Source organism: Chiloscyllium punctatum, chromosome 7 (assembly GCF_047496795.1).
Source record: "Chiloscyllium punctatum isolate Juve2018m chromosome 7, sChiPun1.3, whole genome shotgun sequence".
NCBI classification, from domain to species: Eukaryota; Metazoa; Chordata; class Chondrichthyes; order Orectolobiformes; family Hemiscylliidae; genus Chiloscyllium; species Chiloscyllium punctatum.
The window spans coordinates 24,173,791-24,317,969 of record NC_092745.1 but is presented as its reverse complement, the minus strand read 5'-3'; the positions used below and the strand labels follow the sequence as shown (position 1 = coordinate 24,317,969).

The window sequence follows — 144,179 nt, the reverse complement described above, 5'->3', positions numbered from 1 at the left end:
TAAACTTACTAACCAGTCTGCCATGCAGAACCTTGTCAAAGGCCTTGATAAATGTCATGTGGACATCGTGCACTGCTCTGCTTTGATCTCTCTCTTGTCTATCTCCACACTCACATTTGAGGCATGATTTCCCGTGCACAAAGGCATGCTAACGATCATTAATCTGTCCTTACATTTCCAAAGGCATGATGATCGTTTGCCTCAGAATCTCCTCCAACAACTTACCACGCCTGCATCAGTCTCACTGGTCTGCAGTGGCTGTTGATGATGCAAATATCTCTGGGAGGGGCCCTACAATTTTCTCCCTCGCTTCTCACAAGGCGCTGGGATATATCTGATCATGTCCCAAGGTTTTATCTAAGCTTTATCATTTTAAGACATCCAGCACCTCCTGTTCTCCAATGTGAATTCTTTTCAAGACATCGCCATGTATTTTCCTAACTTCCCGAGCTTCCATGTCTTCCACCACAGTAAATCCGAACACAAAATATTTGTTCAGTATCTCACCCATCAGCAGTGATTCCACACAGACAGCCGCTTTGACCTGTCAGGGGCCCTATTCTCTCACGAGCTAATTTTTAGCACTTGTTGAAACTTGTCAAAATGCTTCTGAAATTTCAAATATCCCTCCACCACAACGAGCCTCCCCCAACCTTAACTATTCTGCATTAATGGTCACACAAAAATATAGAATCCAACAGATTTACAAATATTCCCCTTTTATAAAATCATGCGTCTCCCATTGTTTCTAAGCATCCGGTTATCATTTATTATCATACTCTTTATAGTACATTCCAGCACGTTTCCGACTTACTGTCAGGCTAACACCGTTTGGTTTCAGACTGACTGCAGAAAGGGTTTTGGGAATCCTTGGGAATCCATCTGACAAAGGTAGCTTACAGGATTAGCAGGTCATAGAGAAGGCAAATCAAATGTTGCAATTTATTACAAAGGGAATGGCGTCTAGACATAGGGAGGTCTTGCTAAAACGATGCAAGGTACAAGTCAGACCACACCTAGATTATAATGAACAGTATGCGTGCCCTAAGGAAAAACATTCTTGCACTGGAGGCAGGACAGGGAAGGTTCAATCGGCTGATCCTGGAGATGGCGGGATTTTTCAATGAGAAGAGCTGGAGTAGATTGCCCTTGAACCTATTGGGGTTTTGAAGAATGGGAGAGAAATTGAATGAAACATCCAGGATTCAGAGGTTTTGACAGGTTAGATGTCGTTAAGTTAGAAAATTGAACAGTACAGCAGAGTAATAGACCCTTCAGCCCACCATGGCTGTGCTGACCATGATGCTATTCTAAACTAATCCCATCTGCCTGCTCATGGGCGATATCCCTCGATTCTCTGCCCGTTCATGTTTCTGTCTAAATGCCCTTCAAATGTTTGCTCTGGTTGCCACCTCTCCTACCTCCTGAGCAGCTTCTACCCTCTCGGTAACGACAACTGGTCTCATTCATCTCACTTAAAACTTCTCACTCTCACTTAAACCGATGCGCCCTAATATTTGATATTTCTACAGTGGAAGGAGGATTCCAATTATCCACACTATCTATGCCTCTCCTAATGCTATATACCTGTACCAGGTCTCCCCTCAGTCTCCGATACTCTCGCAAAACAATTCAACTGCATAAAACCTCCTTACAGTAAACACATTCTCATCCAGGCAATATTCTGCCAACCCTCTGTTACACCCTCCCCAAAACCTCCACATCCTTCCTGTGGTGTGTCGATGAGAACGACATGCAACTTTCCAAACATGGCCGAAAGAAGGTTCATTCAGTCACAAAATGACATGCAAATGTCTGTACTCAATACTGTGCCCAATAATGGTAAGCATACCATACTCCCACTCTACCACCACATCCTGTTGTGTTGTTATTTTTGGGGAGCTATGGATTTGCTTCCAATGTCTCTCTGTTTATCAATGTTTCTTACTAGTCCATTAGTGTACTTCTCTCTTCCATTTGACTTCATAAATGCATCACTTCACACCTGTCCCGATGAAATTCAATTTGCCACATCTCTGCCCAACGTTCCAGCTGATCTACATAGTGCTGCAACCTTTAACACTCTTCCTCACTATCCATAATTCCTCTAACTATCCCTAATCATAACATGCCTTTCCAAATGTGTTCTGCAAAATGACCACTTAAACAGCTGACCTTTTCATCTGAATCACAGATATAAATTACACACTGACATCGCAGCACTGATCCTTGTGAAACAGTATTGGCCACAGATGTCCAATCAGAAATTCACCCCTCCATATGCCTCTGTCTCCTATCACCAAGAAAATATTGCATCCAACTTAACAACGAGCATGGATTGTGATTTGATCTTCCAGATCCCCCTTGCTATTTGGAAGCTGTCCATTCAAAATGACTCTATATTTTGATTCCCAGATTAAATTGGCTGTCTCACTAATGCACTGACTGCGTCCTTTCTTCACAACAAAACGGGACCTTGTTTGGTTGTTTTTTACTGATATTGTCTAAATCCCTACAACCCCTCAATAATCACATTCCTGTCATGATCATTCTGCAGCCACACCTCCACAATAAGAGTTCGATCATATCTGTTCTCTTCAGTTAATGCTGTCATTCCATCTGCCTTGTTGCAAATGCATGGTGCGGGTCACCGAGAGAGGGCCTTGGAGGGATGGAGAGAGGTCACAGAGTGGGAGAGATGTTTGGGGGCACAACAATGTTGCAGGGTTAAACATAGTTACAGTTGCTACAGAATGTCTGCAGGAGAAAGCATTTTATTGTTTGGAGGAAGTGAGAGAGATAAAGCATCTTTGATTAGATTCCAGAGTTAGGGATGTGTATAGGGTTGTAGATCGTTATATGGACTATGTTGACCAGGGCGTAGAATCATTCACAGGATTCCAGGATATGGTACATTTAACAACAGTTGTGGGATCTGGAGAATATCACAGTGATAGGAAGGATGGTATGGACTGGAGAATATTACAGGGAAAGGGAGGGTAGTATGGACTGGAGAATGTTGCAAGCACATGGAAGATGATATAAGCTGGAGAATGCTGCAGCAATAGAGAGGAGTATATGGACTGGAGGATGCTGCACGGACAGGGATGAAGTTGTAGACTGGATACAGTTAGATGGAGAGATGAATTTATGCACTGGAAGGTATGTCAGAGAGAGTGAGTGGTGTGCATGCTGCAAGATACGACAGGGAGAGGGAAGCTTGTAGAGACTGGAGGAGAGAGTGATAGAGAGTCTTGTGAGAGACCAGATTCACTTATGAACATAGGATGTGCTACAGTGAGCAGAGCCTTTTGCAGATATAAATGAGGATACAATGGCCACAAAGTAGTCACACCTATACATAGGTATATAGGAACTGAAGGAATTGAAGAGATTACACAGGCTAGGAGTGTTGTATGCAGTGGAGGAGATTAACCTGATAGAGAAGCTTTTAGAGACTCAACAATGTTTGGAAATAATGGGAGTTGCAATGGTGAGAGCAGGTTTCAACAATTCGGAGGATATAGACCTGAAGGAGCTTTGACAGATAGCGATGGTACAGTAAAGGGAATTGTAGTGGCTTCCGTTTCATAAGCAATCCATAAGCACTTAAAATAGCCAGTTTGACATGTGCATTATCTCTCGACCATTCATCAGACAGCGCTGCAAATATTTCACTGGCTCTGTCTACCAGCGTAGACTGAACGAGCATTACCCAGAAGACCTCAGGCCACTCCACCTGTCTATGCAATTATTCAAATGAAATACAGAGTTCTTGACAGTAGAGTCACAGGTAGTTAAGATAGCGAAGAAGGCGCTTGGTATGCATTCCTTTATTGGTCAGAGTATTGAGTACAGGGGTTGGGAGGTCATGTTGCGGCTATACAAGACAGTGGTTAGGCCACTTTTGGAATGCTGCATGCAACTCTGTTCTACTTCCGATCGGAAGGATTTTGTGAAACTTGAAAGGATCCAGAAAAGATTTACAACAATGTTGCCAGGGATGAGCTATAGGGAGGGTTTGAACAGGTAATGGTTGTTTTCCTGGAAGTCGGAGGCTGAGGATGACCTTATAGAGGTTTCTAAAATCGATAGGGGCATGGATAGTGTACATATACAAAGTCTTTCTCCTGGGGCGTGCGAGTCCAGAATTATAGGGCGAGGTTTAGGGTGAGAGTAGAAAGATATAAAAGATAAAAAGGTGCAACTTTTTCACGCAGAGGATAGTACATATATGGAATGAGCTGCCAGAGGAAGTGGTGGAGGCTAGTACAACTACAACAGTTAAAAGGCATCTGGATGGGTATATGAATAGGAAGGGTTTAGAGGGAGATGGGCTGGGTGCTAGCAGGTGGGACTACATTGGGTTGGGATAGCTGATCTGCAGGATGGGATCATGAATGGGTTGTGGAACCTGGAGGATGTTATGATTTAAACCACAGGGAATGTTTGATAGCATCTTTCCCCCAATCTTACAGATGGTAAAATTGCAACATTTAAGAAGCATTTGGATGGATATATGAATAGAAAGGGTTTGGAGGGAGATAGGCCAGGTACTGGCAGGTGGGACGAGATTGGGTTGGAATATCCTGTCGCCATGGCCGGGTTGGAATGAAGGGTTTGTTTCCATGCTGTACATCTCTATGACTGTAAGATCGGCTGAATGGTCCAATCAAAAACTACCTGTGGTTCAAATCATAATATCCTCCAGGTTCCTCTAGCCATCCCCTGTCCCATCCTGCAGGTTCATTGAATCCCGGAACCTCTAACCTTCTGCAAGTCCCATGTCCCTTCCGGCATTTGTACCAACCTCCAGGTTCTGCAGCCCTTCATACCTCGGAACATGGCCCAGACTCTCCAACTCCTCCTCCCTCTGTAATGTTCCCCAGAAGAGCACTGGAGGATGGTGGGGGTTACAGAGATATGGAGGGACATCATGACGGGAGGATTTTGAAGACATTAGGAATATATGGACTTGAGGAGGTTTCACAGTTTATGAGTGTTACAGGGACTGGAGGAACTTACAAAGAAAGGGATAGGTTTAGATTGGAGGATTTTGCAGAAAACCTTTACGTGGTTAAAGGCAGGATTCTTATCAGCGTGCAGGAACAAAGGGATCCTGTGTCCCTCAGGTTACCACCCAAGGTGACAGGCTGTTAAGAAGGCGGATGGTGTGTTGGCTTTCATTAGCAGGGGGATTGAATTTAAGAGATGTGAGATTTTACTGCAACGCTACAGAACCCCAGTCAGACCACACTTCAAATATTGTGAACAGTTCTGTTCGCTTCATTATAGGAAGGACATGGAAGCTTTAAAGACAGTGCAGAGGAGATTTAGCAGGATGCTGCCTGGACTGGAGGGCATGACTATAGAAGGTAGGTTGTGGAAGCTAGGGCTTTTCTGATCACAGCGAAGGAGGAAGAATGGTGACTTGATAGAGGTGTACAAGGGAATGAGAGGCATAGATAGAGTGGATAACCAGATACAACTTCCCATGGCGAAATGGTAATCACAAGGGGACATACGTTTAAGGTAATTGGCAGAAGGTTTAGCTTAGATATCAGAGGGATATGGGCCAGGTGCTGGCAGGTAGGACTAGATTGGGTTGGGATATTCTGTCGGCATGGAAGGGACTGGTACGTTATTTACACAGATTGTGATGGGCGTGGAATGGACTGCCAGCCATGGTAGTAGATTCAGACACATTACAGACATCTAAGCAACTCTTGGATAGGCACATCAATGATAGTAAAATGTAAGGTATGTAGGTTCTTTTCATCTTCAGAGTAGGATAAAAGGCCAGCACAATATTGAGGGTGGAAGGGCTTGTACTAGAATGTGCTATTCCATGTTCTAAATAGCAAGGGTCATGATAGCAGCAAGAGGTTTCGGGAAGCGGGAGAGGATGCGATCTGAATTAAGTGACACAAATAGGAGGCGTTGCTAAAGTTGTATGAGGTAACAGAGACAGCAATGGTCTGATCTGGAGCAGATGACCAGACTGGGAGAATTGTGGGGACTGGAGGTGCTTTCACAGGGAGGGAGGAGCATAGAACCACAGGAGGTTACAGAAATGTGGAGAGCTGTCGGGCCTACAGGAGGAATGGAGCAGTTTACAGGGATAAGGATGTTGGTAGGATGGGGTGTTTACACAGACAGGAATGTTTCAGGTGAATGGAGTTGAGTACAGAGATAAAGTGGGTTGTACAGATTGGGAAAACAAATCGAAGTAAGGAGGGTAGTCGTCACTGAAGATGTTTATAGACACAGGAAGGCTTAGGTTCTGCAGGTTATTTAGATAAAGGGGGTGTGGAATCAGATAGATTCTCCAAGTGATAAAGACAGCAATTTTGGTTGGAGACAGTTTCACAGATTAGGGAGTATTGGGAACCTCCTCCAGTTTGTTCAGAGTAAGAAGGGTTGTAGGGGAGGGTGATGTTTCCACATGGAAGAGCTGGAGAAGATTGTGGAAATGAGTAGATGGATGGAGACACTGGAGGAGCTGACATTGACAGGGTGGGTGCTGGCAATGAAAAGATATCACATCGATAGAGGGTCTTGTAGGAACTGTATTGAAAGAGTCACAGGCATTGGAATGACTTCTGCGGATTGGGAGTATTACAGGGACTGAGAGGATTGTAGGGTCTCCACAGATTGATCATGTCTTTAAGAATATGTAGATTCGGAAATCTTAAACCCAATGCGTGCAGTCTTCATTTCAAGACCAGAGCCTTATTATCCCTCATCAGCCAAGGATCCCTAACCCTGCCAGCTTTTCCCTTTACCCCAATGGGGCATACTGGTCCTGGATTCTTAAGATCACACTTTGAAAAGCCTCCCATTTGCCAGTTGTTCCTTTTCCTTCAAATAGACTCACCCAATCGATTAGAATCATAATGTGGAGGTGCCGGTGTCGGACTGGGGATGTACAAAGTTAAAAATCACCCGACACTCGGCTCCAGTCCAACCGGTTTATTTGAAAGCACTAGCTTTCAGAGCACTGCTTCTTCATCAGGTGGTTGTGGAGCATAATCCCATGGTACAGAATTTATAGCAACAGGATGGGAGTGTCATGGAATATAATATCAAACAAATTTAGTTTAAGCCTTTCATCTGTTACAGTGATCACCAGCCCTTTCAAAGCGAGTTGGATTATAACCGGGCATTGTGCAATTTTAAATTCACGTCATTGACGCTGGCCAGATCCTGCAGAACGGCCCCAAACCTGGCCCTGTTCCAGTTTTCCTCTTCAATCTGTGGACCTGCTGATCTTTTTCCATAACTATGTTAAAACGAAGACAGTTGTGAGCCCTGGACCCAAAGTGCTCTCTGAATGACACTTCAGTCACTTGCCCGACCTCGTTTTCTGAGGGGAGGTCCAGTGTTGCACCTGCCTGAGTAGAGTAGTGCCCTCTGCATATTGATTTAGGAACCTTCCTTGGACACTTTTGAAAAATTGCTCTCCTTCCAGGTCTTTTATACTCTGGCTGGTCCAGTCAATACAGGGAATATTAAAAACTCCAGCCTGCACTCCTCTATTGTTCCTATAGTTATCTGCAATCTCTCTACACAGCTGCTCCTCTGGTATTTGTTGGGTCTACAACAGTCTACAATACAGTCCCAACAAAGTGACCACCCCCTTTCTTCTTTCTAACTTCTAACCATGTGGAATATCAAATGAATATATGTTTTAAAAATTGGAATTAACAATCCATAAATAAGTATTGATAAAAAACCAAACACTTGACCTTCAGAAAAAGACAACAGTTCACTGTCATGTGGTCTGCACGACATACCCACAGCAAAGTGGGGGTTTGCGTCTCAATGACCCTGTGAAATGTGTAAGCCAGCTGCTTAGCTCAAGGGCAGCAAGGGATGGGCAATAAAGGCTAGTCAGCCAGAGACACCCACATCCCATACCTGATTTTTTAAAAAATCCATTCAGATTGGTCCCAGCACAGTTTCAGTGGAACAATGTCCTGGTCAATCACGTTGGTAGATTTATGGACAGGGCTTTAAACTGACAGAGAGGATGCAGGGACAGGCTCCATGTTAAAGGAGCTTTCCAAATCCAAGGAGAAAACGTGAAGCATCAGAGCAGCATGGGAATGTGACTGAAGACAACACAAAGGAACAGGATGGGACAAAGTTTAACTAAAACTGTAGATCAGCAAATCCATTTGTGACAGGAAATTGTGGGAACGAGAAAATTATGTTTTTTTATGAATGGACAAAGTCTCTGCAACAAGCTAGATGGATTTGTGACACAGAGATAAAAGGGAAAATGGACGACGCTAACAATAATGGGTAAGCAAGGCATTACAAAGAAAGCATTTGGCATCAGATCATGAAGTAGTGTCAGTCTGAATGTAAATTCTGGCGACTACTTGCCAAGGATACAAGCAGCAGAACAGTTTTAGACCACCCACCGAACAGCATTTCATGGCTCGTCACTGCAATAAATAGGGATTCATTGGAATGTTTAATACAGGCATGGTGAACATTTAGTGAAACGTCAATATTCGCAAAGTCTGGGACAATCACACTGACAACAGTGATATTGGAAGAGGAGTTCCGAGAATTTTTTCAGTGTTTTTTAGAATAACACATTGTGCAACTGGCGAGGGACGTAACTGTCTCAGAGAGACTTGTGTGATAAAACGTAGTGAATGAGTAATGTCACCTGGAGAGAGCCACTGGGAAATTGTGATAAAGTGCAGTTTAAAAAATATAAAGTTTTAAAGTGAAACACAGAAGGGGCAAGCTACAACTAGAAACAAATATAGCCAATGACATGAGTTGGAGAGGAGAACTGACAAAGATAAACAGGCTAAACAGACTGAAATATGTGTCTGTAAATGAACAGTGGAAAACTTTTGAAGGAGCGGTGTAAAATACTCAACAAAAGGACATTCTACTGAAACAGACAAAAACTCAGCAAGAAATCCCCATCAGTCCCTCACTCAGGACAAAATGGATCATATTAGATTATGACGCTGAGAAGATCACCACAATGTACTTAAAATCCTGAAGTGAGGGAGAGTTTTAGAGTAAGTTTTAAAGGGATTGCAATGGGTCTGCTAGCAGCAGGAGGGCAATGGGAAGGGGAATTGTTGTCAAGGTTTATTGACACGATACGAACATGGAGAGGTGAAGGTGCTGGAGGTGGTGAGAGTGTTACAGAGAGTGCTCAGGGCCTGAACGGTGTTACAAAGCCAGTACGGATTGCTGCAGCTGGAGGTGTTTGCAGAGGTAGGGAGGGATATATGTATTTTTATTTATTCATTCATGGGATGTGGGTGTCACTGCTTAGACCAGCATTCTTTGACCCCATGCTAATTACCCAGAGATTGTTGGGGCCCTGGTGGATATATTTAATAATTTGCTGGCCACAGGTGAAGTGCTGAATGACTGGAGGATTGCTAATGTAGTTCCTTTGTTCATGAAGGGCAGCAGGGAGAGTCCAGGTAATTACAGAGCAGATAGTCTGACAGCAGGGGGAGGGAAATTATTGGAAACAATTGTGAGGATGAATCAACACTTACAAAGGTAAGGATCGACTCGGTTTAGTCATCACGGATTTGGCAGAGGAAGATACTGTTTGAGGAATTCAGTTCAGTTTTTTTTTGAAATGGTGCTTAAGTATATTGATGAAGGCAGTGCAGATGATGTGGTTTACATGGACTTCAATAAGTCCTTAAACAAGATCCAACATGGAAGGCTAGTTCAAAAGGACTGGGTTCCAAGGCTAGTTGGCAAATTGGATGCAAAATTGGTGGATAGAATATTTTCACCAGCGGGTGTACCACAGAGATCTGTGCAGGAACCATTGAACATTAATAGCTCGGATGTGAAAGCAGAAGGTATCTTTAGTCGGTTTGCAGATGACATGAAAGTTGAGGGTGTTGTTCACAGTGAGGAGGATGGTCTCTGTCTGCTGTCCGATGTCGATCGGATGATAATCTAAGCAGAGTTCAGTTCTGATTGAAGTGATGTAATACTCTGTCGGTGGTACAATAAGCGAAGGACAGACATAATAAACGGTAGGTCCTTGCGGAGTACTGAGGAATACAGGGACCTTGGTGGACAAGTCCATAGATCCCTGAAGGTGTCAGCACAGGGAGACAGGGTGGGAAAGGCATCTCAACTGGGAGCGGGAGAGGGACCCATATCCTGGTGGGGTGAGTTGCTAGAGCTGCTTGAGAGGATATAACCTTGTCTGGCAGGGTGTTGGACCTTAAATAAACATAAGGCAAGAAAGAAGATTGAGGCTGGTACAGGAGATAAAGACAGGAATTTCAGCAGACAAGGCAGGCAAGAACATAGCAGGGAATAGGGGAAAACTGATGATTAAACTGCATTTATTTCAATGCAAGGGGCCAGACAGCTAAGGAAGATGAACTCAAGGCATGGATTGGAACATGGGACTGGGATATTATAGTTATTACAGAAACACAGCTGAGGGAGTGGCAGGACTGGCAGTTCATTGTTTCAAGGTAGAGATGCTACAGGAAGTGGAGGCAAGAGAGGACGTGTGGTGGTGGGTTTTGATTGCATGAATCATCCCAGCAGTACTTAGAGAGGATATTCCTGTGGGATTGCCCAGTGATGCTATGTTAGTGGAACTGAGAAATAAGAATTGGTCATCACTTTGATACGATCGGAATGCTGACCCCGAATAATCTGCGGCAGACTGAGGAACAAATATGGCGGGACATCTTAAATATCAACCATAATAATAGGGCTGTTATGGTACGGTTTTTGAACTTTCCAAACCTAGACTGGGACTGCTGGTGTTCAGTGTGTAAGGGAGGAATTTAGTAATTGTGTTCCAGAAAACTCCCAATTAATATGTAAATAGCCTGAAAAGAGAAAGGGGCAAAACTTGACCTCCACTTGGGAATCAAGGTAGGGAGAGGGACTGAGATGTGAGTGGGAAAGCGTTTTGCCAAAGTGACCACAGTTCTAGTAGTTGAAAACAGCTTTGGAAAAGGACAGGCCTGGTCCACAAGTGCAAGCTATAAAATGGAGCCTGACCAAACTTGATCGTATTAGTCAGGAACTTTAAAAATGTGATTGGGGAAGGGAATTAATTCCAGGGAAAGGGAAGTTTGGCAAGTGAGAATACTTTAAAAGTAAGATAAACTGATCGATCAGCGCCAGCATTTTCCTGTTTGTGTGCAGGTCAATGTTAACTGTATTCGGAAACACTGGCACATATAGCCAGCTGGATCAAGGGAATCCCTGAGGATATACAGGGGCTGTTGGAATACACTTTGAGTAGAAAACAGGAATGGAGAAAGGCTAAATGAAATAGCCTCAGCAGAGAAGGAAAGGGGAATCCAAAAGTGATTGTATCAGTATATTAAGACTGCACAAGTAACTCGGGACAAAATAGTGTCCAGTTAAGATCAATGAGGCCATCGATGTGTGGAACTGCAGGATATTTGCTAAGATCCTAAACAATCTTTTCACTCCAGAACTTACTGTGGAGAAAGACTGGGGAACTCAGGGAACAAGAGTAACACATTAGACCACAATTGGAGTTTTCTGCAATTCCAGTCTCTCTGCTCCAGGAAGGATGTTGTGTGACTTGAAAGGGGTCAGAAAAGACGTTTAAGATATTGCCTGGGTTGTTGCTGAATAAGCTGGGGTTACTGTCACTGGAGAATCGGAGATGGAGGGATGACCTTACTGAGGTTTATATAAACATGAGGGGCATGGATAGGGTAAATATTCAAGGCCTTTTCCCAGAAGTTGGGGAGTCCAAAACTAGAGGGCATAAGTTTAAGGTTAGAGGTGAATGGTTTACAGAGGGACTCAAGGGCCAGCTTCTTCACACACATGGTGATGTGTGTATGGAATGAGCTGAAAGAGAAAGTAATGGAGACTGATACAATTACAACATTTAAAATGTATCTGGATGGGCATCTGAATAGTAAGGGTGTAGACGTATATGGGCCAAATGCTGGAAAAGGGAATTGATTTATTTAGATCTTCTGGTAAGTTTGGACGAGTTGGGGACCGAAGGGTCTGTTTCGATGCTGTATATCTCTATGATTGGAAAGAGTGCATGTTATAAAAGAGGTGGTGCTGGAGGTTTTAAAACACAAAGCTATAGCAAGTCCCAGAACCTGATTAAGTGTATCACAGGACACTGTGGGATGCTAGGGAAGAAATTGTGGAGCCCCTAGCAAAGGTATGTGTACTACTGACAGCCATGTGTGATGGGCTGGCAGGCTGGAGGGTGGCATCATGGACAATGAAGGATGTTTTCTGAGATTACAAAGGGATCTTGATGAAGGGAGTGAATGGACTGAAAAACTAGAGATGGAATGCAATCGGAGTAAATATGAGATTATGTACTTGGTAAAACAAACAAGGGTAGAGCTTAAACAATTAATGTTACGGCTTTGGTTAGTGTTTTAGAGCAGAGGGACCTCCGGGTTCAGGTACATAATCCTTGAAGCTTGCATCACAGGATGGATAAGTCAGTGCTTGGCATGCCTGACTATTGCTCAGTCCATTGAGTGTAGGATTTGCAACGTCATGTTGAGATTGCACAGACATTTGTGAGGCCTGTTCTACAATACTCTGTCCAGTTCTGGTTGCCCAGTTAACATGGAGGATATTATTAAGCTGCAGGGCATTCAGAAGAGATTTACCAGGATATTGCTGGGTATGGAAGGCTTGGGTTCGGAAAAATGGCTGGATAGGCTGAGTCTTTTTCCACTGGAGCCTGGAGGTTGAGAATGATGCTATAAAGGTTTATGAAAAAAATGAGGTATATAGATCAATTTAATGGTAGTTGCCTTTTCCTCAGGATGGGGGAGTCTCAAGAGAAGGGGCCACATTTTTAAGTTTAGAGGAGAGAGATGTTAAAAAAAAAGATATGGGTCAATTTGCTGCACAGAAGGTGGTTTGAGTGTGGAATGAACTTTCTGAGAAAGGGGTTGATGTGGGTACAATTAGAACGTTTAAAAGATATTTGGATAAACAGGTGAATAGGGAAGGGTTGGAGTGATATGGGCCAGCAACAGGCAGCTGGGAAGAGTTTAGTTTTAGATGATGGTGGGTATCAACTGAAGGGTCAGTTTCCATGCTGTATGGCTCTATGACAAGAATATGGTTTGATTCCATTATTGAAGAAAGGATCAGGGCTGGGTCCACTGATGTGCATCATCTACATAAACGATTTGGGTGAAAATATAGGAGTGATTGTGCGAAAGTTTGTTGATGATCAAATGAATGTTGTAGTGGGCAGTAAATACGGTTATCAAAGGAGATCTTGACCAACTGGGCCAGTGGACCAAGGAATGAAAGATGGAGTTTAATTCAGGTGTTGGATTTTGTTAAGACAAACCAGGGAGGAATAACACAGTTAATGGAAGGGCTCTGGGCAGGGTTGTTGAACAGAGAGAGAGAGAGAGAGAGAGAGAGAGAGAGAGAGAGAGAGAGAAGACCAGGGGGTGCAAGTTACATTGTTCCTCGGAAGTGGCATACCAGGTGGACAGGGTGGGGAAAGCGACATTTGGCACATTTGCTGACATTGGCCAGCACTTTGTTAAATACATTGGAGATATTTGTAACATTGTCCTAAATATTTCCCTTGGGCAGAGGAGGCCACGGGGTGACCCTAAGAATGGTAAATAACCAAGGGTAGGTGGGTCCAAAACTAGAGGGGATAAACGGGAGGTGAGAGAGCAAGGATTTAAAGAGGGAGCTGAGGGGGAACATTATCCACAGAGGATCGTGCAGAGATGGAACAGACTGCCTCAGGCACATGGGAGAAACAAGAACAATTGTACAACATGGAAAAGACATTTGGGCAGGTACATGGAGTGGAGAAGGTTTGAAGAGATAAGGGCCAAATGCAGATAAATGACACTCATTCAGTTTAGGTAACATGGGCATTGAGGGTTGGTCCACAGGTTCTGTTTCCGTGCTGTATCACTCTGTATCCAGTTAAAGAGGATTAGTGTACCACAATAAGGCATGTTGTAGACACTGAAGCAAGCGACAGCGATGGGGATGGTAGTCTGGAATGCAGTACATTTCAAATATGTGGAGGGACTATCGGGAAGGGGGGAGGTTACAGGGGCAGGGACTAGCTTAGGAGTTAAAAATGACTGAAGACACTGGTCCACAAGCCAGGCCACAGATAGTATTGCAGAGTAGTGAGTCTTAGTACAGTGTTGGAGGGAGAATACAGAACAGAAAGATCTCAGGCAGCATTCACAACCTCTCGTCGGAGGCCTACTCTCCCCTCTGTTGTACTGATGCTCGCTAAGACAGCACAGGACTGGATTGATAACAATGAACTTCCGATGCTATCTCAGTGCAACATAAGTTAAAGTAGATGTGGTGATTGAGCATGGGGTGTGTCTATACTGTGCTCCCTATCCACCACTGTAACTATGTCATGTCTTGTTAGCGATGTTTGGAGCCCTCTTATTGCTCTCTGCTCTGTGCACTGTGAGTGATCTTACCTCACTGCAGGATTTATTGAAGGCTCCAGATCTCCCTTCCCTTTGTCTCTCTGGCTGACCAACAATCTTCAATGAGGTGATGGATGAGGCACACAGCAGTTGGGAAGTCTATTGAGTCAGGAACTTCCTGAGTACCTACAGGAGACAGGGAAATAGACAGAATGGGAAATTAGACTGATGCAGTGAGGGTTACATAAGGAGAATGGAAATGAGCCCCAGAGATATCTGGAAAATCCCAAACTCCATCCCTGGCCTGCGCTGTTGCGTCTCTCTGGAGTGGAGAATTCTGTTAGCCCAGGATCTGGAGTAGCTGCAAGAGTGAGAGATGCTGACAGAAGCAGCAATTAGACCCACACAGTGAGGGATACCACTTGGAGAGAGACTGAGTGATATCACCAGAGTGCAGGAAGACTTCAGGATCACACAGTCATGTTGGAAGAATGGGTTTAGCTTCATGTGTCAGTGCTCAGGGATGAGCAACCAGTGAGCAGGTGAAGTCATGGCCTCGTCACATTATTGTTAGGGCATTTGTCCAAAACCTCAGCTAATGTTCAGGGGAGGCAGGTTTGAATCCCATCATAAGATATGGTGGAATTTAAAATCAATAATTTTAAAAATAGCAATTAACAATCCATAAACAAATATGAAACCATTGCGGAAGTACAAAAATCACAATCCCTTAGATTAGATTCCCTACAGTGTGGAAACAGGTCTTTCGACCCAACCAGTCCACGCCATCCCTCCAAAGAGTCACCCACTCAGACCCATCTCCCTCGACCGAATACACCTGACATTATGGGCAATTTAGCATGGCCAATTCACCTGACCTGCACGTCTTTGGACTGTGGGAGAAAACGGGAGTACCCGGAGGCAATTCACACAGACACGGGGAGAATGTGCAAACGCCACACAGTCGCCCATGGTTGGAATCGAACCTGGGACCCTGGTGCTGTGAGGCAGGAATGCTAATCACTGAGCCACTGTGCCGCCCACTTTCTTCTCGACAACGAGAGCTGATCATCCTCACGTGGTCTGCACGACATCTCCACAGCAAAGTGTTTGCCTCTCAATTGCCCTCTGAAATGGCCAAGCAAGCTACACAATTCATGGCCAGCTCGGGCTAGGCAATAAAGGCTGGTCAGCCAGAGACGTCCACATCCCCTACATGATTTATAAAAAAATCCAATGGGATGGGCCCACTGGAACCATGCTGGGACCAGTGTCCTGGCCAATCATATCAGTAGGTCTATGGACAGGGATTTAAACTGACAGAGAGGATGCAGGGACAAGGTCCAGGTGAAAGGAGCTTTCCAAATCCAAAGAGAAAAGGTTAAGCATTGGAACAGTATGTGGATGTGGCTGAAGGCAATCAGAAAGGAACAGGATGGGACAGCGATTAACTAAAACTGTACATCAGTGAATAGGTTTGTGACAGGAAATTGTGGGAAAGAGTCAATTATGTTTTTTTTTGAATGGACGAAGTCTTATCAGTAAGGCAGATGGATTTGTGACACTGAGATAAAAGAGGTTTAGATACCAGATAGACATGGTTACAGGGTGAACAAAAGGTGGATATAAATATTCAATGGTTCACAACCTTGCGGAAACTCAGTCAAAATGGGCAACACTATCAGTAATGGATAACAACGGCATTACAGAGAAATCATTTGACCTCAGATCATGAAGTAGAGTCAGTCTGAATATAGATTCTGGCTACTAGTTGCTAAGGACACAAGCAGCAGAACAGTTTTAGCCACCGAACAGCATTCCATTGCTCATCACTGCATTACACAGGAACTCACTGGAATTTTTTTAACAAACACATTGTGATAATTTTGGGAAACATCAATATTCACAAAATGTGGGACAGTCACACTGGCAAGAGTGGTATTGGAAGAGGAGTTCAGAGAATTCGTTTTCAGTGTTTCTTTGAATAACAAATTGTGCAACTGGCTAGGGACATAACTACACCTCAGAGCGACCATTGTGTGATTAAACTTCATGAATGAGTAACGTCACCTGGAAAGATCCTCTGCGAAACTGTGATAAAGCGCAGTTTAAAGAAATATAAAGTTTTAAAGTGAATCACAGAAAGGACAAACTACAACTAGAAACAAAAATAAACAATAACATGAGTTTGAGAGGTGAACTGACTAATGTAAATAGGCGAAACAGACTGAAATATGTGTCTGTCAATGAACAGTGGAAAACATTTGAAGGAGCCGTGTAAAACACTCAACAAAAGGACATTCCACTGAAACAGACAAATCCTCAGCAAAAATCCCCATCGATCCCTCACTCAAGTAAAAAGGATCATATTAGATTATCGGGCTTAGAGGATCACCAAAACGTACTTAAAATCCTGAAGTGAGAGAATGTTTTAGGAGTAAGTTTTAAAGGGATTGCAAAGGGTCTGGTCGCAGGAGGAGGTCAGATGGAAGAGGGAATAATTGTCAAGGTTTTATGTCACAAAAGGAACTGGGAGAGCTGAAGGTGCTGGAGGTGGTGAGAGTGTTACAGAGAGTGGTCAGGGTCTGAACGGTGTTACAAAGCCAGTACAGATTGCTGCAGCTGGAGAGGTTTGCAGAGGTAGGGAGGGATATATGTATTATTTATTTATTCATTCATGGGTTGAGGATGTCACTGATTGGACCAACATTCTTTGCCCCACTGCTAATTATCCAGAGTATAGCACTGCGTCAGCCATGTTGCGGTCGGTCTGGTGTCACGTGCAGGCCAGACCAGGTTAGAATGTCAGATGTTCTTCTCTAAAGGACGTAAGTGAACCAAATGAGTACTTCCTACTGGTCAACAATGCTTTTATGGTGGCCTCACCAATGTCCTGTATAGCCACAGCATGACTTCCCAACTTCTACTCTCAATGCTCTACCCAAAGAACGTAACCACCCCAAACGCCTGCTTCACCAGCCTGTCTACCTGTGACACCCCTTACAAAGAACTGTCTACCTGCATCCCTGTGTCTCTGACTGACAACACTACCCAGGCCCGAATTAACTGTATTAACTGTACAAGTCCCACCCTGGTTTGTTTCACCAAAATGGAACACCTCACATTTATCTAATTAAACTCCATCTGCTATTCTTCAGCCCACTATCCCAGTGTACTATTCGGCCTGTTGTATCATAGATAACTTTCTTCACTGTCCACTTTACCAACAATTTCAGTGTCACGCAAAAAATTTACTTACTAGAAAACCAATATTACCATCCAATCCATTTATCCAAATGACAAACAACAGGGGACCCACTTCACCGCTGGTCACATGTCACCAGTCAGAAAGGCAACATGTCTCCCATCACCCTCTGTCTCCTACCATCAAGCCCAATTTTGTATCCAGATGACTAGCTCCTCCTGAATGCCATGTCCTTTTACATTGATCTGAGCTTATTACCCAGTTTACCATACAGAATGTAGAACACAGAACAGTTCAGCACAAGACTCTTTGGCCATGATGCCATGCCAATCTTTTACCCGACTGTAAGATCAAACTAACTTATATACCCTCCATTTTGCTATCATCCATGTGCCTATCCAAGATTCTGTTAAAATGTCCCGTTCCACCCACCCATCACTCTCTGTGTAAAGAACCTACATCTAAAATTTCCCCTTACCCATTCTCCAATCACCTTACAATTATGCCCCCTTGTACCATGTATGCCATGGGATAAAGAGGTCTCTCACTCTTCACTCTATCTTTGCCTCACAACATCTTGTTCACCTCTACCAAATCACACCTCACCCTTCTTCCAATGAGAAAAGCCTTAGCTCCCTCAACCTTTCTTCATAAGACATGCCCTCCAGTCCAGGCAGTATCCTGGTAAATCTCCTCTTTACCCTTTCTAAAGCTTCCACATCCTTCCTGTAATGAAGGGATCAAAACTGAACACAATATTCTAATTGGGATTGAAACAGGGCTCTACAGAGCTTCAGCATAACCTCATGGCTTTAAAACTCAATCCCCCAGCTAATGAAAACCAATACAACATATTCTTTCTGAACGACACTATCAGCTTGGTGGCAAATTTGATTGATCTCTGGTCATGAAATCCAAGATTCATCTGTTCCTCCCCACTATTCAGTTTTCTGCCTTTACCCCTGTATTCTGCATTCAAGTCTCACATTCCAAAATGCAGCACTTCACACTTTTCCAGATTTAACTTAATCTACCACTTCTCAGCCCAGCTCTACATCCTGTCAATATCCCATTGCAACCTCCAGCAGACATCCATACTATTCACCACTCCACCAACCTTCGTGTCATTGGCAAACCTACTTACCTACTCTTCTACTCACACATCCAAATCATTCATAAAATCACAAAGAGCAGAAACGTTTTGACATCTCCCTGCAGAAAACCACTGGTCACTGAGCTCCAGGCTGAATGATTTCCATCTGTCATCACCCTCTGTCTTCTATGGGACAGGAATTCTATATCCAGACAGGCAGGTTTCCCTGTATCCCATGCTCTGTACTTTCTCAATAAGCCATAAATGTGGTTTGTCACATTCTCAAAGGATTCAATAAGATTTGTGAGGCATGACCTGTCCCTAACAAAGCCATGATGACTTTCTCTAATCAAACTATGGTTTGCCAACGAATCATAAATCCTGTATCTCAGAGTCCTCTCCAATAATCTGCACGTCATAGACAGAAGACTGACAGGTCTGTGATTCCCAGGATTATCTCTATTCCCTTTCTTGAACAACGCATGTCTGATTCACCTAACCTACACATCTTTGGGCTGTGGGTGGAAACCGTAGCAACTGTCGGAAACCCACGAAGACATGGAGAGAATGTGCAAACTCCACACAGACAGTCACCTGGGGCTGGAATTGAAATTGCGTCCCTAGTGCTATGAGGCAGCAGTGCTAACCACTGAGCCACAGTGATGCCACATGTAACTCTCTAGAGCCCTCCTTCTGATCCTTGGTTCCTCAAACTTAAGTTAGCTTCCTTCTTCCTCTTGACTCGATGTTCAACATCCCTTGGAACCTTGTCAAAGTCTTTCCTAAATTTCATGTAGTCAACGCTGACTGCTCTGCCTTCATCTATCTCTTGGTCAACTCCTCGAAGAGTCAATCCGGTTTGTGAAACACAGTATTCCACTCACAAAGCCATGCTGACTATCTCTAAGCAGCCCTTGTCTTTCCAAATATATGTAGCTCCTTTCTCTCAGAATCTCCGCCAACAACTTCCCCATCACTGGGCTCACGGGGCTGTAATTTCCTGGCTTTTCCCTGCAGACCTTAAGTGATGAAATAGCATTAGCCACCCTCCAGTCTTCCAGTAACTCATAGTGTTTGTTGATAATAGAAGTATATCTGTTAGGGACATTGCAGTCTCTTCCTGAGCTTCCCATAATATTCAAGGATAGACCTAACGAGCTGCTAAGGATTGATCTACCTTTATTTGTTTTAAGATTCCAGCACTTCCTCATCTCTGTTGAGGATTCTTTCCAAGACATCACTATTTATTTCCCCAAGTTTTCGAGCTTCCATGTCTTTCTCCACAGTAAATTCTGACAACACTATTTTGTCTAATATATCACCCACCTCCTGACAGTTAAGGTGCCCTATTCTCTACCAAGTTACTCTTTAGCCCTTATTGAAACTTGTGTAAAGATTTCTGAAAATTCAAATAAACCGTATCCTCGGTACAACCGCTGCTACACCCGTATCTATTCTGCCTTTGATATTCTCATCAATAAAAAGATAATCCGACAGGCTCAAAAAAAACATTGTCTTTTTATTAAAAGCGTTTGTAAGGGTCCAGTTGTTGTTCATTGACATATCCTTTCAAACATATTTCAGCTCCCTACCTACTATTAGGCTAACTCTGTTTGGTTTCAGACTGGCAGCAGAAAGGGTTATGGGAGTTTGTGTTTATCAATCTGAAAAATGTGGCTCACAGGGTCAGCAGGTAATAGGGGTTTTGGAAATAGGGAGGGTCATAGGGACTGAAGGACATTATGGAGATAGGGAATGCTGTGGGGCCTGAAAGAGGCCAAAGAGATCTGCAAGGCTGTTGGGCCTGAAGGAGGTTGCACAGATCAGGAGGATCATGGGGATTGAAGGAGGTTACTCTGAACGGGGGGTCGTTGGGTCAGGATGAGATTATGGAGATAGGGAGGGTCGTGGGGCCTTTTGGAGGTTATGGAGTTAGGGAGGTTTGTGGGGAATGATTCAGGTTACATGGATAGGAAGAGTCGTGGGGACTCAAGGCGTTTATGCAGATAGGGAGGGCTGTGGGGTCTGAAGGAGATTATACAGTTAGTAAGTTTATAGAGAAGCACAGGAAAGAAGAGCAGGTATCGACCATTTGACAAGAGTAGGTCCCACCATTCAATATGATCACATCTGATCATTTAACCCAGTACAGTATTCCTGCTTTTACACCTTACTCTGATATTAGAGTGACTACTGGTATTTAGTAATACAGCGGGCTGTAGTAACTGGGATGGGGATGGGTGGGGGGATGTCTTACAGAGATAGGGAGGGTTGTGGAAGCTGGGGCAGGTGACAGATACAGAGTGGGTTTTAGGAAGGGGAGGACTTTACAGGGATTTTGGAGAAATGCAGGGATGGGACGTGGTAACAATCAAAGGAAGGATTTTGGGAACTCGATCTGAGACGGGTACAGCTGAGAACAGAAGTGATTCAAACAGTCAGGGCAGGCAGGTACAACGTAGGACTAATAAATTAAATTGCATTTATTTCAATGCAAAGGGTCTAACAGGGAAGGCAGATGAACTCAGGGCATGGTGAGGAACATGGGACTGGGATCTCATAGCAATTACAGAAACATGGCTCAGGGATGGGCAGGACTGGCAGCTCAATGTTCCAGGATACAAATGCTATAGGAAGGGTAGAAAGGGAGGCAAGAGAGGAGGGGGAGTGACATTTTTGATAAGGGATAGCATTGCAGCTGTGCCGAGGGAGGATATTCCCGGAAATACATGCAGGGAAGTTATTTGGATGGAACTGAGAAATAGGAATGGGATGATCACCTTATTAGGATTGTATTACAGACCCTCCAACAGTCAAAGGGAAATTGAGAACCAAACTTGAAAGGAGATCTCAGCTATCTGTAAGAATAATAGGGTAGGTATGGTAGGGGATTTTAACTTTCCAAACATCGACTGGGACTGCCATTGTGTTAAAGGTTTAGATGGAGAGGAATTTCTTAAGTGTGTACAAGACAATGTTCTTCTTCAGTATGTGGATGTAGGTGCAAAACTTGACCTACTGTTAGGAAATAAGGCAGGGCAGGTGAGTGAGGTGTCAGTGGGGGAGCACTTTGGGCCCAGCGAACATAATTCTATTTGTTTTAAAATAGTGTTGGAAAAGGATACACCAAATCTAAAAGTTGATGTTCTAAATTGGAGAAAGGCCAAATTTGACGGTATTAGGCAAGAACTTTTGAAAGTTGTTTGGAGGCAGATGTCCACAGCTAAAGGGACAGCTGGAAAATGGGAAGCCTTCAGAAATGAGATAACAAGAATCCAGAGACAGTATATTCCTGTCAGGGTGAAAGGGAAGGCTGGTAGGAATAGGGAATGCTGGATGACTAATGAAATTGATGGTTTGGTTCAGAACAAGAAGGAAGCATATGTCAGGAATAGACAGGATAGATCGAGTGAATCCTTAGAAGAGTATAAAGGAAGTAGGAGTAGACTTAAGAGGGAACTCAGGAGGGCAAAACGCGGACATGAGATAGGTCTGACAAATAGAATTAAGGAGAATGCAAAGGGTTTTTACAAATATATTAAGGAAAAAAAGGGTAACTAGGGAGAGAATAGGGCCCCACAAAGATCAGCAAGGCGGCCTTCGTGTGGAGCCGCAGAAAATGGTGGAGATACTAAATGAATATTTTGCATCTGCATTTACTGTGGAAAAGCATATGGAAGATATAGACTGTAGGGAAATAGATGGTGACATCTTGCAAAACATCCAGGTTACAGAGGAGGAAGTGCTGGATGTCTTGAAACGGTTAAACGTGAATAAACCTCCAGGAACTGATCAGGTGTACCCTAGAACTCTGTGGGAAGCTAGAGAAGTGATTGCTGGGCCTCTTGCTGAGATGTTTGTATCATCAATAGTCACAGGTGAGATGCTGAAGACTGGAGGTTGACAAACGTGGTTCCACTGTTTAAGAAGGGTGGTAAAGACAAGCCAGGGAACTATGACTGGTGAGCCTGACCTCGGCGGTGGGCAAGTTGTTGGAGGGAATCCTGAGGGACAAAATGCACATGTATTTGGAAAGGCAAGGACTGATTAGGAATAGTCGACATGGCATTGTGCGTGGGAAAACATATCTCACAAACTTGATTGAATTTTTTTGAAGAAGTAACAAAGAAGATTGAGGAGGGCAGAGTGATATATGTGATCTATATGGACTTCAGTGAGGCATTCAACAAGGTTCCCCGTGGGAGACTGATTTGCAAGGTTAGAACTCATGGAATACAGGGAGAACTAGCCATTTGGATACAGAACTGGTTCAAAGGTAAAAGACACAGAGTAGTGGTGGAGGGTTGTTTTTCAGACTGGAGGCTGTGACCAGTGCAGTGTCACAAGGATCGGTGCTGGGCCCTCTACTTTTTGCCATTTACATAAATGATTTGGATGCGAGCATAAGAGGTAAAGGTAGTAAGTTTACAGATGACACCAAAATTGGAGGTGTAGTGGACAGCGAAGAGGGTTACAACAGGATCTGGACCAGATAGGCCAATGAGCTAACTGGCAGATGGAGTTTAATTCAGATCAATGCAATGTGCTGCATTTTAGGTTAGCAAATCTTAGCAGGACTTATACACGTAATGGTTAGGTCCAAGGGAGTGTTGCTGACCAAACAGACCTTGGAGTGCAAGTTCATAGCTCCTTGAAAGTAGAGTCGCAGGTAGATAGGATAGTGAAGGTGTCATTTGGTATGCTTTCCTTTATTGGTCAGAGTATTGAGTACAGGAGATGGGAGGTCCTGTTGCGGCTGTGCAGGACATTGGTTTGGCCACTGTTTGAATCTTTTGTGCAATTCCAGTCTCCTTCCTATCAGAAGAATTGTTGTGAAACTTGAAAGGGTTCAGTAAAGATTTACAAGGATGTTGCCAGGATTGGAGGATTTGAGCTACAGGGAGAGGCTGAACAGGCTGGGGCTGTTTTCCCTGGAGCTTCGGAGGGTGAGGGGTGTCCTTATAGAGGTTTACAAAATTATGAGGGGCATGGATAGGATAGGATAAATAGAGAAAGTCTTTTCCCTGGGGTCAGGGAGTCCAGAACTAGAGGGCATAGGTTTAGGGTGAGAGGGGAAAGGTATAAAAGAGACCTAAGGGGCAACTTTTTCATGCATAGGGTGGTACGTGTATGCAACGAGCTGCCAAAGGATTTGGTGGAGGATGGTACAATTGCAACATTTAAGAGGCATTTGGATGGGTATATGAATGGGGAGGGTTTGGAGGAATATGGGCCGGGTGCTGGCAGGTGGGACTAGATTGGGTTGGGATACCTGGTTGGCATGTACGGGTTGGACCGAAGGGTCTGTTTCCTTCCTGTACATCTCTATGACTCTATCACTCATAGAGGTTATAGAAATAAAATGTGTGGTCGCGTCTGGAGGGGATTAAAGGTATAAAGGTTTGTAGTTACCGAAGGAAATTACATCAATTCGGACCAGCAGAGTTTACAGAGACTGAGTGCGTTTTAGAGACAGGAAGAGTTCATAGTCATCATTAGAAATGCAGAAACTAATTTATGAGAGAAGCAGGGTCACTCTGCTTTGTGCCCAGAGACAATGAGGAGTCTAACAGCTGGAGGAGGTTTCTAAGGTACAGAGCTTTTTTGTTGTCGTGACGGGAAGGTTACAGAGATCATGAAGGTAGTAGGAGTTCAAAGAAGTCACAAAGACAGGGAGGTTTTTCAGGTCTGGAAAGGACCACACTGACCTGGATGGGTTAAGGAACTGAAGAGTTGTTTTTCTTCAGTTAAGGAGAGACGTGACAGAACCCGGGATTAAAGGCAAAGGCAGAAACTTGGAGAGTTTTACTGTTATGAGGAGCTTACAGGGATAAGCAGGATTGTAGGGGCTGATAGAGATAGGGAAGGTGGTATCTATGAAACAGACAATGGAGAAACTGACAGACATAGGGAGGGTTCTGTGGAACAGATGAATTTACAGACAAGATGGTGATAATGAAGCCTGAGAATTTTCTCATGTTCCTTGCCCAGCATTGTTCCAAATCATGCCCTCAGGGTCTGAATTAAAGTCCACGAACTCCTCCCTGTGCTGTTTACTGTGAGTGATCTTACCGGCTGCAGGATTTACTGAAGGCTCCAGATCTCACTCTCCATCTCTCTCTGGCTGACCAACTGTCTTCAATGTGGTGATGGACGAGACAGGAATTGGAAATTCTGCTGAGTCAGGGACATCAGGAATTCCTACAGGAGACAGAGAAGTCGACAGAATGGGAAATTAGACTAATGGGCAATGAAGGTTACACATGGAGAATAGTACTGAGTCCCACAGAGATCTGGAAATTCCCAGTCTCCATCCATGGCCTGTGCAGTTGCTTCCTTCTGGAGTGGAGAATGCTGTTGGCTCAGGATCTGGAGTAGCTGCAAGAGCGAGAGACACTGACAGAGGCAGCAATTAGACCCTCAGAGTGAGGGATACCACATGGAGAGAGACTGAGTGATATCAGCAGAGTGCTGGAATGTATCAGGATCACACAATGGTATCATCAGAAGTGGTTCTGACCAGTGAGCTCTGCTACCAGTACTCAGGGAAGACGGAGCTATTTTATTGAGATAGGCTGCTCTGGTACCAGATTATGCAGTGTGCTATAAATGGACACAGATGAGGAGGGGGACAGGTCTGAAGTAAATGGAAATTCCCAAGTCCAAAGATGAAGGTTGAAATTTTGTAACACCACAGAGATGTGAATGAAGACTAAAAGAAAGAAACAGTAAGGGACTGAGTTTAATTGAAATACGACATTGTCAAACAGATTTGTGACAGCGAATTATTGGTTAAAATAAAGTAAATGCCATTTCCGCCCCTCACAATTCCTCATACACCACAAGTGACATCACGTCCGCCCCTCACATCATCGCTGATGTCACACACTCAGTGATTTCCACGCCCCCCCCCCCACTGCCATGTTTGCCACCACTTCCACCCCCACCAACGCCACTCACCTGCATTCTGCTGACACCACCCCCAGGTCACACTGTCAGCTTCCCTGCCCACAGAACCCTGAGGGGAACACCACGCCTGCTCATGACTCCATCCCCATCCCCCCTAACACCACACCCACTCCAGTTACAGGCTCCGTCGCCTCCACCAGCTCCACACCTACGCTTGGTCCCAGCTCCCAGTCCTGCCGAGTTTTCACCATTCCCCCGGACCTCCCCCTCAATGAGGACGAATGATCAGTCTTCAGCAAAGGCCTCACCTTTATCCCCCTCCGTCCGCACATCAATGAATTTACTACACGCCGTGACATCGAACACTTCTTCCACCACCTCCGCCTTGGAGATTACTTTTGCAATGAAGACTCCCACCTATTTTATGAGGACCCCTTTGCCGGCCTCCAATACAGTCCATCCACCTGGACACCCCGAGCTAGCCTATGCCCTGCCTTCGATTTCTCCATTTCCAACTTCCACCGAGACATTAACAGCCTCAGCCTATCTATCCCCTCCCCCACTCCAACCTCTCACCCTCAAAATGTGCAGCCCTCCACTTCCTCTGCTTCAGTACAAACCTCACCATCAAACCAGCAGATAAAGGGGGTGCAGTGGTCGTCTGGTGCACTGACTTCTACACCGCTGAAGCCATGATGCCAACTCAAAGACACCTCCTCCTACCACCCCCTCTACCATGACCCACCTCCCATCACCAAACCGTCATCTCCCAGAGCAGACAGAACCTCATCACCTCAGGAAGAGATCTCCCACCCACAGCTTCCAACCTCATTGTCCGGGATCCCCCACTGCTGGGTTCTACCTCCTTCCCAATATCTACAAGCCTGACCACCCTCGCCGACCCATTATCTCAGCATGCTCCTACCCCACTGAACCCATGTCTGCCTACTTCGACATTGTCCTATCCCCCAGTCCAGGAACTACCCACGTTCATTCGAGACACCACTGACACTCTCCACTCCTCCAAGACTTCCATTTCCCCAGCCCCCAACGCCTCATCTTCACAATGGATATCCAATCCCTCTAAACCCCCATCCACCATGACCAGGACCTCCAAGCCCTCCGTTGCTTCATCTCCCGACGTCCACAACAGCACCCTTCCACCGATACTCTCATTCGTTTGGCTGAACTTGTCCTCACCCTTAAGAATTTTCCTTCAAATCCTCCCACTTCCTCCAGACCAAAGGGGTAGCCATGGGCACCCGTATGGGCCCCAGCTATGCCTGTCTCTTTGTTGGCTACAAGAACAGTCCATCTTCCGTAGTTACAATGGCACCACTCCCCACGTCTTCCTCCGCAACATTGATGACTGCATTGGCACCACTTCGTGCTCCCTCGAGGAGTTTGAGCAATTCATCAACTTCACCAACACTTTCCACCCTGACCTTAAATTTACCTGGACCATCTCTGATACCTCCCTCCCATTCCTAGACCTCTCCATCCCCATTAATGACAACCGACTTGACACCGACATTTTTTACAAACTTACCGTCTCCCACAGCTAACTAGATTACACATCTTCCCACCCTACCGCCTGCAAAATTCCCAACCCCTATTCCCAATTCCTCCGCCTCTGCCGTACCTGCTCCCAGGTGGGCCAGTTCCACCACAGAACACACCAAATAGCCTCCTTCTTTCGAGATCGGAATTTCCCTTCCCACGTGGTAAAAGATGCCCCCAACGCATCTCGTCCACATCCTGCAACTCCGCCTTCAGACTCCACCCCTCCAACCATAACAAGGACAGAACCCCCCCTGGTGGTCACCTTCCACCCTACCAACCTTCGCATAAACCAAATTATCCGCCGCCATTTCCACCACCTCCAAACGGACCCGACCACCAGGGATATATTTCCCTCCCCACCCCTCTCCACTTTCCGCAAAGACCATTCCCTCCGTGACTATCTGGTCAGTTCCATGCCCCCCAAAACCCACCCTCCTTTCCTGGCACCTTCTCCTGCCACTGCAGGAATTGCAAAACCTGCGCCCACACCTCTCCCCTCACCACCATCCAAGGCCCCAAAGGAGCCTTCCACATCCAAAGTTTTACCTGCACAGCCACCAATATCATTTATTGTATCCGTTGCTCCTGATGCGGTCTCCTCTACATTGAGGAAACTGGACACGTCCAAGCAGAGCACATTAGGGAACATCTCTGCTACACCCGCACCAATCAACCCCACCGCCCTGTGACCCTACATTTCAACTCCCCCTCCCACTCTGCCGAGGACATGCAGGTCCTGGGCTTCCTCCACTGCCACTTCCTTACCACCCGACGCCTGGTGGAAGAACGCCTCACCTTCCGCCTCGGAACACTTCAACCTCAGGGCATCAATGTGAACTTCACCAGTTTCCTCATTTCCCTTCCCCCATCTCACCCCACTTCCAGCCTTCCAGCTCAGCACCGCCCTCATGACCTGTCCTAATGGCCTATCTCCCTTCCCACCTATCCATACCCATGTCTCTGACCTATCACCCCCATCCCCACCCCCATTCACCTAAATTACTCTTTGCTACCTTCCCCAATCCTCCACTCTGACCTATCACCTTCTTCCCCACCTCATTCACCTATTGTACTCTATACTACTTTCTCCCCAACCCACCCCCCCTCTCATTTATCTCCCAACTCTGCAGGCTCCCGGCCTCTGTTCCTGATGAAGGATTTTTTGCCCGAAACACCGATCTTCCTGCTCCTTGGATGCTGCCCGACTTCTCGTGCTTTTCCAGCACCACTCTCATCTAGACTCTGGTTTCCAGCATCTGCAGTCCTTGTTTTTACCTCATTGGAGGAGGAGACTACCGATATAAGGCATGTTGTAGACACTGAACCAAGTTACAGGGATAGGGATGGTAGTCTGGAATGCAGTACATTTCAAATATGTGGAAGGAATATCGGGAAGGGAGGACGTTACAGCGATAGGATCTGTTATAGGAATTAAAAATTATTGAAGACACTGGACCACAAGACATGCCATAGACACACTGTTGCAGAGTAGTGAGTTTTAATATAACAGAACTTACATTGGGGTGGTGATTGAGCCTGGGGTGTGTGTGTATTGTGCTCCCCTCCAGCACTGTATCAATGTCATGTTGTGTTAACAGATTTTTGGAGCCCTCTCATTGTTCTTTGCTCTGTGCACTGTGGGTGACCTTACCTCACTACAGGATTTATTGAAGGCTCCAGATCTCCTTTCCCTTTGTCTCTCTCTGGCAGACCAACTGCATTCAATGAGGTGATGGACGATCCACCCAGCAGCTGGGAAGGCTATTGAGTCAGGACTTTCCTGAGTACCTACAGGAGACAGAGAAATAGACAGAATGGGAAATTAAACAGATGCAGTGAGGGTTACATATGGAGAATGGCACTGAGTTCCACAGAGATCTGGAAAATGGGGCAGTATAAAGTAATAGTCCCAGATTGCTGGAAGATGCCAGGATCACACAATTGTGTCAGAAGAATGGGTTTAGCTTCATGATGCCCTGGTATCAGTGCTCAGGGATGAGCACCCAGTGAGCAGGTGAAGTAATGGCCTCGTGATATTATTGCGAGAGAATGTATCCAAAACCTCAACTAATGTTCAGGGGAGGCAGGATTGAATCCCACCATCTGAAAAGGAGACATTTGAAATCAATAATTTTTTTAAAAATTATTAACAATCCACTGATAAGTATGAAACCATTACTGATGTACAACAAATTCAAACACTTGTCCTTTCGAGGGGACATCTGCCCATCCTCACGTGGTCTGCATGACATTGCCACAGCAAAGTGTTTGCCTCTCAATTACCCTCTGAAATGGCCAAGCACGTTACTCAGTTCAAGGGCAGCTAGGGCTGAGCAAGAAAGGCTGGTCAGCCAGAGACTCACACATCCCATACCTGATTTTTAAAAAAATCTATTAGGATGGTCCCCCTGGAACTGTGCTGGGACCAGTGTCCTGGCCAATCATGTCGGTAGGTTTATGGACAGGGCATTAAACTGACAGAGAGGATGCAGGTGAAAGGAGCTTTCCCAATCCAAAGGGAAAAGGTGAAGCAATAGAACAGCATGGGAATGTGGCTGAAGACAAGCAGAAAGGAACAGGATGGGACAGAGTTTAACTAAAATTGTACATCAGCAAATTGATTTGTGAAAGAAAATTGTGGAAGAGAGTAGATTACGTTTTTTTTGAATGGACAACGTTGCTGCAAAAAGGTCGATGGATTTGTGACACAGAGACAAAAGAGATTTAGACACCAGGGAGACAATGAATACAGGGTGAACAAAAATATTCAGTGGTTCGTAATCTTGTGTAAACTCAGGCAAAAAGGGTAACGCTAACAATAATGGATAACAAAGGCATTACAGAGAAAGCATTTGGCCGCAGACCATGAAGTAGATTCAGTCTGAATGTAAATTCTGGCTACTACTTGCCAAGGACACAAGCAGCAGAACAGTTTTAGCCACCGAACAGTATTCAATTGTTCATCACTGCATTAAACAGGAACTCATTGGAATTTTTTTAACAAACACATTGTGATAATTTTGGAAATCTTCAATATTTGTATAATCTGGGACAATCACACGGACAGCATTGATATTGGAAGAGGAGTGTGGTTAATTTTTTTTTTCAGTGTTTCTTTGAAAAACACATTGTGCAACTGTTAAGGGACATAACTATCGCAGAGCGACCGTGTAATGAAACTTAGTGAATGAGTAATGTCACCTGGAGAGATCCTCTGGGAAATTGTGATAAAGTGCAGTTTAAATAAATATAAAGTTTTAAAGTGAATCACAGAAAGGACAAGCTACAACTAAAAACAAAAATAGATAATGACATGAGTTGGAGAGGAGAACTGACCAAGATAAACAGGCTAAACAGACTGAAATATGAGCCTGTAAATGAACAGTTGAAAACATTTGAAGGGACAATGCAAAATACTCAACAAAAGGACATTCCCATTGAAACAGTAAAAACCTCAGCAAGAAATTCCCACTGATCCCTCACTCAGGACAAAAGGAATCATACTAGATTATGAGGCTGTGAGGATCACCAAAAAGTACTTAAAATCCTGAAGTGAGAGATTGTTTTAGAGTAAATGTTAATGGATTACAATGGGTCTGCTCGCAGGAGGAGGGCTGTGGGAAGGGGAGCCACGGTCAGGGTTCAATGACACGATAGGAACAGGGAGAGGTGAAGGTGATGGAGGTGGTGAGAGTGTTACAGAGAGTGGTCAGGGTGTTACAAAGACAGTACGGATTGCTGCAGCTGGAGGGGTTTGCTGAGGTAGGGAGGGACATAGGTATTTTAATTTATTCAGTCATAGGATGAGCGTGTCACTGCCTGGAACAACATTCTTTGCCCCACTGCTAATTACCCAGAGGGCAGCACAGAGTCAGCCATATTGCTGTGGGTCTGGAGTCACATGTCGGCCAGACCAGGTTAGAATATTTGATGTCCTTCCCTAAAGGAGGTTTGTGAACTAGATGAGTTCTTCGTACTAATCAACAATGTTTTTATGGTGGACCCACCAATGTCTTCTACAGCCACAACATGACATCCCAACTCCTACTCTTAATGCTCTACCCAATGAAGGTAACCATCCCAAATACCTGCCACACCAGCCTGTCTACCTGTGACACCACACTCAAAGAACTGTGTACCTGGGTCAATGGGTCAATGACTGAAACACTATCCAGGGCCCGAACATTAACTGTACAGGTCCCGCCCTGGTTTGTTTCACCAAAATGGAACAATTCACATTTATCTAATTAAACTCCATCTGCTATTCTTCAGCCCACTATCCTAGCAGTACGGTCCATCCTGTTGTATCATAGATAACCTTCTTCACTGTCCACTTTCCCACCAATCTCAGTGTCACCCGAAACAATTACTTACCAGGAAACCAATATTTCCATCCAAACCATTAATCCAAATGACAAACAACAGTGGGCCCACTCCACCGCTGGTCACATGCCTCCAGTTAGAAAAACAACATGTCTCCCACCACCCCCTGTCTACAACCATCAAGCAAATTTTGTATCCAGTTTACTAGCTCCTCCTGAATGCCATATCCTTTTTACACTGATCTGAGCTTATTACCCAGTTTACCAGACAGAACACAGAACAGTTCAGCCCAAGACCCTTCGGCCATGATTTCATGCCAAGCTTTTATCCAACTGTAAGATCAAAGTATACTACATACCCTTCATTTTACTATTATCCATGTGTCTGTCCAAGAGTCTATTAAATGTCCTAGATGTGTCTAATTTTACTACCACCATTGGCAGTCCATCCAACCACCTATCATTCTGTATCCTCTTCTCCATCCTCCAATCACCTTAAAATTACACCCCCTTGTAATAGCCATTTATGCCATAGGAGGAAAAGTCTCTGACTATTCACTCTCTCTGTGCCTCTTATCATAATCTTGTTTACCTCCACAAAGTCGCCCCGCCCCATTCTCCAATGAAAAAAGCCTTAGCTCCCTCAACATTTCTTCGTAAGAACTGCCCTCCATTCCAGGCAGCATCTTGGTAAATCTCCGGTGTACGCTCTCTAAAACATGCACAGCCTTCCTTTAAACAGGGGACCAGAACTGAACAAAATATTCCAAGTGTGGTCTCACCAGGACTCTATAAAGATAGAACATAGAACATAGAACATAGAACAATACAGCACAGAACAGGCCCTTCGGCCCACGATGTTGTGCCGAACATCTATCCTCGATTAAGCACCCATCCATGTACCTATCCAAATGCCGCTTAAAGGTCGCCAATGAATCTGACTCTACCACTCCCTCGGGCAGCGCATTCCATGCCCCCACCACTCTCTGGGTAAAGAACCCACCCCTGACATCTCCCCTATACCTTCCACCCTTCACCTTAAATTTATGTCCCCTTGTAACACTCTGTTGTACCCGGGGAAAAAGTTTCTGACTGTCTACTCTATCTATTCCTCTGATCATCTTATAAACCTCGATCAAGTCACCCCTCATCCTTCGCCGTTCCAACGAGAAAAGGCCGAGAACTCTCAACCTATCCTCGTACGACCTACTCTCCATTCCAGGCAACATCCTGGTAAATCTTCTCTGCACCCTCTCCAAAGCTTCCACATCTTTCCTAAAGTGAGGCGACCAGAACTGCACACAGTACTCCAAATGTGGCCTAACCAAAGTCCTGTACAGCTGCAACATCACCTCACGACTCTTGAATTCAATCCCTCTGCTAATGAACGATAATACTCCATAGGCTTTCTTACAAACTCTATCCACCTGAGTGGCAACTTTCAAAGATCTATGTACATAGAACCCAAGATCCCTCTGTTCCTCCACCTGACCAAGAACCCTACCATTAACCATGTATTCCGCATTCTTATTTGTTTTTCCAAAATGGACAACCTCACACTTGGCAGGGTTGAACTCCATCTGCCACTCCTCAGCCCAGCTCTGCATCATATCTAAGTCCCTCTGCAGCCGACAACAGCCCTCCTCACTGTCCACAACTCCACCTATCTTTGTATCATCTGCAAATTTACTGACCCACCCTTCGACTCCCTCCTCTAAGTCATTAATAAAAATTACAAACAGCAGAGGACCCAGAACTGATCCCTGCGGAACTCCACTTGTAACTGGGCTCCATGCTGAATATTTACCATCTACCACCACTCTCTGACTTCGACCAGTTAGCCAGTTTTCTATCCAATTGGCCAAATTTCCCTCTATCCCATGCCTCCTGACTTTCCGCATAAGCCTACCATGGGGAACCTTATAAAATGCCTTACTAAAATCCATGTACACTACATCCACTGCTCTACCCTCATCCACATGCTTGGTCACATCCTCGAAGAATTCAATAAGACTTGTAAGGCAAGACCTACCCTTCACAAATCCGTGCTGGCTGTCCCTAATCAAGCAGTGTCTTTCCAGATACTCGTAAATCCTATCCCTCAGTACCCTTTCCATTACTTTGCCTACCACAGAAGTAAGACTAACTGGCCTGTAATTCCCGGGGTTATCCCTATTCCCTTTTTTGAACAGGGGCACAACATTCGCTACTCTCCAGTCCCCTGGTACCACCCCAGTTGCCAGTGAAGACGAGAAGATCATTGCCAACGGTACTGCAATTTCCTCTCTTGCTTCCCACATAATCCTAGGATATATCCCGTCAGGCCCGGGGGACTTTTCTATCCTCAAGTTGTTCAAAATGTCCAACACATCTTCCTTCCTAACAGGTATCTCTTCCAATTTATCAGTCCGTTTCACACTCTCCTCTTCAACAATACAGTCCCTCTCGTTCGTAAATACTGAAGAGAAGTACTTGTTCAAGACCTCTCCTATCTCTTCCGACTCAATACACAGTCTCCCACCACTGTCCTTGATCGGACCTACCCTCGTTCTCGTCATTCTCAGGTTTCTCACATACGCATAGAATGCCTTGCGGTTATCCTTGATCCTATCCGCCAGGGATTTTTCATGCCCTCTCTTAGCTCTCCTAATCCCTTTCTTCAGGTCCCTTCTGGCTATCCTGTATCCCTCCACTGCTCTGTCTGAAACCTGTTTCCTCAACCTTATGTAAGCCTCCTTCTTCCTCTTTACTAGACATTCAACCGCCCTCGTCAACCAAGGCTCCCTCACACGACCATTTCTTTCCTGCCTGATCGGTACATACATATCAAGGACACGTCGTATCTGCTCCTTGAAAAAGTCCCACATTTCCACCACATCCTTCCCTGACAGCCTATGCTCCCAACGTATGCTCCTCAAATCCTGTCTTACAGCATCGTAATTTCCCTTCCCCCAATTGTAAAAACTTCCTTGTTGTGCGCACCTATCTCTCTCCATAACCAAGGTGAAAGTCACAGAATTGTGGTCGCCATCACCAAAATGTTCACCCACTAACCAGCCCACCACTTGTCCCGGTTCGTTACCGAGTACCAAATCCAATATGGCCTCCCCTCTGGTTGGACAATCTACATACTGCGTTAGAAAAGCTTCCTGGACACACTGCACAAACACCGCCCCATCCAATCTACTTGATCTAAAGAGCTTCCAATCAATATTTGGGAAGTTGAAGTCGCCCATGACTACGACCCTGTGGCTTCTGCACCTTTCCAAAATCTGTTTCCCAATCTGTTTCTCCACATCTCTGCTGCTATTGGGGGGCCTATAATAAACACCCAACAGGGTGACTACACCTTTCCTATTTCTGACTTCAGCCCATACTACCTCCAGAGGCAGATCCCCCTCAAACTTCCTTTCTGCAGCCGTTATACCATTTCTAATTAGCAATGCCACCCCCCTCCTTTTTTACCACCCTCCCTAATCTTACTGAAACATCTGTAACCAGGAACCTCCAACAGCCATTCCTGTCCCTCATCTATCCATGTTTCCGTGATGGCCACAACATCGTAGTCCCAGGTACCGATCCACGCCTTAAGTTCACCCACCTTATTTCTGATACTCCTTGCGTTGAAGTATACGCACTTGAGCCCATCTCTGTGTCCGCAAGTAGTCCCTGTCAGTGCTACCTTCTCCACAGTCTCCCTACAGTCTTGGACATCCTGACACACAGCTAGCTTACTTGCTGGACTACAAGTCCGGATCCCATCCCCCTGCCAAATTAGTTTAAACCCCCCCGAAGAGTGCTAGCAAACCTACCCCCCAGGATATTGGTGCCCTTCTGGTTCAGATGCAGCAAAACCACACGGCTCTTACAGTCAATCCCCTTCTAAGGGGAGCCAACACAACATATGCCTTTTTAACAACCCTACCAACATGTGTGGCGGTTTTGAGCGATCTATGGACACCGACCTCATGATCTCTGTTTCTCCGCACTGCCAAGTATTCTGCCTTTCACCCTGTATTCCGGATTCAAATTTGACCTTCCAGAATGAATCACTTCACACTTTTCCAGATTTGTCTCCATCTGCCACTTCCAGCACAGCTCTGCGTCCTGTCAATGTCCCATTGCAACCTACAACAGCCCTCCACATTCCCCACCACTCCACCAACCTTCATGTTATTGGAAAACTTACTAACCCACTCTCCAACATCCACATCCGAGTCATTTACAAAAACCATGAAGAGCAGAGTCCCAGAGCCGATTGTTACAGGACCCCACTGGTCACTGAGCTCCAGGCTTAATACTCTCCATCTGCTGCCACCCTCTGTCTTCTCTGGGCCATCCAATCCTGTATCCAGACAGACAGATTTCCCTGTATCCCAATTTTCCTTCTTTTCTGAATGAGCCATCAACATATTCTCCCATATCCTCAAAGAATTCAATATGGTTTGTGAGGCATGACCTGACCCCTCACAAAGCCATACTGACTGTAGCTAATTTAACTATGGTTTTCCAAGTAGTCATAAATCCTGTCTTTAGATTCCTCTCCAATAATCTGCACACCACAGACATTCGACCAAATCAGTAATTCCCAGAATTCTACCTCCGTAACATGGCTCGGCCTTTACAAATCTTCCTACCTCTGCCATGTTCCCCAGGAGGACACTGGAGGTTGGTGGGGGTACAGAGATAGAGGGGAATATCAGGACAGGAGGATTTTGCAGACATTAGGAGGGTTGCAATACCAAAAGGAGGCTTCAGTAATTGTGAGGGTTCATGTTGGTGAAGTCATTTGAGGAGGGAGGGAGGGAGGATAGTAGGGAAATGAGAGTTTTCACAGTTTCCGTGTTTTGTTAGGGCTGTAAGTGGTTACTGAGTTGGGGAGGGTGTAAGCACTGGTGGATATTACATAAACATGTGGTCTTGGTTGCAATGGCAGGAAGAGGATTCAGGAATCTGGAGAGTACGGGGTCTGAACGAGGTTACACAAATGGGAAGAGTTGTCAGGAGTGGAGGTGTTTACAGAGACAGCAATGGTCTGATCTGGAGCAGAGGACCCAGATTGGGAGGGATGTGGGAACTGGAGGTGATTTCACAGGGAGGGAGGACCATCGAGCCACAGGAGGTTACAGAAATGTGGAGAGCTGTAGGACTGACAGGGGTTCATGGAGATGGGAAATGTTGGGAGGGATGGAGAAGTTTACAGGGATAAGGATATTTGTAGGCCATGGCTGGATCACAGACAGGGACTGTCTTAGAGAGGTGAGCAGATTACAGAGATAAAGATGTTTGTATCGACTGGAAGAACAAACAGAGATATGCAGGGGAGTCGTGACTGAAGATGTTTATAGACATAGGAAGGCTTAGGTTCTGGGGGTTATGGAGGCTGTGGAATCTGGATTGCTTTTCAGAAACTGGGATAACAATTTTGGTCAGAGACAGTTTCACAGATAAGGGAGCATAGCACAAACAGGAGGAAGTTGTAGGGGAGGGTGACGTTTAAACAGATAGTGGTGTAAGAGCTGGACAAGGTTATGGAGATGGTAGATGGTGGAGAGACACAGGAGGAGCTTACATTGACATGGGGGTGATAGTGACAGGAGGGTGTTCAATAGATAGTGGGTTTTGTAGGGACTGGATTGGGAGAGGCACAGGCATGGAGTGAGTTCAACAGATCAGGAATACTGCGGAGACCCGAGAGGATTACACTGATAGGGATGGTGGTCGGGTCTCCACAGACTGTTGGTGTTTAGGGAATGGAAGAGATTTGGTAGATAGGGAGGGATGTAAGAGCTGCAGGAGCTTGTGGAGAGTTGAAGAGTTGGAGCAATTTGCAGAGGTAGGTTTCTCAGACAAGAGTAGGTTATAGATAGTGAGGGGTGTGTGGTCTGAGTAAGTCAAAAAGAGGAGAGTTTTCGCGTCTGGAAGAGGTTACACTGACAGGAACAGTTGCAGAGACTGAAGCAAAAATGCATGGAGGAGGTTACACAGATAGGGAGGTGAGTCGGGACTGAAGGTGAATACACAGACATGGAGGGTTGTATTGTTAGACGGAGCTGAGAGGGATAGGGACCGGTGTAGGGATTTACACAGATAGGGAAGGTTGTGCTTTTGGAGAAGGTTACACTGACACAGACAGTGTTAGGGAGTGTTTAGTGGACTACAGAGGAGCTCAGAGAGAATGTATTATGGGGAGTGGAGGAGATTACAGACACAGAGATGGCTGTCCGGTTGAAAAGAGCTTCGACAGATCCTCAGTGCTGTAAGGCTGGAGGGAGATTATAACAGTGAGTGTTGCCAAGACTTCATTACTTCACTGATACAGAGCAGGTCTCAGCATGTAACTGTCAAAGGGAAGTTGAGACAGTTCAGATGAGTTTTCAGAGATACAAATGTTTATGGGAGTTTCAAGAGGGAACAATGATTGGGAGTGCTGTACCAAATGGGAATGGTTATAGGGAGGGTTCTAAAAGCAGGAAGAGGTGACAGGCATATCGATCTTTGTAAGGACTGGATAAGCTTACATAGGCAAGGAGTGTTTTAGAATCTGGGGGAGATTACAGTGCTAAGGAGAATATTGGGGATAAGGCAAGGTTTAAGAGACGGGGATGGTTGACAGGGCTGGACAATAACCTGAATAGAATCGCCATAGTGTGCAACCAGCCCATACGGCCCAACCAGTCCATTCCAAAACTATGAAAAGCATCCTACCCAGACCCACCCCTCTGCCTATACATTAAACCCTGCATTTCTCGCGGTGAACTTACTTCAACCACACATTCTTGAATACGACAGTCAATTTATGATGGCCAATTCACTGATGGTGCAAATTTTGGACACATAAACACACACACACATACACACACACACACACACACACAGACACACACACACATACACACACACACACACACACACAGACACACACACACAAACACACACACAGACACACACACACAAACACACACACACACACACACTCACACACACACACACAGACACACACACACAAACACACACACACACACACACTCACACACAGCAAGTCACCACACGCAAACACTCACAGTGAGGGAGTTACCCGCAGACACACAGCGAGGGAACGACATGTACACGCACACACAGTGAGGGGGATACATGCAGACACACAGCGAGATAAGGGCATGCACACACACACAGTGAGGGAGATACCCGCAGACATACAGCGAGGGAGGGACACACACACGCAAATCAAGGGAGGGACACACACAGCGAGGAAGGGACACACACTCACACAGCGAGGGAGGGACATGCACACACGCAGCGAGGGTGGTACACACACACAGCGAGGGTGGGACACACACACAGCGAGGGAGGGACACGGACACACACAGCGAAGGGGGGACACGTACACACAGTGAGCGGAGGACATGCACACACACAGGAGGAGCGACACACACACAGTAAGGGAGGGACACACACGCACAGCGAGGGAGGGACACACACACACAGATCGAGGGAGAGACACGCACAGACACGCAGCAAAGGGACGCACACACAGCAAGGGAGGGACACGCACGGAGACGCAGTGAAGGGACACACACACACACACACAAACACCCACACACACAGAGTGAGGGAAGGACATGCACACACAGCGAGGGAGGGACAGGCTGAGACACAGTGAGTGAGGGACATGCACATACACAGAGAGTGAGGGACACGCACACACACAGCGAGGGTGGGAGACGCACTCACACCGTGAGGTGGAGGGCATGTGCACACAAATTGAGAGGGGGCACACACACGCAAAGCGAGGGTGGAACACGCACAAATACACACACACAAACACATAGCGTGGGAGGGACACGCACATATAAACAGTGAGGGGATACACGCAGACACACGGCGAGGGAGGGACACACACAGCGAGGGACAGAGACACACACACACGCAAAGCTAAGGAGGGACACGCAAACACACACACAGTGAGGGGAATACAGGCAGATACACAGCGAGGGAGGGAAACATACACACTGCGAGGGACGGGGACACACACACACACAGTGAGAGAGGGATGCGCACATACACACAGCGAGGGAGGGACGCGCAAGTACACATAGTGAGGGAGATACATGCAGACACATAGCGAGGGGCGGGGACACACACACTCAAAGCGAAAGAGGGTCATCCACACATGTATACACACACACACATACACACGCACAAACACAGAGCAAGAGAGAGACGCACACGCACAGTGAGGAAGGGACAAACACACACACTTATGGTGAGGGGAATACACGCAGACATACAGTGAGGGAGGGATATGCACATACACTGCAAGGGAGGGACACGCGCACACATGTCGAGGGGGAGGGCATGTGCACAGAAATTGAGAGGGGGCACACACAGACACGGCAAGTGTGGGACACTTGCACACAGCAAGTGAGGGACACGCCCACACATACACAGCGAGGGGTGGTATGCACACACACACACACACTCACACACACTCACACTCACACACGCACACACACACACACACACAGCGAGCGAGGGACGCACAAACAGCGAGGGAGTGAAATGTACACACACACAGTGAGGGAGGGAAGGACATGCACACATACAGAGCGAGAGAGGGATGTACACACACACGTACACAAACAGCGAGGGATGGACGAGTACACACAGTGAGTGAGGAACACGGACACACAGCAAGTGAGGGACACACACACACACACACACACAGCGAGGGAGGGACACACACACACACACACAGCGAGCGAGGGAAACACAAACAGTGAGGGAGTGAAACGTACACACATACAGTGAGAGAGTGACACACACACACACACACACAGAGCGAGGGAGGGAAGGACATGCACACACACAGAGCAAGTGAGGAACACACACACAGCAAGGGAAGGACATGCACACACACAGGGAAAGAAGGACAAGCACACACACGGTGAGGGGGAGGAAATGTGCACAGAACGTGAGAGGGGGCACACACACACAGTGAGAGGGGACACGCACTGACACGGCGAGGGAGGGACACACGCACACACAGCAAGGGGGGACATGCACTCACACACCGAGGGGGATATACACAAAGAGAAAGGAAGGGAGACACACACACATAACGAGGGAAGTGACACGCACACACAGCAAGAGGGACACACACACACACAAAGCGAGGGAGGGACATGCACATATAGACACAAGTAAGGGGATACACGCAGACACAGCGAGGGAGGGACACACACAGCGTGGGAGGGACACACAGGCACAGTGAGGAAGTGACACACATACACACACACACACACACACAGAGTGGGAGGTACACTCACATACACTGCAAGAGGGACACACACAGCGAGGGAGGGACACGTGCATGCGCAAGCAGATAAACACAGACACACACAGTGAGCGTGGGACACGCACAGCACACACACACACACACACACACACACACACACACACACACACACACGCGGAGGGAAGGACACGTGCACACAGCGAGGGAAGGACATGCACACACACAGCGAGGGACGGATATACACAAACACAAAGAGCGAGAGAGGGACACGCACATAAATAGCAAGGAAGGGACATGCACACACACAGGGAAGGAGGGACAAGCAGACACACGGCGAGGGGGAGGGCATGTGCACAGAAATTGAGATGATTGAGAGGGGACACGCACAGACATGGTGAGGGAGGGACACACGCACACACAGCAAGGGGGGACAGGCACTCACAGCGAGGGGCGATGCGGACACACAATGGTGGGGATATGCACAAAGAGCAAGGGAGAGACACACACACAAGGGACGGACACACACTCACAGAGCGAGGGGAGTGACACACGCACACGCACACACAGCAAGAGGCAGACACACACATGCACAAAGCAAGGGAGGGACATGCACACATACACACACACACACACACACAGAGTGTGGGAGTGACACGCATATACACACACGCAGCGAGGGAAGGACACTCACATACACTGGAAAAGGGTCACACAGCAAGAGGGGACGCGTACACACAGCGAGGGAAGAACACGCTCATGCTCAAGCACACAAACACACACGCACAGCAAGAGGGACACACACACACACACACAAACACACAGAGCAAGGGGGTAACTCACACATACACAGCGAGGGAAGAACACGCACACACACACACACAGCAAGGAAGGGACACGGACACACAGACAGCGAGGGTGGGACCACACACACACACACACACACACACACAAACACACACACACAGAGCAAGGGGGTAACTCACACATACACAGCAAGGAAGGGACTCGCACACACACAGACAGCGAGGGTGGGACCACACACACAGAGCGAGGGAGAGTCACACACACACACACACACACACACACACACACACAGAGCAAGGGATGGACACACATGTACACACACAGAGCGAGGGAGGGACACACACACACCAACAGCGATGGAGGGACACGCACACACAGTGAGGGAGCGAAGTGCGCATGAGGAAGCACACAAATACAGACACACACAGTGAGAGAGGGACACGCACACACACAGACAGGGGCAGACATGCACACACAGACACAGAGCAAGAGAGGGACACACGCGCACACAGCAAGGGAGCGACACACGCACACACAGAGAGGGAGGGCCACGCACACATACACGCAGCAAGAGGGACATACATACATACACACACACACACACACACACACACACAGAGCGAGAGGGCGACACATGCACACACAGCGAGGAAGGGCCACGCACACACACATACAGCAAGAGGGACACACGCAGAGCGAGGGAGGGACACACATACACAGAACGAGGGAGGGACACACACACAGACAGCGAGGGAACGACACGTGCATGAGGAAGCACACAAACACAGATACCCACAGGGAGCGAGGGACACGCAGACACAGCGAGGGAGGGAGGGTCACAGAGACACATACACAACGATAGGGGGACACGCACACACACAGCCAGGGAGAGACATGCATACACAGCGAGGGAGGGACACACACAAACACACACAAAGCAAGAGAGGGACATGCGCACACACAGTGAGGGGGGAGTCACATGCTCGCACAACGAGTGAGGGCCAAGCACACACACATACAGCAAGAGGGAAACACACACAGAGCGAGGGAGGGACACACATACGCAGAACGAGGGAGGGACACACACCACACACAGAGCGAGGGAGGGACACACACACAGACAGCGAGAGACTGACACGTGCATGAGGAAGCACACAATCACAGACACACACAGCGAGAGAAGGACATGCACACACAGCGAGGGAGGGAGGGACACAGAGACACACACTCAACGAGAGGGGGACACGCACACACACAGCCAGGGAGGGACATGCATACACAGCGAGGGAGGGACACACACAAACACACACAGAGCAAGAGAGGGACACACGCACACACAGTGAGGGGGAGACACATGCTCACACAACGAGAGAGGGCCAAGCACACACATTCACACCAAGAGGGACACACACATGTAGCAAGGGGGGGGGGGGGGGGAAACTCACACACACACACACACACACACACACACACACACACAGCAAGGGGGGACATGCACACGCGCACACACACACTCTCACATATACAGACACACAGCAAGGGAGGGACACATGCACACACACCGCGAGGGAGGGTCACACACACATAGCGAGGGAGGGACACACACACACAGCGAGGGAGGGACACGCAGCGAAGGGACACACACATACAGACACACTGAGGGAAGGACATGCACACGCACATACACAGAGAGCGAGGGGGACACACACAGTGAGGGAGGGACACACACACAGTGAGGGAGGGACACACACACAGTGAGGGAGGGACACGCTGAGACACGCAGTGAGGGAGTGAGCATGGACACACAGCGTGGAAGGGATAGGCACACACAGAGCAAGGGAGCGACATTCACACACATAGCGAGGGAGGGATACAGCGAAGGAGGGACAAGCACACACACCGCGAGGGGGAGGGCATGTGCACACAAATAGAGAGGGGGCACACACATGAAAAGCGAGGGAGGGACATGCACAAATACACACACACATATAGACACACACACACACGCACACAGACACACATACACACACACACACACACACATACACACAGCGATGGAGGGACACGTACATACACACAATGAGAGGGATACACACAGACACACGGCGAGGGAGGGACATTCCACACACTGTGAAGGTCGGGGACACACACGCAAAGCAAAGGAGGGACACACACACACACACACACACACACGCAGAGCGAGGGAGGGACACACACACACACAGAGCGAGGGAGGGACACACACACACACAGAGCGAGGGAGGGACACTCACACAGACAGCGAGGGAGTGACATGAGCATGAGGAAGCACACAAACACAGGCACACACAGTGAGAGAGGGACACGCACACACACAGCCAGGGAGGGAGGGACACACAGACACATACACAGTGAGAGGGGGACACACACATACACAGCCCGGGAGGGACATGCATACACAGTGAGGGAGGGACACACACAAACACACAGAGCAAGAGAGGGACACGCACACACACAACAAGGGAGTGCCAAGCACACACACGCACACAAAGAGGGACACACACACACACACACACGCAGCAAGGTGGGGAACTCACACACACACAGCAAGGGAGGGACACACACACACACACACACACACACACACACACACACAGAGTGAGGGAGGGACACACCCACACACACACAGTGATGAGGGACACACCCACACAGAGCAAGGGAGGGACACACACACACACAGCAAGAGGGGACACGCACGTGCACACACACACGGCAAGGGAGGGACACACACACACACACACACACACACACATACAGCGAGGGAGGGACACACATATCCAGCGAGGATGGGACACGCAGCGAAGGGAAACACAGACAGACACAGCGAGGGAAGGACATGCACACAGTGAGGGAAGGACATGCATGCGCACATACACAGAGCGAGGGATACACACACAGTGAGGGAGGGACACGGTGAGACACGCAGCGAGGGAGGGAGCATGGACACACACAGCATGGAAGGGACACACAGCGAAGGAGGGACAAGCACACACACTGCGAGGGAGAGGGCATGTGTGCACAAATTGAGACGGGGCACACACACGCAAAGCGAGGCAGGGACACGCACATATACACACACACACATACACACCCACACACACACACACACACACACAGCGAGGGAGGGACAAGCACATACACACAGTGAGGGGGATACACGCAGACACACGGCGAGGGAGGGACACAGACAGCGAGGGACACGGACACACACACGCAAAGCGAAGGAGGGACACGGAAACACACACACAGCGAGGGAGGGGCACACACACACACTATGAGGGACGGGGACACACACACACAAAGTGAAGGATGCACACACACACACACACACACACACACACACAAACACAGAGCAAGGGAGAGACACGCGCACACAGTGAGGAAGGGACAAACACACACACCTACAATAAGGGGAATACACGCAGACACACAGTGAGGGAGGGATACGCACGTACACTGCGACGGAGGGATAAGCACACACATGTCAAGGAAGAGGGCATGTGCACAGAAATTGAGAGGGGGCACACACACACAGCAAAAGGGGACACACACAGACATGGCAAGGGTGGGACACACACACACAGCAAGCTGGTCACACACTCACACACACAAGGGATGGACACACGCAAAGTGAGGGAGTGACACACACAAACACAGAGCAAGGGAGGGACATGCACACACGCACACATGCACACAAGGGACGGACACACACACATACACACACACGCACACGCACAAACACTCATAAACACAGAGCAAGGGACAGACGTTTGCACACACAGCGAGGGAGGGACACAAACACACACACACAGCAAGAGAGGAACACACACACACACAGCAAGAGAGAAACACACACATACACAGCAAGGGAAGAACACACGCAGACACGCATCCAGCGAGTGAGGGACACGAAGCGAAGGGGGATACACACAAACACATACTGTGAGGGTGTGACACATGTACACACACAATGAGGAAGGGACACACACACATACAGCAAGCGAGATACATACACACACAGCAAGCGAGATACATATATACACACACACACACACACACACACACAGTGAGCGAGGGACACACACAGCAAGGGAGGGACTTGCTGAGACACGCAGAGAGGGAGGAACACGCACACACAGCAAGGGAGGGACACGCACACGCAGCGAGGGAGGGACACGCACACACACAGCGAGGGAGGGACACACACACACAGCGAGGGTGGGACACACACCCACAGCGAGGGTGGGGGACACACACACACACAGCGAGCGAGAGACACACAAACAGCGAGGGAGTGAAACGTAAATACACACACACACACACACACACACACAGAGTGAGGGAGGGACACACACATACACAGCGAGGGAGGGACACACACACACAGCAAGGGAAAGACATGCACACACACAGCAAGGGAGGGTCATACACAAACATACACACACACATACACACACACATACACACGCACACACACAGGGAAGGCGGGACACACACACACACACACACACACACACACTCAGACACGGAAGGAGGGACAGGCACACACACGCCGAGGGGGAGGAAATGTGCACAGAAAGTGAGAGGGGGCACACACAGACACAGAAAGGGGGGTACATGCACTCACAAAGCGAGGGGAGGTGCGCACACGCATTGAGGAGGATATACACAAAGAGCAAGAGAGGGGCACACACACAGCGAGGGAGTGACACGCAAACACAGCAAGAGGGTCTCACACAAATACACACAGAGCAAAGGAGGGACATGCACACTTCTACACATTAAAGGGGATACACGCAGACACACAGCGAGGCAGGTACACACACAAACACTCACACAGCGAGGGAGGGACACTCACATACACTGCAAGAGGGACACACATACTCACTGCAAGAGGGGGACACGCACACACAGCGAGGGATGGGACACGCACATGCGCAAGCACACAGACACAGGCACACAGCGAGAGAGGGACACACATATACACGGCAAGGGAGGGACACGCACACACACAGACAGCGAGTGTGGGACCACACACACACACAGAGTGAGGGAGCAACACACACACATACACATAGCAAGCGGGTGACACATGCACACACAGTGAGGGAGGGACACGCACACATACATACAGTGAAGGTTGGACAACACACACACACACACGCACACACACACACACAGCGAGGGGGGGGCACGCACACACATGCACAGCAAGCAGGTCTCACACGCACACACACAGAGTGAGGGAGGGACACACACACACAGACAGCATGGGAGCGACATGTGCATGAGGAATCACACAAACACAGACACACACAGCGAGGGAGGGACACACACGCACACAGCAGGGGAGCGGCATGCACATGAGGAAGCACACAAACACAAACATATACAGCGAGAGGGGGACACGCGCACACACAGCCAGGGAGGGACATGCATACACAGCGAGGGAGGGACACATACACACACAGAGCAAGAGAGGGACTCATGCACACACAGCAAGGGAGGGCCACGCGCACACAGCGAGGGAGGACCACGCACACACACGCACACCAAGAGGGACACACACACACACACACACACACGCATACACACACACACACACACACACACACACACACACACACACAAAGCAAGGGGGGAAACTCACATATACACAGCGAGGGAGGGACACGCACATGTACAGCAAGGGAGGGACACGCACACGCACGCGTGCACACACACACACACACACAGTGAGGGGACACACACACTCACAGAGAGGGAGACACACACACACACACACACACACACACTGCAAGGAGGGGCACACATTCACAGAAAGGGAGGGAGACACACTCAAACACACAGGGAGGGAGGGACACACACACACACACACACAGAGCGAGCGAGGGACACGCACACACATAGCGAGGGAGGGACACACACACACACACTGCAAGAGTGAGAGATGCACACACAGCGAGAGAGGGACATGCACACACAGTGAGGGAGGGATACGCTCACACAGCGAGGGAGGGAGACGCACACACAGTGAGGGAGTGACATGCACGCACAGTGAGGGGGACATGCACACACAGAGAGGGGTTGACGCACACACAGTGAGCGGGACACACACACACAGCGAGGGTGGATCATGCTCACACACAGTGAGGGAGGAACATGCTCACACACAACGAGGGAAGAACACACACAGTGAGGGCGACACGCACATGCTGCAAGAGTGAGAGACATGCACTCACACAGTGAGGGAGGGACGCACACAAACACAACAAGGGAGGGACACGCACACACAGCAAGGGAGGGACACACACACAGCGGAGGACGGACACACACAAACACATCGAGGGAGGGACACGCACACACGCATCGAGTGAGGGACACGCACATGCACAAGCACAAAATTACAGACACACACACAGTGAAAGAGGGACACAAACACACAGCCAGGAAGGGACATGCACACACAGTGAGGGAGGGACATGCACAAACAAGCACACACACACAGCAAGAAAGGGACATGCACACACCCAACAAGGGGGGGTTTTGAAGGGATATGAGCTAAACACAGGCAAACGCGACTCATTCCATTTAGGAAACCTCATGCCACACAGAGACAGACCCGATGTCTCCAGTTATTGGAGGAGGAGACTATCGAGACAAGGCATATTGTAGAGACTGAAGCAAGTTACAGCGATACGGATGGTCATCTGGACTGGAGGTTTCAAATATGTGAAATAATTGGAGAGAGGGGAGGAGATGACAGAGATAGGAACTGTTATAGGAGTTAGAATGATTGAAGACACTGGGCCTCAATACAAGCCATAGATACAGTGTTGGAGAGGGAATAGGGAACAGGAAGATCCCAGGCAGCATTACCACCCTCTCGTGGGAGGCCTGCTTTCCCCTCAGTTGTTCTGATGCTCCCTAAGAAAGCACAGACCTGGACTGGGAACTCGCGATGCTGTCTCATTACAACAAAACTTGCAGCAGGCGTGGTGATTGAGCCTGGGGTGTGTCTGTACTGTGCTCCCCCTCCAGCACTTTCTCTATGTGATGTCTTGTTAGCTGATGTTTGGATTCCCCTTATTACTTACTGCTCTGTGCACTGGAATGATCTTACCTGGCAGCAGGATTTATTGAAGACTCCCGACCTCCCTGACTTTGTCTTTCTGACTGACCAACCATCGTCCCAACCAGCAGTTGGCAAGTCTATTGAGTCAGGAACTCCATGATTACCTGGAGAAGACACAGAAATATCCAGAATGGGAAATTAGACTGACGCTGTGAGGGTTACACATGTTGAATGGCACTGAGCCCAAAGAGATCTGAAAAATCCCAGTCTCCATTCCTGACCTGTGCTGCCTCATCTCTCTGGAGTGGAGAATTCTGTTGGCTCAGGATCTGGAGTATCTTCAAAAGTGAGAGACGCTGACAGAGGCAGCAATTAGACCCACACAGTGAGGGATACCAAATGGAGAGGTACTGAGTCACATCACCAGAGTGCCGGGTCAAACAATTGTGCAGGAAGAAAGGGTTTTGATTCATGTTGCACTGGGATATACAAACTGTGAGCAGGCGAAGTGATGGCCTAGTGGCATTATTGTGTGACAATTTATCCAGAAACTCAGCAAGTGTTCTCTGGACACAGGTTTAGATCCCACCATTGCAAATGATTGAAAGTGAAGTAAATGTTTCAAAAACGATGTAATTAAAAACCTGTAAACAATTGCTGATGTTAAGAAAAATCCTGTTTCTAACCTCAGCCCACACTACTTCAGTAGACAATTCCTCATCAAATGTTCTCTCAGCCACCTTTATACTAACCTTGACTAACATGACATGCATGGACCCATTGCGTCGCTTCAAACTCCATGAGGCAGCCCTACTCTATGACAGACAGACTCTGTCTGGAACCTCCTCTGTCCTTAAGACCTTATGCACTGCCTGTGCTCCTCCATTTTCCCTTTGCACGTTCCCTTTCCAACCCACCCCACCTGCATCACTCCACAATTGGAGCTGTCAAGGGCAGAAGTCTGTGGAATAGCCTCCTTAACCTTCTCTATTCTCTTTTAAGATGTATTTTAAAATCATTCTCTTTAATCAATGTTTTGATCATCCATGAAGCACCTCAGGAGATTTGCCATTGTGAAATATTCCATACAATGCAACTAGTATTTGTTATTGCCATACATTAGGAGAAGCAGGAATGATGCATTCAAAATTCTAACAAGATAGTCACTGACAGGTGTAGTGTGAAGGCCAGCAAACAATAACATCACATTGGGATGGGTAATAAACGAAGGAATAACTAATGCCTGTAAAAATGGTACAGCTATTATCATGGGTGTTTTTAATCTACATGTAGATTGGTCAAACCAGCTCAGTCAAGGTAGCCTTCAGGAGTTCATTAAGTGTATCCATGATAATTATTTTTGAACAGTATGAAATGGAACCGACAAGGAGCAAGCTATCCATGATTTGGCCCCTGTACAATGAGACAGGAATAATTAATGACCTCAGTGTTCGGGATCCTCTTGGAAGAAGTGATCACTGTATGGTTGAAGTTAGAGTATATATGGAGAGTGTGAAGATAAAATCTAATACCTTGGTCCTGTGCTTGAACACAGGGAACTAAAATAGAATGAGGGACAACCTGGAAACAAAGGTTTTATGGTGGGACAGTTGATGAGCAGTGAAAGATTTTCAAAGATATTTTAGGAAGTGGTCAGCAAAGGCATATTCCAGTGAAAAGGAAGGACTGTAAGAAAAGGCGGTGGACAAAAGATAGGGAATTCTACACCAGTTAGTTTATTCTCTGTAGTTGGAAAGAAGCTTGGGTCTATTATCAAGGAAGTAATAGCAGGGAATCTCGATAGAAATTGTCCCATTTGGCAGACAGCATGGATTAATGAAGGGCAGGTCATGCTTGACAAATCGTTTGGAATTCTATGAAGACATTTCATGCAAGGTAGACAACGGGGACCCAGTGGATGCAGTGTACCTGGATTTCCAAAAGGCCTTCAACAAGGTGCTACGCCAGAGGCTGTTGCATTATATAAGGGTACATGGGATAGAGTATCAGCATGGATAAAAGATTGGTTGACTAACAGGAAGCAAAGAGGGGGGATAAATTAGCCTTATTCTGGCTGGCAATCAGTAACTAGTAGTGTGCCTCTAGGATCAGTGTTGGGACTGCAATTATTTAGAATTGATACAGATGATTTAAAGTTGGGGACCACACGTAGGGTGTCAAAGTTTGCATATGACACTAAGATGAGTAGCAGAACAAAGTGTGCGGAGGACTGAGAAACTTTGCAGAGGAACATGGATACATTGAGTGAGTGGGCAATGGTTCGGCAAGTGGAATATTATGTTCATAAATGTAAAGTCATACTCTTTGGTTGGAGTAACATTAATAAAAAATTATTACGTGAATTTTAAAAAGTTGCATTATTTGCTATGCCGAGTCACCTAAACATCCTTCTGCAGGAGAGTTGGTCACCAGGTACAACAATCAATTCAGAAGGCAAATTGAATTTTGTCCTTCATTGCTGAAGGGATTGTGTTTAAAAGCAGAGGTTATGTTCTCGCTATAGTGGGTGCTGGTGAGGCCACACCTGGAGTACTGCACGTAGTTTTTATCTCCTTACGTGCTCAGGGATGTACTGGCACCAGAGGGGGTGCAGATGAGGTTAACGAAATTGATTCCCGATGTGTGGGGGTTGGCTTAAGAGACTGAGTAGATTGAGATAATATTCATTGGAATTCAGAAGAATGGAAAGATATAAAATAATGAATGGAATAAATAAAATCGAAGTAGAGAGGATGTCTCTACTGGCAGGTGAATCTAGGACAAGAGGGCATCACCACAAGGTTAGAGGCAGCAAATTTAGTACTGAATTGAGAAGGAACGTCTTGACCTCGATGGGAATGCGTTGCCCAGGGAAGTAGTTGATGCTAGTTCAATGAACGTTTTTAAAGCTAAGTTAGTTTTTTAAAAAAGAAATAATTAATTAAGGAATACGGTGAGAACGTGGGTAAATGGTTCTGCATCCACAAAATGATCAGCCATGATCTTATTGAATGGTGGAGCAGGCTCGAAGGGCAGGACGGCCTTCTCCTTTTCCTCGATCTTTTGTTCTTATGTTCTGCATTCCTCCCTCACTCGTGACTTGGAGGTGCTGGTGTTGGATTAGGATGGACAAAATTAAAATTCACAGAACACCAGTTTATAGTTCAACAGGTTTATTTAGAAGCACTAGTTTGCTGGTCCTTCATCAGATGGTTGTGTGATTTTTAACTTTGTCCCTCACTCTTGTAACTGAGAAATCGCAACAAAAGCCACGAAGCAGTGCGCAAGCTCCAACCAACAGTTGGTATTGTGGACAATGAAGGAGATTATCTCAGAGTACAGTGGGATTATGATCAGATGGGCAAATGAACTGAGGAGTGGCAGATAGAATTTAATTGAGATAGATTAGGTTAGGATATCTGGTTGTAATAGACAGGTTGGACCGAAGAAGTGATTGATGTCAGCGGTGGACCAATGGAATGGCAGGGGAGGAGCTGGAGGAGTTGGTGGGGCAGTTGTTCCTCTGACCAATCAGTGAATAAGGGCGGGACTAGACTATACCACGTGATCATGTTCGCGGTGGGCGCGGATGTTCGGAATGTGTGTGTGCAGAGAGCTGTCGGTAAGGAAAGAAATAAACAGCAGGAAGCGGGAGGGGAATGGTGTTGGTATGGTCTGAAAGGTTTTACAATCATTTGGTACACATCGGAAAATACAAATTTGAAACTTACAGTCCCGTTTTTGAAGCAAATCGGAATATGCTTCGTTGAGTAATCGGTCCCAGTGAGCGCCGCCATCTTTATTCTGGGCAATGATTCATTGGATACGTGCGCGGCCGCCAGCTTTGTAGGGGGCAAAGTTCAGAGGGATGTATGTGCAGCCTTCCATGGCAAAAAGTGTCATGGGGCAGGATGTACACAGAGCACATTCAAACCCAGAGAAATTGACTTTTTTCTGGATTTGTTTCGTCATTCATTTAAACGATTCGGATGTGAATAGAGGCCGTATAGTTAGTAAGTTTGCAGGTGACACCAAAATTGGAGGTATTGTGGACAATGAAGAAGGTTATCTCAGAATACAGTGGGATATTGATCAGATGGGCCAATGGGCTGAGGAGTGGCAAAAAACTATTTAACTTACGTAGATTAGTTTAGGATATCTGGTTGGAAGAGGTTGGACCGAAGAAGTCTGTTTCTGTGCTAGACATCTTTGACTGTGGGGTTATAAAAGTGAACTCTGCTCTGGTTCACCTCTGGGTTCTCTGATGTCCACTTGTTCATTATCTAGCTTCCTCAGTCTCTCATGGGTATATTTTTGCTCTGCATAGAATTTTACTATTACTTTCACAGCTGTTTAGTAAATGAATTGAAAAATGTAGAGCTGGAAAAACACAGCAGGCCAGGCAGCATCTGAGGAGCAGGAGTATCAACGTTTCGGGCATAAGCCCTTCTTCAGGAATGTAAATGAATTGTCCACTGCTGCCCGGCTCCTGACCGTATGATGTTCCATTATCAGGTTATTTTTTCCACAATATCTTTGACAGCCAAGAATTCTTTTTTCCAATAAGCGAGTGCATTTTTCTTCAATTTCTGACAGTCATATTCTGCACCATTTTCATTCCCTGTAATTCATATTGCACTCCCTGAAACATCAACTGTGTATTTCTCCTTCCACAGAAACCAGTGATCAATGCCAAAGCCTTGTTGCCTGTGGAGAGGGTGATGTTTGACTTCCTTGTACTGCTGCAGTTTGTATGGTGAAGGTGGTTGGGTAAGAGACATTACAGATTATTCACTCAGTGATATTGAAGAGTAGAAGATATCTGTACAAATCATCATTGTTTTAATTTCACAAAAAGATTATTGAGAACTTTTGACATAAGGCTACAGATGGAGAATATTGTGTCCAGTGACCATAACCATTGCCAAATAAGCAGTTTTTCAAGAATGCCTTAAAGGAAGAAAGTAGATCTTAGAGTGTTAGAGTGGGGATTCCAGATCATGTTCCCTTGGAGTCAATAGAAACAGTAACACAGGTGAACTCAAAATTAAACACATCATTGAGAGTCTGAACTAAAATAAGTTGTTGAGATATGAAAGGGTGTGTGGTGCAGGGAGATAGGAATGATTACCGCCAGGAATTAATTCAAAGGTGCGAAAGTAAATTGTTGTTGCTTATAAATGGGAGCCTTTTGATTGATCAGCAAGTTTTGGTACAAGTGAGCGCTTCGGCAGTAGAGTTTTCAATATTCTTGAGATTATCTGGAGGGTGAATGTGGGATGCTGGCCAGGGGTGGGTTTAGATAATGAAATCTAGTGTTAACAAAAGGAATGAATGAGAGTTTCAGCAAATGAGCTGAGACTGTGGTGAGGTCAGGTGATATCACTGAAGTCGAAATAGTGGTCTTGGAGGGGGTCCAGCCTGTCATCCTCACCTCATTCAGCTGTTTGTCAGTTTGTGAATCAAGTCTGTAACAAGCTCAGGAACTGAGTGGTCCTGGCAGAACCCAAACTGAGCATCGCTGAGCAGGTTATTGCTGAGCAGTTGCATGACAGCACTGTTGATGACACCTTCCATCACTTCACTGCTGATCCAGTGTGGACTGATGGAGGGGAATTGGCTGAGTTGGATCTGCCCTGTGTTTTTGTGTTGGAACATCCCTGAGCAATGTTCCACAAAGTCGGTAGGTGCCAATGCTGGAGCAGTACTTTCCATGGTGGGCAGCAGGTTCTGAAGCGCAGCCGTCAGTACTGTTGCCAGGGCCCCTAGCCTTTACACTACTTATCCATTTCTTGATCTGATTTGAAATGAGTTTTAAACCAAGTTAATTCATATCTGTGATGTCAGGGACCAATGGAGAAGGCTCATCCACTTGGCACTGCTGGCTGAAAATTGATGCAAATGCTGTCCTCTTATCTGTTGCATGAATGTGTGAGACCCCTCTATCAGTAAGGGTGGGGATATCTGTGATGCTGTAATTGTCCATCATCATTCCTGACTAGGTGTGACAGAACTAATCCATTGTTTATGGGATCTGTGAGAGGTAATTTCGGTTTAAACTTTAAGATGTGCCTGGACCACAGACTGATCTATAATAAAAGACAAAACTTTTGTTTCTTTTCTAAAACATTTTGTATACTCAAAAGTAGAATAGTTTAAATTGTGCAGAATGCTGACAATTTGTGAGCAGAGTAAAAACAAACAGGCCCTTGATTGATGAAACCATTAACACAGGCAGGGAAGAATGAGGCCTTGACTGATAATACTGCAGGGTGAGAGAAACAACTTTGGAGACTCTGAAGACTTTGTGATAAGGGTGCAAATCAAAGAATAATGATGTTTTTAAGAATGTGAACCTCATGGCTCGTTAGAGCCAGGGAGGGGAGGGTCTGGAGACATTTGTTGCAGACTTTGTGATAAGGGTGTAAATCGAAGAATAATGATGTTTTTAAGAATGTGAACCTCATGGCTTGTTAGAGCCAAGGAGGGGAGGGATTTGTACTGTATATAATGAGAAACTTTGTAAGCCTCAGCGCGCCTTTTACTCAGAAGGCTGCCCGACTCTGCAGACTTGCTAATAAAACTTTGTTTTCCTGAATTTGTCTAGAGCGATTATTAAGAAGCGATTTTCGTTTCTAACAACTTGGGGGCTCGTTGTCCGGGATCAACACTCCGGCCGCGGGGGGAGCTGAGGAAGGACATCGGAGAAGGTGCACCCTGCTGATTTCAGCAGTCCCTGATTCCTTGCTTGTCGCCCCGCGCGGCTTGAGCGAGTGATATCCGGGAGGCTCAGGAAAACAAAGGAGGGGTGTAACCGAGGCAGTGGGGACGGTTAACGATCGAGTAATTTCGGTGCACCGAACCCAGGTAAGAAAAACTTGCGGGGACCGTGTTTCCGGACGCCTGGGGACCTACGGGGTGCCTGTGGATTTTTCTACAGAGACGTAGGACTCAGGTATCTAGAGACCGGGGCTGGCCTGTGAGGGATTTTGCAGAGACCGTGTTTGCGGAGGAACGTGTACCTACGGGGTGCCTGTGATCTGTGTCACAGAGACGTAGGACACAGGAATCCAAAGACCAGGGGTGCCTGCAAAGGAACCTGGGCGATCACGGGACTGAAGGTCCGGGAATTGGCTACATTGTGATAGATTATCACGGGAGAAATACGAAGTCCTCGGAAATGGGAAATAAGGGATCTAAGGCGATTAAGGGATGGGCTGGGGTATGTTTTGTTATTTGTAGATAGAATAAGTATAAGTAGCAGGAAATGATCTTGGAAACATATGTTGTAAAATCCATATAAGTGGGAGCTTATAAAAAATAATGGGTAAAGATGCTGCTGGGAGTTGTCCACAGACCCATCAACAGTAGCTTTCTTTGGGACAGAATAGTTCAGGGAGAAAATAAGGTGTGTAAAAAAACAGGCAGTATATTTATCACTGGTGATTTTAATTTTCATGTAGATTGGGAAAATCAAGTTGCCTAAGGAAGTCAGAAGGACACTTTTCTAGAATCATATGTTCTACATCCAAATGGGAATCAAGCTATTTTGCGTCTGATAATATATACTGAGGAAGGTTTAATACATGATCACAAAGTAAAAATAAACTCTAAGGTTACAGTGACCATAATATGATAGAAGTTAGCATTCATGTTAAGAGTAAGAAACTTGGGTTGAAAACAACTGTGCTATAAACTCGAAGAAGGTAGGCATTGTGCAGAGTTAACTGGAGTGGACTCAGAAAGAAGTTTAATAGAAAAGACAACTAATGAACAACTGCACACTTTTATGAAAATAGTTCATGACTCCCAGTTTCCTCAGTGAGGAAAAATGATTCCAGGAAGGGAATATCAAAGAATGATTAACCAAGGAAAAAAAAACAGACAGAGTTGAAAGAAAAGTCATAAAAATGGAAAAGATTGTGAGAGAATCAATGTCTGGAAGGTATCAAAAAAAAACTTAAATTTTGCTGCAAACAAAAAAACATTTATGACAGCAACAGACACACAATGCATGAAAATTGGTCCTATCCACTTAATGATTCAAATGGTTAAACAAGCTTTTGGAGAACACAAAGGACATCATCTGAAAATTGGTTGTGCACGGAGAGAAATTGTATTATTGATAGCCACTGCTCGGATGTTATGCATTTTCCACCAAAGATATTTAATTGTGATTACTTTCCCCAATAATTGCATACAAATTAAGTCTGCAAAGGCTGCCAATTGTTATAACACCACCTTCTTGTGGTCTGTATGAAAATAGAATCTCTGTTGTATACTATTTATTATAAGGGAACACTGTTCCAACTACATGACAGAAAGGATAGCTGGCTTGCTTAACTGTAAGTATAACCTGTCTAAACAATAACTTCTCAGGATTAGTGACAACTGACTGAATTTCTGAATCATACGGTGCATTCTTGTAGTGTGCAGAAAACTGAGAAAGAACTCCATTAGCAGCTAAAAGGGTGTAAACTACTCAATGTATAAAACATACAGGAAACAGTTTGCAGAAAAATTCACCATTGACACGTTTAATTGCTACCATTCAAACACCCAAACTTCAGAAATGTAGGCCATCATTTACCTAACTGTGCAAATGTCCAAATCAACTGGGTTTACAGAAGCCCCGAGAAATTCTAAAGGACTGTTGCAATTTCAGGGAGGTGGGGGGATGGAATGGTGGAGAAGAGAGACCAACTGAAAATGATATTACTTTGAAGAGAGTTAAAGTTTCAATCAACCTCTTCAATTGTTGGTCCACCAGAAGGGTCCTTTCTGACTTGTTCTGAGAATGGCCCTTCGGGCATACCTCCCTGGTAAAGTTTGGCAATGATGGGCTTGCATATTTTTTTTTTCAAATCTTTCAACTGCTGCTCAAAGTCCTCCTTCTCTGCTGTTTGGTTTGCCTCCAGCCAGGAGATGGCCTGGTTACACGTTTCGATGACTTTGTTCTTATCTTCCTCACTGATCTTGCCTTTCGTTTTCTCTTCCTCCACTGAACTCTTCATGTTAAATGCGTACGACTCCAGGGAATTCTTGGCTGTAATTTTCTCACGCTGCATATCATCCTGACCTTTGTACCTCTCCGCTTCCTGCACCATCCTCTCGATCTCCTCCTTACTCAACCTGCCCTTGTTATTGGTGATGGTGATTTTGCTCTCTTTGCCAGTGCTCTTGTCCACAGCAGAGACATTCAAGATGCCATTTGCGTCAATATCAAAGGTGACCTCAATCTGTGGTACACCACGTGGCGCAGGAGGGATCCCACTGAGGTCAAATTTGCCCAAGAGAACTCCGGAGGAAAGGTCTCCTGGCTCAGACTCCGCCGCTCGACTTCCTCTTGCATAAGGTGGAGCCCGGAGACTGGGTACTTGTTAAAACCTGAAGGCCGAAAAGCTCCAGCCGCAGTGGGAAGGACCGTTCCTGGTCCTGTTAACAACTGAAGCAGCTGTTCGGACGAAAGAAAAAGGGTGGGTCCACGCATCGAGGATAAAGGGGCCTGTTCCGTCTGAAGAAGAAAGCACTTGGACATGCGAGCCAGGGGACAAGCCGTTGGTGGTAAAACTGAAAAGACAGCAATAATGAACTCTACTTGGACTGTATTGGTGGGGATATTGATCAATTTACTCCTGTATGTGGGGGAGGGTGAGGGGAGATGTGACAAATGTCGAACTATAGTAAGACTTGGGATTTGAATCTACTCGGGAACATTGTGTCCCATTCCTATGTGGACGATAGGTGTTACGATGTGAGTGCACGACACGAATGTTGGGAGGATGGGAGACCCTATTATCAGGTATATAATAAAGGATACGGTGGCAAAATCCGTGGATGCCCTATAAATGACCGCTGGGTGTCTATTAGCAAAACTGGGAGGTGGGACCTATCCTCCGTGTTGCTCAGGGAGCAGGTTGACAGAGTCAAGGAGACCAAGATACAGATCACTGATCGGGGGTTGGGGAAGGAGCAAGACCGTTAGGGAACGGTCGTGCTCCCTAAAGTGCCATCCGTATACGAAGAGGTAGAAGGAAAAATTGAACTCCCTGATGTTACACAAAACCTGTTTATTGATCTCACCTCTAGAATAGCCACTGTTTTAAATGTTAGCAATTGCTGGGTTTGTGGGGGGCCGCATATGACTGAACAATGGCCGTGGTCTGGTCATAGCTTAGATATATGGGAGTTACATCAGTATAATTGGACACATGTCAACGAAAGAAAAGGACAGAGGTGGAGACTGACTAACAGCCCGGAAGGCCAGTTGTGTGTTGAAGGGAAAGGGAAGATTGAGGTGGGTATCAGCCCCTGTCAGAGTGTGTTGAATGCAACCACACAAGTCTGGTGGCCTAAGGATATCACATGGTACATTGCAAAACAGGAGAACCGCAATTGTGTGAGGCTGGGTGATGACTCTCGGTTTTGGAATTGTAGCGGCTCCGGCCCTTATGAGGGCATTCCTGGGGTAAAAGAGGTGTGGAATAAAGTTGCGAAACAGGGGGGGCCTGCTCCAGATGGCCTATTTTGGATATGCGGTAATCGGGCATACTCCAAACTGCCCATGGGATTGGCTGGGGTATGCTTCCTGGGTCTAATACGACCTGCGTTCTTCCTATTACCCCGGGAGGAAGGCGATGATTTGGGGATTAAACTCTTTGACTCCCTCCGTAGGTCACCAAGGGATATCCAAGTCGGTGATTGGGGGGATGAGTGGCCACCGGCCCGGATTATTGAATACTACGGGCCAGCTACATGGGCACAGGACGGATCATGGGGATATCGTACTCCTATCTATATGTTAAATCGAATTATCAGGCTCCAAGCAGTCGTAGAGGTTATTACTAACCGGACTGCCCTGGCCCTGGAGTTGCTAGCTAAGCAGCAGGATCAGATGAGGGCTGCTATATATCAAAACCGACTTGCCTTGGATTATCTGTTGGCCTCGGAGGGGGGGCGTGTGCGGGAAGTTTAACCTGACAAACTGCTGTCTAGAAATTGACGATAATGGTAAAGCGGTTTTGGAAATTTCCGATGAAATTCGGAAATTGGCCCATGTGCCAGTACAATCTTGGCGTCCTCTTAGTGGCATCGGATGGTGGGATGGTCTCCTAGGTGGTAGTTGGTGGCGCACAGCGTTGCTGATGGTTGGGGGGGGCATGATTCTTCTTCTCGTATTACCCTGCCCAACTCCCTGTATTCAGTTTTTAATTCAGAAAAATATTTCCCGACTCCAGGCAGTGGTTGTTCCACAACATGGGACGCGTGAACTTAAAGTGATGTTGCTGCGAAAGACCAAGGATTTCCCGGGCCCTTGAGGAGGGGGGGCTATATTGGTCAGGCACATCTTAAAGAAAGAAAAGGGTGGAATTGTGAGAGGTAATTTCGGTTTAAACTTTAAGATGTGCCTGGACCACAGACTGATCTATAATAAAAGACAAAACCTTTGTTTCTTTTCTAAAACATTTTGTATACTCAAAAGTAGAATAGTTTAAATTGTGCAGAATGCTGACAATTTGTGAGCAGAGTAAAAACAAACAGGCCCTTGATTGATGAAACCATTAACACAGGCAGGGAAGAATGAGGCCTTGACTGATAATACTGCAGGGTGAGAGAAACAACTTTGGAGACTCTGAAGACTTTGTGATAAGGGTGCAAATCAAAGAATAATGATGTTTTTAAGAATGTGAACCTCATGGCTCGTTAGAGCCAGGGAGGGGAGGGTCTGGAGACATTTGTTGCAGACTTTGTGATAAGGGTGTAAATCGAAGAATAATGATGTTTTTAAGAATGTGAACCTCATGGCTTGTTAGAGCCAAGGAGGGGAGGGATTTGTACTGTATATAATGAGAAACTTTGTAAGCCTCAGCGCGCCTTTTACTCAGAAGGCTGCCCGACTCTGCAGACTTGCTAATAAAACTTTGTTTTCCTGAATTTGTCTAGAGCGATTATTAAGAAGCGATTTTCGTTTCTAACAGGATCACTTCGTTCTATCTGGTGGTGCTTGTGCTGTTTGGCATGCAGGTTTGGTAGCTGCACCAGGTTGGCACCTCATTTTTAGGTATGCCTGGTAATGCTGGCATACACTCCTGCATTCACTATTGAACCAGGGTTGATTCCCCGGGCTTGATGTTAATGGATGAGTGGGGGAGTATCAGGCCATGAGATTTCAGATTGGGCTGGAGTACAGTTCTGCTGCTGTTGTTGGCCCACAGTGAGGCGGAAGTTGTAGGGTCAAGAGGGCTGATTTTGTGTTTGTACTTGCTAGTGCATTGGTAGATTATAATGTGGTAACCTTATGTCAAACTATAGATTAGTTTGCTGACAGTGTGGAAACAGCCCCTTCGGCCCAACAAGTCCACACCGACCCGCCGAAGTGCAACCCACCCAGACCGATTCGCCTAAATTTGGCCCTTCACCTAAACCTACGGACAAGTTAGCATGGCCAATTCATCTAACCTGCACATTTTTGGACTGTGGGAGGAAACCGGAGCACCCGGAGGAAACCCACGCAGACACGGGGAGAATGTGCAAACTCCACACAGTCAGTCGCCTGAGGCAGGAATTGAACCCGGGTCTTTGGCACTATGAGGCAGCAATGCTAACCACTGTGCCACTGTGCAGTCCTTTGTTGAGACTGTGCAGTGATTAATACAATGAGTGATTTGATGGCCCACTGTCGGGTGTCTTTCCCTCAAGGACATTGTCAATGGCAGAAAAAAAATCCCCAATGTTTCCATGTCAAACAGTAGATTCTTCATTCCAGTTATCTTTTTCTTGATTTCAGAGCTACCCTCTCCCAATTTGAGATTCAAACCTGAACTTCAGTTGTATATTTTAATATTCTTAATAAATGATAAATACAACAGATTTGTTCACTTAGTTTTAGAATCACTATCATAGGTTTTGTTTTTTTTATTTCGAAAGCAATGTCCATTATCCTGTCTCCTCCATCCTCCCCTCCAACAACAAGAGTGAGGAGCACATGGAGTTTCTCTGTTAATAACATTGAGATAATCCGATCAGCTGTCTCTGTTTCTTTACTGCCTCTCCACTAGCCTACCGAGCCAAACTGCCTCACAAGAGTGCTCCTCATTTTAGTCCTAAACTTGCATTTCCTAGAGTCCCTTGTCAACCCTTATGAGAGGTCATCTTGACCATTTACCCTCGTGTAGCTAAATCATGGACATTCCAAAACTCTCTCTCATCCTCCTGCTTGTCACTGCACCACTACCACCACACCACCCCCCCACCCCCTTGCCAATTCACAGATATTGTTCCATGATCTGTCTGTCTGTCTTTTCTGGTTATGTCCTTCTCTCCCATTCTGCTAAAAACTAATATTTGACCTCGCCGCCATTGGAAAATCCTGCTCCATCTCCACACTCCCTTTTCTTTCTGAATTCCTTGTAGTCGGTGTCCCTCAAGGATCTATCCTTGCTCCCTCCGGTTTCTCACCTGCATACTCCCAGGAGGTAACATCGCCCAAAAGCACTGTGTTAGGTTTTTGACATTTACACTGACTATGTCCAGCTCTCCCTCACCATCATCCGTCTCCATTATTCCACTTTTACTCAGTTATCAACCTGCTTACCACGCTTCGATTAGCTGCAATTCACTCCAAAGAAACACTGCAATTGTTAAACCCATTGCCTTCAATTGCTATTCCAAATTCATTTCCCTTCCTGCTGTGTCCCTCCATCTCACTGGGAAGTGTCTGAGGCAGAGCTACATTCTTCACAATATTGCTTTCATATCTTACCCCAAGGTGACCTCCTGATCAGACATCTACACAATCACAAACAACAGGAATTCCAATCTCCTAAAACGTTGCATGTCTCCTTCTCACACCAGCTCCATTGCTGCTGAACCCCTAACCTGTGTCGGTGTTGCCTTTAACTTGACAAATCTGAAACAGAATCCTTGATTCCACGACTGACCCAGAATCTGGTTCAAGACTCACCTGTAATGGGACACATCCTCTCCATATTTACCCTGTCAAACCTCGACAGAATCCTGTATGTTTCAAAGAGATCTCCTCTCATTCTTCCAAAGTCCAGTGAGTAGTTTCCCAACTTGTTCAGCCTTTGCTTACAGGATAATCCCTTCAAAACAGGGATCATCCCAAAGGATCTTCTCTGAAATGCCTCCAATAAACTACTCTATTTCGTTAACTAAAGCGACCAAATCTGATCACGTTACTCCAGTTGTGGTCTCACTCGCCATTTATTTAGTTGCCCTAAGGTATATATTCCAAACTCTTATATTGCAAACTCCTTGAAATAAGTGACAGCATTCCATTCCTTTTCCTGATTCCCTGTTGTAACTGTGTGCTAGCTTTGTGTTTCCTGCTCATTCCCCACCCGCCCTCACACCCCCCCCCCCCCCCACCCCCACGTCCCTTTCTGGTGCAGCTTTCTACAGTTTATCCCAAGTAATACTCCATTTGCAAACTTGTTGTCCACTTTTCCTGTGAATATCTCTCTGTAAACTGTTTATAATCCTCTTGGAACTTTCCTGTTATGCATTTTCTAGGAGATTTCCCCCCTCATTATTCCAAACATTTACTGGGAGCACTGGGCAGTGGGAAGCATGCGCAGTTGCTATCTTTTCAGGGATACTCTGTTTAATGACTGGGAGGAGCTTGCTGCCCCTTGGTGAGCATGGAGACAACTTGCCCATTGAGTTGCATGAGCCTTTCACACACCATGTCTTATTGGTGAGGCACAGCGGCAGAATGGAAGGAAAGAAAAGGAAGCAAATCCTGCTGTCCACATCTGACTGAATCTTGGAACATTCTGTCCCATGTTCAGTCACATGAAGTCCCAAGGTGGAAACTCATAGAAACCCACACAGATTTGCCCCTGAATTGCCTGCTGACCTCCACCAGGGGTAATGTGTACAGTGAAGACGGCACGGTGGCACAATGGTTAGCACTGCTGCCTCACAGCGCCAGAGACCCAGGTTCATTTCCCGCCTCAGGCGACTGACTGTGTGGAGTTTGCACATTCTCCCCGTGTCTGCGTGGGTTTCCTCCGGGTGCTCCGGTTTCCTCCCACAGTCCAGAGATGTGCAGGTCAGGTGAATTGGCCATGCTAAATTGCCCACAGTGTTAGTTAAGGGGTAAATGTAGCGGAATGGGTGGGTTGCGCGTCAGTGTGGACTTCTTGGGCCGAAGGGCCTGTTTCCACACTGTAAGTAATCTAATCTAATCATCCTGGGCCAGGAGGAGGGGATTGTATGAGTTTCAAGCTTGAACTGACAGTGACGGGTTTTATAAAGTTGTATTACAGGTGAACATTCAGACGGGAATCTCAGTCATTGTAACGCCAAACTCTGACAGAATTACTCAATACATCATGACCTGGATATTCATATTGTGTGAGAGTATTGTGTTCCAGATCAATACCATTTGCTGCATTGAAGTTCTCCTTTGAATCAAACCATCCTCTCAATAGATCTTCCCAAATCTTCAACATGTGTCCTGTAATCCTTGTATAATGAGCTGACGGATGTAAGGTTTATTATTATAATATGTAACTTTTGTAAACCGCTTTGTTACAGCTCCCCACAACTTCCTTTGCTACATGGAGAATACTCTCAGTTATTCCAAATCCCTAATTCCCCAATGTCTGTTTGCTATGTATAAGGTACACATGAGGATTGTGTTGTAACAGTCTCCACTTGCCAGCGTCAACAATAGTAAAGAAATTGAACATCCTCCAGGGTAAAGCACTGTACCTGAGTGGTTTCCCATCCACCACCTTCAGCATTCTCTATCCCCACCCCCGAGGGACAGTGGAATCACTGTGTGAAAGATCAAGTCAGCATTGTCTTCCCAGACCATAGGACTACTCTCTCATTAGAGATAGATGTCGGTGGTGGTTAACCTGAATATGACCACAGCGCAGGCAAGGGGATAGGTTGAAAAGGATAGTCCATTAATTGTGGATGGTTATTCTTGATGTGTATTAGCAATAAACATGTCACATGAGTAATTAATGATAAAAATCCCCACAAATTCTGCAACTAAAATCCATCATTCCTTGACCCATCCTAGTAAATCTCCTGTGCCCCCTCTTAGGAACCGAGCCATCCTTCACAATGTGTGGGCGATCTCTGGTACACACAGACCCAGCTGCTCTGTGTTCCTGTGGGTGATATCACAGAGCAACAGTTGCAGTAAACCTCACTGTCTGGAAGTGAGTGACAGACAGAAATCCCGATGGCATTTCAGATATATTTAGGAACACACTTGTATGAAAAGGCTGACAGGTCTATGGGCTCAGTGCTGGAAAATGGGATTAAAATAGTTAGCTGGGAGATTTCTTTCCAGCATAAACCCGATGAACTACAACACCTTTTTCTGTTATGTAGACTACAGACGTGTAATATAGGAATATGACAAGCCACAATAGAAACCAGGTCAGAGAAGGTGATATTAGAATACGTGATTGATTAATGTGTTTTTGAAGGAAAATGTGACAGAGGTTAAGCGGGACATTCTGGAGCTCAGGGTTCAGGAATCTGAAATAAAAAATGGGTTATCCTCAAGGTTGGAATGAAAGAAAGGCACATCACAGAGATTTGTGAGGGTGGACAAGATTAGAGATAGGGAGGGTTTTGAGCCTGGAGGAGATTAGAGATTGGAGGATGTTGCATATATTGAGATGTTTTTGATACCATAGATAGTAGTAGTTCTGAGGCTAGAGAGGAATTACAGAGATAAGGATGAGTGGTTAGTTTTCCCAACACGACCTCTTTACTCATAATGATTGTTTCTCTGTCCTCATCTGCCATTGCCTCCATAGGCCTGTGACAATGAGAGTACGCAGATAGTATGTTCCCGTTAAGGACAAGGCTGGGAGGCGTCGAGAATGATGCATGACCTGAGAAATTGAGGCTGTCGTCAAGCAAATGAAGCAAGGATATGGCAGGTACAGAACACTGGGTTTGAGTGAGTCCCTCGGGGACTATAAGGGCAGTAGGAGTATACTCGCGGGAAACCAGGAGGAAGAAAAGGGGACATGAGATAGCGTTGGGAAATAGGTTTAAGGAGAATCCAAAGAGATTCTACAAATACACTAATGACAAAATAATAACTAGGCAGAGAATAGCGACCCTCAAAGATCAACAAGACTGTCTATGGAACAGCAGGAGGTGGGAGAGATTCTGTAATTCTTTCATGTCAGATTTTACTGAAAGGGGATATGAAAGTTAGAGAAGTTGGAGAAATAAATAGTGATAACCTGGCAAGTGTTTATATGACAGAGGAGGAGATACTGGATGTCTTAAAATGCATAATGGTGGAATAATCCCTGGAATCTGATCAGGTGTATCCCAGAACTTTGTGGGTAATTAGAGAAGCTTTTGCTGGGCCCCTCGCTGCGATATTTGTATCATCAAACACCACAAGTGAGGTGCTAGAAGACTGGCTCGTGCCATTATTTGAGAAAGGTGGTAAGGAAAAGCCAGGGAACTATAAACAGGTGAGCCTGAAGTCAGTGGCAGAGAAGTTGTTGGAAGGGATTCTCAGGGACAGGATTTACAAGTCATTGGAAAGGCAAGAAATGATTAGGGATAGTCAGCATGGCTTTGGGCATTGAAATCAGTCACTTGACTTGAGAAATATACAAAGTTTCACATAACACACTGGTTAGCAGGTTCAGTACCATAGAATTCTGGCGGAACTAGATGTTTGGATACGGAATTGGCTGGAAGGTCAAAGAGACATAGATGGACAGCACAGAAACAATGACTAGTCGGTTCAACCAGTACATGCTGATCAGATATCCCAATGCAATCTAGTCCCACCTGTCAGCACCTGGCCCATATCCTTCCTATTCATATACACATGAAGATGCCTTTTAAATGTTGCAATCGTAATGGCCTCCACCACTTCCTCTGACAGCTCATTCCATACACGTACCACCCTCTGTGTGAAAACGTTGTCTCTCAAGTCTCTTTAAAGTCTTTCCCCTCCTACCATAAACCTATGCCCTCTAGTGATGGGATCCCCCACGCCAGGGAAAAGACTTTATCTGTTTATCCTATCCATGCACCTCATGTTTTTATATACATCGATAAGATCACCTCTCAGCCTCCGACGCTGCAGGGAATACAGCCCCAGTCTATTCAAACTCTATTCAACCCCCAGCCTAGCTCAAATCCTCCAACCCTGGCAACGTTCTTGTAAATCTTTTCTGAAACCTTTCAAGTTTCACAACATCCTTCCAATAGGAGCGTGACCACATTTGTACGCAACGTTCCAAAAGTGGCCCAACCAATGTCCTGTACCGCCGCAACATGATCTCATAACTCCTGTACTCAATACATTGTCCGATAAAGGCAAGCATACCAAATGCCACCATCACTATCCTATCTACCTGCACTCCAAGGCCTGTTTGTTCAGTAACACACCTCAGGACCTTACCATTAAGTGTATATGTCCTGCTAAGATTTGCTTTCCCAAAATACAACTCCTCAGCCATTCACCCTTCTGATCAAGATCCCATTGTACTCTGAGGTAATCTTTTTCACTGTCCACTACACCTCCAGTTTTGATGTCAGCTCACTAACTATACCTCCTATGTTCACATCTAAGTCATTGATATAAATGACGAAAGGTAGTGGATCCAGCAGTGATCCTTGTAACACTCCACTAGTCACAGGCCTCCAGTCTGAAAAGCAACCCTCCGTCTTCTGCCTTTGAGCCAGTTCTGTATCCAAATGGTTAGATCTCCCTGTATGCCATGAGCTCTAACCTTGCTGAGCAGTCAGTGTCATAGTGGAGGGTGCTTTTTGGACTGGAAGCCTGTGATGAGCAATATGCTGTCAGGCTGGGTGCTGGGTCCACTGCTTTTTGCCATTTATATAAATGATATCTATGTGAATATAGGAGCTATGGTTAGTAGGTTTACAATAGACACCAAAATTGGAGGTGCAATGGACAGCAAAGTTACCCGAGAGGACAATGAGACTCCGATCAAATGGGCTAAGGAGTGGCAGATGCAGTTTAATTTAGATAAATGTGAGGATCTGCATTTTGGAAAAGCAAATCAGGGTGGGACTTATACACTTAATGGGAAGGTCCTGGGGAGTGTTGCTGAACAAAGAGATCTTGGAGTGCAGGTTCATAATTCCCTGAAAGTGGAATCATAGATAGGCAGGGTAGTGAAGAAAGTATTTGGTGTACTTGCCTTTATTGGTCTGTGCATTGAGTACAGGAGTTGTGACATCATTTTGCGGCTGTATAGGACATTCATTCAGCCACTTCTGGAATTCTGCTTTCAGTCCCGGAATGATATTGTGAAACTTGAAAGGATTCAGAAAAGATGCATAGATGTTGCTATGGTTGAGGCATTGAGCTATAGGGAGAGGCTGAATGGACTGAGGCTGTTTTCCCTGGAGAATCGGATGCTGAGAGGGGACCATAGAGGTCGATAAAATCGTTAGGGGCATGGATAGGGTAAACAGCCAGGGTCTTATTTCTGTTTAGGTGAGTCCAAAACTAGAAAGCACAGGCATGAGGGAATAGATTGAAAAGGGATATTAGGGCACCTTCTCCCTGTCTCAATTTACTATTTACACCCAACTCCAAAACACTCTCATTGAGCCAAGCAGCCCTCATAGTGCAGCCCTGTCATTTTCACTGTCTGCTCACACCTACACTGCCCTCAGCCTCCTGTACTGTTCCAATGCATCTCAATGGGAGCGCAGACCAGCAGTGCATCTTTCAATTCAGCCCTTTGTAATCCCAGAGTCAAAATGGACTTTAGCAGTTTCTGAATGAACAGACAGTTGTCAGAATCTGGAACGTTCCACCTGAAATGATGCTGGAATTTGAGTCCACGAGAAATTTGCAGAGAATAGGAAGTAGGGAGTTTTCAGATTAACATTATAAAGTGGATGATTGAGACTAAATCTGACAGTTCCTGCAAAAAGACGAGATGTAATTTGGATAAATCTGTGCTCTCTCTCAGGCCAATACCTCCTTCCACAGCTGCAGGGCCAAGAATTGAACACATATCCCAAAGGTGATCCAACTATGAAATTGAACATCGTTCTGCTTTTGGCTTGACAAAAATATTGAAGATATTTTCCCACAGACAGAACAGACAAACCTTTCTCGTTCCACAGTTAAATCCCAATGATATTCAGGTACTGATAACTCCGCTGACTGTAGAAACTTGTTTATTGAGATCCCAGTCTCAATTATCATCAATTAATATCCTATAAAATGAATTCACAAAACAAAGCTCAGTCGATGCAAGATGAATAGTGAAGACAAACACTTCTCTTGGTATGTGTTTGATGTGTAAATGTTCCTCTTCTAATCACCCGACTCCCACCCAGGAAGAGGACACGTGCATGCTCCTTGCTGCACCTTGCCCCAAATAAAGATGGTGGCAATAACCCAGGACCTCTCACTGCCTGAGGTCCAAGCCATCTTCCCCTTTGCTGCAAACGTGGGACCAAGAGTTTCTAATTCAGACTAACGACCTGCACAGAGTGTAACTAAACCCTCCCAGTCTACACTGATACATTTCATCCGGTTTCTGCTGCCATTCTCCCCTTTCCCCTTTCCGCCTCCTGCACACACCATGGGTCATCATGGGTCCACTGACACTTCCTCAGAACCGATGACAGCTGGGAAAATTAGAATCCCTTCCGGAAACAGGCCCTTTGGCCCAACAATTCCACACCCACCCTCCGAAGTTTATCCCACCCAGAGCCATTCTCCTAATCTATTACTCTCCATTTCCCCCGGACTAATGCACATCCCTGAACACTACGGGAACCTTAGCTGGGCCAATTCACCTAACCTACAGATCTTTGGACTACAGGAGATAGTGGTTAAAGAGTAAATAATAGGTGGGGACAGAGCCCAACGAAACACAGGAACATTTGGAAAGATAAAGGAGTGGGAAAGTGGAAATCTGCGAATGGAGGAGACAGGAACCTTCTCGCATCTCTGTCGTGGTGTTGGAAATGGTGGCTGATGATCTACATTGTGCCTGAAAAAAAGACCCCGAGCTTCCAGTTGCCTGCTCTTTAATACACAAGACTGTTCCATGTCCAACATCTCTGTCCCATTGTCCCATCTCTGTTCCAGTGAAGTTTGATGCAAGTTGGAAGAACACTTCAGAACATACCAAATGGCTTCCTATTTCAAGGACTGCAATTTCCCCTCACATGTGGCCAACAATGCCCTCCAGTGTATCTCCTCCACTTCCCACACCACTGCACTTGAACCCCACCCCTCCAAATGCAACAAAGATGGAATCCCACCATCCTCACCTTCCACCCAGATACAACGCATCATCCTCTGCTCTTTCTACCATCAGATCCAACCACCTGAGATATATTTCCCTCACAACCCCTTTCAGCATTCCACAGAGACCATACCTTCTGTGACTTCCACGTTAGATCCACGGTCCCCAACAACCCACCCTCCACTCCAGGCACCTTCGCTTGTCACTGCAGGAGGTGGAAAACCTGTGCCCACACCTTCCCCTCACCTCCATCCAAGGCACCACTGGATCCTCCTACATCCAGCAGAGATTTCCCTGCCCACCCAAACACCTCACCTATTGTGTCCCTTGCTCTCAGGACACTAAATTGTGGAATATTTCATGGAACATTTCTGGGACACATGCACCGACCAACCCCACCGCCCTGTGGCCGACCACTTCGGTTACCCCCCACCCCCTCCGTCACCACGCTGCCAAGGACATGCAAGTCCTCCATCCCAAATCCGAGTCACCCGACACCTGGAGGAAGAACACCTCATCTTCCACCTTGGGAACTTTCAACCACACGGCTTCAAGGTTTCCTCATCTCCCATCCCCCAACCTATCTCACATTCAACCCTCCAACTCGGCACTGGCCTCTTGAACAGTCCCACCTGTCCATCTTCCTTTCCAATTGTCCATTCCACCCTCTCACCACGACCCTCCATCTCCAACCACCTATTGCCTCCCTAGCTCCCTTCCCCCTAACCCCAAACACCCGTCCCTATTTATCTCTCAGCCATATTCCACCACCCACATTTCTGATGAAGTGCTGACATGCCCAATACGTCAATTATCCTGCTCCTTGGATGCTGCCTGACCTGCTGTGCTTTTCCAGCGCCACACTTTAACACAAACTGGAAGAACACCACCTCATCTCCCACTCGGGAACCCTGCAACCTTCTGACTTCAACATCAAATTCAATAATTTTAAGTCCTGAACTCTCCCACGTCCTAGTGTCTTTGCCACCTACCCGACATACCAGGCCTTGTTATTACGTAACCTGCCATTATACACTACATGTGGTGAGCCACTAACGGTCCCCAGAAACAGCTATTCACCCTCCTCCCCCCCCCCCCCCCCCCGTCAGATCGTTATCCACTCCTTTGTCCAACTGCTCTTATCTCTCTCTTTGGACTCTATCCCCACATATCATTTACTCCTTAACCCCTACCTTCTGCATAAAAACAGACTTTTTTTCTCAGTACCATCAGTTCCTGAGGAAGTGTCACTGGATCGAAAATGCGAACTGATTTCTTTTCACAGATGCTGCCTGATCTGCTGAGCTTTTCCAGTACCTTCTGGTTGTTGCGTGTGATTTACAGAATCCGAAGTTCTTTTGGTTCTAATTTACCCAGAGTATCTAATTCAGGTCCAGCAGACTGAAACAGTGTTATCCAACCTTCCCAGTCCACACTAACTCCATCTCTCTCCCAGTATCTGCTGTCTCTCCCACTCCTTCACATTCAGTCCCCCCTCACAGTGACACTGCGCCTGCAAAGCTGATGATCATGTGTTGGCCTGCTGGACCCACCCCTCATTCACTCCCATTGGCTGGAGGATCATGCCAACTCTCCTATTGGTTTGAAGCTGTGTCAATCAGCCAGGCCCCATTGTGACCTGAGTGGTGGGATCCTCCCAGGTGCATCAGAGGCTGAGGGGTGACCTCAGACATTTATAAAACCATGAGGGGCATGGATAGGATAAATAGACAAGGTCATTTCCCTGGTTTGGGGGTGTCCAGAATGTGAGGGCATAGGTTTTAGATGAGAGGGGAAGAATTTAAAATGGATCTGAGGGGCAATATTTTTCCCCACTGATGTTGGTGCGTGTATGGAATCTTCTGTCAGGAAGTGGAGGATGTTGGTACAATTAAACCATTTGGCATCTGGATGAGTATATGAATGGGAAGGGTGTAGAGTGATATGTGCCAAGTGTTGGCAAATGGGTCTAGATTAGGTTGGGATATCTGGTCAGCATGGACCAGTTTAACCAAAGGGTTTATTTTCATGCTGTACATCTCTACGGCTCTGCCCTGTGATAAGCTTCATCATTCACAGTGAATGGGTCAGTATCACAGAGCACAGGGACTGGAGGCTATTCCGCCCATTGGGGCTATACTCTCTCCCTCTGGAGATGGTGCCAGTCTATCCCAACTCACCTCCCATTTGGACAGAGCCCTCCAAATCCTTCCTTAAAAATGTTAAATTTCAAATTTGTTTTGACAATAACTACTGAATCTGCATCCAGCTGTTCAAACTGTTCCAGATGCTCAGAACTTACTGAGTAAAATAATCTTCACATTTTTCTTTGCATTATTTGCCAGTTACCTGAAAATAGTTACTAAAAATTGTGACGTTAAAGATTTCTCCCTCTGTCTCTCTGTAAATGAAATACCCTGGAAACAAATCAACTCCTGTTCGAAATCACTGCTTAACCTTCTCAGCTCCAAGGAGAATTGTCTGACCTTCTGCTAACTCTCCATAAAAGAGAAACATTTCTTAATTTTAATTTATTCGTGCCATAGAGATATACAGCACAGAAACAGACCCTTCAGTCCAACTTGTCCATGCTGACCAGATATCCTAAAGTAATCTCGTCCCATAATCCAGCACTTGGCCCATAGCCTTCGAAACCTTTCCCAATCAAATATACAGTGAGATGCCTTTTCAATGTTGTAACTGTACCGGCCTCCACACTTTCTCTGGCAGCTCATTCCATACACAGGCCACGTTCAGCTTGAAACTTTGCCCCTAATATCCCTTTTCAATCTTTTCCCTCACACCTGTGCGTTCTAGTTTTGGACTCACCTAAACAGGAATAAGACCATGGCTGTTTACCCTACCCTTGCCCCTAACGATGTTATTAACCTCAATGGTCACCTCTCAGCATCCGATTCTCCAGTGAAAACAGCCTCAGTCTATTCAGCCTCTCCCTATAGCTAAATCCCTCAACCCTGGCAACATCTTTGCATCTTTTCTGAATCCTTTCAAGTTTCACAATATCATTCCAATAGCGGGGAGACCAGGTCTGGAAGCAGAATTCTAGAAGTGGCTGAATGAATGTCCTGTCCAGCCGTAAAATGACGTCACAACTCCTGTACTCAATGCACAGACCAATAAAGGAAAGTACACCAAACACTTTCTTCACTACCCTGCCTATCTATAATTCCACTTTCAAGGAACTATGAACCTGCACTCCAAGATCTCTTTGTTCAGCAACACTCCCCAGGACCTTCCCATTAAGTGTATAAGTCCCACCCTGATTTGCTTTTCCAAAATGCAGAACCTCACATTTATCTAAATTAAACTGCATCTGCCACTCCTCAGCCCATTTGATCGGAGTCTCATTGTACTCTCAGGTAACTTTGCTATCCACTGCACCTCCAATTTTGGTGTCTATTGTAAACCTACTAACCATAGCTCCAAGATTCACATAGAACTCATTTATGTAAATGGCAAAAAGCAGTGGACCCAGCACCCAACCTGACAGCATATTGCTCATCACAGGCTTCCAGTTCAAAAAGCACCCTCCAACATGACACTGACTGCTCAGCAAGGTTAGAGCTCACAGAATACAGGAAGAACTAACCATTTGGATAGAGAACTGGCTCAAAGGCAGAAGACAGAGGGTGGTGATGGAGGGTTGCTTTTCAGACTGGAGACCTGTGACTAGTGGAGTGTTACAAGGATCACTGCAGGATCCACAACCTTTCATCATTTATATCAGTGTCTTACATGTGAACATCGGAGGTATAGTTCGTGAGAGGACAGCAAAACTAGAGGTGTAGTGGACAGTGAAAAAGATTACCTCAGAGTACAACGGGATCTTGATCAGATGGGTGAATGGACAGAAGTTGGCATTTTGGGAAAGCAAATCTTAGCAGGACTTATACACTTAATGGTAAGGTCCTGAGGAATGTGACTGAACAAAAAGAGTCCTTGGAGTGCAGGTAGATAGGATAGTGAAGGTGGCATTTGGTATGCTTTCCTTTATCGGACAAAGTATTGAGTACAGGAGTTGTGAAGTCATGTTGTGGCTGGACAGGACATTGGTTAGGCCACTTTTGGAATGTTGCGTACAAATCTGGTCTCCCTCCTATTGGAAGGATGTTGTGAAACTTGAAAGGGTTCAGAAAAGATCTACAAGAACGTTGCCAGGGTTGGAGGATTTGAGCTAGGCTGGGAGTTCAATAGAGGTTGAATAAATTGGGACTGTTTTCCCTGCAGCGTCGGAGGCTGAGAGGTGATCTTATCGATGTATATAAAAACATGAGATGGATGGTTAGGATAAATAGACAACGTCTTTTACGTGGCGTGGGGGACCCCAGCACAAGAGGGCATAGGTTTATTGTACGAGGGGGAAGAATTTAAAGAGACTTGAGAGGCAACGTTTTCACACAGAGGGTGGTACATGTACGGAATGAGCTGTCAGAGGAAGTGGTGGAGGCCATTACGATTGCAACATTGAAAAGGCATCCTCATGTGTATATGAATAGGAAGGATATGGGCCAGGTGCGGACAGGTGGGACTAGATTGTGTTGTGATATCTGTTCAGCATATACTGGTTGGACCGACGGGTCTCTGTTTCTGTGTTGTCCATCTATGTCTCTTTGACCTTCCAGCCAATTCCGTATCCAAACAGTTAGTTCCGCCAGAATTCTATGGTACTGAACCTGCTAACCAGTGTGTTATGTGAAACTTTGTATATTTCTCAAGTCAAGTGACTGATTTCAATGCCCAAAGCCATGCTGACTCTCCCTAATCATTTCTTGCCTTTCCAATGACTTGTAAATCCTGTCCCTGAAAATCCCTTCCAACAACTTCTCTGCCACTGACTTCAGGCTCACCTGTTTATAGTTCCCTGGCTTTTCCTTACCACCTTTCTCAAATAATGGCACGAGCCAGTCTTCTAGCACCTCACTTGTGGTGTTTGATGATACAAATATCGCAGCGAGGGGCCCAGCAAAAGCTTCACTAATTACCCACAAAGTTCTGGGATACACCTGATCAGATTCCAGGTATTTATCCACCTTTATGCATTTTAAGACATCCAGAACCTCCTCCTCTGTAATATGTACACTTGCCAGGTTATCACTATTTATTTCTCCAACTTCTCAAACTTTCATATCCCCTTTCAGTAAAATCTGACATGAAAGAATTACAGAATCCCCCCCACCTCCTGCTGTTCCATAGACAGTCTTGTTGATCTTTGAGGGTCGCTATTCTCTGCCTAGTTATTATTTTGTCATTAGTGTATTTGTAGAATCTCTTTGGATTCTCCTTAAACCTATTTCCCAACGCTATCTCATGTCCCCTTTTCTTCCTCCTGGTTTCCCGCGAGTATACTCCTACTGCCCTTATAGTCCCTGAGGGACTCACTCAAACCCAGTGTTCTGTACCTGCCATATCCTTGCTTCATTTTCTTGACCAGAGCCTCAATTTCTCAGGTCATGCATCATTCTCGACGCCTCCCAGCCTTGGCCTTAACGGGAACATACTATCTGCGTACTCTCATTGTCACAGGCCTATGGAGGCAATGGCAGATGAGGACAGAGAAACAATCATTATCAGTAAAGAGGTCGTGTTGGGAAAACTAACAACTCATCCTTATCTCTGTAATTCCTCTCTAGCCTCAGAACTACCAATATCTCTGGTATCAAAAACATCTCAATATATGCAACATCCTCCAATCTCTAATCTCCTCCAGTCTCAATACCCTCCCTATCTCTAATCTTGTCCACCCTCACAAATCTCTGTGATGTGCCTTTCTTTCATTCCAACCTTCAGGATAACCCATTTTTATTTCAGATTCCTGAGCCCTGAGCTCCATAATGTCCCGCTTAACCTCTGTCACATTTTCCTCCAAAAAAACATTAATCAATCACGTATTCTAATATCACCTTCTCTGACCTGGTTTCTATTGTGGCTTGTCATATTCCTATATTATGCATCTGTGGTCTACATGACAGAAAAAGGTGTTGTGGTCCATTGGGTTTATGCTGTAAAGAAATCTCCCAGCTAACTATTTTAATCCTATTTTCCAGCACTGAGCCCATAGACCTGTCAGCCTTGGCATACAAGTGTGTTCCTAAATATATCTGAAATGCCATCGGGATTTCTGTCTCTCACTCACTTCCAGACAGTGTGGTTCAGTGCAACTGTTGCTCTCTGATATCACCCACAGGAACACAGAGCAGCTGGATCTGTGCGAATCAGAGATCGGCCACACATTGGGAAGGATGGCAGGGTCCCTGACAGGGGGCACAGGAGATTTGCCAGGATGGTTCAAGGAATGATGGATTTTAGTTGCAGAATTTGTGGGGATTTTTTAATAATAATTACTCATGTGACATGTGTGTTGCTAATACCCATCAAGAATAACCATCCACAATTAATGGACTATCCTTTTCAACCTATCCCCTTGCCTGCGCTGTGGTAATATTCAGGTAAACCACCACCGACATCTCTCTCCAATGAGAGAGTAGTCCTATGGTCTGGGAGGACAGTGCTGACTTGATCTTTCACACAGAGGTGCCACTGTGCCTCGGGGGTGGGGAGAGAGAATGCTGAAGGTGGCAGATGGGAAACCACTCAGGTACAGTGCTTTACCCTGGAGGATGTTCAATTTCTTTCATTTTTTTTTGGGGGGGGGGTGCACTGATGCAGGCAAGTGGAGAATGTTCCAACACAATCCTGATGTTTACCTTAGAGAGAGCAAACAGACATTGGGGAATCAGCGGTTTGGAAAAACTGAGAATATTAACCCATGTAGCAAAGGAAATTATGGGGAGCTGTGACAAAGCAGTTTACAAAGTTACATATTATAATAATTAACCTTACACCCGTCATCTCATTATACAAGGATTACAGGACACATGTTGAAGATTTGGGAAGATCTATTGATAGGATGGTTTGATTCAAAGGAGAACTTCAATGCAGCAAAGTGTATTGATCTGGAACACAATACTCTCACACAATATGAATATCCAGGTCATGATGTATTGAGTAATTCTGTCAGAGTTTGGCGTTACAATGACTGAGATTCCCATCTGAATGTACACCTGTAATACAAGTTTATAGTATCTGTCACTGTCAGTTCAAGTTGGAAACTCATACAATCCCCTCCTCCTGGCCCAGGATGATTAGATTAATTACAGTGTGGAAACAGGCCTTTCAGCCCAACAAGTCCACACCGACGCGCAACCCACCCATTCCCCTACATTTACCCCTTAACTTACACTATGGGCAATTTAGCATGTCCAATTCACCTGACCTGCACATCTTTGGACTGTAGGAGGAAACCGGAGCACCCGGAGGAAACCCACGCAGACACGGGGAAAATGTGCAAACTCCACACAGTCAGTCGCCTGAGGCGGGAATTGTACCTGGGTCCCTGGCGCTGTGAGGCAGCAGTGCTAACTACTGTACCTCCGTGCCGTCCTGTCTGTACACATTACCCCTGGGGGAGGTCAACAGGCAATTCAGGGGCAAATCTGTGTGGGTTTCTATGAGTTTCCACCTTAGGACTTCATGTGACTGAACATGGGACAGAATGATCCAAGATTCAGTCAGATATGGAGAGCAGGATTTGCTTCCTTTTCTATCTTCTGTGCTGTCGCTGTGCCTCATCAATAAGACATGGGGTGTGAAAGGCTCATGCAGCTCGATGGGCAAGTTGTCTCCATTCTGACCAAGGGGCAGCAAGCTCCTCCCAGTAATTAAACGGAGTATCCCTGAAAAGATAGCAACTGAGCATGCTTCCCACTGCCCAGTGCTCCCAGTAAATGTTTCGAATAATGAGGGGGGAAATCTCCTAGAAAAGGCATAACAGGAAAGTTCCAAGAGGATTATAAACAGTTTACAGAGAGATATTCACAGAAAAAGTGGGCAACAAGTTGGCAAATGGAGCATAACTTGGGATAAACTGTAGAAAGCTGCACCAGAAAGGGACGGGTTGGGGGGGGAGCGGGGGAGGGGAAATGAGCAGGAAACACAAAGCGAGCACACAGTTACAACAGGGAACCAGGAAAGGGAATGGAATGCTGTCACTTATTTCAAGGAGTTTGCAATATAAGAGTTTGGAATATATACCTTAGGGCAACTAAACAAATGGCGAGTGAGACCACATCTGGAGTAACGTGATCAGATTTGGTCGCTTTAGTTAACGAAATAGAATAGTTTATTGGAGGCATTTCAGAGAAGATCCTTTGGGATGATCCCCGTTTTGAAGGGAGTATCCTGAAAATAAAGGATGAACAAGTTTGGAATATACTCACTGGACTTTGGAAGAATGAGAGGAGATCTCTTTGAAACATAACAGGATTCTGTCAAGGTTTGAAAGGGTAAATATGGAGAGGATGTGTCCCATTACGGGTGAGTCTTGGACCAGATTCTGTGTCAGTCGTGGAATCAAGGGTTCTGTTTCAGATTTGTCAAGTTAAAGGCAACACCGACACAGGTTAGGGTTTCAGTACCAATGGAGCTGGGGTGAGAAGGAGACAAGCAACGTTTTAGAGATTGGAATTCCTGGTGTTTGTGATTGTGTAGATTTTTGATCAGAAGGTCACCTTGGGGTCAGATATGAAAGCAATATTGTGAAGAATGTAGATCTGCCTCAGACACTTCCCAGTGAGAGGGAGGGACACAGCAGTGAGGAAAATGTATTTGGAATAACAACTGAAGGCAATGGGTTTAACAATTGCAGTGTTTAATTGGAGTGAATTGCAGCTAATCGAAGCGTGGTAAGCAGTTTGATAACTGAGTAATAGTGGAGTAATGGAGACGGATGGTGGGGAGGGAGAGCTGGGCATTGTCAGTGTACATGTGAAACCTAACACAGTGCTTTTGGGCGATGTTACGTCCTGGCAGTATGTAGGTGTGAAACAGGACGGACCAAGGCTAGATCCTGGAGGGACACCAAATACAATGAATTCAGAAAGGAAAGGGAGAGTGGAGATGGAGCAGGATTTTCCAATGATGGTGAGGTCAAATATTAGGTTTTAGTAGAATGGGAGAGAAGGACATAAGCAGAAAAGACAAACAGACAGATCATGGAACAATATCTGTGAATTGCAAGGGGTGGGGGGAGTGGTGACAAGTGGAAGGATGAGACAGAGATTTGGAATGTCCATGATTTAGCTACACTAGGGTAAATGGTCAAGATGACCTCTAATAAGGCTTGACAAGAGACTCTAGGTAATGTAAGTTTAGGACTAAAATGAGGAGCACCCTTGTGAGGCAGTTTGGCTCGGTGGGCTAGTGGAGAGGGAGGAAAGAAGCAGAGGCAGCTGATCGGATTGTCTCAATGTTATGGACAGAGAAACTCCATGTGCTCCTCACTCTTGTTGTTGGAGGGGAGGATGGAGGAGACAGGATAATGGACATTCTTTTTCGTTCCAAAATAATAAACAAAACCTGTGATAGTGATTCTAAAAATAAGTGAACAAACCTTTCGCATTTATCATTTATCAAGAATATTAAAATATACAACTGAAGTTCAGGTTTGAATCCCAAATCGGTAGAGGGTGGCTCTGAAGTCAAGAGAAAAAAAACTGGAATGAAGAATCTACTCTTTGTACTGGAACCACTGGGGATGTTTTTTTTTATCTGCCATTGATAATGCCCTTGAGGGAAAGGAACCTGATAGTCGTCCATGCAATCACTCATTGTATTAATCACTGCACAGTCTCAACAAAGGAATGAAACTGGATGGATCACATTACATCTACCAATGCACTGGAAAATGCAACCACACAATCACCCCTCTTGATCCTGCAACTTCCGCCTCACTGTCGGCCAACAACAGAAGCAGACATGTACTGCAGCCCAATCTTAAATATCATGGCCTAATATCCCCCACTCAACCATTAACATCAAGCCAGGGGAATCAACCCTGGTTCGATGGTGAATGCACGAGTGCATGCCAGGAGCAGTACCAGGCATACCTAAAAATGAAGTGCCAACCTGGTGCATCTACCAAACCTGCATGCCAAACAGCACAAGCAACACCAAAAAGAACAAAGTGATCCCATAACCAATGGATTAGATCTGAGTTCTGCAGTTCTACCACACCTAGTCAAGAATGGTGATGGACAATTAAACAACTCACTGGACGAAGCATCACAGATATCCCCACCCTTTCTGATGGATGGACCTCACACATTCATGCAACAGATAAGAGGACAGCATTAGCAGCGATTTTCAGCCAGCAGTGCCAAGTGGATGAGCCTTCTCCATTGGTCCCTGACATCACAGATATGAATCGACTTGGTTGAAAACTCATTTCAAATCAGATCAAGAAATGGACAAGTAGTGTAAAGGCTTTCGGCCCTGACAATATCCTGACAACAGTACTGATGGCTGTGCTCCAGAACCTGCAGTCCACCAAGGCAAGTACTGCTCCAGCACTGGCACCTACCGACTTTGTGGAACAATGCTCAGGGATGTTCCAACACAAAAACACAGGGCATATCCAACTCAGCCAATTCACCTCTATCAGTCCACACTGGATCAGCAGTGAAGTGATGGAAGGTGTCATCAACAGTGCTGTCAAGCTCCTGCTCAGCAATGCCCAGTTTGGGTTCTGCCAGGGCTACTCAGTTCCTGAGCTTGGTACAGACTCGATTCACAAACTGACAAACAGCTGAATCTGAGACCTGAGGTGAGGATGACAGGCCAGACCCCCTCCAAGACCACTACTTCGACTTCAGTGATATCACCTGACCTCACCAGTCTCAGCTCATTTGCTGAAACTCTCATTCCTTTTGTTAACTCTAGATTTCATTATCTAAACCCACTCCTGGCCAGCATCCTACATTCTACTCCTGATAATCTCAAAAATATTGAAAACTCTACTGCTGAAATGCTCACTTGTACCAAAACTTTCTGATCAATCAAAAGACTCCCATTTATAAGCAACAACAATTTACTTTCGCACCTTTGAATTAATTCCTGGCTGTAATCATTCCTATCTCCCTGCACAATACACCCTTTCATATCTCAATAACTCATTTTACTTTAGACACTCAATGATGTGTTTATTTTTGAGTTCACCTGTGTGACCGTTTCTATAGATTCCAAGGGAACATGATCTGGAATCCCCACTCTATCCCTGTAAGATCTACTTTTTTCCTTTAAGGCATTCTTGAAAAACTGCTTATTTGGCAATGGTTTCGGTCACTGGACACAATATTCTCCATCTGTAGCCTTATGTCAAAAGTTCTCAATAATACTTTGTTAAATTAAAAGCATGATGATTTGTACAGATATCTTCTACTCTTCAATATCGCTCAGTGAATAATCTGTAATGTCTCTTATCCAACCACGTTGTGGGAGCACCTTCAACATACAAACTGCAGCTGTACAAGGCAGTCAAACATCACCCTCTCCACAGGCAACAAGGCTTTGGCATTGATCACTGGTTTCTGTGGACGGAGAAATACACAGTTGATGTTTCAGTGAGTGTAATATGAATCACAGGGAATGAAAATGGTGCAGAATTTGACTGTCAGAAATTAAAGGAAAATGCACTCGCTTATTGGAAAAAAGAATTCTTGGCTGTCAATGATATTGTGGAAAAAACAACCTGATAATGGAGCAGCATATGGTTAGGAGCCAGGCAGCAGTGGAAAATTCATTTCCATTCCTGAAGAAGGGCTTATGCTCAAAACATCGATTCTCCTGCTCCTCGGATGCTGCCTGGCCTGCTGTGTTTTTCCAGCGCTATAGTTTTAAATTAATTTATAAAGCAGCTGTGTTAGTAATAATAAAGAGCAAAACTACACCCACGAGAGACTGAGGAAGCTAAATATTGAAGCAGTGGACATTAGAGAGCCCATAGGTGAACCAGAGCAGAGTTGACTTTTATGATCCCACAGTCAAAGATGTCTAGCACAGAAACAGACTTCTTCGGTTCAACCTATGACAACCAGATATCTTAACCTAATCTATCTATATTAAATCCTATCTGCCACTCCTCAGCCCATTGTCCCATCTGATCAATATCCCACTGTACTCTGAGATAATCTTCTTCATTGTCCATAATACCTCAAATTTTGGTGTCACCTGCAAACTTACTAACTTTACGGCCTCTATTCCCATCTAAATCACTTCAATAATGACGAAACAAATCCAGAAAAAAAAGTCAATTTCTCTAGGTTTGAATTTGCTCTGTGTCAATCCTGCCCTCTGACTCTTTTTACCAGGGAATGCTGCACATACATCCCTCTGAACTTTGCCCCCTACAAAGCTGGAGGCCACGCACGTGTCCAGTGAATCATTGCCCCGAATAAAGATTTCGTTCACTCGGGCCGATTACTCAACGAGGCATTTTCCCGTTTGCTGCAAAAACGGAACTGTAAGTTTCAAATTTGTATTTTCCGATGTTTATCAAATGTTTGTAAAACCTCTCAGACCATGCCAACGCCATTTCCCGCCCGCTTCCTGCTGTTTATTTCTTTCCTTACCGACAGACCTCTGCACATACATACCGAAAATCCGCGCCAACCACGAGGATGTTCTCGTGGCATAGTCAAGTCCTGCCCCTCATTCACTGATTGGCCAGAGGACTAATTGCCCCGCCAGGTCCTCCAGTTCTACCCCTGCCTTTCTATTGTTTCACCACTGACACCAATCACCCTGGCCCGATTGTTGGCTAGAGCATGCGCACTGTTTCATGGCTTTTGTTGCTGTTTATCAGTTACAAGAGTGAGGGACAAAGTTAAAAATCACACAACTACCTGATGAAGCAGGAGCAAAGCTCGTGCTTCCAAATAAACTTTTTAGACTATAACCTGGTGTTCTCTGAATTTTATTTTTTTTCCATCCTAATCCAACACCAGCACCTCCAAGTCGAGTGAGGGAGGTATGGATAACATAACAAAAGAACTAGGAACAGGAGAAGGCCGTCCTGGCCTGTGAGCCTGCTCTGCCATTCAATAAGACCATGGCTGATCTTTTCGTGGATGCAGAACCATCTACTCACGTTCTCACTGTATCCCTTAATTAATTATTTTTTTTAAAAAAAAACTACTTTAGCTTTATAAGCGTTCACTGAACTAGCATCAACTACATTCCTGGTCAATGAATTCCACAGAGGTCATGAGGTTCCTTCTCAATTCAGTCCTAAATTTGCTGCCTCTAATCTTGAGGTGATGCCCTCTTGTCCTAGCTTCACCTGCCAGTGGAAACATCCTCACTACTTCGATTTTATCCATTCCATTCATTACTTTATATGTTTCCATTTTTCTGAATTCCAATGAATATATCACCAATCTACGATTAGGCCAACCTGCTCAACTCCGGAAACAACCTAATTAACGTCTTCTTTATCGATGTGGCGGGGCAACTAAAATGCAATTCCGCAAGAATTAGGATGCATTGAATGGGTTCGCAAAATGCAGGGGATGCAGACTATTGAAATGTGCAGCTGGTTGAAGGAACAGATATTGCGTTTCCTTGACAGGTATGTCCCTGTCAGGCAGAGAGAAAGTGATAAGGTAAGGGAACCGTGATTAACTTCAGAAATTGCATCTCTTGTTAAGAAGAAGAAGGAGGCTTACGTGTTGATGAGGTAAGATGGGTCAGATGAGGCAATGGAGAGTTACATATCTTATAGGAAGGACTTAAAGAGAGAGTTAAGAGCAAAGAGAGGACACGAGCAGTCTTTAGCAAATAGAATAAATGAGAACCCTAAAGCTTTCTAAAGGTATGTGAGGAACAAAAGCATAGGATAGGAATATGGCCAGTCAAAGACAGAAGTGGGAAGTTCAGTGTGGACCCTGTGGAGATCGCAGAGGTGCTAAACGAAAATTTCTCATCAGTTTTCACTCAGGAAAAGGAGAATATTATAGAGGAGAAGAATGAGGTACGACATATTAGACTAGAAAGGATCGAGGTTCATTGCGAACTGGTGTTATCAATTGCAGTAAGTAGACAAGTCCCCTGGGTTGGATGGGATTTATCCGAGTATTCTCTGGGAAGCTAGGGAGGAGATAGCAGAGATACGTGAGTCATCATTGTCTACAGGTTTGATACTAGAGTACTGGAAGATTGCAAATCTTGTGCCCTTGATCAAGAAGGACAATGGAGATGACACAGGTAATTATAGACCAGTGAGCCTTACTTCTGTTGTAGGAAAGGTTTCGGAAAGGATTATAAGAGATAAGATTTATAATCAACGAGAAAACACCAATTTGATTTCAGATAGTCAACATGGTTTCATTGAGGGAAGGTCATGTCTCACAAACCTCTGAGTGTTTTTGAGAAGGTGACCAAGCATGTAGATGAGGGTAGGGCAGTTGACATGATATATATACATGGACTTCAGTAAAGCCTTTGATAAGGTTCCACATGGTAGGCTGTTGGACAAAATGCAGAGACATGAAATTGAGTGAGATTTAGCAGTTTGGATTCGAAACTTGCTTTCTGAAAGAATGCAGCGAGTCGTGGTTGATAGAAAATATTCAGCCGGAGTCGGGTTAGTAGTAGTGTGCCACAAGGATCTGTTTTGTCACCACTGCTGTTTATCATTTTTATAAATGACTTAGATGCAGGCATAGGTGGATGGATCAGTAAATTTGCAAATGACACTAAAGTCCGTGGACGAATGTTACAGATTGCAGGGAGACTTGGATAAACTGCAGAATTGTGCTGAGAGGTGGCAAATGGAGTTAAATGCAGCCAAATGTTAGGTGATGCCGTTGGGAATAATAACAGGAAGGCAGAGTACTGGGTTAATGGAAAGATTCTTGGTAGTGTGGGTGTGCAGAAGGATTTTGGAGTCCATGTACATAGATGCCAAAACGTTGCCACCCAGGTAGATAGTCCTGTTAAGGCGGCACACGGTGTGTTAGGTTTCATTCCTAGAGGGATTGAGTTCCGGAGCCGCAATATCATGTTACAACTAAACAAAAATGCTGGTGCGGCCATACTTGGAATATTGTGTGCAGTTCTGGTGCCCATAATACGGAAAGGATTTGGAAGCGTTTGAAAACGTGCAGAAGAGATTTACTAGAATGTTGCCTGGTTTGGACGGATGGTCTTATAAGGAAAGGTTGAGAGACTTGAACGTGTTCTCATTGGCAAGAAGCGACTAAGAGGGGATTTGATAGAGACTTACAAGATGATCAGCGAATTAGATAGGGTAAGACTTTTTCCGACGATGATGACGCCAGCATGTATGAGGGGTACAACTCCAAATTGAGGGGTGATAGATTTAAAAAGATGTCAGAGGCAGGGTCTTTACTCAGAGCGTGGTTAGGGCATGGAATGCACTACCTGTTACTATAGTTAACTGAACCACATTAGGGAAGTTTAAACAATCCTTTAGTTAAGCACATGGGTGGTTTTAGGATAGTGTCGGGAGACGAGCTGAGAATAGTTCACAGGTCGGTGCAACATCAAGGGCCGAAGGGCCTGTTCTGTGCTCTATTGTTCTATGACTATCGTGCTACAAGAGATTTCTACTGTCTTAAGCAAAGTGACGGATCTTGTATTGTGGGCTTACAAAATGTCACTGATCTCTGTCAACAATGTGAGGAGGTAGAGTCAGGGTAATAACATGATGCTGCAACAGGAGGTAACTCCAAACAAAACCTTGCACCTTCTCACCCATGTTCAGCTCTAAAACCGAGGGAGTTCGAGAAAAGCACCTCCATATCCCACCACAACACTTTGCCCCATAATCGTGGTATCTGGCTATGCACAAGGAGGAGTGCAACAGTCTGTATTGAGACCCAAAGTGGCCCTGAAACACTTGATAAAGACTGAAATCTTCTGAGCATTGAAAGCCCCACCACATTGTTTTTTTTTTCAATATTTTTCCTCTGTTCCTGACTTCCCTTGTTTTCCTAATGAACCTGTTCAAAGTAGTTATTACACACACCTGCACTAGCTGTGAATTGAACTCAAGCCTCTCGATCCAAGATTCGGGATATTTTCACCACATCACAAGACATCGACTCTAACTTCCCTTGTCTATTATTGTTTCTTGAGCTTAGCCTGCTGAGTCACGCCTGAATCAACTCTGCAATTGGGAGGAAGGGGCGGAACTGATGACCGAGCAGCGGCCAGTCCATCAGCCAGAGTGAGTGAGGAGCGGGGCCAAAGCATTCTCCGGGAGTGAACACTTTAAGTTTGGTCAGAAAGCAAACTGTTTTGCAGGATTGATAATTCTCATTAACATAGTGGAGCATTAAACCTCTCTCATAAATCTATGTGAAATGTTAACAAATAGTTGAGATGTAAATCTGATAACGTACATATTTCCAAACGATTTGCACAACTCGAGTAAGAAACCTCTTTTCAAACTCTCCGAACGATTGGTAATTTCCATACCTGGCCGGTATGGTTAAATTGGAGCCAACAGTCTATTTACATGCTAGATATCTCCATGACTATAACATGACAGAGCAACTGTTTATGATTAATATTTCCCCCATGATTCTGCGCAGATATTAATATTCTCTATTAACGCACTCTAACCTCAGGCGCACGCGCAGTTTGCTTTCTATGTGGAGAATGTGCAGTGTCACATTGACCAGGACAGAGAGAGACATGAAGCTGCTTTCTCCGGCAGCGACTGCGGTCGACTTCAAAGAGCGGCGGAGAAAGACCATCCGGGCCCGGGTAAGTAGGTGGTGGGCTCTGATCAGGGAAACAGCCCAGGGTCACGGCTTCCAGTTGTTTGAGGGAAGAGGGAGCGCGGGCCTGAGGGCCGCCATCTTGAGAAGGTCAAGGTGCAGGAGGGCGGTGCTATCGGGGTCTGCAGAACAGTCTGAGGAACGGAAAGACCCATTGTTATTGATTAATTCCACGAACACAGCTTCACTGGGCGATTCCGCAGGAATATCCTCTCTCAGTATTGCAATGATGTTTCACCCAATCAGAACCAGAAGCTCGACGCCTCTCTCAGCTCCCCTTCTGTCCTTCCTGCAGTATCTGTCCCCTGGAACATTGAGCTGCCTGTCCTGTCCCTCAGCTGTTGTTCTGTAATACCTGTGTTATCCCAGTCCCATCTTAGATTACTTCACTAAATGAATGCACGCAGTGGATTTTTCTTAACATCAGCAATTGTTTAATACTCACTTACAGGTTTTTAATTAAATCATTTTTGAAGCGTTTAATTCACATTCAATCATTTGTAATGATGGGATTTGAACCTGTGTTCAGAAAACATCTGCTGAGTTTCTGGATAAATTATCCCATCATAATGCCACTAGGCCATCACTTCACCTGCTCATTGGTTGCGCATCCCAGTGCAGCATGAACCAAAATCCTTTATTCCTGCAGAATTGTTTGGTCCTGCACTCTGGTGATATCACTCAGTAACTCTCCATGTGGTAACCTTCACTGTGTGAGTCTAAATGCTGCCTCTGTCAGCGTCTCTCACTCTTGCAGTTACTCCAGATCCTGAGCCAACAGAATTCTCCAATCGAGAGATATGAGGCAGCACCGGCCAGGAATGGAGACTGTGATTTTCCAAATCTCTGTCGGGTTCAGTGCCATTCTACATGTGTAACCCTCACAGCATCAGTCTAATTTCCCATTCTGCCGATTTCTGTGTTTTTTACAGATACACAGGGAGTTCCTGACTCAATAGATTTGCCAATAGCTGGTTGGGAAGATGGTTGGTCAGCCAGAGAGACAAAGGTCAGGGAAGTCAGGAACCTTAAATAAATTCTTCAGTGAGGCAAGTTCACTCACAGTGCACAGAGCAGAGAGCAATGAGAGGGCTCCAAACATCGGCTAACAAGACATGACCTAGTTACAGTGCTGGAGGGGGAGCACAGTACAGATGCACCTCAGCCTCAACCACTTACACTACTTTAAGTTTTGTTGTACTGAGACAGCATTGGAAGTTCCCAGTTTTCAATCCAGGCGTGTGATGTCTTGGTGAGCATCAGGACATCAGACGGGAAAGCAGGCTCCCACGAGAGGGTGGTAATGCTGTCTGGGATCTTCCTGTTCCCTATTCCCTCTCCAACACTGTATCTATGACTTGTCTTGTGGACCAGTGTCTTCAATCATTCTAACTCCTATAACAGTTCCTATCTCTGTCATCTCCTCCCCTCTCACCAATTACTTCACACATTTGTAACCTCCAGACCAGACGGCCATCCCTATCACTGTAACTTGCTTCAGTCTCGACAACATGCCTTGTTTCGATAGTCTCCTCCTCCAACAACTTGAGACATAGGGTCTGTTTCTGTGTGGCATGACTCTTCGGCAGAGGTTTCCTCAATGGAATGAGTTGCATTTGCCTGTGTTTGGATCATATCCCTTCAAAACTTCTCCTCTCTACGTACCTGCCTAATTGTCTTTTCCATATTGTAATTGTACTTGTTTTTACCATTTCATCTGGCAGTCCATTCCATCTATGCACCATCCTCTGTGGAAAATTCTGCCCCTCATCTCCCTCTTTAAATTCTTGCTCTGTCACCTCATGTTTATGCCTCGAGCTTTGGACTCACCTACCCTTGGCTTTTCACCTTACTTAGGCCCTACATGGTTTCATAAACCTTTACAAAGTCACCGCATGGCGTCCTCTGCCCAGGAGAAATATTGACGACAATGTTACAAATATCTCCAACTCATGTACCCAATGCTCTGGCCAATGACGGCAAGTGTGACAAATTCTGCTTTCCCCACCCTCTCCACCTGTGATTTCACTTCCAAACAACAATGTAACTGTACCCTTTAGTGTCTCTCTGTTCGACAACACTGCCCAGGCTCCTACCATTCACTATATTACTACTCCCTGGATTGTCTTAACTAAATCTAACATCTGAATTAATTTCCATCTTTCATTCCTTGGCCCACTGGCTCAGTTGATAAACATCCCCTTCGATAACTATATTCCCTTCCCACTGTTCCACTAACCTTGGTATCCACAAATATACTAACAGGGTCTCCTATATTTTCACTCAGTTTGTTTATGTAAATGGTGCACAACAGTGGTCCCAGCACCAATCCTTGCAGCACGCTGCTGGTTAGAGGCTTCCAGTCTGAACAACAGCCCTCTCCTACCACCCTCTGTCTCCCACTGTCATCCCATTTTGTATCCAGTTGGCTAGCTCTCCCTGATCCCTTGTGATCTACCCTTACTAACCAATGTGTCATGCTACATCCTGATCAAGGGTTTGCTGAAGCCAGAAACATTGTCTGTTGCTCTCTCTTTGTCTATCTTCTTCGTCACATCTTGAACAAAGTCCTGTCCCCACATTCATCCCTTCCTTGGGAAGTACATCCCACACACAACCCACCCTCTGTGTAACAATGTGCCCCTCATGTCTTTTTTTTTAAATGTCTTTCCTCTTAAACTTAAAAATGTAGCTTCTATTCTTGAAACTCCCATGTCAATGGGAAAAGCCAACTTCCAAAACTCTCTCTATCCCGCTCATTATTTTATAAACGTCTATGAGGTCATCTGACAACATTCAGGTTTCAATGAAAAAATACCAATCTATCCAACCTTTCTTTATAACTGAAGCCTTCCGTACCCAGCACCATCCCGGTAAATGTGATCTGAATCCTCTTCAGCTTAATAATATCCTTCCTATAACTGGGCGACCAGAACTGGACACAATATTCCAGAAGAGGACTCACCAATGGCCTGTACAATCTCAATGCGACTTCCCAACTCCTATATCCAAAGGACTGAGTAATGAAAGCAAGTGTGGCAAGCCCGCTTTTTTAACTATCTTGTCTCTCCATGTTTCAAATGTCAAAGTATTATGTATCTGAACCTCGACATCCCCCTGTTCTACAACACTACCGAAGGCCCTACCATTAATTCTATGAGCCCTGCCTGTGTTATACAGATTATACATTATTCAGATTGATCTCCATCTAAAGTTTTTCAGCCGTTCACACATTTCATCAGGATCTCTTTGTAATCTGAGAAAACCTTCTTCACTGTCAACAATGCCACCCTCCAGTCTACCAGCCTATCACACATAGCTTTCTATGGGACAAATATCTGTACTAGGGGCCCTACAATTTCTTCACCAGCTTCCCACAATGTCCTGAGGTACATTTGATCAGGTCCTGGGGATTTATCTACTTTTGGGTTTTAAAACCTTCAGCACCTCCTCTTCTATAATGTGGACTCATTTCAAGACATTGCGTCATAGAGATGTTCAGCACAGAAACAGATCCTTCGGACCAATTCCTGCATGATGTATCTAGTCAATTTGCCAGACGTTTGCCAATATCGCTCTAAACCCTTCCGATTCATATACCCATCCACATGCCTTTTTAATGTATTTCTATCAGCCTCCACTGTTTCCTCTGGCAGCTTATTCCATATACTCTGCGGGAGTCCTTTAGGTCCCTTTGAAAAGTTCTCCTCGCACTTTAAAGGTATGCCTTGTCTGTTTGGAATTCCCCAGCCTGAGAAAAGACCTTGTCTATTGACCCTATCGATGACCATCATGATTTTAAGCACCTTTATCAGAGTACTCCTCAGCTACCCATGCTCAAGTGAAAATAGCCCCAGCTTATTCAGCATTTCCCTATAGCGCAAACCTTCCAACCCTGGCAACATCGTTGGTAATTTCTTCTGAACCCTTTCATTTTCCACAACATCCTTCCGATGGCATTGAGAGCAGAATTGCATACTGTATTCCAATAGTAGTCAGTCCAAATACTGTTTAGTTCTCTGAGTGCCCCAGTCTTTATCCACAGTAAGTTCCAAAGTGAAATATTTGTTTAGGATCTTATAATTTCACACATCGTTGGCTTCATTGATCAATAAGGAGACCGGGTTTGTCCCGAGCTCTTCTTTTGCTCTTCATACAATTGTAGAATCTCTTTCAATTCTCCTTAACTTTCTCTGCCAAAGCGATCTCGTGTCCCCTTTTTACATTCCTGATTTCCATCCTAAGTGTATTTCTACAGCCCCGATGCTCCTGAAGGGGTTCCCTTGAGTCAGCCAGTTATATCTGACATGTGACCCCTTTTTTCTTGTCCAGAGCGTCGAAACTCAGCCAGTGTTTCTTAATTCAGTCAGCATTAAGGTGCACACTAACAGGAACACGCTGGCGCTGAACGCTCCTTTTATCTCGGTTTTAAGATATTCCTACTTGCCAAACTTCCCTTTGCCTGCAAATTGCCTCCCCAGATCTACTTTAAAAATTCATGTCAATACTACCTTGCTCCATTTTATAACGTGAACTTGTGGACCAGGCCTGTCCTTTTCCACCGCTATTTTCAAACTAATACAATTGTGGTGACTTTCGAATGTGTTCCCCCACTAACACCTCAGTCCTGTTCCCTACCTTGTTTCCCAAGGGGAGGTCAAGTTTAGCCCCATTTTCCAGTCGCTCAATTTACATAATGACTGGGAGTTTCTGGAACAGACTTAACAAATTCCTTACATCCAAATGCTCAATACTGCGGCAGTTCTAGTCCAGGGTTGGAAAGGTTAAAATCCCCGACTGTTAAAACCCTATTATTCTAACAGGTATTGCAGATAACAGATATATGAGATCTCCTGACATATTTGCTTCTCCATCTCCCATTCCCTATCTCTGTAGTACAATCGTAGCAAACTGATGCCAATTTTTATTTCTCAATTCTACTATTATCGCTTAACTGGGCGATCCTGCATGAGTACTCTCTCTAAGTACTGCTGCGATGTTTCCCCTAATGAAAACTACCAGCACTCCTCCTGTTTTGCCTCCTGTTCTATCCCTCCTGTAGCATCTGTCCGCTGAAACATTGAGCTACCAGTCCTGTCCTTCCCTCAGAAGTATTTCTGCAATACCTGTGATATCCCAGTCCTATGTTCCCGTCCATGCCCTGCATTCATCTGCCTTATCTGTCCGGCCCTTTGCATTGAAATAAATGCTGTTTAATTCATCAATTTTCCCTCATTGTCTGCTATGTTCTTGCCTGCCTTGTATATTAATATTAGTTTCTTGAACATCTTGAGCTTCTCTCTGGCCTTACGACTGTTTGGGGTCCCAAACCCCTACTGGACGAGTTTAAATCTTCTCAAGCAGCTCCAGCAACTCTCCCCATCATGATATGGGTTCCCCTCCCGCTCCCAGTTCAGGTGTATTCCCCACCATGTCTACCTGTGCTGACACCTTTAGACATCCAGGGACTTACCCACCAAGGTCCCTGTGTTCCTCAGTTCTCCAGGAGGACCGACCATTCATGATGGATATCATTTGCTTCTTAGACTTTCCACAGTGCATTACCTCACAGTGATCAGAAGTAAACTCCATCTGACATTATCTGCTCAGTTTATCATCTGATCGATATCAGACTGCAGCCTAAGACCATCCCCCTCAATGTGGACAACACCCTCACCTTTCATGTTATCTGCAAACCTACTAAAGATTATTTCTGCTTTTCCGTAAGAGACATTCATGTACATAATAAGCAGCATCGGTTCCTGCACAGAGCTCTGTGGTACACCCGCTGAACAAAGGCTTTCAATCACAAAAACAACCCTCCACTAGTTGTGGAGCCAATTTGCCAACTTGCCTTGGATCCCAGTGGATCTTCCCTTTTGGGCCAGCCTTTCATGTGGGACCTTGTCAAAGACTTTAATGAACTCCATGTCAACCACATCATCCGCACTGTCCTTATCAATATCAGAGGACAGTCATCTAACAAATTCATACAGATAAACACTCATGTATTCCTGTACTTTCAAATGTTGATTCATCGTGTCCCTCAGAATTGTTTCCAATAATGTCCCTCCCCCTGCTGTCAGACTATCTGCTCTGTAATTACCTGGCCTATCCCTGCTGCCCTTCTTAAACAAGAAAACCACTTTAGCGAACCTCCAGTCATTCACCACTTAACCTGTGTCCAGCAAAGTATTAAATATATCACCAGGGCCGCAGCAACCTGCTGCCTTACCTCCCATAGCAGTCTGGGATATATTTTATTGTTTCTGGGAATTTCTCCACATTTTTTGCCTGTGAAAACATTTGACACCTTCTCCTCATTGATCTTAGTATGTCCAGAACATCACCATCACTGACTACAATGCTTTGCTCCTCTGTGAATGCACAGGGGAAGTAAACATTGCAGACCTCACCTTCTTTCTCTGGCTCCATGCACAGATTGTCCCTTTGATTTCTAACAGGCCCCACTGCTTAGTTGCGAATCTTCTTTCTCTAACTGTGCTTATTAAATACCTTGTGGCTTTTCCTGAACATTATCTGCTAAGGATATTTTGTGACCATTGTTTGGCTGTTCATTTTTAAGCCCCTCTCCCCGCCTCACCCCTCCCACACTCTGTATACTTTTGAAGCTCTTCACCTCTTTTTATTTCACTGTATTTTCTTTATCAAACTCACACAATCGCTTTATCAGGATTCGCTAGATGTGCCGGCTTAGCTGTTCACTCCTCGCAAAACACATTGGCTCTGAATTCTCAATGCATCACATTCCACATCTCCCATGTTCCAAATAGAATCTCCAACAAGTGTAGTTCCTTGCAGTCTAGGCTTACCAACCTAATGATAATGATAACGTCGAGTGACAGTGATAATCTAATTACAAATAGCCTCCCCAAGTTTAGATAGTTAGCTTCTGCAAAATCCTTATCTATTTTCCATAATAGCTTTGAAGCTAACAGTTACGGTCTCTGTGCTCAAGAAAGCTCGATAAACACTAATCTCTATCATCTTGTCCAGAACCTACAGCCACCCTGCCTCTAACATTCTTCAGTCCTTACCAACCTCCCAATCTGTGTACCTCCCTGCAGCCTTGATGGCACATGATATCACTGTAACCTTCTCCAGTTCCCACCACTCATGCATTCCCCGATTTACAATGGTCGGTTTTGAACATTGGCTGAGTTTCTGGATATATAGCACAGCGATAATACTACCAGGCCATCACGTCATCTTCTCATACATTTCCCATCCCTGAGCACTGACACCAGCGGCATTATTAAACAAAACCCTTTCCTCCTACACAATCGTTTGATCCTGGAATCTTCCTGCACTCTGCTGATATCACTCAGTATCTCCCCATATGGCATCCCTCACTGCGAGGGTCTAATTGCTGCCTCTGTCAGTGTCTCTCCTCTTGCAGCGACTCCAGATCCTGAGCCAACACAATCCTCCTCTCCAGAGAGACGAAGCAGCACAGACGAGGGATGGACACTGGGATTTTCCAAGTCAGTGTGGCAATTATTACCATTCTGCATGTGTTACCATCACACTAATTTCAGAGTCTGTCTATTTCTCTGTTTCCTGTAGGTATTTGGGAAGTTCCTGACTCAATAGGCTTCCCAACTCAGCTGAGTTCATCCGACAGGATCTCCCTCTACCAAATCTGTACTGTCTATCCGTAATCAATTACTGCCTTTTCGAATGTTGATCCATCCCGTCCCTCAGGATTGTTCCAATAATTTCCTTGCCCCTGCTGTCAGACTCTCTGCTCTGAAATTATCTGCTGCCTTTCTTGAACAAAGGAACCACATTAGCGATCCTCCATTCGACACTTCACCTGTGGCCAGCAAAGTATTAAATAAATACACCAGGGCCCCAGCAATCTCCTAACTTCCCTCTCATAGCAGCGTGGGATACATTTCATTGGTACTGGGGAGTTCTCCGCCTTTATGCCTGTGAAAACATTTAATACTCCTCCTTATTGATCTTAACATGTTCTGACACCTCAGCATCCCAACTGAAATCCCCAGCTACAATGTCTTTCTCCTGTGTGAATACAGATGGGAAGTATTCATTGAAGACCTCACCTACTTCCTCTGGCTCCATGCACAGATTGTCCGTTTGGTTTCTAACAGCCCCCACTGCTTAGTTGGGAATCCTCTTACTCTGGCTATTGTCATAAAATACCTTGTGGCTTTTCGGATTTAGTGAGAAGCTGGGGAAGAGATTGCAGGGCCCTTTGCAGAAATATTTATATCATCAACAGCCATGGTGAAGTGCTGGAAGACTGGAGAGTGTCTAATGCTGTTCCATCCCTTCAGGGCTGCAACGAAACACCAGAAAACTACAGACCACTGAGACAGACATCAGTGGTGTGTAAATTGTTGGAATAGTTTCGAAGATCTTCATGCATTTGGAAAAACAATGGTGGATTAAGGACAGTCAGAATGGGTTTATGTGTGAGAAATGAAATCCCACAAACCTGACTGAGCTTTTGAGGAAGTGAACAGGGGGAAGAGTGGTAGATATTGTCTGTAACAACGTCTTTAACAATTTTCTGCATGATCGACTGTTTAGTAAGGTGGGATCCAAGGAGAGCTACACTAATAGATACAAAGTTAGCTTGATGGTAGGAGACAGAGAGTGGTGGTAGGGGTTTGTTGTTCTTAATGGAGGCCTGTGACCAGTAGTGCATGGCAACGATCGGCGCTAGATCGACTGTTTCTCTTCATTCATCCAAACGATTTAGAGGAGAATATAGGAGGCATAGTTAGTATATTTATGTGTGACACTAAAATTGGTAGCAGAGAGATCAGTGAAGAAAGTTGTGTTAGATTACCATGGGATGTTGATCAGATTGGTCAGTGGGCTGAGGATCAGCAGATGGAGTTTAATTTATTTAATTTAGTTAAAAGTTGCATTTTAGTCAGGGGAATCAGAGTAGGACATAAACAGTTTATGGTGAAGCTCTGAGTCGTCTGCTCAAAGAGAGACAGATGGATGCAGGAACACAGTTGCTTGAAAGTGGTGTCACAGGGAGACAGAATGGGGAAGAAGGTATTTGGCTCCATTTACAATCATTGCTCAGACCTTAGGAGAAGGAGTTGGCACACCATGTTGTGGCTGCGCAGGACAATGGTGACCATTTATTAGCATTTAATGATGACCATAAAAGCATTGTTGATCATCAGGAAAATCTCATCTGGTCCACTTATACCCTGAAGGGAAGGACATCTGACATTCTAACTCGGTTTGGCTGAGATGTGTTTCCAAACCCACAGCAATGTGGCTGACTCTGAGCTGCTGTCTTGCAATTATCAGTGGTTAATGAAAGCTGGTCCAGCCAGTGACACCCACATCCCATGAATGCATCAATAAAAGGACATATTTACCTCCCTATTTCACAACTGATGCCAGTGTGGAATTGATCTTTAACCTGTGGATTGTGAATGTTTGTGTGTGTGGTATGAGTGGTCAGTTCTGTGTGTATGCGTTGGCATCTCTTCCTCAATCAGAAGAACTCTCGCTTATTGATGTCCCTTTCTGCAGTCCCTAAAACATTCCTTATGTCTGTAACTGCCTTTCGGCCCAAATATCCTCCTGTTCCTCTGGTTTCTGCCAATATCGAACCTCCTGTATCCCCCTCCTGCACTGTTAATGTCTGGTCAAACCCTACTTAATCTTTCTATTTCTATAAACTGTTTTGAGTTCCATAACTTGCTCTGTATTTGTAATTCTTTCCCTGTCCCATAACCCTTCATATCTCTTGAACCAACTCCTGCACATATTGCCCTCCCTCACTCTGTGAACTCCTCCCGCCACAACAATCCATATCGGCTTTTAATTATCATTGAGGCCCTTATCTGAACTTCATGTATCTCTCAGCACATCCAGGACATTCAAGTCTCCCTTATCATCTCATTAAAGCCCAAACAACATTTCCGCTTCCTACAACACTCCTCTTGAAGGGAGAACCCTTGCTCTCCCTTTAACACCTGCTTCAACATTTAGATCGCTCTTTTGTCAGTTTCTGAGACACTCTGCCTTCAGAATTGTTAGCTTTCATTGACAGTCTTCGAAGGTTTTTTATTCTAATATGATCCGCAAAGACCCGAAGCAGTCGCTGATTGGTCTTTCTTGCTGAAGTTTTGTCTGTGCCAAGGGAATGGCCTTTTGTTGAATATTTTCTTGCTGTTAATTTAGAGGCATACATTTCAGTGTTTCCCCATTAAACTTGGACAGTTCTCCCCTCATACCCATGTAGTTTGCTTTGTTTAAATTTCAGACTGTTGGGTGTCCTTGGAGTCGTGACTGTTGAACTTCATAATCCATTTGAATTCCACCTTATCACCCAAACCTCCTAGGTCCCATCCCACTGCTGGCCAAGGACGGAGTGACTCTGATCAAAGACAAAGCAACCATTAAACACCGCGGGGGGACCATTTCAGAGATTCCTCAATCAGGGCTCTGTCATCGATCTGAGTGTCCTTGACCCTATGCCACAGCACGCTACACACCACGGGCGCAGCAATGCCCCAGACCCACACGAAGTAGAGCAGGCTGTCCTCCAGCTCAAGAACAACAAGGCTGCTGCATCAGACGGTCTCCCTGCTGAGGTATTGAAATGCGGAGGCACAGAGCTTTTGCAGCTACTCCAGATCCTGAGCCAATATAACTCTCCACTCCAGAGCACAGGCCAGCGATGGAGACTGGGATTTTCCAGATCTCTGTGAGACTCAGGGCCATTCTCCATGTGTAGCCCTCACTGCATCAGTCTAATTTCCCATTCTGTCTATTTATCTGTCTCCTGTAGGTACACAGGAAGTACCTGACTCAATAGACTTCCGAGCTGCTGAGTGTCTCTTTGAAGATGGTTGGTCAGCCAGAGAGAAAAAGGGTAGGGAGACCTGGAGCCTTCAATAAATCCTGCAGTGAGGTAAGATTACTCACAGTTCACAGCACAGAGAGCAATGAGAGGGCTCCAAATATCGGCTAACAAGACACGACAAAGTAACAGTGTTGGAGGGGGCACACAGTTCACACACACCCCAGGCTCAATCACCGCCCCTGTTTTAACTTACATTGCACTGAGGCAGCATTGGAATTAAGAGTTATCAATCCAGGTCTGTGCTGTTTTAGTGAGCATCCGTACAACAGAGGGGAAAGCAGGCCTCCCACAAGAGGGTGGGAATTCTGCCTGAGATCTTTCTATTCTGTGCTCCCCCTCCAACACTGTATCTATGGCATGTCTGATGGACCAGTCTGTTCAATAATTTGTAACTCCTACATTAGTTCCCATCCCTGTAACTTCCTCCCTTCCCTGTAGTCCCTCCCCATATTTGAAATATGCTGCATTCCAGACTACCATCCCTATCGCTGTAACTTGCTTCAGTGTCTACAACATTCCTCACCTCGGTAGTCTCCTCCTCCAGTAACTTGATGCAGAGTCATATAGCACAGAAACAGAACCATCATTCCGACTAGTCCATGTTGACCAGGTTTCCCAAACTGAACGAGACTCATTCACCTGCGTTTGGCCCATATCCCTTCAAACCTTCTCCTCTCCATGTACCTAACCAAATGTCTTTTCCATGTTGTAATTGTTCTTGCTTCTCCCATGTGCCCCGGCATTCCTTTCCATCTATCCACCATCCTCTGTGGATAATGTTGCCCCTCAGCGCCCTCTTTAAATCTTTGCTCTCTCACTTCACGTTTATGCCTCCATTTTTGCACTCACCTACCCTTGGCTATTCACCTTCCTTATGGATCACATAGCTTTATAAACTTTTATAAGATCAACCCGTAGCCTCCTCTGCCCAAGAGAAATATTGAGGACAATGTTACGAATATCTCCAACTTATGTACTCAATGTTCTGATCCATAAAGGTAAGTGTGCCAAATGCCGCATTTCCCACCCTGTCCACCTGTGATCACACTTCCAAGGAATAATTTAACTGCACCCCTTAGTCTCTCTCTATTCGACAACAATGCCCAGGGCTCTACCATTAACCGTGATCATTCTCCCTGGTTTGTCTTAACAAGATCCAAAACCTGATTTTAAACTATATCTTTCATTCCTTGGTCTACTGGCCCAGTTGGTCAAAATCCCCTTTGATAACCATATTCACTACAAAATTAATTCGATCATCTACAAACTTAGGAACAATGACTCTTATATTCTCAACCAAGTCGTTTATGTAGATGATGCACATTAGTAGACGCAGCCCCGATCCTTATGGCACACTGCTGGAAACAGGTTTCCAATCTGAACAACAATCCTCTCCCGCCTCCCTCTGTCTCCTACTGTCAAGCCAATTTTGTGTACAGACGGCTGGCTCTCCCTGATCCCATGTGATCTAACCTTACAAACCAGTATATCATGCTAAATCCTGTCAAAGGCCCCGTTGACGTTAGTGTAGACAATGTATGGTCACCATTTTAACAAAAGCAATCAAGTTAGAGAGACCTGAATTTGCACAAAGCCATGCTGAATATCTTTCATCAATCCTTGCCTTTCCAAATGCATGTGACTCCTGTCTGGCAGAATCACTTCCACACCACTGAAATCTGGCTAATTGGTCCTTTGTTCCCTGGCTTTCCGTCACAGCCTTTCTTAAATAATGGAACAAAACCATATTCTTGTCATAGTCGTACAGCATGGAGACTAACTCTTCAGTTGAAACAAACCATAATCGCAAAGTAAACCCGTCCCAGCTGCCTGTTGCTGGCCCATATCCTTCCAAACCTTTCCTATTCATGTAATTATCCAAATGTCTTTTAAACATTGAAACTGTACCTACATCCATCCCTTCCTCACGAAGTTCATTCCACACTCAAGCCACCCTCTGTTTAACAATTTGCCTTTTATATCCTGTTGCTTTGAACATCTCTCTCCTCTAACCTTAAAAATATGTCCCCTCTTCTAGAGACTCCCCCATCCTGTGGAAAAGGCAACTGCCATGAACTCTTTCTATATCCCTCATCTTTTTCATAAACATCCATAAGGTCATCTCTCATTCTCCAGGTTCCAGTGAAAAATGACTCAGACTATCCAGCCATTTTTTCTGAACTCAAAACTTCCATACCCAGCAACTTCCTAGTAAATCTCTTCTGAAACCCCTGTAGCTTAATAATATCCTCCCTCTAACTGGGTGACATGAACTGGACGGAGTATTGCAGAACAGGCCTCACCAATGTCCTTAGAATCTCCACATGATGTCCCAAAACCTACAGTCAAGGTTACCTGAACCAGAAGGTCCGTCGGCTCTAAAACACTAACCGAGGCCCTAACATTAATTGTATAAGCTCTAACCTTGATCGTTTAACCAAATGCATTACCTCGCATTTATTCAGATTGAATTCCATCCATAGTTTTTTTTAGCTCATTCACCCGTATCATCAAGATCCCTTTGTAATCATAGCAAACCTCCTTCACTGTCCACTTTTCCACCCTCCAGCCTTCCAGCCCATCACACATGGCTGTCAAATACCTTTGCTCGGGGCTCCACAGTTTCTTCCCTAGCATTCCACAATGTCCTGTGAAATACTTAGTCGGGTCCTGGGGCCTTCCATACCTTTTATTTTAAAACCTCCAGCACTATCCTCTTCCATAACATGCACTCTTTTCGAGTCGCATAGAAGTACAGCATGGAAACAGACCCTTTGATCCCCAATCGTCTAGGCTGACCAGAAGATCTAAGCAAATCCATCCCATTTATCAGCATTTGACCCATATACAGTTCAACTCTGACTATTCATGTAACCATCCGGATACTTTTAAAATGTTGTCATAGTATCAGTCTCTGTTAATTTCTCCCTCTGCTTGTTCCATACCCACATCACCATGTGCATGAAAAGGCTGTCCCTTCGGACTCTTTTTAAACCTTTCCCCTCTAACCTCAAACATATGCCCTCTAGTTTTCGAATTCCCAACCCCTGGGAAAAGACCTTGAATGTTTCGCCAATCCATACTCATCATGTTTATATGAACCCCTGTAGGGTCACCCCTCAGTCTCTGATGCTCCAGGGAAAATAACCCCAGCTTATTCAGCAACAACCCCGGAAACATCTTGTAAATCTTTTCTGAGCCCTTTCAAGTTTAACAACATCCTTCCTATAGCGGGGAGACTGGAATTGCGGCGAACTCCAATTGTGGTCTAACGTATTACTCTTGTTCCCTGAGTTGCCAGTCTTTGTCCACAGTAAGTTCTGGAGTGCAAAATGTGTTTAGGGTCTTAGCTATATCCTGCAGTTCCACACATCGATAGCCTCATTGATCTTCAAGGGCCCCTATTTCGTCTCGACTTACTCTTTTGTTCTAAATATATTTATACAAACACCTTTGGATTCTCCTTATCCTCCTCTGTCAAAGATATTTCATGTTCCCTTTCGGGATTCCTGATTTCCAACCAAAGTATATTATTACAGCCCCATTGCTTCTCAGGGGTTCCCTTGATACAGCTGGCTATACGTGACATGTGGCCCCTTTTCCTTGACCAGACCCTCAATAGACAGCCAATGTTTCTGAATGCTGTCAACATTGAGCTGCACACAAACAGGAACATACTGGCGCTGATCACTCAATTAATCTCACTTTTAAAATATTCTCACTTTCCAGAATTCCCTTTCCCTGTAAATAGACTCACCAATCACATTTTGAAAGCTCCTGGCTGATACGATCAAGATTGGGCTGGCCCCATTTTATAACTTGAACTTGTGGACCAGGCCTGTCCTTTTTCATCGCTATTTTCAAACTAATAGAATTGGAGTCACTTTGGATAAACGCTTTCCCACTCACACCTCAGTCCCTTTCCCTACCTTGTTTCCCAACGGGAGTTCAGGTTTTGCACCTTTCTCCAGTTGGACCATTTACATATTGTTTGGGATTTTTCTGGAATGCAATTACTAAATTTCTCCGTTACTAACATTGAATATTGGCAATGCCAAACTAGATTTAGAAAGTATAAAAACCCCTGCCATAACAGTCTTATTATTATGACTGATATTTGAGATCGCCTGACTTACTTGTTCCTGAGTCTGCCATAGATTATTCAGGGTCAGTACATTCGTATCAAAGTGATGACCCATTCTTATTTTACAGTTCCTCCAACACAGTGGGTGATTCCACAGGAATATCCTCTCTAAGTATTGCTATGATGTTTCGTGCAATCAAAACCCAACACCACGCGTCCTTCCCCTCTCGCCACCTCTGCTGCAATTCTTTAACAAAGGACCCACATTAGATATCCTCCAGTCATTTGGCACTTCACCTGTGGCCAGCAAAGTAATAAATATATCCACCAGGGCCTCAGCAATCTCCTTCACAGCAGACTAGGATACATTTTATTGGGCATTGGTGATTTCTCCAGATTTTTGCCTGTAAAAAATTTAATACTTCCCCCTTATCGATCGAAACATGTTCTAGAATCTCACCGCCCCAACTGAAATCCCCGGCTATAATGCCTTTCTCCTGTGTGAATACAGATGGAAAGTATTCATTGTAGACCTCACCTGCTTCCTCTGGCTCCATGTCCCTTTGGTTTCTCATAGGCCTCACTCTTTCCCCAGTAATTCTCTTATTCTAACTATACTGATAAAATACCTTGTGACTTTTCCTTAATTGTATCTGACAAGGATATTTTATGGCTATTGTTTTCCCCTCATTTCGAAGGACCCCATTGCAGTCCCTATACTTTTGCATGGCTTCGCCTGGTTTTATTGCACTCTGTTTCCTTTATCAATCTCATGATATCGCTTGATCAGTAATCGGTGGACGTTCTGCCTTTACTATTCCCGCATCAGGAACACACAAGCCCTGAATTCTCACTGTATCACTTTAACATACTCCCACTTTCCAAGTACAGAATTAACTGCAGATAGTCCAACCAGTCTTTGTTTACCAGATCCTCTCTAATGATAGTGACACTGATAGGAGACTCATTTGTGAGGGGGACAGAGAGGAGACTGTGGGGCTGCAGAAGAGATCCCAGGTTGGTGTGCTGCATCCCGGGTGCCAGGGTCAAAGATGTCTCTGAGCAGTTACTGAACATTCTGAAGGGAGAGGGTGAACAGCCAGAGGTCATTGTGCACATCGGTCAACATGACAGAGGTAGACAATGGGATGGGGTCCTGTAAAATGAGTATCAGGATATAGGTAAGAGGTTCAAAAGGATGACCAAAACGGAAGTGATCTCCGGATTATTCCCAGAGCCACCTGTCCCATTGAGGATAGACAGAGAAAGATAGGCCAAATAGATGTGTGGCTGAGGAGCTGGGGGAGGGGGTAATGTTTGGATCATTGAAATCTCTTATGGGGTAGAAGTTACCTGTACAATGGGGAACAGGTTTGACTTAAACCAGAGGGGCACCAGGATCACTGCGAGAGAGATTTGTAACTGTTACTCGGGGAGGGTTTAAACTAGGTTAGCAGGGACTCTGAGAAAGAGAGGTACAATCAGCCAGTCAGGGGGAAAATACGTCAGCAACCGACATCAAGTTTCCTATTTTGGATATCCTGGGCCTGGTTTAACGTGCATTTATTTCAACGCAAGAGCCGTGACTGGTAAGGCAGACGAACTCAGAGCATGGATTGGATCTGGGGACTGGGATATTATAGCCATAACAGAGATATGGCTAAAAGAAGGGCAGAACTGGCAGCTCCGTGTTCCAGGATACAGAAACTACAGGTCTGACAGAGTGTGTGAGGAGGGAGAGTTGCACTTTTGATAAGGGAGGGTATAACAACAGTGCTGAGAAAGGATGTTGTGGTTCTGTTCGCCGAAGCTTGGAATTTGTGCTGCAGACGTTTCGTCCCTTGTCTCGGTGACATCCTCAGTGCTTGGGAGCCTACTGTGAAGCCCTTCTGTGATGTTTCCTCTGGCATTTATAGTGGTTTCAATCTGTCGCTTCTCGTTGTCATTTCCAGTGTCTGCTGCAGTGGCCGTTATATTGGGTCAGGTCGATGTGCGTATTGATTGAATCTGTGGATGAATGCCATGCCTCTAGGAATTCCCTGGCTGTTCTCTGTTTGGCTTGTCCTATAATAGTAGTGTTGTCCCATTCGAACTCTGAGTGTGTGGCTATGAAGGATAGCTGATGGTGTCGTTTTGTGGCTAGTTGGTGTTCATGGATACGGATCATTAACTGTCTTCCTTTTTGTCCTATGTAGTGTTTTGTGTCGTTCTTGCATGGGATTTTGTACACTACATTGGTTTTGCTCATGCTGGGTATCGGGTCCTTCATCTTGGTGAGTTGTTGTCTGAGAGTGGCGGTTTATTTTATGTGCTGTTATGAGTCCTAGTGGTCGCAGTAGTCTGGCTGTCAGTTCCCAGTGCTGAAATATTTGTATCATCGATAGTCACAGATGAGGTACCAGATGACTGGAGATTGCCACTATTTAAACAAGATGGTAAGGAAAAGCCAGGGAACTACAGACTGGTTCACCTGACGTCAGTGGTGGGCACGTTGAAGGAGGGAATCATGAGGGACAGGATTTGCATGTGGTTAGGAAGTCAGTGTCTAATTAGGGATAGTCAGCATTGCTTTGTGCATGGGAAATCATGTCTCAAGAAATTGATTGAGGTTTTTGAAGAAGTAGCAAAAATGATTGATGAGGGCAGAGCGGACAACGTGAGCGATATGGACTTCAGTAAGGTGTCTAAAAAGTTTTCTTATGGGAAATTGGTTAGCAAGGTCAGACCTTATCGAAAACAGGGAGAATTGGCCATTTGGATACAGAACTGGCTCGAAGGTAAAAGACAGAGCGTGGTGGCGGAGGGTTGTTTTTCAGACTGGAGGCCTGTGACCAGTGGAGTGCCACAAGGATCAGTGCTGGATCCACTATTTTTGTTATTTATATAAATGTTTTGGATGTGAACATGGGGGTGTAGTTAGTAAGTTTGCAGATGACACCAAAATTGGAGGTGTTGTGGATAGCGAAGAATGTTACCTCAGATTGCAACGAGATCCGGATCAGATGGGTCAATGGGTTGAAGTGTGGCAGATGCAGTTTAATTTAGATAAATGTGAGGTGCTGAATTTTGGGAATGCAAATCTCAGCAGGACTTACGCACTGAATGGTATGTTCCTATGGAGTGTTGCTCAACAAATAAACTTTGGAATGCAGATTCATAGCTCCTTGAACGTGGAGTTGCAGGTAGATAGGATAGTAAAGAAGGTGTTTGGTATGCTTGTAGGAGAAAGTGAGGACTGCAGATGCTGGGGATCAGAGCTTAAAAACCTGTTGCTGAAAAAGCGCAGCAGGTCAAGCAGCATCAAAGGAGAAGGAGAATCGACGTTTCGGGCATAAGCACTTCTTCAGGTATGCTTGTATCTATTAAACAGAACATTGAGTAGAGGAGTTGGGAGGTCATGTTCTGGCTGTATAGGACATTAGATAAGCCACTTTTGGAATATTGCGTGCAATTCTTGTTTCCTCTCTATCGGAAGGATATTGTGTCAATTGAAAGGTTTCAGAAAAGATTTACAGAGATGTTGTAAGGATTAGAGGATGTGAGCTACAGGGGGAGGTTGAATGGGCTGGGGCTATTTGAGGCTGAGGGGAGACCATTTCGAGATTTATAAGAGTGGTATGGATAGGTTTAACAGACAAGGTCTTTTCGCTGAGGAAATGGAGTCCAGAACCTGACAGCCTAGGTTCAGGGTGAGCGGGTAAAGATATAAAAGGAACCTAAGGAACAACTTTTACAGGCAGAGGGTGATGTGTGTATGGAATGAACTGCTAGAGGAAGTGGTGGAGGCTGGTACAATTACTGCATTTAAAACGCAGCTGGATGGGTATACGAACAGGAACGATTGAGAGGGATTTGGGCCAAGTGCTGGCAAATAAGACGAGATTATGTTAGGATATGTGGGTGGCGTGAACGAGTTGGACACCGAAGGCCCTGCTTTTGTGCTGTACATCTCTATGACTGTAAATGTTTTGTACTGTCCATTTAGAGCCATACACTTCACTGTTTCCCCTGTTTACCTTGGTCAGTTCTCCTGTCAAACACATGTCAAAGGCTTTGGTTGCGATTGTAGTGTGTGCTTTATGGTCACTTTAAAAATCCATCATCTCGCTGAATTCCACTAAACCACAATTTCCCAGAGGATTGCTCAGTGTGATATTACTCCTTCATTCAGCTTCATCACCCAATGGTTGATCTGAGATAGTCACATCTCTGAGCATTTGCACAATGTGCTATTCAAAGAAACACTACCAGAAACCTTTGAAGATGAGTTCGGAAAATATCGTTTTTGAAAAGATTAAAGTCTCCCAAAGGTATCACAGTGCTTTTGCATTACACAGGAATTCATTGGAATGTGTAACAGGGTAGCGCAATGTAATGTTGTCAGGCCGCCTAAAAACTGTTCTCCTCTTTGTGTTTTTGACACGTATTACTCATAATCTGCATTCAGGCTGATTCATCTGCATCATCTGAGGCCAAATGCTTTCTCTGTAATGTCTTTGATACCCATTACTGTCAGGGTTACCCATCCTCAACTCCCATTCTGCCTGAGACCCCTCAAGGATGTGTACAATTGCATATTTATGTTCAACCATTTATTTTTCCTGTAACCGCATCTTTCTGGTGACCAAATCTTATTTATCTCTGTGTCATAAGTCTATTTCCTTATTGCAGATACTTTGTCTGTTCCAAAGAAAGAACATTGTAATTCACTTTTTCCCAGAATTTCCTGTCACAGCCTAATTCACTGATGTACGGGTTTAGTTAAACTCTGTCCCATCCCGTTCCTTTCTCCTTCTCTTCATCCACATTCCCATGCTATTCCAATGCTTCACCTTTTCTCTTTGGATTTGGAAAGCTCCTTTCACATGAACTTTTTCCCTACATCCCCTCCCCCCACCTTATCTCAATCCCATTCCCCAGATTCAGCACCACCCTGTTGACCTGCATTCTTCTTCCCGACCTCTCCACCCCACCCCCTCTTCGGCCTATCGCCCTCACCCTCACCTCCTTCCACATATCGTATTCTCAGCCCCCCTCCCCCAACTTCCCACTCCCCCTACCTTTTATCTCATCCTGCTTGGCACGGCAGCTTCATTCCTGAGAAAGGGCTTATGCCCGAAACGTCGATTCTCCATTCCTCGGATGCTGCCTAGCCTGCTGCGCTTTCCCAGCACCACACTTTTCAACCCTACATCTTCTCTGTCAATTTAAAGCCCTGTCCATAAACCTACCGATAGGATTGGCCAGGACGCACGCCACAGTAGTGTTCTTTTTAATACAATCCTGGGATATTGCATCTGGGAGTCACATGTAGGCCAGACCTGCTGTCAATAACCGATTTCCTTCCTTAAAGGATATTAAGGAGTTAGATGGGTGTAGCTGACATATTCATTAAATTCTGGATGAATAGTTAGATGAGAATAACACGATGCCATCACGTGTCCCACTCGTAGTTCACCCGTCACTGAGTACTGATCCCAGTGCACCACTATTCGAAACCCTATCACCCTGACTATTGTTTTATCTTGACACCTTCCTGCACTTTGGTGAAATCAGTTATTATCTCTCCATGTGGTATCCCTCACCGAGTGGCTCTAATTGCTGCCTCTGTCAGCTCCTCTCACTCTTGCAGCTCATCTGAGATCCTGAGTCAAAATAATCCTCTGATTAGCAACAGCACAGACTAGGGACGGAGACTGGGATTTTCGTGATCTCTGCTGGACTCAGTGCTACCCTACATGAGTTATCCTCACTGCATCAGTCTAATTTCCCATTCTGTCCACTTCTGTCTCTAGCAGGTAATCAGAATGTTGCTAATTCCTGTCTCATCCATCACCTCATTGAAAATGCTTGGTCAGCCACAAAGAGATGGAGAGGGAGGTCTGGAGCCTTCAGTAAATCCTGCAGCCGGTAAGATCACTCACAGTAAACAGCACAGTAAGGGGTTAGTGGCCTTCTGTATTCAGACCCGGAAGACAGGGCATAAATACAGAGCTGGGCAAGGAACAGCAACATTCTCGGCTTCATTCCCACCATCTTGTGAGTGTCCTGCTTTCATCTTTGCTGTACTGGTCCTCACTGAGAGAGCACAGAAGTCCCAAGCATCAATCCTGGCATAGGTTATATGAGTGATCTCTGTAATATCCTCCAGTCCTGATAATCATTCCTCTGTTTGGAAGCTTCTCTGTTCCACGCAATACTCTCTGTTTCTGTCAGGTTCACCAATCCTTAACACCCTAATCCCTAACCTTCTCCAGTGGATACTAAATTCCTTCATCCCTGTACACCCCACAGTCCTGTCTGTCCCTGTAAGCCCCCCCTAACAACACCACTCTCTATGTAAATGTGTTTGCCTTTAAACTCTCCATTTGTCCCTACCTGGGTAAACTTCTCCATTCCGACAACCCTTCCTTTTCTGTGAAAAAATCGTAACTTGCTTATCGTTCTCCAAACCTTCAATCTTAATCTATTTAAACTTCACCCTGTCCTCACCAACCCGCCTGACTACAGGTACCTCTTCCAATTTGTGCAACCTTGCCCATCTGTGTAACTGTCCCCAACCCAGTAAACTGGCATTCTTCATTGTTTTCCTATCTATGTAGCCTTCCTGGACTGAGAAGCCTTCTTATATCTGCGAACTTGGTCAGTCGCTACAATCTTCCATATCTCTGTTAGTACACACCATACTACTCTCCCTGAAACAAGCCTGACTGTGCCTCTCTGTCTGCCTGCCTCTCCCTAAATCCATCCCTGTCCCTATCTCCAGAAGCTAATCCAGTTCCCTCTATCTGTATCAATTTCCCCAATACCCAAACCTGTTTGTCCCACTGACATTCTTGACCAGGTGTAACTCTGTTTAACTCTAACATCCTCAAGCCCCTGTCAGCCTCTCTATCTCTGTAACGTCTATCCATCTGTTCAACACCCCAACTACTGAGGAATGACTCTCTGCATTCCCCATAAGGCAGACGGAATGACAGTGAACAGATATGTTGGAACTGTCATTCTGGAGATGAAGCTGCAGAATAATAATCGCTGGGAAGGGAATATTGAAGGTTTGGGGGGAATCGAGGTAGGCTCGGCAAAAAGCCAACAAGTTGTGAAGAAAGGATGAGGTTAATGCCTTAATGAAATTGCCACGTGAAACTGAAGTCCAAAATTTAGAGGCTATTTGGATGGAGCTGGGAATGAACAAGCAGCAGCAATCATTGGCCGGAATTCTTTTATAGGGACCAACCAGTGATGGGAATGCAAATATGGTAACAGGTCAGGACACTGAATATACTTGCAGCAAGGGCAGTACAGTACCTGTGTGTGAGAGTGGTCTCCATCCCCACTGGAAAACTAATAAGTGTCAGTGATGTCATGGATAGAATCCTGAATTGTATACGAGATGGTTTTCGATAACATCAATGAACAGGCAGAGAATAGAGGGATATGGACCATGTGGGGGCAGATGGCATGTCTTGAGAATATCACCATGATCGGCACAGCCATGGTGAGTCGAAGGGCCTATTGCTGTGCTGTACTTGCTATTTTCCTACTTCCCAGCATCTACCCAATCAAAGCTCTTCCGAATCTTGAATCTAATATTCAATTTCTCTCTCATGTTTTCTAAACTTCACTGGGTTCAACCTCAATCTAATACTCCTCTTATTGGAAAATTGATCCATTCCCAGGATCAACCAAGCGACCCTTCTCTGACCTGCGTCCAAGAGCAAATATCTTTCCTTCGGGCACTCACACTGTTCATAGTATTCTGGGTGTGGTCTGACTCGTATCTTGTATAGTTTTAGCAAGACCTCCATATTTTTAGACTCCATTCCCTTTGTAATAAGTGGCAGCATTTTATTTGCCTTCTCTATTACCTGATGACCCTGTAAGTTACCTTTTTCAGATTGATAAACAAGAAGTCCCACAACTCTTTCTGCTGCCTGTCTGAAACGAATAGTGTTAACCTGACAGTAAGTCAGAAGCATGCTGAAATGAGTGAGAAAGGACCTATCAATTAAAAAAAAAACTGGACAATTAAAAGCATATTTTATAAAGGAGGATGTGTTTTTGAGCCTGTTCGGTATTATTTGTTGGTGTGAATATGAATGGCAGAATATGTAAGGGTGTGGGGAGTGGTGGTATGGGGGAAATTTACTATTTGAATTTTCAGAAGCCTTGATGCAAGTTTCAGGAAGGGCTAAAGTAGAACTTGGAAGAGAATAGGGCCCCTTCAATATTAATAAGGTCGCCTATGTGTGGAATCAGAGGAGATGGGTGAGATCTTAAACAACAAAAAAAGTCTTGTCTGAATTTACTATGTAGAAAGACATGGAAGCTCGGGAACTTAGGGAAATAAATAGTGATGTCTTGGAAAGCATCCTCAACAGAGAAGAGAAAGTGCTGGAATCTTAAAACAAAGAAAGATAGATCAATCCTCAGTAGCTCATTAGGCTTATCCAAGAATATTGTGGGAAGCTAGGGAAGAGATTGCAGTGACCCTAACATATTATCAAAAGACACAGTGAGGGGTTGGAAGACTGGAGGGTGGCTAATGCTGTTCCATCACTTACGGGCTGCAGAGAAAAGCCAGAAAATTACAGCGCAGTGATGGGAAAGATGTTGGAGGAGATTCTGAGAGAAAGGAGCTACATATATTTGGAAAGGCGAAGGCTGATTAGAAATAGTCAGCATGGCTTTGTGAGTGGGAAATCGTGTTTCAAAAACCGAGTGACTCTTCGAGGAGGTGGCCAAGAGATAGATGAAAGCAGCTAATGGACTACATGGACTTCAGCAAAGCATTTGACAAGGTTCCAACGTGTAGAACATCTCGTCAAGAGGAAGAAGGAAGCTTACATAAGGTTGAGGGCACAAGGATCGTCATATGGGGGCGGTACTGTCACTGAGTCTTTAGCACGGATAACGTATAGCACCAGGGACCCGATTTCCACTGTCTGTGTGGAGTTTACACATTCTCCCCGCGTCTGCATGGGGTTCCTCCAGATGCTCCAGTTTTCACCGATAGCCCAAATCAGTCATACTAAATTACCTAAAGTGTTCAGGGATGTGTAGGATTGACACGTTATTTAGGGTAAATGGAGACTAGGGTGGTGGAATTGTTTTGGTTAGGATGTTCATCAGAGGGTCGGTATGGACTTGTTGGGTCAAATTACCTGTTTCCACACACTGCGGACTCTGAAGGTAGCCAGGAAGGAGCTGAAGAATGGTCTTAGGACTGCCCAATGGGGGCATGAAAAAGCTTTGTTGGGAAGGATTAAGGCATTCTCCACTATATGATGAACAAGAGGATACCCAGAGTGAGGGTAGGGCCGGTCAGGGATAGTGGAGGGAACTTGTGCCTGGAGTCAAAGGAGGTAGGGGAGTTCCTTAATGCATACTGTGCTTCAGGATTCACTCCTGAGAAGGGCCTTTTCATTTGTGAGGACAGCCTGAAAAGGACTGATATATGTGAACAGGTTGATGTTAAGAAGGAGGATGTGCTGAGTATTTTGTAAACATAACGATAGGTACGTCTGTTGGACCAGACGGGATGTACCCATAGTTACTGCACAATTCGAGCGAAGGGATTGCTGCGCCTTTGGCGATGACCTTTGCACTCTCACTGCCCACCGCTGTCGTACCAGATGATTGGAGGGTGGCAAATGTTACTTCTTTGTTCAAGAAAGGGAATGGGGATAACCCTGGGAATTACAGACCTCATATTCTTATGTTTGTGGTGTGCAGATTATTGGAGACGACTGTGAGAGACAGGATTTATGATTCCTTGGAAAACCATAGTTTGATTAGAGATAGTCAGCATGGCTTTGTTAGGGCCAGATCATGCCTCATAAATCTTATTGATTCCTTTGAGAAAGTGATAAAACAAATTGATCGCTCATTCAGAAAGTGCAGAGGCATGGGGCATACGAAACCTGCCTGCCGAGATACAGAATTCCTGGCTTATAGAAGATAGAGGGGGATGATGGATGGGAAGCATTCAGCCTGGAGCTCGGTGACCAGTGGTATTCTGCAGGGATCGGTCCCAGGACATCTGCTCTTTGTGATGTTTTTTGTAAATGACTTATATGTGGGTGTGGAAGAGTGGGTTAGTAATTTTGCCAATGACAAAATTGGTGGGGTGGTGGATAGTGTGGATATCTGTTGTTGGTTGCAGCAGGATTTTGACAGGATACAGAGCTGGGCTGAGAAGTGGCAGGTGGAGTTCAATCTGGAAAAGTGTGAAATGATTCATTGTGGAAGTTCAAACTTGAATAGGTTAAATGCTGAATACTTGGAAGTGTTGTGGAATAGAGGGATCTTGGGTTCCACGTCTATCGATTCCTGAAAGTTGCCACCCAAGCATATAGGGTTGTTAAGAAGTAATATGTCAAGTTGGCTTTCAATAGCTGGGGGATTGAGTTTTAAAGCTGTGAGGTAATGCTGCACATCGATACAGCCCTGGTTAGATCCCACTTGGAATATTGTGTTCAGTTCTGGTCACCTCGTTACAAGAAGGCAGTGGAAGCTTTAGTGGAGGGTAAATTGGAGATTTACCAGAATGCTGCCTGTGCTGGAGGGCATGTCTTATAGAGAAAGTTTGAGAGAGGTAAGGCTTTTCTCAATGGAGTGAAGAAGAGTAAGGGGCGACCTGGTAGAGGTGAACAACATGATGTGAGGCACAGAGAGAGTGAATAACCTGTAAACTGACACGAGGGAGAGGACTATGTTGTCAGTGACCAGGAAGTGACAGTTTCATTGAACTGTCTTAGTTCTAGAACTTTCTGGGCAGCAGTGGGTGTCACGTCGATCATCTCCCAATTGCAGTGTTCCAATGTATTCACACAGTGACGGAATCCATCTCTGCCTCCTGCTGAGGGTAATAGCTTCGTGCTGTCTCCATAATGGAAGGTACAGAAAATCTTCTAGAAATAATATGGGACAGATTGACTAGTGAAAATAAGAACGTGATTAGAATTAATAAAGTGAACTTACTCAAACACTAATTGAATTGAAGGTTGGCAAGTTACTGCACCAAATGAGTTCCATCCGAGTTTTCAGGGAAGTGGCATTACAGCTAGTGAATGAGTTAGAGAGTCATACAGGACAGAAACAGACCCTTCGGTCCAACCAGTCCACGCTGACTATTCCAATTCCAAACTAACTTAGTCCCACCTGCCCGCGCTTGGCCCAGATCCGTCCAAACATTTCCTATTCATGTACTTATCAAAATGTCTTTTAAATGTTGTAACGACAAGAAAGAAGTATTGATTACCCTTCAAATTTCTTTAGACTCTAGAATTTCTCGTTCCTGCAGATTGGAAAGTAGTTATTGTAATCCTAAATATTTAAAACCGGTGTGGGAGGTTAAACAAAAAAAAAGGTATCTTGATGATAGGTCTGAGGAAAGTATTAGAACCTTTTATGAAAAACTTTATAACTCGACACTTGGGAAATCATGATGTGACTTGGTACAGTCAGCGTACACTTAGAAACCAGAAATCATCATTGAGAAACCTGTGGAGTTTGTGTTAGTTGATACATCCACAAGAGAGAACCAGCAGGAGTGGTGTAATTGAATTTGCAGAATCCTTTTTTATGTTGTTGCTAACAATTGAACGAAGGAAGTTGGAGAGCATTGATAAGTTGCAGACGGGGTGATCTGGATATGCCACATGGATTGAGAATTGGTCAGTGGAAGCAATGCTGAGTTTCTTGCACTTTTATGGACTGAAGGCAGTTACTCATGGGATATCACACGTTTCGGTGTTTGAACCACAACAATTTGCAAGGCATAGAAATTATTTGGATGTGAAAAATAAACAGCATCCATCTCATTTTGTATTGATTAACTGGTGCAAGGTTGAGAAGTGTTGTTTTTCAAAAGGACCTGAATGTCCTTGATCATGAGTCACCAGAAATAGCACATCCAAGGCCGAAAGTATTGAGCACCTTATATAGTATGCTGCCCTTCATTGTAATGTGATTCAAGTGCATAAGGAAAGCGGTCTTCCTGTATTTGTGGGGCCTTGATGAGAGCGTATTTGGGGCACTGTGAACAGGTATGATCTCCTTTGTAAAGCACGATCTCATTAACACAGACACAGCTCAAACAAGTATCAGCAGTCTAATCCATGAGATGATGACACCATGAGGAGATGTTGATGGGAATGGGTATTTAATCTGTCGTGCTAGGAGACAAAGAGGGATGATTATGTTGAAACGTGAGGGTTAGCGATGATCACATATTTCCAAAAGAGACACTGTTAGGGTGTGAAATAATTAATTTATTAGATTTATTGTCATATGTGCCTAAGTCCAGTGAAAGCTTTATTTGCGAGAAGTACAGGCAGATGACAGTAAGCATGGACACACAGATCATAGGGAGAAAAATAAACTTGGACAAAGCAAGGCGTGCAGGTTACAATGCGCACGACATTCAAACAACACGATCAACATGAACAAGATCATCGTTATTTGGATTTACAGAGTCCATACATCAGTCTAATATAGTATCCCTAATACTCTGTGCCTGAATGAACTCTCCCTACATTAATGTGCCGCCGAGATGAGGTCCTACAAGAAAACTTTAGGGAGTTAGGAGCCAAGCTACAAAAAGTAGGACTTCAGGAGTAGTAATCTCAGGATTGCTATCAGTGTCAAGTGCTAGTCAGAGTAGGAATGATTGAATAATCAGGAAGAATGCGTGGCTTGAGAGATGTTGCAGGAGGGAGGGGTTCTGGATTTTGGGATATTGGGACTAGTTCTCGGGGAGGTGGAACTATCACAAATTGGAAGGTCTGCATCTGGGTGGGACTGGAGCCAATGTCCGATGAAATGCATTTGCTAACGCTGTTGGGAATAGTTTAAACTAATGTGTTTGGGGATCGGCAAACAAATGAGGAGTTTGATGAACAGAATGGCGGTTGTAACTAAAGCCTAAGTAACTAAATAATTAAATCAGCATGACTGAGGGGAAGAGGAGGCCGGAAGCGGAGGATGAACACAGAGAGACTTGTAGTTTTAATGCAAGAAGTACAGGAGGTAAGGCAGATGAGCTTAGGGCTTGGAATAGTACCTGGGAATATAATGTTATTGGTATTACTGAGACTTGGTTTAGGGAATGGCGTTATTGGCAACTAAATATCTCAGGAACTTAATGCTTCAGGCGGGGTAGAGAGGAAAGTAAAAGCGGTGGATGACAAACATCACTGGTCAAAGAAGATATCACAGCTGTGCAGAAGGAGTGCACCATGGAAGATTCGAGCAATAAGGCAATATAGGCAGAGCTCAGAAATAGAAAGGGTGCAGTAACAATGCTGGGATTGTACTACAGGACTCCCAATACCGATCGAGGTTCAAATATGTAAATCACAGAAAGATGCAGGAGCAACAGGATGTACAGTTACAGTTACAGTTGTATAAGACTTTAATTCAGCCACATTTGGAATACTGCATACAGTCTGGTCGCCACACTAGCAAAACGATGTGGATGCTTTGGAAAGGGTGCAGAGGAGGTTCACCAGGATGTTGCCTGGTATGGAAGGTGCCAGCCATGAAGAGAGATTGAACAAATTAGGATTATTTTCATTAGATAGACGTTGGTTGAGGGGGAACCTGATAATTGGATGGCGAGGTATATTGAGGCTCTAGTAAGGACAATAAAGAAGGCATGCATTGGGTTTAAGATATAAGCCTTAAGTCAATCCTTAGATGATTACGCAAAGTGTAGACGCACCCTTAAGAGGGGAATCAGAAGCCCTAAAAAGGGCATGGCATGGACCTCTCAGAAAAGGTGAAAGATAATCCCAAGAGGTTCTCTCGCCATATTAAGAGTAGAAGCATGGCTCATGAGAGAATAGTTCCCCTTACTGATGAGCATGGCTGTCCTTGTGTGGAATCACCAGGAGGTGGGGGGAATGGTTTAATGAATATTTCTCCTACATGTTTGCTCAGGAGCAAATTATGCATACTAAGGTAATGAGGAAAACAAGTGGGAATGTTTTGGTCCACATACATATTACCAGAGTGGAGGTATTTGCTACCTAAAAGCACAAAAAGGTGAATAACTCCCCTGGGCAAGAACATGTCCATCCTCGGATGTTATGGGAGGCCAGGGAAGAAATTGCAGGGGCCCTTGCACAGATTTTTGCTTCATCGTTTGCCACTGGAGTGGTTCCATTGTTTAAGAAAGGTTGCAAAGACAAGCCAGGTAGCTCTTAGTCAGTGAGTGGAACACCAGTGTTAGGCAAGTTGTTGGGGAGGATAATGAGAGCCAGGATGAACCAACATTTGGAAATTCAAGTTCTGATTAGAAGTAATCAGCATGGATTTGTGTGCGGGAAATCATGTCTGACAAATCTTTTAAATTGTTTCAAAGAGGTAACCGCGAGAATAGATAAGGGTAGGGCAATGGATGATCTGTATGTGGACTTTAGTAAGACTATTGACAAGGTCCAATATGGGCAGGTTAGTCAGTGACTTTAGGTGACATGTGATCCAGAGAGAGCTATCTAATTGGATTCGATATTGGCTCGATGGTAGGATGCAGAGAGTGATGGAAGAAGACTTTTTTTTCAGAATGAACGCCTATACCTAATGGTGTGCCACAAGAGTCGATGCTGAGACCTTTGTTATTTACATAAATGTCCTGGATGTGAATGTACAAGGTATGATGTGGACCATAAGACATATGTGCAGAAATTGAAATATTTAGTCCATCGAGTCTGCTCCACTATTCAGTCATGGCTGGTATGTTTCTCAACCCTATTCTTCTGCTTTCTCGCAATAGCGCTTGATCCCCTTGACAATCAAGAACCTGTCCATCTCAGTCTTATATATACTCCGTAACCTGGCCTCCACAGCCTTCTGTGGCATTGAATTCCATGGATTCGCCACTTGCTGGCTGAAGAAATTGCTCGTATCTCCGTTCTAAAAGCTGTTCCATTTACTCTCAGGCTGTGCCCTCAGTTCCTAGTCTATCCTACCAATGGAAACATCTTCACAACATTTATTCTGTCCAGACTATTCAGTATTCGGTATGTTTCAATTAGATCTCCCATCATCCACAGTCATCAAAGGTTCCTCATATGCTCAGCTTTTCATTCCTGGGACCATTCTCGTGAAACTCCTCTGAACACGTTCCAAGGCCAGTACATCTGTTCTGAGATGTGGGGCCCAAAACTGCGCAACATACTCCAAGTAATCCCAAGAAGGTTACTACATTTCCAGGTAATACAAAATTAGGAGGTATCGTTGATAGCAATGAATGGTATCAGAAATTATAGAAGGATTTTAATCTGAAAGGAAAGTGAGCTGTGGATTGGCAACTGCAATTAAATATAGATAGGTGGGATTTGTTACACTTCGGAAAGTAAAACAAAGATATTGCTTATACAGTAAATAGTCAGGTTCTGAGGAGTGTTGTGAAACAGAAGGACATCAGACCACAAGTCCATATTTCATTGAAAGCAACATCACGGGTAGACATGGAAGTAAAGAAGGTATTTAGTATTCTGGCCTTCTTCGTTCAAAGCATTGAATGCAGTAGTTGGGACGCTATGCTACCATTCTGTAAGTCGTTGAACAGGCCGCACTTGCAGTATTGTGTACAGTTTTGGTCACACTGTTAACCTGAAAAAAGGGCATAGAAGTTTGAAAAGGATGTTGTCAGGACTAATAGCCTAGAGTTATGGGGAAGACGTTGGCCAATTTCGTATATCATCCCTTGGAATGTAGGAGAATGAGAGGGTGGCCTTATGGAAATATGTAATATCATGAGGGCCATAGATAGGATGAATGCATATAGTCATTTTCCCAGCAGATGAGGGATTGAAAACTACAGGGCATAGGTTTAAGGTGAGAGGGGAAAGATTTAAGAAGGACCTTAGAGGCAACTTCTTTATACATAGTGTTTTTGAAATGGAATGGGCTAACAGAAAAAAGTGGTTGAGGCAGGTACAATAGCAACATGTAAAAAACATGATTAGATGCATAGATTCAAAGAGTTTAGCGTGATATGGTTCAAATGTGGGCAATTGGAATTAGTTGAGTGGGCAGCATGGTCAGCTCAGATCAGTTTGGGCTGAAGGCACAGTTCCCATTCTCGATCACTCTATGACTCAATGACACTCCATTTAATAGTTTACTGTTATTTATCCTTCTGTCACCAACATCCCATGACGCATGAAATACTGTTTCTGATTAAAGCTTGCACACTGACGTCCCCTGTCTGTATCCCATTGCAGGCTTTCTACCATCACTTGTCATCTTACTCAATGACTATCTTGGTTATGAACGCACTGAACTCCAATCCAGTCAGTCTCTTTATCTAAAATCATTGACATAGATTGCTAATACTTGATTACCTCACACTGATCCCAGAGGCACTCCACCAATTTTCAGGTTCCCAAACTGAAAAAAAATGTTTAACCCCTGCTGTCTATTTGCTGATAGTTTCCCAAGACTCCCCTGTTTATGTGTAGCAGCCTTGAACGGTTGTATGACGTCATCCAGTGCTCAGTAATGTCCTCAAAGTGTTGAATGAAATCATCCTATTTCTATGTGGATCCGGCGAAGGGCAGAATAGCCTCCTGCTGTTTCACCGGTCGTGACGAGGTGAATGGGATATTCCTCTCTCTCTGTTACAGCGTTCAGGGTTTGAGTCAGAGAAGAACACATGCGTGAGGAGTAGCGGGAGACCAGTCAGCCCTTTGAGCCGGTTGCATCATTCAGAATGCTTATTGTTAATGTGAGTGTGGCTGAACATCGCTTTCCTGTCTGTTTTCTTGTTCATCAAAACCATCTGGAAGCCGACCTGGAATGTTTTCAGTAACCCAATACTCATTGCACATTAGGAATAAGAACACCATGGATCACGCAATCCTAAACAGAAAGACCATCCTTTATCTCAATCTGAAGTGGCAATGCCTTATTCTCAATATATGTGTACCTCAAACCAATCACTAGTCGTTTGGACTGTAACGCTACAACAATTAGGAAAAGATATCGAACATGCAACTGCTCAAACCTGACCACCTTTCCATTAACTCTCTTCAAACAAATACCTACCAAATTCAGCCTCCACTGAACACGCGGGAAGCCAATACCAGACAACACAGGATCATAAGACCATAGGAAAATGGAACAAAAGGAGACAAATGAGATAATGTCTGCTGTGTTGTTTGAAAACAGCTGAAATATTTCTCAGAACTATTCTCCAGCTTTCCCCAACTGACTCTTGGTCGCTTATTCATTAAAAATGTATCTATCTGTGTTTTAAAGAAACGACTGTGCCTGTCTGTCCGTGGGGTCGACTGGTCGCATTGTTTCCGAAACTTATAAATGTTATTATTTATTGTCAATATAAAATACAGTGAAAAATATGTAAATTACCGAACACCGGCGCCTTTCATCTTTACTTAGAATACACCAAAAACAAAATGAAAGTGTGTTCACCTTTTCATTATCCACTGTTACAGTCTCTCTCCGGGCTACACCAGCCCACACCATGTCACTGTCAGGGGGACACTGTTCTACACAAGCCCACACCATGTCACTGTCAGTGGGACAGTCCGGGTTACACCAGTCCACACCACATCACTGTCAAGGGAATACTCTGGGCTATACCATCCCACACCACATTGCTCTCAATGGGACACTCCTGGATAGAGTAGCCCACATCATTTCACCATGCAGTGCCCTCTTTCATTTGATTGTCTAAGATGCAGATGTTGTCTTCAAAAATGTGTAGGTTAGGTGAATTGGCCACGCTAAATTGCCCGTAGTGTTCGGTGAAGGGGTAAATGTAGGCGAATGGGTCTGGGTCGGGTGCGCTTCGGCGTGTTGGTGTGGACTTGTTGGGCCGAAGGGCCTGTTTCCACACTGTAATTACTCTAAAACAAATCTACCTGCTTGGTAATGTTCTCTGTGAGGTCAGTAACCCCCATCGTACACTTGTCCTTTTATATGGAACAAACAAGTCCCTCTTTGCTTTGTAGGTAGTCGAGGGTATACCGGTTTTACTGGGAAGATAGATGTAATACTCAGAGCATGCCCTTACCTCCTGCCAAGTCCAAGCGGTCTCCTTAACCAACCGGGTTAGACCACAAATAGGAGAGTTTCAAAATTGATGGCTAATAATTCTTGTAGATCCTCCTCAGGAAAAGCTACTGAGACATGTGTAAGCCAGAAACAGGGCTTTACTGTTACCCAAAGCCTTACCACCCCTCCAATGTGCGCAGAATACAGGTGAAACTGAACGTTTGGTAGGGAAACCCCAGCCCCATTCCCGGTAGTTGGGCAGGGAACAGTAGTTATGAAAACTGCCCCGACAACTCCAGCACAGGGATTACCTATTTCATTAAGGACAATGAACTTGGTTACTTTGTCTTGGCTGAAAAAATAATATCCAGGTTTAGTACAGCTAATGGATGGGGCTTCCCAATAAGAAACAGGCCTGTCTTTGTGACTACCCTGGAAGTATGGGTAGTCCATAGCTGCAAAATATAGTCGCACTGGGAACTTAGGGCAAAAGCTGTTCGATAAAAAGTGGTGGGTCTTTCAATAAGAGATGTGATTATTGTCCCAGACTGGTTCCTTCCATGACATAATTGAGAAGATGGAGGTGCCATAAGGGGTCTCATAGTAAGGTGTGTGCCATTACCAATACCACAAAGAGCCTGAATATCCACAATAACAGAGATACACTCCTCCAGTAGGCAAATGCATGAGATGCGAGGTGTCACAGGGAAGCAGTAGCGGTTGGTACATTGGACCAGGCACAAGGAATAAACTTAGTTACATTCACGTAACTGCATCCCCATCCTGTACAGTTGTACCAAATTGGATAGGCTTTCCCGGACTTATTAGAGGAATTCCACAGGCAGCTAGCAGGTGGCGATAAGTAATAATCAAAGGAAACATTATAGCCGGTAACCACCTTACAGGTATTCCGTACTCCGGAGTTGGGACTCAGGAGGGGGAAAAGGGTCAAAGAGTCCTTTGCTGATGTGAGGGCGTAACAGACCACTTCATGCTGGCCGAATATTTTATGATGGCTTTGCAAAAGCAAATTGTTAGTGAAGGACGATATCTCCCCCTTTCTCTTTTATGACAGGCCAATTTAGGCCTCTTTGAGAAGAGGCAACGCTTACCAGGACCGCCCAAAGCACAACTGAAATCAAACTGGCACAACCTGACAGGGTAAAGACCATTGAGATTTGTTCTGTAAATAAACTGTCTGATCTTCCTGGTGAAGTTGACCATTGTGGCAGTCATTCTTGGGAACATTCCATTCATTGACGGAATCAGTTTCTCGAGGCACGTGAGGACATCTTTTTGGCATAAACGGTAGACAGTTTCTCGTTGCTCAGGATCACACGGGAAAACAGCCCCCTCTTCATCCCTAATGCTGGCGACAACGAGTCCACATAACAGGGTAAGTTCGATCTTCATCATAATGGTTGTTCTGAATCAAGGATTAGGATGTGCAAAACAGAAGAATTTCTACTTGAAACATGTAGCTATATCATAGTAGTTTGTTACCAACTGATTCCAGTTCCTCTCCCAGTTCCTCATCATCTCCATCTCCAGCATCACTACCCCCTCCCCCCGGGAAGGGGCTCATCTGATGACCTTGGAATGATGAAGGTGAATCCATGCGGAATTCCTGGCGACTTTAACAGCAGTCGGGGTGGTGAGGAGAACCTGAAAGGGATCTTGCCATTGAGGTTGGAGGCTGCGGCTTGTAGATTACTTGATGAGAATGAAAGAGTCTGGTTCAACAGTTAGAACGGAGTGGAGGGAGGGGCGTTTCTCATCAGCAGCACAGACCTTGGAGTGAAGACCTCACAAAACTTTGGTCAAAGAAAGAACACAGGAAGACATATCCTCAGTCATGTAAACACGGGAATAGAGGAGGAATCATCATTCCAAGGCAAGCGCTCGACCTTGGATGATTTCGGCTGGGGACAAGCGAGTTTTCCCTATAGGAGTGGTGGAACAATACCAGAGGTACGAACCTAACCCAGGAAAGACCTGTCTCAGTAGTCCATTTGGAAAGTTTAATTTTCAGACTCTGGTCACTATGCTCCACGAGTCCTGCAGCCTGAGGGCAACAAGCACAATGAAGTTGGTGGTGAATCCCAAAATTAGAGCATAATTCCTCATTAATATCTCCAGTAAAAAGAGGGCCATTGTCAGAAGGTAGACAAACGGGAATACCAAAGCAGGTAATAATCTCCTTGAGTAAAATATTTCCAACAGTTTTAGCAGTAGCGTTGGAAGTGGGGCAAGCTTCAACACATCTCGGAAAATAAAACAATGACGAAAACATACTTATAGTGCTGACACCTTTGCAAATCAATTAAGTCTTTAAACGTCTTTTGACAGTTGGCATTAGTTTGTCAGTAGTCGTTTCACCCTTGTCAGAGCTTTTAGTCTGGCTCATCATGTTAGGCACAATCGTAAGATCGCCGTGAGAAACCGCTGTTATGGCCTCATCAACAGCACAGTTACCAATATCGACAGGGGATTGGCCAGTGGTATGCGAATACCTGAAGAGGACAAAAACACTGCATTTTTCCAGAATTGAACAAAACATTAACAACTCTGAAAGCTTATCGGGAGTCAGTGTAAATGTCAACACGGAGGCCTGTCCCAAAGACGCGGGCACAGATCAGGTCAAAAGGGCAGAAAAGGGAATCTGAAAAGAAGCTGATTCCAGGATGAAGCCATGGTCATCAATTATTGTGTCGCACGAGAAGCGAGTACCTATATGGTCAGTCGAAGAACTACCATCAGTGAACATATTGATGCCAGTGTCCGCGATGGCGGCATGGGAAAGATGTGAATGAATTTGAATAGGCTTATTGATGAGGAGAATTCAGTCATGATCTGGAGTGGGTAAGAGTGATGGGGGATGTGCAAGGAAATCGGCAGAATTAATGGTGGCACAATACCTAAAGCTCAGCCGGGGGTATATGAGCAGATAAACCTCTTAATGGTTTTGGCAAGCAGCGGTCAAATGTAGAGTTTGCAATTGCCTCAGCTGGGCTATCACCAGATTGGAACTGTAGACGACACTATCCTGCTGAAGTGTAAGGGTTTCTGTGGAGTGTAATCTAAGGTAAATAGCAGTGAGAATCTGAGTACAACGGGGATATCCTAAGGCAACTGAGTCAAGTTTAGTCGAGAAATAGGCAATCGGGGAGTGGAGATCGCTGTGTAGGTGAGTGAGAACCGAGAAAGCAAAGTCATCTAGAATCGTGCAGTAAAGGTAGAAAGGTCTGTCATGGGGTGGGGGGCGGTGGAGGGGGTCATCCCAGAGCTGGAGGTTGTGACAAGACATGTTTAAGTTCGTAGAGGGTTTGCTATGCCTCTGAGGAGAGCTCGAAGGTACTTTCATAAGAAGTAAAGGGGGTCAACATCTGAACGAGGAGGGCAGCTTTAGGGATCCATGGTCGGCAGAATTTGACCATACCCAGTCACGGACGAACCTGTTTCACCGTTATTGGGACGCGGAAGTTGACGATATGAGTATTATGGATCTGCTCAAGGGGGTGCGAAACAGTTGACAGTATGATACCTAGAAACTATATCTGGCGTTGTACAATTGAGACGTTTCGGGAGAGACAACATAACCCTGGCGTTTCAGATAGTTCAGGAGGAGGACAACATCGGAGTGATTGGATCCTTCATCTAGACTGGCAACAAGGAGCTTGTCTAATATTGGGTCAGTGCAGAATCACATGTGAGGGTGAGAAACAACAATTGTTTCTATGATGTCTGAGAGAAAATGGTCGGAGAATGCATGAGGCCCTGAGGTAGTCGAGTCCACATCAACTGCTGGCCATGAAAAGTAAAGACAAATAGGTGTTGACTGTCTTCATGAAGATGCAGAAAGAAAACAAAAAGTTGCAGGTCGACAACAGCGAAAAATTTAGCGTCTGATGGTACCAAGGTCAGAATATGAGCTGCATTTGGGGACCAGGGCATGATCAGGCTGTGTAATAGCATTGATAGCTCTTTAATCTTGAACCAGTCGATACTGGTCTGCGTGCCAGAATTTTGGACAACTCCTTGCATTCCCTGATTCCTTATTATTTCATTTCACAACGAATTCTTATCAGGACCTTTTCGGCTGGACTTGGACGATAGAGAGCGAGGGGTCGAGTCAACCATGTTTGAATGTGAGGAAAACCAAATGGAGAAAATGCTCAAGTCTGGCCCGCCAAATTCTCTGAATTCAATAGTGGAGGACTGAAGGCTCTTACAGCATTGTCTGAAAGCTGTCCATACCAAATCTGAATCACGACACCAGATGATGATCTGGACCCCCGGCAACGTCTCTCGGTTCTGCGATCTATCAATAAATACTCGCAATTGGTCTGGTTGTTAAGACTGTACTCTTTTTTTTCATACAGCCGAGTACAGAGCGTGCAGAAACACTGAGGTTATATGCTTCCGTGTTCCTTGGTGTAACTGTGCTTAAAGCTGAAAACAGATACTTTTATATACTTTTCTTAAATAACGGTACAGGCCATGATTGAATAGTACATTCAAATAATTGCCAATCAATACTCGATATTGCTTTATGTGACAGTTTGTTGGTCCAATGATATTTCCTGGAAACCAACTTTGTTTTCCAGCACTCAGGTCTATCTTGTATCACTAACTGAGCCATTACACCTGAACACAAAGGCCGACAAAAACTGTCTTATCTAGCTGAGTTATTTCTATGCTTTAAAGGGCACGTTGTCTGCTGATCACTACTGAAGCAGACTGTGGTTAGTCACTTATACAGAATTAGCAGTCAGTAACATAAAAGCCAATTTCTGTGGCTTTAACAGAATTGTCAATTTGCAGCCGAGAAGCCATTTTGTCATGTTATTTGCACCGAGAAGCCATCTTGTTGCCATGTAGGGTATGAAGAGCATCTGTTAAATAGTTGCCCCTGACTACAACTGGTTACCTCAGTTTGTATTCAGGTGTCAGATTATAACCTGTCCCTCTGCAATAGACTCAAGAAGCTGAATGGGCTCATCCTATCCCTCTGTAATAGGCCCGAGACATTAACTGACACAGCAACCCATGGATTATGAACGGCTGGTAAACTGTATCGAATAAAGATCCCTCCCTTCTCAGTTAAAGAAACACAAACGACATAATGTACGCCAGGTACCCTCTCAGGAACACCTCATCAAGCTCCAGTAACACTTCTGTCTGTCTTTAATAGTTCCCTTTGCAAAACTTACCAACATTCCATCTTTCCACCTCTTCAAATGGGAATATGCTAGTGTGAGCTGAATGGCCTCCTCCTATCCCTCTGTAACAGGCACTTTGGGAGAGAATTGCTTCCCCCGTTCCTGAGTAGCCGTCCCAATGCTTTGTCTCAACGTTATGAAAGGATGTGATAACTCAGGAGTTGCTTCACACAAAGTCATTTGGCAACATGTATAGTACCTTTAGTTAAAGTCTCTCGAAATTTCCCAACCAGTCATTTTTGTAGCTGTTTTGTTATTTTATCCCTGTCTCCTTTCATAAACATGGTGGGACATACACAGAGGGTGGGACATATATTCAGCAATACATCCACATACAAGGAAAAACGATTAAATAAATTGAAAGATTTATGGTTCATCCGTCAGTAACACTCGTCCATTCCATCCAGACGGAGTAAATGCTCACTGTTACTGTGATATGAAAAGGGATGTAACGAAGGAGTTAACTTAGCCTGTTTTTTCAGTGACTGTGAATAATGCTAATCTCCATGGATTGTAATTATCCCAATGGAGAGTTCCATCATTTAATAATAAGTGAGCTCCATTCAATGCGTTATTCTATTGTCTGAGTGGTGTGCGAGATAAGTGGCTGTCCAGCCCCATCTACGGCACTTTTTATTTCCCTTCCCAGGAACAAAGACACGGAGGAGTCTGTCCAAAACTTTTTCATTCAACTTTGCAAAGTCGGGTATTGTTCCCAAAGGTACACACACACAAGCAAAGTAATCTCCACGCATTATATAAATGTAAATGTGGGCTGGGTCTACTACTGCTGTCTTGACCAACGAGTGCTAGGGTTCCCCACTGTTTTCCTTATTTGGGTTCTGGTGCTTGCGATTATTTTGTTATTCACTTGGCCAATCAGTGTTCGAGCTCCCCGTTCTTTCCTTATATGGATGATGTTGTACAACTGTGGTTAAGGGCGGTCTCTCAACTGTCGAGGAAAGCTGTTACAACTGTTTCATTCATATAAACATGGGGGAGGTCCGGCAACAGTTTCGAGTGTCTGCTTGTGTTTACTATAAGTTAGAAAAGACTAAAAGGCAGCTAACCGTTTAAAAATTACACTACCCCCTACAAATCCCCCGTGTCTTTTCTTACGGCCTGTAATATTTCAACCGTAAGTTTCTTCTCCAGGGCATTTAATAACTCCCGAGCTTGTTCATCAAACTGCCCGTCTCTAATACTACCCCCGCCCAAGAGGGATTCACGTTGTTCCATCTCGAGATTTATTCGTTCAACCTGCCCATAGGGAACATCCTTCGAAGGAAGGGCGGTTTCGATCAGTCGTTGAGTTAATCACCGGACACAGGGAATAATGCAACACCCAAGGGCATTGAGTACCCCTACCACCACTATACATGAGACAAGAAAGGGAAAGACCAACCCCATCCATTTACCGAACCAAGCTTCCAACCAGTCCGTGAGGCCAGAGTCGATGCACGAGTTTTCGGCCAGTTCGTCCGCCAATGTGGTGAGTCCATCCAGGGCGCGGGTGATGGACCAATCAGGTGCTGTGTTGTTGGGGATGAAAGTGCAGCACTGAGTGCCTATCATGACACAAACACCCCCCTTCTCTGCCAACATCATGTCTAAGGCCAACCTATTTTCCCACGCCATCCTACTAGTGGCGTCCAGTTGTTCTGCTATTCCTTTCACTGCATCCCGGGTATAATTAATGAACCTTTGCTGATTGTAGTAAATATAATTAATCCAATCCACATTCTTATTGATGGTCACCCACCAGAACAGTGACGACTCAAAGTCCACCGCTATCTGGTTCCGAGCCTTGTATTCGTCAGGAACACCCCTGGGGACCCCTATGGCATCTAAATATATGTTATCATCGAAAGAGGTCTCCAAAGCACTCTCAGTTCTTCCACTAGAACGGGGTCGCTCTTGTTTTTCGAATACAAGGGTGAATGGGATGGCCAATTGAACGATCGCACAAGTGCCCGTCCATTTTTGGGGCCGGGTCGGTCGGAGAACCCTCCCACCACAGTACCACCAGAGGTCTGCCCTAGGCACATGAATGTGGGAGTAATTCCCGCCCCCGGTATTTTCATTGACCAGCCGAATTGATCCGCTGCACTTGTCAAATTTCCCCACATCGTCGTCCCACTGTAGTCCCGTCCGAGAGACGCAGGCCTGGTGCGTACCCGTTACCCCTGAGAATGATGGCGGGCGGGGCGCCCCCTCAGACCTGACGGGGGGAAACTTCAAACTCAAGGGTCGACAAGTGGGGTCGTTCCAGGCCTCTCGGTCCTGGTACAGCCTTATCATGCAGTCCATGGCTCGTGGGTGTTTCTCCCATCCCAGCGGGAATGGGACCACCTGAGGCTTAGGGCGGGCACTCGTGCATGCGTAGCAATCAATCTTTTTCATGCTCCTCACAGTATATTTGACCCATTCCATCCAGGCATTCGCCTCCCCGTATCCCGTTTCTATTTCAAAGGTCTTTTCCAAATCCGTCGTCTCAATTATTCTAATCTTTTCCTGCTTATCAGTGGTGGATGAGCCCCCAGACTCAGCTTCAATGACCGTGATATACGTGCAGCACAGCTGCATCCCCCCCATCCTGCCTGGCCCCCAACTCTAATACCCAGTATTGTTCTATTAAGGCTCGCCTCGTTCTTTTCCAAGTTCTTTATGGTCAGATAAAGCGGATTGCACCGATTCTGCCCACAATCTCTTCCAGGGTGATGGGATCACGGACAACTGACACCATAGCCTGGACCCCGGGGGCTGGAGGCCTATTTAGGCCTTCCCTACCATGCAATTGTAATACTAACGTCTGACCCGGGAATCCCCTTTCTCTCTCTCTAGGTTCCGCTTAGTTTCGTTCAGTTGACTTTTAGTCCTACAGGGCACCAACTCACATAGGTCTAAGCTAAATGTCTGTGTTGATTGGTTGGCAAGCACGGAGATGGAGACCACTGACGGTCCTCTGCTTGTTTTTTCCAGAGGCCAAATTGGGTAACACGCACACTATGACCCAGCCCAAGGATAATGGCATAGCAAGTTAACAATACGATTGACCGCATTTTTTTTTCCGCGACACCCGTAGCCCGAGGGCACAGTTCCTTTAGACTCGCCAAAGTACGATTAGTTCGTTCTCAGGGTCTCTGTTCCTTGGATGCCTTTGTCAGAGAGGTTCGTTCGTCCTCCGTCGGTTGTGGCAATAGGGCAAGGGGTAGGCATTTGGTCCAAGGCAGGCCAATTTCACTAGTGAGCTTGGTTAGCTGCTTTTTGATGGTCTGGTTCATACTTTCGACCTTGCCCGAAGAGGAGGGATGCCAGGGTGTGTGCAAATCCCAGTAAATCCCCATTGCTTGCACTACATTCTGGAGGATGGTCGAGGTGAAGTGGCTCCCCTGGTCAGAGTCAATAGCGCGGGGTAGCCCAAATCGTGGGATGATTTGCTCGAGTAGAATCTTGCTAACCTGAGTTGCCGTTGCCGTGGTAGTGGGGAAAGCTTCCACCCATCCTGTCAGGTGATCTGCCACGACTAATAGATACTTCGGGCGACCTATGGGGGGGAGCTCAGTGTAATCTACCTGAACATACTCAAACGGCCTATCGGCCGGACTGCTCTCCCCTTGTCTTGCATGCTGCCGCAGCCCCCTTTTGTTAATCTTTCGACACGTTATGCAATCTCCTGTGACCTGCTTGGCTACCGTGTACAGGCCAGGGTGAGCATATCGGCGCAGGAAGGCATCACACAGTGCCTGGGCGCCCCAGTGACCCCCTTGGTGTAGACGGGCAATAATGTCCCGCGTCAACGGTCGATTTAGTAGCTGGTGGCCATCGGGTAAGGTCCACTTGCCTTCCCTGTCCGTTGTACCCCCCAGAGACGCGAGAAGAGTTTCTTCTTTGTCAGTAAACGTGGGCACTTCGGTAATTTCGGATATCTGGGGAATCCTTACCAGGCAGTTTATTACTTCCTTCCCCATCCCAGCCAATGTTGCCTGTTCATCTGCCAATTGATTCCCCAGGGTCTCTATTTTATCGTCTTTCTGGTGTCCTTTCACATGTACTACAGCAATCTCTTGGGGCAGCAACAAATCCTCCAAGATCATGGCTACGAGTTCCTCGTGGACCAACTCCTTTCCTCCACTATTTATCATTCCCCTTTCTTTCCAGATCTTCCCAAAGGTGTGTACTACCCCAAAGGCATACTTAGAGTCAGTGAAGATTGTCCTGGCTATTCCCTTTAAATTCCTCAGAGCCCGTAGCAAGGCGTACAATTCGCACGTTAGTGCCGACCAGATATTCGGTAGCCGTCCACTTTCCACTAATTCCCAACCAGTCTCACTAATGACTGCATAACCGTTGTGTCTCTTCCCATCGATCACTCGAGAGGACCCGTCAATGTACCACCGCCTTCCTGCATGTAAGGGGGTATCCCTCAGATCTTCCCTCACTTTACTCTGGTACTCTATTATGTCTGAACAACAGTGTTCCAGTTCCTCCTCCCCTTCCCCTTTCCAAAGAAAGTCCGCCGGGTTCTGGCAGCCCCTGACTTCTATTCGGAGGTCTTCTCGGTCTCACAATATGGCTTCATATTTCAGAATCCTCGAGTCAGTCAGCCACCTCCCGGCCTTCTGATTCAGGATAGTTCTAACCTGGTGGGGAGTAGTGACTGTCAAGGGGGCCCCGAAAGTCAACTTCCTGCTTTCCTCTACCAGCTTTGCCGTGGCTGCCACCGCTTGGACACACTCCGGCCACCCTCGGGAGACTGGAACCAGAATTTTTGACAGGAAAGCCACGGGCTTCCTTTTTCCCCCCCAGTCCTGGGTCAATACTCCAAGAGCGGTTCCCTTTCTGGAGTTCACAAAGAGACAAAATGTCTTACTAAAATCCGGCAAGCTTAAAACAGGTACGGCCATCAATTTTCCTTTTAGGATTTCAATTGACTTTTTCTCCTCCTCCTCCCATTTTATTCTGTTGGGTGCCTCCTCAATGAGTTTTAGGTACAAGTCTTTAGTAAGGGGGGCATAGTCGTCTATCCATAACCGACAATAGCCTAAGAGTCCCAAGAACTTCCGCAACTCCCTCTTGGTCGTTGGGAGGCCTAGTTCGATTATTGCCCGCACTCTTTCCGGACTTATTCGTTTCTGTCCCTGGCTTATCAAGTGTCCCAGGTACTTAACCTCTTTCTCGACATATTGGAGCTCCTTCTGGCTCACTCTTAACCCCTTCTCAGCTAGGTAATTTAACAGGGCAATAGTCCCAAGTAGGACGTCCTCCTCCGTGGGTCCGGATAAAAGGAGATCGTCCACGTATTGTATAAGCTTAAGGGCCGAGGACAAGGTTAGTCCCTCTAATAATTGTTCCAGAATCTGCCCGAACAGAGTCGGGGACTCAGTAAATCCTTGGGGGAGCACGGTCCACCTGTACTGTTGTTTTCTGCCAGTATCAGGATCCTCCCATTCAAAAGCAAAAAGATCCCTTCTGTCCTTGTCCAGGGGACACGCCCAGAAGGCATCCTTTAAGTCTATAACACTAAACCAGCCGTGGTCCGGGGGTATTCGCCCCAGAATAGTGTATGGGTTCGGTATCACAGGGTGCCGTACTTGGACAATTTTATTTACTTCCCTTAGGTCTTGGACCATTCGGTAGCTCCCATCCGACTTCCGGACCGGCAGGATGGGGGAATTGTATCGTGACATACAGGGCTCTACCAATCCATCTATTATTAGGTCTTCCATAACTGTCTTCAGGCCCTGCCTCCCTTCCCAAGAGATGGGGTATTGGCGCACTCTGACGTCGGGGCTCTGGGGCTTTAATTTTACCTCCACAGGTCGAATTGCGAGCCCCCCCCCCGGTTCCCTTTGGCGACCCAAACCCTAGGGTCTATCTCTGTCAATCGGGACTCACTAAGGTATGACATGGGAACGGCTAATTCTTCCTCTTCTCCCACTTCTATTCGCAATCCGAAACAGACTATCAAATCCCGTCCCAACAACCCATAGGGAAGATGAGGGAGGTGAAGAAGTTCCACCTGGAGCTCCTCCTCCTCCTCCAGCCGCAAGGGTTGTGGTTCGAATATTTTCGCACTAAAAACCCCACCCTTAACTCCTGAAATGTTTAATGTTTTAGCTTGGAAGCCAACCCCCCTAGGATGGAGGGGAATTGAGGACCTGTGTCAACTAAGAAGGTAACATCTTGTCTAAACGGGCCCACCCGTAAATATACCAGGGGTTCTTGGTAGGCCCGTGTTCCGATCCTCCCCTGACTTCCCTAATCCATTTGTTCACACTCCATTTCATACATCCCTTCTCTTTCCCTTTTAAACTCGGGAAAATCCCTTTTGAAGTGTCCCAGTTTCCCGCAATGGTAACATCCGGCCTTCTGAGGGTGCTCAATTCCATAAGATCCTCCTCTCTCACTTCTGCCCCGTCTCGCTTCTCTCCCTCTCCAACTTTTCTTCGACGTTCTTCTTTCCACCCCATAATCTCCCTCCCCCATTCCAGTGGACTTACAAGCTTCCCATACGGCTGCCACCATCATTTTTGTCTTATGTTTCTCCCTTATTGCATGCCTCTGAACGTACACCTTCTGGGCTTCCTGTAATAATTCTGCAACATCTTTTTCAGCCCAATCCTCCACTTTCTGTAATTTCTTCTGAATGTCAGGCCATGACTTAGTCACAAAGTGCACCTTAAGCATGCTCTTGCCTATTTCCCCATCGGGGTCTAAACCTGAATACTTTCGCATGGACTCCCGCAAACGGTCTAAAAACTCACTCGGGGATTCATCCTTTCTCTGTCCAACTTCAAATGCTTTCGCTAAATTCCGCTGTTTGGGCACGCAGGTTTGGATCCCCCTGATTATAAGGCTTCTGAGGTCTGTCATATTGGCCCGTCCCCCCGCGTCGTTATGATCCCACCGGGGGTCCTCTAAGGTGTACTTCTGCTCTCCACGCTGAGGGCCGTCCTGATGCTCCCTATCCCAAATGGCCATTGCACTATTCCGGATCATAACAATTTCATCGTAATTAAATAGTATTCTCATCATGGCCTGCAGTTCAGCCCATGTGTATATACTGGGCCCCAGAAATTGGTCCAGTTGTATTCCCACACTGACGGGGTCGTCCAGTAGACGGGGTAGTTCATTACGGAGTTGCCGGATATCCCCAGAATTTAAAGGTTGTACTACGAACCCGGTCCATTCGTTCCCAAACGGCACCTCTCGTAAGGGGTTCAGCTGTTCAATATTGTCACTCCTCCCAGCTCTCAATTCCTCTTCTCGACCTCTCCGCATCTCGAGTCGGACTGATTTCCTAGTGCCTGGGGTGAGTTCTGCGCCCCCTCCTGTGCCCCCCCCCCCCCAGCAGTCCCTTCCTCACTGGTCGTAGCCTGCTGGGACTCGGAATTATCCGTCGCAGGAGGGAGGTCCGCGCTGGACGCCTGGTTGTGCACGGGTGGCATATACGGGGGCGGGGCAGACGGTGGCAAACCGTCGGTGAGGATGTCCCAAGACTTCTGGGGCTTCCTCGGGTCTGTTTGGGGAATCAGAGGATAGAGACACGTGGGACACCAGGCGGCGGCATATTTGCTCTCCTCTGGGTCAAACGGTTGTTTTCTGTTAACATATACATTTAGGATTTGACACACCCAGTCTTCATTAGACCCATACTCGGGCCAAACTACCGAGGGGGCGCGGATAGGTTCTTTGGTCCATATAAAACAACAATATTTTATCATGGTCTCTTTCTTTAAGTCCTTCGTTCTACTACTGTCCGTCCATAGACTTAAAAAACTTCCGACCTAATGGACTATCGGGGGGTATTTCTTTCCCATTTGCAGTCTTCCCTGACTTTTCCTTAGAAGTCTGATTTCCCATGGTTTATCTTCAGTCCTGGTCTTAAACGCCCAAAGCGTTTTCACAGATGACCGTCAAAACCACGCGGCCAACAAGGAAGAACAAAAGAATCTCTTACCTTGATCCGTGCACGGAGTTGTCTGGCCCTTTTAAATGTGTGTACCCCCGTGTATAGTCACTAACCGGTCGTCCCAGCACTCGTCCGTGTGTTCCTTTTCCAGAATTCAAAATTATTTTTAAATGAGCCGGGTCACGTCCTCTCTTGGCCGACGGCCGACGGACCAAGCTGATCAGTGAGAAGTATAAATACATACAAGACGCGTCTTTGTTGTAATCAGGCTTGATCCGTGAGCCGAAGAGACTGCCCCCCCCCGGCAATAATTATTTCATCCCGGAGGAGCCCCCAATTGTGCGAGATAAGTGGCTGTCCAGCCCCATCTACGGCACTTTTTATTTCCCTTCCCAGGAACAAAGACACGGAGGAGTCTGTCCAAAACTTTTTCATTCAACTTTGCAAAGTCGGCTGTTGTTCCCAAAGGTACACACACACAAGCATAGTAATCTCCACGCATTATATACATGTATATGTGGGCTGGGTCTCCTACTGCTGTCTTGAGCAACGAGTGCTAGGATTCCCCACTGTTTTCCTTATTTGGGTTCTGGTGCCTGCGATTATTTTGTTATTCACTTGGCCAATCAGTGTTTGAGCTCCCCGTTCTTCCCTTATATGGATGATGTTGTACGACTGTGGTTAAGGGCGGTCTCTCAACTATCGAGGAAAGCTGTTACATCTGTTTCATTCATATAAACATGGGGGAGGTCCGGCAACAGTTTCGAGTGTCTGCTTGTGTTTACTATGAGGTAGAAAAGACTAAAAGGCAGCTAACCGTTTACCCCCTACATGCTTGTGTTTACTATAAGTTAGAAAAGACTAAAAGGCAGCTAACCGTTTAAAAATTACACTACCCCCGACAGTGGGAGCATCACCGACGGCACTAACAGCGATCAGCACCTCCAGAGAGAAGGGGAGGAGAGATCAGTACCAGAGAATATTAGACTGGAATGTTTCAACAATGGATCAGGATCTGCAAAATTTATCCAGCAATGTTCCAACAATGGAACGGAGTTTATACGATGATTTTTTTTTCTACATATTATGATCGGTTGGCATTATCATCGCGGATCTATTTAGCTTTTTGCATTATTCAATAGTTTTATTATCCTCTCCTGTCTATTGTTGGCCTCCCTGGTAAGTCCCACTCTCCAGATATTATTTCTATAAGTTGTTGTGGTTCTGTTCACCGAGCTGGGAATTTGTGTTGCAGACGTTTAGTCCCCTGTCTGAGTGACATCCTCAGTGCCTGGGAGCTTCCTGTGAAACCCTTCTGTAATGTTTCCTCCGACATTTATCGTGGTTTGTCTCTGCCGCTTCCAGTTGTCAATTCCAGCTGTCCGTTGGAGTGGCCGCTATATTGGGTCCAGGTCGATGTGCTTATAGATTGAATCTGTGGATGAGTGCCATGCCTCTAGGAATTCCCTGGCTGTTCTCTATTTGGCTTGTCCTATAATAGTAGTGCTGTCCCAGTCGAACTCATGTTGCTTGTCATCTGCGTGTGTGGCTACTACGTCTTCATGGATGCGGATCTTTAGCTGTCTTCCAGGTTGTTTACATAGGAAAACCAATTTGTGCAGTCCTTGCATAGGATTTTGTACACTACATTGATTTTGCTCAATCAGGGTATCCGGTGCTTAGTTCTGGTGAGTTGCTGTCTGAGAGTGGCTGTTGGTTTGTGTGCCTTTATGAGTCCTAGTGGTCGCAGTTCTCTGGCTGTCAGTTCGGAAATGCTCTTGATATATGGTAGTGTGGCTGGTCATTTGGGTTGTGACAACGGAACGAGGACATGCCGCAACCCAAATGACTAGCCACACTACCATACATTAAGAGCACTTCCGAACTGACAGCCAAACTACTGCGACCACTAGGACTCATAACAGCACACAAACCAACAGCCACTCTCAGACAAGAAATCACCAGAACGAAGGACCCGAAAGACAGCTGAAACTGACGACCAGAAGCAGCAGAGACAAACCACTATAGATGCTGGAGGAAAAATCACAGAAGCGCTTCATAGGAGGCTCCAAGCACTGAGGATGCCACCTAGACAGGGGACGAAATGTCTGTAGCACAAATTCCCAGCTCGGCGAACAGAACCACAACAACGAGCATCCGAGCTACAAATCTTCTCACAAACTTTGAATTTTTTCTCTCATCCAGTTATGACTGCATTACTGTACTTTCATATAATCTTCACTTCTTGCCACCATCATTGTTCCTGTTGAGACTCTGAATTCAGGTATTCACTCTAGAGACAACAAAAAACTGCACCAGTGAACTTGTTCAATTACTTTCTCCCTCCTTGATCCTGGCAGTGTTGCTCTTGGGTCTCCATGTTAAACTACTGAGTTTCAGCGGTGATCCATTGGCTCACTAACCTTGCTATTTACATATTGGGCGTCACTGCCTTTTATTACGGTGACAAACTCCGTTTTCTTAATCTGACTCCAAACCATCCTTTTCCAAGTGCTTTTTAAAGTACATTTGCAGGACTTAGACATCGTTGGCTGTCCAGTATTGATATCCCGATTTGCCTTTGAGAAGATGGTGGTGAGGTGCCTTCTTCAATCCCTGCAGTCCTCTCGCTGCTGTTTGAACCATTGCAGTATTTAATTCGGGAGAGAATTTCAGGATATTGACTCAATGACTGTGAGCGAATGGCGGTAGTGCCAGAAGCCAGGAGGAGAGCAAATGTCGTCCCCTTGTTCAAGAAGGGGAGTAGATACAACCCTGCAAATTATACACCAGCAAGCCTTGCCTCGGTTGTGGGAAGAGTATTGCGCAACGTGACAAGGGATAGGATTTGTAAAAGTCTCGAGAGGAATAAGTCATTTCGGGATAGTAAACCCGGTTTTGTGAACTGTAGGTTGAGCCTCACAAACCTTACTGAGTTCTTTGAAAAGTTTTATCAAACAGCTGATTGATGGTAAAATGGCTGATGTGGTGGATATGAATTTCAATAAGGCGTTTGATAAAATTCCCCACGGTAGGTTATTGCATAAAAATGCAGAGGATGGAATTGAGGGCGATTTAGTAGTTTGGATCAGGCATTGGGTAGTTAAAAGAAGACAGAGGGCGGAGATTGATGGGAAATGAGCATCCTGGAATTCACTTACTAGTGGTAAACCGCAAGGATCTGATTTGGGGTCACTGTTCCTTGCCATTTTTAGATATGACCTGGATGGAGGCATAGGAGGATGGCTTGGTAAATTTGCAGATGACGCTAAGGTTGTTGGAGTTGTGGATAGTGCTGAAAGATGTTGCAGGTTACACAGCGTCTTAGATAAGCTGCCCAGCTGGGCTGAGAGATTGCAAATGGAGTTTAATGCGTAAAAGTGTGAGGTGATGCACTTCAGAAGGAGCAACAGGAATAAAGAATAGTGGGCAATTGGGAAGATTCATGCTCACGAGGATGACCAGAGAGATCTTGGTGTCTATATTCATATATCCCTGAAAGCTGCCACTCAAGTTAATAGAGTTGTTAAGAAGGCATACGGTCGGAAGGGGGAATTCAAGATGCTGGCAGTTTCGTAGGTCTGCCCTGCTGAGCTGTTCACCAGAACCCAGACAAAGTGGGGAACTCACTCTCCCTTTATTATCCATTGTGGTCGACATCATTAACTCTTGCTGTGTGTGGGTTTAAAATTGTTCGAAAAATGAAGAAAGGGAAAGGGAGTGCGAGGATTGCAACAAGCAGGACACTCTCCTGCAGCAAGGGACACGTCTGCGGCTGCATTATCAACCTCAGCGAGCGCCCCCGGGGACTCAACGGCGGAGCAGGGCCTTGTCTTGGTGTTTGTGAAACTCTGAAAGAAGATCGATTCTGCGATGGAGGACACCTGGGCCAGGCTTCAACCGATCTCAGTCGTGCTGCAGAAGCATGGCCAGGAGATCCAGCATCTCAGGCAGCACATCATGGAAGTGGAGCAATGGACTGCAGTCCCTGAAACTTGGGTGGAATCCTTGGTATGGCAGGTCCAGGCCCTCTAACAGCAGGTACGGGCTTTGGAAGAGCAGGTCCATGACCTCGAAAATCAAGACTTTCGGACGAATATCTGCCTGGTCGGGCTACAGGAACAGGAAGAGGGATGCCAGTTGGTCAGCTTTGTGGAGCAATAGCTCCCGCAGTTGTTGAAGCTGGGATTCAGGTCAGGCCGGGTTCGAGTGAGTGGGCCCACCGGTTACATTGCACAGACAGCGTCCTCATTCGGTCTTAGTGTGACGCCAGCAGTTACAGAAATAAGCAAACGGTGCTGGAAGCTTCTCGAGCGATGGGGAAGGAGCCACAGGCTCTGATATACAAAGGTTCTCCGATTATGTTTTTTCAAGTCTTTTCTGCGATCGTGATTCGCAAAAGGAAGGCCTCTGATGAGTTGAAAAGGTGGCAGAGTGACTTGAATATCCAGTACTCTGTAAGTTATATGGCAATATTACGTTTCAGCCATGGAGGCTCCGTGTTTAATTTTGACTCACCTTAAAAGTCAAAGGACTTCCTGGACACCTTAGAATAGACTGGCTGACTCAAATGTATACTTTATTTTTTTTCTGTGGTTTACCTGTTCGTCCTTTTTATCTATATTTTCTCTCTCTTCTCCCTTCTCTCTCTCCTCCAGTTTTCCTTTTTTATTGTTATCATTTCCTTTTCATTTCTCTCCCTTGATTTTGGATGGGGATGTGGTTGGGGAAGCCGGGCGGGGGGGGGGGGGGGGGGGGGGGGGGGGGGGGGGGCTGTTTTTTTAACCAGGATTCTCGAGGTTTAAAGCATGGCTATGATGTGTTGACTGCCCACTTTTAATTTTCCTGTTATATAATGCTGTTTGGGTTTGGGGCACAGCTTCAGCTGGAAGGAGCCAGGAAGGGGTGAGTGGGTAGTATGAGCGCCCCCCGTGGACAATGGAGCAAAGTCTCCTTTCATTTAATTGTTTTGTTGTCGATGTAGATGTTAGAAGTTTGATCTGGTAGTTTTGGAAGTTGCATTTTTAAATTTAAACAAACTATTTGCTGTTTTCCCTCGGCATGCTATGAGTGGGGTCCGTCGTCCAGGGGGTGATATACTATTTCAGACGGCTATGGTTAACCATCCAGTTAAATGGTGCACCTGGAATGTTAAGGGGAGTCATCCACCAAATAAGAGTAAAAAGATTCTTTCAAGCCTGAGAACAAAAGAGTGTTGATGTCGCCTTGCATCAAGAAACACATCTAACCAGTGAGGTGCACTTCACGTTACTGCAGGGAGTAAAAAGAAGAACAAAGAACAAAGAAACTTTACAGCCCAGGAACAGGCCTTTCGGCCCTCCAAGCCTGAGTTGATCCAAATGTACTGTCTATACCTGTCAGTACATTCCTAAGCATCTGTTTCCCTCTGCTCCAAACCTACTCATGCATCTGTCCATACGCATCTTAAATGGATCTGCCATGCCTGCCTCTACCACCTCTGCTGGCACCGTGTTGCAAACGCCCACCACCCTCTGTGTGAAGTACTTACTGCATGTTCCCCCTTAAACTTTCCACCTTTCACCTTGAAAGCGTGACCTCTCCTCTCGTCATTACATCCTTCACCCTTGGAAAAAGTTGTCTCTATCCACCCTTCATGATTTTATAATGCTCAATCAGGTCCACCCTCAATCTCCTTAATTCTAATGAAAATAAACCTAACCCACCGAGACTCTGTTCATAGCCAGCTCCTTCTATACCAGGCAACATCCTCGTAAACTTTCTCTGCACCCTCTCCAAAGCGTCCACATCCTTTTGGTAATGTAGTGACCAGGACTGTACAGAGTAAATCCGGCCGAACCAATGGCTTGTACAATGTTAACATGACTTGTCAGCTCTTATACTCAATACCCCGTCCAATGAAGGCAAACATGCTATATGCCTTCCTGACCACTCTATTCACCTGTGCAACAAACATCAGGGTATAATTGACCTGCACTCCCAGATCTCTATGCCCATCAACTTTTCCCAAGGCTCTTCCATTACTTGTATAATTTGCTCGAGAATTAGTCATGCCTAAATGCATCACCACGCATTTGTCTGAATTGAAATCCATTTTCCAATTTTCAAACCAACTCTTCAGCCTATCTGTATCCTCCTGTATTCTCTGACAGTCCCTTATGCTTTCTGCTACTCCACCAAACTTCGTGTCATCTGCAAACTTGCTGATTGTACAAACAGTGCCCTCTTCCAATTATTTATATATATTACAAACAACAGTGGTCCCAACATTGACCCCTGTGAAACACCACTGGTCACCTTTCTTCATTTCGAGAAACTCCCTTCAACTACTACTCTGTGTCTCCTGCTCCTCAACCAGTTCTTTATCCAAGTTTCAGGCATAACACCTTCATAAGGAAACTGGTGGATGGGGAGAAAGGGTTCTGAGAGATACGTAGATGGGTGGGGTTGGAGCTTGGCGGAAGAGAGCTTGGAAGGTTATAGGTAGATGAAGGTGGGGATTGATGGTGATAGGTCAGAGGGCAGGGTGAAACGGATAGGTGGTAGGACAGGTGGGAACCTCCAACCACACGGCATCAACGTCGACTTGATCAATTTGCAACTCCCCCCTCTCCCAACCTCATCCCTTCAACTCAGCATCACCTTCTTCAACTCTCCTTGCTGTCCACCTTCCTTCCCATATGTCCACTGCACCCTCCTCTCCGATCCATCACGATCATCACACCATCATTTTGCTATCGCCTTCCCACTGACCTGCCCCCCAGCCTCACCTCCATACTCCTATTTATATTTTACTCTCTTCTCCTCCCCTCCTCACCACTTTACAGATGACGGGCTTGTGCCTGATATGTCGATGTTCAGATGCAGCCTGACCTGTTGTGCTTTTCCAGCGCCAGAATGTTTGAATATTAGAGACTGATCAGATCCCGTATCTCGCAAAATTATACATTGTTATCCTTCTCGTCTGTTCTTCCTGAGTAAAATTTCCCCACAGAACTGAATTCTTTATAGAGATCAGGTACTAACTCCATACCCAGCCACTGCCGAGGCTGTGCACTTTCCTATAGCTCCTCAACTTTTAATGGGGATTCCTTTACTACTTCCACTTATGCCACTGTCTTAGACGCTTCTACCACATCTTTTTCCACAGCGCCTTTCTTCAACGACTAGCATTGTGACTTTGTGTATCCCACTTATGGCAGTGAACACATCTTTTCTCAATGCGATTCTTAAACCACCGGCACTGTAATTCGAGATATTCCACTCCGGTATTGTGAAAACACCTGAGGCCTTTCACCTCCTTTCAACTCTCTTCGGCTTCAATATTAACTTAAATAAAGTATTCCCAATGTGCACTCAATAATTATTTTGTGGAGTAGGATCTCCCCTTCTCCCAATTTCTTTCCCTCGCAGGAGGAAAATGCGACCAGAAGCTAAATTGCAGCTCATGCACCATCGAGTATTGACCTGCCATCTCTGCCACTCTTCTCACTTCTTGAACTTCTTGCTCATTTGCATGAACCATGTTCATCTCTGGAAGTGAGTTTTTAAATTCGTCCAGCAGAATGATCTGTCTCAGAACCTTATATGTCTTGTCTGTTTTAAGTCCCGTGCCCATCTATCAAAATGACTATGTTTAACTCTTTCAAACTCAACATAACTCGGACCTGGTTCCATCATTATGTTTCGAAACCACGCTCTATATACATTAGGTACCAACTCATAGGCATTTAAAAGAAGTGCTTATGCCCAAAACGTTGTTTCTCCTGTTCCTTGGATGCTGCCTGACCTGCTGCGCTTTTCCAGCAACACATTTTTCAGATGTAAAATAGCCTGTTTGACATCTGCATAATCTTTTGACCCCTCATCTGATAACGGTGCACATACATCACGACGTCTGCCTACCAGTTTCGTCTGAACTAGCATTACCCATATGTTCTCTGACCACTCCATCTGTCTACCCAATATTTCAAATGGAATAATGAAAGCAGCCACATTTTTCTTATCAAGATATGGCAATATTTTAGCGCATATATATATCCCTACCTTTTTGTTTAATATCTAATCTGTTAACTTTACTTTACTGACAAATGTGCAACTTCGCACATTCAAATTCTCTCTCTCTCTTTTTCCTCTCTCTTTCTCTTTCTCTTCTATCTCGATTCCTCTTCCTCATCTCTTTCTTTTTGTCTCACTTTTTAATCTTTTAACTCCAGTTACTTCATTTGCAGTCTATTTTTTTCGAACTCTGCTACACTCACTGTCAGTTTCTCCGATACACTGAAGTGCTTGATCAACACCATTGCAACGTCAGCTTTCCTTTTGCCGCTAGGTTAAACGCAATTCTAACATATTTTATAATTCTAAATGTACAACCTTCCTCCGTCTTTCTAAACTTTCTTGACAAATTGGGAATCATTTTCAAACCCCAGAACCTCTTTAGTATGTTAAGACCCATTTCTTTAACTTGTCATTTAATCATTCATAAGTAACCAAAATGAAACAAATTTTTTGACCTAAGTTTTATTTAAAGATCTAGGACAGTAATTGCCAAGTATTGGAATCCGTTGGGACCTTTTGTAGCACTAATCTGTTTACATCTGTCCAAATCCTGAATGACAAGCCCCCAAACTGTCAGGACATCGATGTAGAACACCAACGTTCATAAAACACAAACACCAAAAATTAGCTCACGTCACCTCGTAATCTGTTAAACCATGAGTGACACAGAACTCTCAAATTCCAACTTTCAAAGAAAAATAACAATATATTTTATGAACCCGAACAGTAAACATTAAACAACAACTATTCACAAGTCCATGACCCCCTTTTCTTAAATGCTTACTATCTGACTACTAACTCTGAAAATACGCTGTTCCATTAACACACTTATTAAAAGTTATATTAACTTAAGCTTAACACCGCACACTCTCTGTCTTCCCCGCTGTCTGCAGTCTTCCAGCTGCTGATCTCCCTGGGTCACCTTCTTTCTGTGTTTTCTCTTACTTTAAGTAGGTTTTACATGAAAAAATTATATTGGATAGAAATTTTTGTCTAATCTTCCCACTAATTCTCAAAATACCAGGTTTATATACTCCCCATGACACATTAAATTCTCATAGTTTTATTGGTTCCCAGATGTTAATAAAGTTCAGCTTCTAGTGGTTTCCTGTATCCTGGGCATGACTAAAATTAATTGGTAACATTCGAATGTAATGTTTGGTATCGCAAGTAAGGGTCCCTGCACTCTCTCTAATAGATGTGATAGATTATGGGACATTCTTCTTTCTGGCCAGGTATATTAGATATATACCACGTTTATCACTATCCTCAAATAATCTCTGTTTCACAAAGGAGATTGCCCTTTTTGCTGTCTGGGTAAACGCAGCATTCAAAGTAGCCCTGAGGGCTGTAACTTGGTTACAGACGGTCTGTCACAGTATGCTGTCTGAGCTGCCCTCAAGAAAGCCTCGAGCATACGCTGCTACTCTGCCTTCTGCCGCTTCTGGTTCGCCGAGTAAGAAATAATCAAACCACTAGCATAGGCCTTGGTAGTTTCCCAGAGCACTGATGGATTACTGGCCGTACCCAAATTAATGTGCCAAAAATTTTTTAATTCCCCCAAAAATACCCAATAAACCTGCTATCCTTCAGGAAGAAAGGAGCCATGCGCCAGCCTGTCCCATCACCACCGACCTTATCCTCCATGTACACTGCTGCATGATCAGAAATGGCTATCTTCACAATTCTGCAGTTCAGCACCGAATTTTAAAAGGTCAACAGGACAAATAAATGCCAATCCTCGTCCAGCACTTACGTGGCTGAGAGAAAATTTTAAAGGCCCTCCCGTCAAGATGGAGACAACTCCACACACCCACAAACCCCAGGGCCCGATTCAGGTCCACCAGTTGCCTGGATTGCAGGTCATACCCGCAAGTCCCCAAGACATCCTTTCCACTTCGTGTTAATAAGTCAGTTAACATCTCCTCCTATTATTGTATGACGTGCCTCCGGGGCCATCATACTGGAAAGTGCATCAGTTACAAATTTGAGGGATTGTGCTGGGCGCAGCATACATTCAAATTCCCATATGTACCTCCATGTATTAAAGCTTTAAGAATCATAAAGCGCCCATATTCAACGTTAATTTGGTCTCACAGATGAAATGGAAGATTCTTCTTGATGAGTTTGTAATCCCTCTGCTTTTCGAATTAAAGGATGAGAAAAAAAAAACACACGTCTGAACACTCAGACCAAACGGCGAGGAGAGAAGGTGAAGTGAAGCGAGGGATGCCGGGAAGGTATGGGATTAATTTATATTTGGGCATTGGCTAAATCCGAGATACTACATGTGCAGTATCACCGTCCAGGCCCCAACCCTCCTCGAATCGGTAGTAGGAGACTCAGTAGGGTAAGGCTTTTATTTTCTCTTTATATTTCTTTTACATATATTTAAGTGCATTGTTTGGGTTTAGTGAGTTTATATACAGCTAAGGTTACAATGAAGGACATCAGACCCGTGGCATGTGCCTCTTGCTTGATGTGGGGGCTTAGAAACGTGTCTGACGTTCCTAACTCTTCTACTTGCAAGAAGTGTGTCCAGCTGCAGCTCTTGTTTGACCACATGTCTGCTCTTGAGCTGAAGATGGACTCACTGTGGAGCATTCGTGATGCAGAGGCAGTCGTGGATAGCACACTAAGTGAACTGGTCACACCACAGTTAGAGTTGCTGAGGGAGATAGTACATTTTTGGCCAAAAGACAGAAAAAGAGTAGGAAAGCAGAGCAGGTGTCCGCTGCCGTCGTCTCCCTCCAAACAGGTATGCTATTTTGGATAAGGTTGGGGGAGATGGCTCACCAGGGGAGGGTGGCAGTTGCCAGGATCATGACACCGCAGTGGGCACTTCTGCGCAGAAGTGCGGTAAAAAAGACCTGTAGGACCATAGTCATAGAGGATTCTATACTGAGGGGTGTAGATAGGTGGTTCTGTAGCCGAAAACGGGACTCCCGGATGGTATGTTGCCACCCAGGTACTCGGGTCAGGGATATCACCGATTGGCTGTAGGGCATTCTAAAAGGGGAGGGTGAACAGTTAGTTATCTTGGTGCATGTAGGCACCAACGATACAAGTAGGAAATGAGATGAGGTCCTGAAAGAATAGTTCAGGGAGCTAGGAGAGAAGTTAAAGAGAAGGACCTCAAAGGTAGTGACCTCGGGATTACTGCCAGTGCCACGTGCTAGCCAGCATAGAAATGAAAAAAATAAAAGGCAGGATGAACACGTGGCTTGAGAGATGGTGAAAGAGGGAGTGGTTCAGATTTGTTGGAAAATGGGACCAGTTCTGGGGAAGGTGGGATCA

The 144,179-nt window shown here is 45.4% G+C and overlaps 1 protein-coding gene across 1 annotated transcript; it reads right to left on the bottom strand.

Annotated features, from left to right (window-relative positions):
• Nucleotides 1-57,484: 57,484 nt before the first annotated feature.
• On the bottom strand, nt 57,485-121,097 carry LOC140479493 (heat shock 70 kDa protein-like). Its single transcript, XM_072573326.1, has 2 exons — nt 120,797-121,097; nt 57,485-58,122 (listed from the first exon to the last, which is right to left on the bottom strand). The coding sequence occupies exons 1-2, from the start codon at nt 121,095-121,097 to the stop codon at nt 57,485-57,487; spliced, it is 939 nt and encodes a 312-aa protein (XP_072429427.1).
• Between the last annotated feature and the right edge of the window lie 23,082 nt (nt 121,098-144,179).

Coding starts and splice junctions, on each gene's coding strand:
- LOC140479493 (XM_072573326.1), bottom strand. CDS start 121,097: ATGAAGATCGAACTTACCCTGTTATGTGGACTCGTTGTCGCCAGCATT. Junction 58,123..120,796: donor TTGTGCTTTGGGCGGTCCTG/GTAAGCGTTGCC, acceptor GGTTTTAACAAG/TACCCAGTCTCCGGGCTCCA.